At 47.3% G+C, this 141,230-nt stretch overlaps 5 protein-coding genes across 16 annotated transcripts in view; 1 reads left to right on the top strand and 4 right to left on the bottom strand.

Moving 5' to 3' along the window:
• The window catches only part of miox (myo-inositol oxygenase), a 5,129-nt gene extending 1,181 nt beyond the window's left edge, over window positions 1-3,948 (bottom strand). Inside the window, exons 1-9 of the mRNA XM_035402022.1 lie at window positions 3,793-3,948; window positions 3,273-3,353; window positions 3,056-3,136; window positions 2,459-2,621; window positions 1,866-1,933; window positions 852-961; window positions 631-698; window positions 197-246; window positions 1-23 (exon numbers count right to left, since the gene is read on the bottom strand). The exon at window positions 1-23 is cut by the window's left edge and continues 90 nt beyond it. Coding sequence (XP_035257913.1) covers window positions 1-23; window positions 197-246; window positions 631-698; window positions 852-961; window positions 1,866-1,933; window positions 2,459-2,621; window positions 3,056-3,136; window positions 3,273-3,353; window positions 3,793-3,810 — 662 coding nt within the window. The 5' untranslated portion in view covers window positions 3,811-3,948. The remainder of the gene's footprint in view (window positions 24-196; window positions 247-630; window positions 699-851; window positions 962-1,865; window positions 1,934-2,458; window positions 2,622-3,055; window positions 3,137-3,272; window positions 3,354-3,792) is intronic.
• A 4,449-nt stretch (window positions 3,949-8,397) lies between these two features.
• Window positions 8,398-23,696, bottom strand: adm2b (adrenomedullin 2b). Of its 2 annotated transcripts, XM_035402220.1 has the most exons (3): window positions 23,400-23,696; window positions 22,774-23,103; window positions 8,398-12,589 (listed from the first exon to the last, which is right to left on the bottom strand). In XM_035402220.1, exons 2-3 carry the CDS (start codon window positions 22,872-22,874, stop codon window positions 12,196-12,198), a joined length of 495 nt encoding a protein of 164 aa, XP_035258111.1. In that variant the 5' UTR covers window positions 22,875-23,103; window positions 23,400-23,696; the 3' UTR covers window positions 8,398-12,195. The 2 variants fall into 2 exon arrangements, with proteins under 2 accessions (XP_035258111.1, XP_035258112.1); XM_035402221.1 differs by lacking the exons at window positions 22,774-23,103; window positions 23,400-23,696 and adding an exon at window positions 22,612-22,762.
• A 15,071-nt stretch (window positions 23,697-38,767) lies between these two features.
• Window positions 38,768-92,108, top strand: LOC118219129 (myotubularin-related protein 5-like). 8 transcript variants are annotated; one of them, XM_035402045.1, is made up of 45 exons: window positions 38,768-38,978; window positions 51,302-51,387; window positions 52,221-52,358; window positions 53,067-53,192; window positions 53,760-53,870; window positions 55,915-55,992; window positions 58,478-58,507; window positions 60,028-60,133; window positions 60,532-60,664; window positions 61,477-61,585; window positions 62,775-62,888; window positions 65,523-65,600; window positions 65,863-65,976; window positions 66,473-66,601; window positions 66,729-66,827; window positions 67,775-67,979; window positions 68,398-68,510; window positions 69,017-69,166; window positions 69,343-69,411; window positions 69,671-69,829; window positions 70,083-70,351; window positions 71,404-71,576; window positions 72,050-72,123; window positions 72,892-73,084; window positions 73,228-73,355; window positions 73,623-73,798; window positions 74,207-74,284; window positions 75,588-75,724; window positions 77,502-77,712; window positions 78,352-78,548; window positions 80,266-80,403; window positions 80,694-80,789; window positions 81,281-81,355; window positions 81,746-81,918; window positions 82,287-82,463; window positions 82,741-82,842; window positions 83,167-83,352; window positions 84,069-84,195; window positions 84,773-84,903; window positions 85,035-85,277; window positions 85,895-86,002; window positions 86,438-86,649; window positions 87,543-87,630; window positions 87,993-88,124; window positions 88,232-92,108. In XM_035402045.1, the coding sequence occupies exons 1-45, from the start codon at window positions 38,924-38,926 to the stop codon at window positions 88,328-88,330; spliced, it is 5,925 nt and encodes a 1,974-aa protein (XP_035257936.1). In that variant the 5' UTR covers window positions 38,768-38,923; the 3' UTR covers window positions 88,331-92,108. The 8 variants fall into 8 exon arrangements, with proteins under 8 accessions (XP_035257936.1, XP_035257939.1, XP_035257938.1 ...); XM_035402048.1 differs by lacking the exon at window positions 55,915-55,992; XM_035402047.1 differs by lacking the exon at window positions 74,207-74,284.
• Window positions 92,109-92,177: 69 nt separating this feature from the next.
• Window positions 92,178-108,627, bottom strand: LOC118219132 (MOB kinase activator 2). Its single transcript, XM_035402058.1, has 5 exons — window positions 108,172-108,627; window positions 94,724-94,875; window positions 94,342-94,438; window positions 93,980-94,104; window positions 92,178-93,557 (listed from the first exon to the last, which is right to left on the bottom strand). Exons 1-5 carry the CDS (start codon window positions 108,270-108,272, stop codon window positions 93,313-93,315), a joined length of 720 nt encoding a protein of 239 aa, XP_035257949.1. The 5' UTR covers window positions 108,273-108,627; the 3' UTR covers window positions 92,178-93,312.
• A 1,421-nt stretch (window positions 108,628-110,048) lies between these two features.
• ppp6r2b (protein phosphatase 6, regulatory subunit 2b) lies at window positions 110,049-137,298 on the bottom strand. Of its 4 annotated transcripts, none has more exons than XM_035402056.1 (24): window positions 137,014-137,298; window positions 131,088-131,219; window positions 128,928-129,176; window positions 127,567-127,753; window positions 127,156-127,293; window positions 126,874-126,939; window positions 126,158-126,270; window positions 125,733-125,846; window positions 125,504-125,630; window positions 124,960-125,112; window positions 123,788-124,045; window positions 123,287-123,351; window positions 122,091-122,206; window positions 121,715-121,800; window positions 121,503-121,583; window positions 121,271-121,368; window positions 121,024-121,081; window positions 120,484-120,614; window positions 119,479-119,651; window positions 118,575-118,749; window positions 118,196-118,284; window positions 117,085-117,292; window positions 115,357-115,512; window positions 110,049-114,798 (listed from the first exon to the last, which is right to left on the bottom strand). In XM_035402056.1, the coding sequence occupies exons 3-24, from the start codon at window positions 129,152-129,154 to the stop codon at window positions 114,750-114,752; spliced, it is 2,868 nt and encodes a 955-aa protein (XP_035257947.1). In that variant the 5' UTR covers window positions 129,155-129,176; window positions 131,088-131,219; window positions 137,014-137,298; the 3' UTR covers window positions 110,049-114,749. The 4 variants fall into 4 exon arrangements, with proteins under 4 accessions (XP_035257947.1, XP_035257948.1, XP_035257945.1 ...); XM_035402057.1 differs by having other exon boundaries at window positions 115,357-115,515; window positions 118,611-118,749; XM_035402054.1 differs by having other exon boundaries at window positions 115,357-115,515; window positions 137,014-137,297.
• Between the last annotated feature and the right edge of the window lie 3,932 nt (window positions 137,299-141,230).

Genomic DNA, 141,230 nt, shown 5'->3' with positions numbered 1-141,230 from the left:
TGGAACCGAATCATGTACAAACCCTATTGGCATCAGAGAGAGAAAGAGAGGTTCAAATGTGAAGCAACAACAGAGTTTTTTTATGTTTTCTGGTCTGCTTACTCGATGTAAGTGTAATTTATAGAAGATTATTATTCTTGTGCTTGATCCCTGGGGGAGTGGAAGGGAAAGGAGTGAGCTTTTTCCATGTACTTACCTCCTCTGGGATTGTGCATTTGTTGAACTTCAGTACCCTGTACAAATATTCTGGAAGGAATGTGAAACAGCAGTGAGATTTAATCATTCCACGGTTTAAAGGAGCATTATGACCGGAGTGTGTGGTCATATTCACTGTAACCCCTAGATGGCGCTTGTGGCTTGCAATATGCTTTGCTGAAGTGGAAAAGAGGATTGAAGAAAAAATCGTAGTTCCAGAGACATGGTGGACCAACTGCAGTGTGCTTAGCTGGAGTTTAAACTTCGGTTTTAAACCCATAGACCACAGAACTGCATCACAACTGGAACAGCTAGTTCTCATTGTACAGTTTTGTTGTCCTGTGGTTATGCTGCTCTATGGTCTTGGGTTCAAACCTGAGGTTTTTAAATGGAAGCTTGTTCAAACTGTAAAAAAAAAAAAAAAAAAAGACTCACCATCATGGCCCCACGACATGAAGATTTTGTCCAGGCCGCATTTGGGCTCGTACATCCCGTTTTTAGTGCTGTGGAGGGCGAGCGTGAGGGGGGGTGAGTTCAGCGCAAAAAAAACGCTGGTTACTGTCACGAAGGGCTCTTCCCCAGTCGCCTGGGAAGACCGCCATTCAAACAGTGGAGAAATGCAGGAGCTGTGCTGCAGTGCGCAGAGGGGACTGTACTTGTAGGCGGCGTTTCTATCGTCCGGGTTGTCTGCGAAAGTGGAGTCTCTGTAAACAATGGAGTTCTGGAACCGGCAGCCCACGGGGAAGGTGTCCCCCACCACCGACCACTGGGGAACACATGCGCAGGAACTTACCGTATGGACCTATTCAATCTACTGCCAACCAGGGGTACATACAGTACGCAAGCATATGGCACCATTTACTGTATGGACCACTTCGATCTACTGCCTACCAGGGATACATACACAAGCCATTTACTGTAGGGACCAATTCAATCTACTGCCAACCTGGGGTACATACACAAGCCAATTGCACCATTTACTGTATGGGCCATTTCGATCTACTGCCTACCAGGGATACATACACAAGCCATTTACTGTAGGGACCAATTCAATCTACTGCCAACCAGGGGTACATACACAAGCCAAATGCACCATTTACTGTATGAATCTATTCAATCTACTGCCAACCAGGGGTACATTCAAAAACTAGCACATTCAAAACAACCTTGGTTTTTGTTATTACAAATAAAGTTTGACCCTTTACCCTTCTTTTAGAGGGATAATAAACGTAAATTATTTATAAAAGGTGGTGATGATTTTCATTTTGGTGTTGCTGTAAATGACTTCATCAGCCATTGATTAGATTTGTCTGTCTTAAGATGAAGTTTATCTTGCATGCAATAAGGAGGGAGGGATACGTCTCTCTCATAGTAACTGAGGATGTTTCTCGCATAGATTATAACAGTGGCAACCAGCCCTGGTATGTACCATCCTGTAGGTTTTCATTTCAACCGTAATCTGGCACACCTGACTCCATCAATTAGCAGCTCAACAAGATCTCTAGCTGTTGAGGTGTGCGTTGTTAGGGTTTGATTAAAAACCTACAGGATGGTGGATCTCCAGGTGTAGGGTTGGTTACCACAGGATTATAACATGGGTCTAGTCCCCAGCAGCACAGAACTCTGAGGCTTGTTCACGTCCACCTTTGAAGATGAAGGGATTTACCCACCTGCGGCTCTCCCCACAGAGCCATCATCTTCCCAATGTCATGGACGAGCCCCACCAGGTGGAACCAGTCTGCAAATGAGGGAGTAGGTGCAGTTCAGTGGCTATAACGGGTTACTATGGTAGCTGTTGATTCCAAGCAAAGAATTATTACTCAAAGAATTATTCATTTGGACGTACTGTACCAAGAGATGAGGATTACCCTGGTTCAGGAGGGATGCAATACCTACAGGCTTTTAATTACATTCAGACACCATACCATCCAACCCTAATTAGTGTTTCATTGCCTGAACCAATTCATCAGCATTCTCCAGTTCTGAGAAAGTCAGTGGTTTTGAGTTGAGTTCTGATACCTTTAGGGGTTTTAGAGCCCTGCTGTTGATCTAAATGATAACCAGCGGCCATTTTATTCCCAATAGACAATGAAATGCTGCAAAAATGCTCAGCCTGGTATCAACTCTGACAGTTCAGTCAACACAAACCGAGTGTGTGTGTGTGAGAGAGAGAGAGTCCAGTAGGCATGCTGTGCGCGATGCTAAAGCAGCTGAACACGCTGTACTGTGCGTTGTGCTGTGCAGGGAGTCGGAGCGGCCTGACCTTCATCCGGGTGCTCCCCGCGGATCCCCTCGGCCGTCTGGTAGGCGTGGAAGGAGTTGGGGAAGTCCACGTCCGGGTCCGACTCGTCCACCAGCTGATCCAGCGCGTCCAGGGCCTCCATCACCGTCAGCGTGGAGTGAGTACAGCCGGCCCACTCGGCATGCTGGGAAGGGATAATGCCGCATGTACTGACACAGCTGCCTCACTCTCAGTGTCACAGCACGACCTCTGGACCTGACACTCACCACTGAGGATTTACAGTAGAGCAGGGGTGTCCACACTAAGGCCTGGGGTCCGTACTTACCGCTAAACTAGAGTGGTCATTAAAATAGTAAACATAAATTTTTTTTTTTTTTTTTTACAATAGTACATAATAAATAATATATTTGGTCCACTAAGCGTTGAGCCGGCTTAAACTAAGAGTCCTAAGGGTCCTCTGTCACCTCAATAAACACAATAGAAGCAATCAGACAAAAATGAATAAAACAATAAAAATCAATAAATGATATAAAAGAATGACAAAGACTAAATTAGTTAATAATCGATACATAAGTAAAAAATGAAATAAAAAAGAAAACTTGTCAATACAGGACAGACCTTCCTTTTGACAAAGTCCACTGTTTGGTTGGTGTGCATCAGCTTGTAGGTGTTGTAGACTCGGTCATAAAGGTCTCCGCTCTGGGAAGCACAGGCAAACGCTCTACTCAATATGGATACGATGTAACACGAGAGACGGGCACAGCCTTTTACTCAAATGAAAATGAACCGTCTCCGAAAAGCTTCGGTGAGACTGAGTTACTGTAATGGTCTTTACCTCGAAGTTCCTGTATTCCATTTTTTCCTTGGCATTTGTTGCCTCAGGATTTGGCTGATGTGCCAGAGGAGAGACTGGTCCCTGTTGAGTAAGATGATTATTTTGTTGTTCTTTGTAATTTGCTATTATTTATTTCAGGCAGAATCCTGAATTTACATTACAGTAGCTCCAGCTGCTGGATTTGTTCATTATTAACCATAATGTTTTCTTTTTTGAAAGAAAAAGGTTAGTGTGAAACCTTATAACTCTTAATAACATACAGTTACGATATACCTGCAGTTCTGTATTTATTACATTCATTTACAAAAGACCTTTACATATTTTAAACAGAATATATTGCAATATATTGCAGTTATTTACAAAACTTTACAACCAGTGAAATGCATACTAAATTATTCTTGTTTCTAATAAATGACAACATAAGACCAAACTAAGTCAGACATAAACAGTATTAAAGTAAAATTGATATGTGTTCAAAATAAAATTTCATTGTTAAAAGAATGACAAAAACAATACGTACACTGTTGACGACTCTCATAGTTTATCCTTGAGCATTCCCAGATGACCAGGGGAAGCTAATTGAACAGTGCATGAGACTGACCCCAGTCAGTATAACTAGCCCATTTAAAGGGTGAACTGTCAGGATTCATAGTCCACCTCTGGCACACAGACAGTGGTGACAGTTTAACTGACAGTTTATTTGGCTGGGTCAAATACCTGAACCTGGCCATGTTTTTGAAGAAAACCCCCAGTGTTCCCACCACACAGAACTGGTTTTCACCAGTTGGACAATGACACTGTTGTTTTTGCAATGATCACTTTTTAATGAAGAAGCTGCTGGTGCCTGTCCTTACCTGTAGTCACTGCTCGTGTAAAATTTAAGATCCTTTTATTTAAGAGCCCACCAGTGAGACAAGCGCTCAGTTTTCTCCGCTGCACTCTGGCATCAGATCTTACACCCCAATTTGTGCTCCCATTGGGCTCATCTGAACCCCAGCAAGGAACAAGATGCAGCTCCTGGAGCCTTCTGGACCTCAATGTCCCTCTCCATCTTCCAGCCAAGAACCACAATTAAAGTTAGGATGCATATCCCAAAAATCAGCTGAGAACCATGCTTAAAGTTAGGTCCCATACCCCAAAAATCAGCTGAGAAAACACAACTGAAGTTAGGACCCATGTCCCAGTTCCCACAATGCCGAGCGCTCGGCATCTAATCCTGAAAGTGCTCGCGAAATAGCGTGCTGCAAAAATTGAAGATGCTCTTATTGATCTTTGTGTCTCACCATGGGAGCACCATGATGCACGGTAAGGTTATGTGCTTAAGCTGTTTCATTATTGTACTTTGGCATGATCGTTAGGCAAAACATTAATTACTGTTAATTTTTGTGTTGCTGGCATTGCTCCAGGGATATGCATTTATGTCTTACTGCGGTGCTCTTGCCAATATGCTGCAAAATATTGGATATGATCCAAGTCTATTGACCCAAACAGGGTCAATGAAGTTTATATAACTTATATAACTCGCCTACTTGTAAATTATTGAAAGGTTTTCTTTCTGTTCTGGAAAGTCAAAATAAAAGTGTGTACATATTCACGGAAAATATAACCACTGAGGTACATTCAGACTGTAAATAAGTAAACAGGTCCTGCACATGTTGTGACGAGCTGTGTAAGCGTCATGTTCTGTACTATCTATGACCTATCAAATGACCTTTCCCGAGGTTGTTTGTCTTGATGCAAGTTTTTATTTGCATTGTTGCGGGGAGTCGGGGCAGCAAACAGCCATGTGCGTTCTCTGCATGGTATGTCGGTTAGCAACCTTTGGGTACACCCCTCTTTGTCATTGGTGGACTGAGTAAGCTTGCACTGACGAGATGCGCTGAGTGCTGATTGCGGTTGCCAGATGTTTGGTTTTCAACCGGAATGTCCGATTTTCAAATAAATTTATATATATATACATTCGGTTTGTGGTCCTGACCGGACAATGTAATATCCGGTCAGAGTAACTGATGAATGAAATTTTGCATTAGTATCTAATGAATTTGTGCTTGTACAAGGCATTTTGATGCCTCCTGCACCAGGATACACATACTTACGTGTGTAATAAGAATGTATTAAGAGTGTAGTTTTACATATTGGCCAACAGAGGCCCCTCTCAGCCTACCTTCTACCAAAAAGAATGAGCGTTGCCTTCTAAAAAGGACTTACAGTAACTACCACGAACAAGTTACCTGGTCCTGGGGTATTTATTTTTTAAACTGTATTTATTTGTTTATTTTGGGGTGGTGGGCTTGGGCTAATACTGCTGGCGTATAGGCGCTCTATTTGGTTTCTTTTGTTATTTTTCTTCTTTGCTATATTTTTCAGTTCAGGCCTGGTATGACCATCTTGCTGCTTTTTATTATAACTGTCATATTGATAGAGGGCCATCCACCATGAGATTTTGCTTTTACTCAGTCACCCTGTTTACCAGATTTAATTGATAACCGGTTGATTGATAACTGGAACACAGCCAGGCTTGATTGCGGCCGGCCCTGTTGAATCCTATCCCCACTCATATTTCACCTTACCATCAGAGTGAAGCAGTCACCACAAAGCCTCTTACAATCACACTATGGTACACGATCAGAGAAAACGACAGAAGAGATGAGGGGGGGGGAAAAAGTTCAGTCTGGTCCGCGTCTGCTCCTGCAGACAATAGGGATTCCATGTGTGATGATAGGAAATCCAGAGCTTTTTTTTCCCCCGAGCTCCCCCAGGCGGTTTTTTCCTGGGGGTGGAGGCCTGCGTGTTGGGCTGCACGTATTTGGCAGGCGCTGCGTTTGGGATCGTGGCGCTGAGTCACGCTCCGCCGCGTCTGAGGAGGGCCCTCCGTCCTCCGCGTGACCCCCCGGTGCTGATGATGTCACTGAAGAGCTGTCGCGTTGCTCCGCGGGCCGCGCTGTAACAGGAGGAGGTCCCGCAGGGGTTTCCATTTGGGTTCCGTTTCCACATTTAGCGCCACACAGCAAGACCAAGAGGTCAGTTTGTGGGAAGATGTGCACAGACTGTAATAATCCCATCCAAAATAAATAAATAAATAAATGAAAAAGCAAGCCCCAGAAAGAGCTCTTCTCCATCGGTATGCTCCTGCCCCCGTGGGGTGTCATGTTGGAAAGGGGACAGCAGAGACGGCTCCACAGCTGGAGGTCATTTGAAGGTGACAGGAAGTGCAGCGTTGATCCCCGTGCCTCCAGCCCCGTCACAGACCCTGGTTTACACACAGCTGTGCGGGACGGCACCCGGCGAGCCGGGGAATGGATTAGTCATGCGCTTCGGTCTCGTGTGGAGCGTGTGGACGCGCACGTACGGAGTAGGGAGCGTGCGAGGGGGGGTGTCGGATTTCGCCTTGTGGGAGCACGTGTCGGGACGGGAATGCCTGCCACATTTTGTCATAGCATTTTGGATTCTTGTGGTTGCTTTGTGAGAAGAGAAGAGAATCTGCTCACTTGCAAGTCAGTCTGTGTAATGAATGATTAAGCACCAATATTTCAGAACCAGGAAACTTTGTTATTAGTCATCCGGGGGCGCAAAGAAATTTTGGGGGCGCCAGGAAGACGCTCCACTCTGGCGTCCCGACTCTTCCCAATCGAGCAGAATTTCCCCAGATTACAGCACCTTCCAAGATAAGTGCAATTCCCCCATTCCCTAGAATTCCTGAGTAATGGCCTCGATTTCACAAAGTTGTACACCACAGAACTGAGCTGTTGTAGGAAAGCAGACATGCGGAAACTTGCAGACACCACAGAGACAGTTGGATTTAATTTGACATCATTGTAATTCATTGGTGGGGCTACATCGCCTTATAAATTATGATATAGAAGGAGATATAGAACCTTTTATTTTTTGGTGGAGTCAAGGTGACCTTGAATCCCCGGAGAACGCGGTGATGTGTCTCCTCTTGTCTTCCCACTGCGGGGGTTACTCTCAAAAACTGCCTCCAGTCACAAGGTGCAGGCTGATTTATGAACGTTTCTATCACACATTAACAGCTGAACAAGATCACCTTGTTTTTCCACATAAAGCCGAATGCGTGCTGTATTTACCTTAACGACCAAATGGAAACAGGAGATTCGTAATATCCCCGTCACTTCAGACTGGTTACATTGCAGGGTTTTTTTTTGGGGGGGGGTGGGTGGGTGGGGGGGTGTTGCAGGAATATTGCTGTAAACGAGTACAAGTAGGCCCTTTATCAGGTGCAAGTGCGCCCTAGTGATACCCTCTTCCAAATATGGGGTCCATTGTGCTCGGCACGGGTTTGATTAAGGCTGCCTGTCTCGTCTGTGCCCCGGGATCATTTTTAATTGGGAAACTTGGCTTGGTGTAGAGTTGCATCTCGAGCTTCAGCGCTGGGACAGATTGAAACATTAGCAGGAGGGAAGCGGCCGGGGCTTTTTGAGGAAGGGCAGAAACCTGGCCAGCCCCTGTTAGTGCAGAGAAGGCCGGACTGCATCCTTACCTTTTAAGGCTCACCTATCACTAATGGAGGAGGTGAGGGGGGGGGGATTTAAAGGGGAAAAAACAGAGCGTTGGTAGGCTGTGACACGCTCGGTGAGATGAGTTATCCTGGAGGTGTTCACAAAGCCTCTCTGTGGATGCTGCTGCCAGACAGAGAAAGACGATCCCAGATTAACATAGGTAGCGCACAGTGAATGTAAAAATAAAAAAAAAGAAGGAAAGGAACAGGCTCTCGTCTGTTTTCCCCCGACGGGGACGCGATTTGAGCCTTGCTGTGCACCTCACTGCACATTCAGCGGCGTGGAAAACAAAACAGTTTATTCAACTGAATTATCTTTATTTTCTGTATTGTCTCTAAACGCAAGACTCCCACATGTAGCCTCGATGGCCTATTCGTGTAGACAAAGATTTCTGTTTAAAAAACCATGAAAGCTATGCTTTCTCAAGAGATGAGTCAAACACACACACACACACACATGCACGCACACGCACACGCACACATGCATGTGCACACACACACACGCACACATGCACGTGCACACACACACACACACACACAGAGGGAGAACAAGAGTGAGAGAGAGAGAAATTCACAACAGGATCAATGATAAGCACACATAGTATTTTATCTATTTCAGTAAATCTTTATTTTACAAAGAGGACCATGATTAATAATAACACATGCTAACACTTGCATATCTGTAATATTTAGTATTAAACTACATAATCTTTACTACCAATGTACTGCTCAGAGATACAGAAAAACAAAATGCGATAAATAGTTTCTTTGGTGTCATAAATATACACATACAACCTTCACTTAAACACAATATGCTTATTAAATATTAAATATCACAACTAAAATATAAACAAGGGTACAAAATTGTGTGGACTCACTGTCTCAGTCGCCCACAACTATAGCGTGCTGACACCTCTTAACATACATTCATACATATGTTCATAAAATACAATATATACAACAAAAGGTTTAATTAATTTATTATTAAATAACATATTCTTAAATTCAAGTCATGAAAAACTTAGAAAAAGTCATACTTGCTCAATAAAGTGCTTTGCCTCGTTGCCGTAATGCTAATGAGCTCTCAAGGGATTGTGGGAAACGTAATGCAAAAAGAGGGGCTCAAGGGCATGGAGAGTTCAGCAGGCCACTGCAGCACTCATGGGCCGGCTGCAGCTCCCTAAACTAGACAGAGAACTCAGACTACAACTTACAGACTCCACCCTCAGTCCTGCCCCTTCATGTGATACCAAGACTCTGATGTCATTACTAAAGGTCTGTTCCATCAGTCAGTGTTAGGGTCACCCCTAGCTCACCAGTGTTTTAGTCAAGTTATGGTTTTGGTCCAGCACCTCTAACAAAGGTGAGACCGTTGATTCACCGTTGTTTTGTTCCCATCTATTTATCAGGAGACCATCAGCATGGCTCTGAATTAAAAAGACCAGTGGCTGTGTGTAAATGGCCCAGGACATCACCGGGGAAACAGGGTTCTCTTATTCAGCAGTAGCACATTCTAACAGAGGGGAGTGACTGCTCCTAAACCTGTCTCAGCACAGTTCAGCCGTGCCATAACTACAGTTAACAATCACACGATAACAGAACTGCCACAATTTGGGTTTTCTGAACACACACACACACACACGCGCACGCGCGCGAGGAGAGATTGTAAGGTCACTCACTCTACAGTACAGTATTTAAGGTACATCAGTCAGTGCTGAGAATTGTAAGGGCCTTTTTGGTGACACGACGTTTATGCGTGACCATCCCCAGTAATTCACACCACCCGCGTCTCAGAAAAGCAGTCTATGTGGCAGGCCTGCTCTTGCTCTACCTGGAGAGCCGTAAATCCATAAAATACAAAAACCAACAGGTTTTCAGCATTTGAAAGCATTTTAATTTTCAGTGGTGATTTTATCCATAGTACAGCATATTGAAACCACCTAGCATGCAGGTCTATAGGACAGGTAGAGTTAAACCAGAGGCAGATTATAATAAATCCAGATTATATTCATTCTATTGCAATTGCCATTGTGCATAATTCATAAGAGAAAGAGAAATAATTAAGAAAAAAGTGATGTTTAATAACAATAAACAGAGTACCACTTAGGATTATAGTTATTTTTGTTGCGGCCTGATCCCAGAGTAGTATTCTTTAAGAATTAAAATATACAACTGGGAGGACCAATATTGTTGACTCAAATGAGAAATATCTGGAATAGAGTTATTGTTTTGGCCAGAACTGTAGCATCGTAACAGTCAGAATACCGATCTGGCAAGTTTGCCGATGAGAAATGGCTGGTTTTAAACTGCAGGAAAAATTCAAGAATTTGTCTTAAGGCCACTTGGTATTTTAAGATTACAGGAAAAGGACTGTCAAATATAATCTGTTTATTTATCTGCAGCTGGGAACAGTAATTTCGTCCCATATTTTTAATCTGAGTAATCCTCACGACTACCGAGTTAGCAATCCTCAAATTGTCATGTTTTGTGTTGCACTGTCATTTTCATTGTAAGGCATTCATGATCCAAGTCCTGCTGGATGAAGGCACTAATTATATGTAGGGCCTGACCCTCACGTGTCTGTCTAGAGAGATGGAATTGCATTCAAGTTCCATTCCTCTGCATGTCCGTCATATTTAAAATCTCACATTATGCAGATAATAGTGCTTCCCCATTAAAGTCATTTGTACCGTAAAAACACTGCCCCTGTAATTGTGATAGGGTGACTTTCGCAAGGATATTCATTTCAGTTGTCACTTTTTAAAATATAAACAGCTAACAAAACTGAAGTTTCAATAGAATCGCAACTCTCGAATCTTTCCACTAATCGGGGTTTCAGTGGTGTTTGACCTGCATTTGGGAGTGGAAGGCTTACGCAAGGCACTTGTGTACCCATTCCAGCTCAGGCACTGGAGAAAACTGTTACTCAGTGGTGAAAAATTGGAATGTATGATGGTTGATTTATTAAATTTCCCTGGAATAGAATTCAGAATCAAATTTATAAACCACTTGGCTTTTTAAACATTATCTTCAACTTTCTCCCAGAATGAGTCAACAGACTCTGGAGATTGTGTCAGACAGTGTTTTTGCATGAATATAGATTCAGATTTGGTGTTGCACGGAACTTTCTTTTCAGTTGCCGTGACACCAGCCATTCTGATTCTAAATGGAATCTCTACATTTCCAGGAACAGTTCCTGTCGGGTGAAATCAAATGAAGTTTGAATAAGCCTTCCTTTTTGACTTTTTAACAGTAGATCTAAATGAGAGGATTGCTGCTGCAACATTGCAGCACCGAATTCAGAAATGCCCAGCGTGTTAACGTCCCTCAAAGCCGGAGAGATGTAACTGAATCTGGGGAAGGTGAGCTCTCTGCGCCATGATGGAAATGTTCCCTGATGCTCTCATTAGCCCGATGACTCTGCTAGGCCCAGATTCCCATCCCCTGAGCGGCGGGTTTAGAATATCCCTCACCCCCGCATCACTGGGTATGAAAGCCAGCCAGGACTTCGCCAAAATCTCAGCACTTTCCTTGAGGCCCAATTACAGTAATCACGGGTGAGCTATGCCCCCGCCCCCCCTCCCCAGAGTGCCGACAGTGGTGACCCCCCCTCGTGGACTTAAGAGCTTGCTGGAGCGGCTCACATGACCATAGGGGAGGCTTTCAGGCAGCTGGTAGAACCTGGTGGCCTATGAACCAGGTCCACTTGTCAAGCATAAATCTCAGTTTAACTTGGCAGATCCTTTTTTTTTTTTTGGAAGGGGGCAGAGGAGGGAGGTGCACGCAACCTCAGTCAGCCCTCTGGAGTTCACAGGTCCAAGAACTGAAGGCATTCTGGTTTAAAGCCACATTAAAGGGTGGCATGTTTGATCAGTGGTGCGTAAGCTGACTGAAATCCCCAGGTTCAGCTGGCTGGCTGTTTTCAGCACAGCGGGTGTTTGGCATATTACTGTACAGATAAATGGGGTCATGCTCTGCGGTTGTGATGAGAACCTATGAACCTGCCTGTATTCTCACATTAACAGGATTAGGACATGAAGCTAAAGTGTCTCCCTGCCTCTGATTGGCTGAGCAAGGCCTGCTGGTCACATAGGTGCTGTACAGGTCTCAGAAAGAGTCTGGGGGGGGGGGATAACCGGCTATTGTCTCCGCCTGCACAAATCAAGCACCCAAAGTGGCTTCCTAAGGGACATATGCACCATTGCTGATGATGCGTCTGCTGGTGAATAAGGCACAGAAAAAGAACTGGCGATGCAATTTAAGCTGAAGGCGAGACAAGATCTGTAGGCCGTGCTGATCTTTGAGTCTTGAGTACATGAGAGCTATCTGCGATAACAGGATTTAAAGTAACGTAGCGTTCGCTGTCTTCCATGCCTGCTCGGGTTTGGGACCGGCCTCTTCCTCCACTCATCCGTAACTGTGCGGACTATGCGGGTTTATGGGGGAGGAGTCTTCCCGGCCACTCTGACCAATCAGCTGATAGAGCCGGTGGCTAAGGTTCTGTACCTGGCAGGTGCCAAGGACACAGCCCACGCGCATCAGCTGCGGGTGGTGGTGACCCCTCGCCCCGTGGTGGGCATGGCGACGACCTCTGGACGCCCTCTGGCCGGACAGGGCTTGGAAGGGGTCGGTTGGCATGGGAACCGGGCCTTCCTGTCTCGTGGGAGGGGCCTTGGAGAGGCGGCGCTTCCACCATTCGCGCCTGACCTCCAGGGCGAGGTGAGGGGAGGCTGGGGCGCCGGACCTCGCTGGGGCGTTCTCACCCCCACTGAGCTCCTCAATCCTCTTCAGGAGGGCCAGCCTGGACAACAAGACAAGGACAAGAGGAGTAGGTTAGCATGCCCTGTCAGCATTTTAGTCTGCCAGTCATCATCAGTGTCCTGCCCTGTTCACAAGCGTGTCCATGTAGCAGTCTGCATAGCTCCTCAGATTAAGATAATGAAGTTTATTGCGACGGACCTGTGACTCGGGGGATGGTGCAACACGCTGGAGCAGCTTATTATTGAATGATTGCCGTAAGCGACTTATATAGATGACCTTAATGTAATGTGCTCTGAATGTAAATCCCAGTAAACCAAACAAACAGCCCATTGCCTAGCTACCGACAGTACGCGAGTCCTCACAAAGCTAACGCACTGGGAACAGCTCATTCATCTCTATCTCTCTTTCTGACTCTCACACACACACACACACACACACACACACTCTGTTCCCTCGTTTGGATCTGTCTTTCATTCCCCTGCTCATCTCTGGAGCACCATGGTCTGTATCGCTGGTTCGTGGTGTGGGGACGGAAGCCGCAGCCCTAACTTAAAAAAGAGCCGTTCTCACAGAGCGGCGCAGCGGCGCTGACTCAGAGCGGCTCGATCTGGGACCGTCCGGCCCTGCCAGCACCGAGCACGGAGAGCTCAGCGTGAGCTGACGCGGCCGCGCGCGGTAACCTCACAGCCTGTGCTGTGATTTCCACGGGGAGCTGGAGAGCCTGGTTTTGCGCGTCGTCCCGAATCGCCGGGGGACGCCGTAGCAACGGCACGTGTCTCTGAGTACAATGGACCGTTCCAGACAGACAAAAATAGAACATTCCAAAAAAAAAAAAAAAAAACGATAAAAATGGAGATCTAAAGAACTGTAATATGTTATTAATGAAATAAAGGGTCACACGCAGAGATGTTTTTCATTCCTGCTACCACAAAGCCTTGGAAAAAATGTGGAACCTCCAGCTGTTTAAGCCTGAGAGTTAAACGCATTGGCTCCTGACGCATAATCCAGTTAGCCCGTGGAAACACACTGGACCGAATGCTATTTTTCTTCAATTTAAAAGGCCTGGCTTCGAAACACCTTTTTTTGTGCACACGCTGCACAATAACAGAGTCATTCTGAGCGATAGCTTCAAATAGCTGGAGGAGAAACCAGCGGTGATGCTCAAAGTCATAATTAGGAAAGGTCGAGTAGGCCTCTCCACCCGGGGGAACGGCCGACTTGTGTTCTGATCGCAGACGTCCAGTGTGAGGGAAAGTACAGGCCTTGATGTGGGGAAATGACAGAGTACTGAGTTCAAGATGGGCGACAGGGACTGTGAGACAGACTGTGTACACAAACAAGCGAGCCTTGCCCTTTGGGACCGACTCAGAAACTTCTCCAGACCACATCCTCCGGCGTGCTGTCTCCGTTCACTGACCTTTGTGAAGGTTTTAGGCTCCTTAGGATGGAGTTTACCCCCCCTCCCCACCACTTTTTAAAATGTATAATCCCCCCTCCCACCACTGCCCCCACTGCTAATAACAGTCATCAACATGACCACGTGCAAACAGGGCTTTGAGGCTTTGCCAGGCTGTCACTCTCCACAAATGAGTCAGCCTCACCGGGCAAGCTTTTGGTTCTTCAGAGACAAAGACACGACGCATCTGATCCTGTGGGTCCCTCACCCGTTTGAGAATAATAATAATAATAATAATAATAATAACCCCCACCATGAATCGTGCATTTACTATCCTTCCAGACAATGTTAGTGACTTTCTTCTGAAAGTTTTTTTATCAGCACCCCATAAAGGGGGCTCTTCCCCTGACGTGGTCCCCATCCAAACCACGGACGAGTGGTTTTCACTGAAATAATTATACAAGAAATTATAAAAGGAAAGTGGAGGTGTCTTCTTTTGCACCAAAAATTCACTCCACGTTGAGACTGTGTTCACACTTTCGCTCACAAGCCACCCGTGTGACCTGGGATCATTTAAGGACAAAAAGATTAGTGGAGGGGAAATTGTGTGTGGGAGCAAAAAACTTCATTTCTGTGCCAAAATGGCTGAGGACAAACTATTCGCCGGTTTAGTTTTCCAACAAACGCGTCCTAATTTTGGTTCTTAAATGTCCCTTAAAGGGCAGCGATCTGTCCTGACAGATTCAGCGAGTAAGCGAGCAGGCTGGGGAACTTGCCTCAGACATCCGTTGGGTTCCAGCTGCCACCACGCTGTTTTGGACACGCGGGCTCAGCCACCTTAAGGGCACTGACCGAACCAGCAGCCAATGTCACAGCTTCTATAAACAGCGCTGTTTCGAGGAATATCTCATTATGCCAATCATATGCCCACTTGGATGAGTCATGTGACCTTTCCTGGTAGTTACTGTTGCTAAGCACTCAGCAAGAGTGCACCTTAGATCAGGAGTCTGCTGACTTGTAACTGAATATGGTTTTTTTTTTTTTTTTTCAACACGGTTTTGTTATTTGGCCAAACAAAAGTCTGAGCTCTTTTTTCCCCCCTTTTTTTTTTTTTAAACCCAAAGAGGTGCCTTTCTCAGAGCAAACAAGATTAACTGCGATATGCAGAAACCGGTAATTTCATCACTTGCTTTGTGCAGATCTGACACCTGTAACAAAAACTTGGGTTCCCTCTGGGGAACGGTCCGTCGCTAACGAAATTCAGCCGCAGGTCAGTGTGAGGCAGTTTGCGAGGGTGTTTTATTCGGGACGCCCGCGGAACAAAAGAACTGCAGCTGTGAGTCTGGACGCTCAAACGAGGCAACGCTGGCCCCCTTCCAAAAAAACCCGCTCTCTAATCCTTTATCGAGCAGACCCTTGAATGTTTTGAAGTGCTGATTCCTCCTGGCTGTCCAGCTGCATGGGAACAAACACGCGTTTCTGCACAGTCCCTGCGGAAGGACTGAGGGCTGTGTCTGTGTGTAAAAGCTGTTCTGTTCTCAGTGGCTCCTGAGCGCTCCGGCCCGATGTGCTGCACACACTGGCTCCGGTGGCCTCTTGCTGATTGGACGCTGCGGTTTGCAGGTGATCAGTTTCCTAAGCGGGAGCCAAAGGGTCTCATGAGGTGAATTTTAGCCGCGCGGTGACGCATGATAAATGGCGATATAGTGATTGACGCAATCAAATCCGCCGCCAGGTCACTTCACATTTCTGCCCCCTGCCCTCAGTACAGCAGCGCGTTATCATTCCAGACCCGCCGAGTATGTCTAAGAAACATTACTGAAGGGTTATTATTTTACTTAACGGTTTGTTTATATATATATATATATATATATATTTTTTTTTTTTTTAATTAAGGCCAGAGGGTCAGTCTGACTCAGGGTGTATAAAGACCTTTCCAGATTTCAGTTTTTTTTTTTTGTTTTTTTTTGTGGTAGTAAAATCTGTAACCACCATGGACACTCTCATGGAAAACCATGTAAACGAGCCCCTCGAGCTTCTGAGAGCTATTAGTGAGAATTTAATTCCTCTCATTGGTTTTACCTGACAGGCTGAGCCCATTCAGGCTTGAGGAGATAATCCTCACTATTGACAGTAATTGAAGTCTGTGTGATTGGCAAAAGATCGGAGATTAACTCCAGGGCTTTTTATTTCATGTCCTTTAATCTGTAACAGATTATAACTGTTTTTTTTTCTTCTTCTTCTTTTGTTAGGAATCCATGCAGTCATGCTCAGTTTGAGTCAATTTTCCTTTTGAGGGCATTAGCAATAAGGCACTTAGCGATTTAAGAGCTCCACTTAAGGGAAAACCAATCTGTTTCCTTTGTTTTCTTTTGTTATTTCTTTATCTCTAAGATTAAAATCAAATCTTTGGCCACCCTGATAACAGTGTATGATAAAGCCCATGTCTGATGCCAGTTTCTCTCACACAAGTGCAGAAAAAGATGCTTGTACCGTGTTTTAATCAGGCGATCTGCCAAGCACATCTAAAACAAAAAGTTTAGTTAAAATATGCGAAATTAATACACAACCAGCCCAGCAAACCATGGGGGATGGGGAATTAATTATTTTTTGAAACACTTGGTATGAGAAACAGTAAAAGATTTGCCATTTTCTCTCCATCACATTTTCATGCTATTGACTAATCAGTAAGAAAAAGTTTTTTTTTCTTGACTGTACATTGATAGCATATTTTCTGCATTTACAGCCTCAGATGTGTTGTTGGCCACATTCATTTACTAGAAAGTACTTTAAGTAATCTGTTTGTTTAGCAAGAAAGGACTGCATTTGTTTTCAACAAATTCTGCCTTTGCCAAACCGTGGAATGCGTCACCGCCTTGGCTGATTTTACTGGATGTTTTTGCATGGTTCACCACAGCAAATAAAGCTACGGCCTTCAATCTGTGTTTTCCAGGAAAACTGGAAATGGTTAAAATGATATACAATATTGCTGGATGGATTACGCAGCTCAGCTTCTCATGAGGTAAAAAAGGAGAAGTGTCTCACAGTTTGGTTTCAGCGCAGAGGAAACGTGCTCTTTGGGGATTCTGGGGATGGAATTTAGGCCTTATCCGCTAAGCCACAGCGGAATTTTCCCTTGTGAGATCGGTTTTCTTTTTCGCTTGAGCTCGCCGTAATGACCCCAAAAGCTAGACGGGTATAAAATGGCAGCACGCTATCCGAGCCCGTGAAGAAGCCTTACCTGTCGAGTGGTATTATCCCTTTGTTACAACACAAACTGCTGTTTGTTTGGTTACCGTTGCGCTTGGTCAGATTGTGTTTGTCTGAGGCTTTTCCGTGCCGTTGCATTTTTGTGTTCCTTTTTGCATAGTAATGATCGTAATAATAGGGAATAAACTCGACTCACAGGGCGCTTCGTTTATAAACAATAGAGGGCAGTGCTGTTGCGTAACAGTGTGGGAACTAAGCTCATAGCTTTAAAATGGGGAGATTGCAGGTTTAAATCCTGTTAAGAATAAGAGCAGTGCTTACCATGAAGTAATGTAAATAACCAGGAATGCCACTAAACAACCCCAAAACAAAAGACAGCAACAGAAAACTCAAGACACTGTGTGCAACTGACCTTAGGTAAGGTCATCTATGAGACAAATAATTAGCTTAGGTTAAAAAAACTTCAAACCCAGGATCATGCCTGTAGGTTGATGGCCCTAGTTGTTTTAAATCAGACTTTTAAAGCCACTCTACAAACTGATACATGAAAATACATGAAAGCAAAAATGTTCATCATTCACCGGCTGAATTGTCCAATGTACTTTATATGTACTCCCATTATACGTACATATAATGACGAAAAAGAGGCGAAGCACAGTTTTTTTCCACCTGAGAGGCACTTGAAAAGAGAGTCACATGTGCGTAGCACCTGACACAGTGACAGCATCACACCAGGACACAGCTTTCCTTCTAAAGCCAGTTTACAGCGCTGGTCAGAACAGAGCGATCTCTTGTTGGACAGCCATTTGGCAACACAAGCCACCTCCAGAACAATCAAATGTAGGCCACTGCCTCAAAATGCTTTTCTTCGCTCGTAGAAAGCGCCTTTTTTCCTCATCCACCTAAAGTTCTCTTAGAAAACAGAAGCTGATTTGATGAATAATTTAGTGCAACATTGAGACTAGTAAACCCAATTATTTCCGTTACTTCCCTTTTCCTTCTCTATATCACTGACCTGGATTAAGTCATCATGTGTCCTTAATTTTTTAACACAAAATTAGATGCATTTTCTTGCAAACAGTTTGGAGAATCCAACTATCGCCAGAACTAACTCACCATACTGTGCATGCAAAGAAGCAAGCCACAGTTAACATTCAGTCAAGTCAAAACTTTGGATGAGTCACGCACCCTTTCCTAGTAGTAGTACTAGCAGTAGTAGGACGTATTTTGATTAAAATCCAGGTCAATGTCTGCAGTCGACCTCCCGGGGGTGTTTTTGTCTGTGTGTATTTGAATAATGACGCCAAAAGCATTTCATAGGTTCATTTTGTAGGCCCTGGTACCACGTAGTTGTGTGCTAAGGTCACCTGAGGGTAAAATATCCAGAGGAGAATCACACAAGGAGGAAAAGCTTCAGCTTACAAAAGTACCACTTCACCAACTGAAAACTGCAATTCCAGTTTGCTTTTAATGCCAAGCTTACAGCCGTTACTTTTTAAAACCTCGCCCAGCCTGGTCCTGACTTAACTGCAGTGTTCACCTCAAATGTCTTTCGCCTCTTGAAATGGCTAAATATGTTTTGTGTGGTTTTTATTGAGATTTTAAGTTTCTGCTTGGTAATTTGAGCTAATTTAAGATACTTAAAGCCTATCTTAACAACCAGTGACTAGATAGAACGGATCACATCTAACTGAACAAAGGATTAATCTGCAAGTATACCCTGGAAAGAGGACAGAAATCCCAGAATGGGTTGATTAATTAGGCAGAACAGACAGGGAGATGTGCTTAGTGATCTCGGTGCCTGGTAAGACCCTTTGTCTCAGAAGGAGTGATTCAGCTCAGGCACAAGGTCCAGGGCCCCACAGCTTAGCCACGCGGCTCCTTTAATGGACTGGATCAAGACTTAGTGCTGGCACACGGCGACCTGAAGGGGTAGATCCGCACTCTTTCTCTCTTCTCTGTTTCTCTCTCTCTCTTGCTCTCTCCTTCTCTCTCTTTCTCTCTTCTCTGTTTCTCTCTCTCTCTCTGTTGCACTCTCCTTCTCTCTCTCTCTCTCTCTCTCTCCCCTTGTAATAGGGATGTGTTGTGTTTCACACGGCCACATCAGGCTCTGGGGGTGGAGATAGGCCCTGTGTCATTCACTGGCTGTAGTAAGCAATGCACCCCAGCCTCCCCTGCAATACCATCACCAACAACATTTTGGCCACGTACGGGCTCGCTTGAAAAACAGTGCAATATGGATAGCTTCACCAGCAAAAGCTTGCTAAGACCATGAACCGTCACACCCCTCAGTCCTTGTCCACTTGTGATTGTATTCTTTGAGCTCTTTGAATTTCGAAACTTTATGGACGACATTTGGAAATGTCACTTTATCTCCTCTGTAACCGACATTACGGTAACCGACAGATACATCTCCACTGAAGCGGCACGTTCTCCTTTGCTCAACACTGTGAAAAAGACCGTTATGAAGGCTGCATGCCATCCTGGGACAAAAAGCCTCAAACGGCACTAAAATCTTGCCGTGGGGCTTTCCCATCAAAGACACATAGAGATTGAGGTGCGTGACTGAGATCATAGCAGGATTACATTTGACTTTGTGCATTTCTGCCAGTTCCAACTTCGCTTGTGACTTGTGCTCGGCTGAGTGGGCTCGGCAGATCTGGGTGTGTAAAGTCTGTTAGAGGGTCACTCCTGCAGTGAGGCCTGGACCCGGAGGGAGTCGGCCTCAGCTTTGTCTCCCATTGGTGCAGGCAGAAATGCCGAAAAGAGAGACCCTTGAAGACTCTTCCCAGGTTAGGGGCTCAGCATGCGGTCCACTCGGAGTCCGACCGGCGCTCGCTTGTTCCCAATCACAATTCTGCGGCGCGTAAAAAAGTTAGAGGGGCGGAACCCGGCGGACGGGAGCCATCTCAGAACTGATTGGTCCGCGGCACTCCAAGCCGGTCCAGAGGGGTGGGGTGGGGGGGTGAGGGGGGCGAGGGGGGGGGGGGTTGGGACGAGAGGAGCATTTCTCGAAAACCGTGGACGGTCCCATAGCCTGCTCACACAACTGTCTGCCCCCTCTCCAGCCCAAAGCCAAGGGTACTCCAGCAAAACTCGAGTATCACGGCAACAATGGGGACCCCCTTTAAGGGCTCTTATCCCTGCTAATGAGCGTGTGTGTGCAGCCAGCACTGCAGCACACCCAGGCCCCGTTACCTGCTGCAGGTACAGCCCCGCTCCTGCATCAGTGTGGGCCAGAGCGTACCCACCATATGACCTCACTACAGCATACACTGTTTATCCTAACAGTATAATGACTGAGCCCCAAGTGCTTTTTAACGGCCCAATTACTGTACACAACTTATATTGTGCTGTTGTATTGGTATGAATACAAAATGTGTCTAGTGCACCAAATCCTAATTAAATAACCTTTCCAACTTGCAACAAAAAGAAGCTCAGAAACTCTCACTTCCTCAGAAAACAAAGCCATTTCTCTTTTATTCTTTTTTTTTTTTTACAAAACTTTTTATCATGCTGTCAGTTACACAGTAAAATGTTCTGCATTAAATCAAATCGTATGAGTCCACTATGTCCAAAGTGGAGTCACATAAACTCTGCTAGTGTTGAATTGACACCAGCCATTAAGGTGTGTACTCCTTGAAATAAAATAGTTTTACATGATTTAACAGACCCTATATAAGAACGAAGAACGGGTCAATGTTTCAGAATGGATCACGTGAGTCAATGCGCAGCATGCATGTTGTGTGTTCACTTTACATGTTTTTGACGTGAGCAGTTTGTTGAAACCAGAAGCAGCCTCCAGACTGCTACAGTAAGTAGCCAGGAGAGGGCATGCCAGGACTGTGTCATTCCATATTACTCACAGGATTTAAAAACCAGAATCACCTTCAATACCAGCCTGTGTCATAAGATCTCGGAGCGTTTTTACGCTCCACTGAGCGTGAAGTGATTTTCCCTGGTTGTATTTCAATAAGTACATGTTCGGTGATCCTAATAAGTTACTTTGTCATTGCCAAATACGCCATTATAAGGATTGTGGCTTCCTGTAGTTCACGCAGGTGTCAGATATTTGTGGAAAAGTACAAGTGCAAGAATGCGGTGTCCTGAAACTGGGAGTTCAAATGCTAAAAAGCGAACAGTGTGATAATGTGATGTTAGGCAATAGTTGATATAAGTTCTATAACATGTCTATAACGTTTCTATAATCCGTGCAATTGAGGATCATACATATGCCGTCACAGTTGATATACAGCCTATTCAGCATTCATTATTGATCCACTGAAATCAGCAAAATTCCACATAATTCTCTGGAAAATCACGTGGCTTATTTATTTTTTATTTTACATCACATTTCAATAAATATGTTGAAGACAAGCTTTGGCCACTTAGGGTAAAATAGACAGTAAAATGTTATTAAGATAATCGAACGTATTGTGCGTAAATTATATTACTGATTTTACTGAGCGACTCTTTAAAAGGGTGCCTATGCATTATTATTTATGAGCGTCTGTTGAAAATAACCTTGGAATCCAACACTGACGCAAGTGACAATCTTTTCCATGGGAACTTATAGCCTACAGAAATGCCGAGTTGGATCGTCGCGCGTAATTACGCGAATCGTGTCGTGTGCGTCAGGTAATTATATTAAGTTCACACACTTGCGTAAATGTAATTAGCATAAATGCTGTTTCGTATCTATAACAAGATTCTAAAGTTTTCCGTTTTCTTTTCTGTGCAAGCGAAAGTGATACCGCGATAAGAGAAAGTGCAATCAATGTGCCGAAAACCCTAGTAAAACACATGTGATCAGATCGTTAATAGTATCCAGAAAGACTATACACCAGCTTTCGGATTTATAAGGTTAGTCACGTAGCTGTAGAAAATCAATTTCGAAATTGGGCTCGGCTATTGCAAGAGTGCTGGTCGGCTATATCACATTCCCCCGTGACTGCTCGCTGTACTTTAACCTGTCTCGGTTTATTGCCTGGGACTCAATAACGCAACTCCATTCCGTACATATTCTGGTTTTCCAGCTGTTAAACAATCACGCGCCCACGGTCGCCCGGTGAAAGTTTGCATTCATGAAGGCACGTCCCGTGCAATATGACCTCGCTGTTCCGCCTCGCCGCTGTCTCAGCAAAATGCCGATTAATAAAGAAAACTTCTTTATCAAACTCCAGCCGTGTATAACTCAGATATTTACCGTTACAGATGGCAAAGATATGCATATAGCATGAAGGGCATATCATGGTGTAACAGGTGTGGTATTTTGCATTAAACGCGAATAGTTCATTAACTCAGCCTACTTGCACACACACCTGCATTAAGAGTCGAAAACGACTGAGCACTATTATTCTTTCTCAACTTTACAAAAATGTATCCTCAATTATTTACGATGACAGTTATAGGTATCCATTATTGATTCAGATAATTTTCATTCTGAAATAGCCTACCTTTTCCTCGGGCTTGCAGTCGTATTAATATAACGTCGATTCGCCATTGTTTCCTGCTTTAAATTCCGGTTTCTGTGGTTTCCTACTCCAAACGTCACTCTTTCTGCGCATAGGCTACTATCCTAAATTGCAGGAAGACGATCTGATAAAGTGATTCCTTACCTGTTCCTTTCGAGGCGTCCACCCGTCGGCAGAGCCAGTAATTGCTGGTGAAGGGAGAACAGGCTGATGCAACACATAGTAACCGGGAAAAACGATCGCATCGCGGGACAACTTCTCACACCCCCGGGAAGGAGGGGGTTTCAAAACCACCTGGAAAAAGTTCAAATCCCAGGGGGAAACTCCAAAAACAAACAAACAAACAAAAAATGTAATTAAAAAAATTTAAATAAATTATTTAAAAAACAAAGCAAATAAATAATAAGTTTCAAAATAAATAATTTAAAAACAAAACAAGAAATAATATCCAGACAAAATGTGTGTTGTTTCAACCTGGAAAGTAGGGAAAAAGGAACATTAAATATTTGCATTTCTCAATTTAACGCACATAAATGAGCATACAGATGTTTGCATAAGCAACTATAAAAGCAAAGTGAAATAAACGTCAACTTTCAATGTAAATATATTTACAGTGATTAAAATTCAGATTTATCTCTCGGCCATGTAGTGTAACTAGTTTGTGTAAATTGCAGCAAATCCTATTTCTGTAAACTAAGCAGAATTTCATGTACATGTTTAGTATATTTTCTGTGAATCAAAAATATATAATGAAAAAGGTCGAAACAAACCTTTTGCGCAGTCAAACTCCCGCGTGTAAATGTTAAGTTGCAGAATTTTCACACCCGGACCTCAACGCGTTAGCCAGGACCACAGGAATATCTGAAGCAGGTCTGCCGCTGAAATTGCTTATTTAAATATTGTGTGGGCGGGGCCCTGGACGAAGCGGCAGTGCTAGTTTTACAAGGCGTCAGGTACCACGCTTGTAATTTCATCATTTTTTGTGCTGGTATAGGCTAAATATTGTAAACCTTGTAGGACGCGGCAAGAGATCGCGGCAATGCTGACTGGACGCCTTGCGTTGGCTCCTTTGGACTGATAGAGATACGCTTAAACCCCTTCACTTGACTGGGTCAGGTTAATGCTGCTGACTACAGTATATAGAGCATGAAAGTAGAATCCCTTTCACTCTGATATTAAAATATTGAGGCTTTCCATTTTTAGAACGCTTTGTAAAGTCGATAAAAAAATGGACAACGTTTTAAATATCTAAATTATATGGTTGAGTAACCTACATTTTTTTCAATTAACTTAACTTTTACGGTTATGTCATTATAGACGGGGTTAAAGACATATTGTCGCATGTTGATGGTTAAAATAAATGCAATAGCTTATATATTTATAACCATATTTCATTCCTTAGATCGTATTTGTCACAAAGCTAAATAACTTCAGGTCCCTCCCTCTTTTTTGCTGTTATATAGCCTATAAAGTCTTTCAAGGGTGGTAATTATGTAAAAATTCAAATTAGGCAAGACTCACCAGGGGTTACATCAGCTTTTTCTTAACATACAGAACATATAGTGTTGCATTTAAAGTCATGTTGACACTTAGATGCCCATCTCACGTTAGGAAATTGCGTTCACACATGGGTTTGTTTCATGTTATGTATGTACGATTTATCTTTATAATTTCTCTTGTCAATAATCGACTTAATTATTGTTGCTGATACGCACCGAATCACCAACAGACACTGCGGCCACCCAGGACTGGATTCTGACACCTGCTATCAAAAGCAAGAAAATGTACTTCAGGTAACTCCAAAGCACCTTGTACAGTGATGTTATTTTCCAAGTGGCTGTATATATGAGCACACTAATTTTATTGCATTTATTTAAAATTATAATCCTAAATATCCGTTTGTATATCGTGCCAGTACGGTTACTCCGTTCCTTGAGTGCAGCGGACTCAAGTTGCATGTAGGCTACCTCAGGAAATACTGCAAACCAAAAACAAGATTAAATGTAATTTCTGAACAATAATCGGGTAAATAAACACACGTACGGCCTCTGGGAACGAAACATCGCTGTACACGGTGCTTTTGAGTTACTGGAAGGGTATTTTCTTGCTTTAGCCCGTAATCTGTCTAATCCCCGTACCAACCATTGAAAAAGTCAGCAGGTGGTCAGAAACGTCTGTAAGCAGGCAACCTGAAATATTCTTTCCTACACATAAAACTGGGTCAGTCGAACATACGCACAATAACTGAAATAATATCAAAAGCCCCGGAAAGTGAACTGATCTCTTTAAGATTCATTTTTGGGGCACAATAGAGCTCAGTAGCATAGAAGGAACAAACTCTTCTGTTATCTACCTCCCCCGACCCCCCCCCCGTCCCCCCGTCCCCCCGTCCCCCCGTCCCCCCAAATCGCAGAGGAGTCTTTTGAAGTTCACTGTGAGAACCTGAAGATCGCCAGGGTCCCTTTCAGACAGATACTTACGACGCACGGCTCATCCGGGATGTAATCCAATGAAAAAGTTCTGATCTCTTGTTAATCTCTTGTTAGTCATCTTGTCTGGGGATAATAACACTGAGGTGGCCTGATGAGAATTGAAAACCAGGAAAGTTGAGCTGACCCCTACCCTCCATATACCTGCCATATGCATTGAGTGCTGTTTATTTAAGTGTAGGATGCAGCTTTGACATGCAGTATCTGCACATAGGTGGCGATGGGTATGATGAGCAGGACGACATTTGGCTGTCACCGTGTTACACTGACACGGTCTCTTTACTGCTATTCGTTGTGATGTATCACCTTGTTTTGTGGATTGACACAGCTCTTTAACAAGGCAAAGTGTAACCAAACCTCGGACTGGAGAATGCGCATTACTTCAGAAACCCCGCCCTCCACCTGAGATTTAAACGAAAGGCAGATGTCATTTCACTGTTGCAATCGTCCTTTGTTGAAGCTTTATGATACTCCAATCACCAATGTTTTATCACAGTTCACACCCAATGTTCTTTCTTGCTTCAGCTGAGGAGTATTCTTTGCTATTGAAATTATTGTATATCTTGTGAAGGAACATTAGATTCACTGACGTAGGACCAGATGTTCTAATGAAATGTTCACAGTCTGATACACTTCTTGGGACTGATAGATGTTTCTGTATTTTTAAAAAATGATTATTATTTTATTCTTACTACCACCTTGTAATCAGGCTTGATTTTCACTTTGGGACACAGCCATTGTACACGTTGACAATGGGCATTGTAGAAGTATATACAAATAATCTAAGCTGTGCACGTTGTCCAAGAAAATAAATGATGCATACACCAACCAGTTGTTCTGTCGAGCAGGACTGAGGTTGTCCCATCTTCCCAAAGTGTGTGCTGGCCCGATGGACAGAGGGGACAGGAACCCCCAGGGCGTGTCCCTGCTTTTCTGGGACAGACAGCAGGTTCATAACGTCCCCTGCTTGTGTGTGGCGCTATATAAGTACAATATATTTGGGTAGGTTGAGATGGTGTGCAGTGGCAAGGTGCGGTCCTGGCAGTTTGATCCTGAGGGCGCTGATCGAATGCAGCCAGTATGCATTAAACAAAGGCTGTTCAGGCTGGAAATGGGAACTTCACCTGGTGTATCAGACTCCCTGTGTGAGTTTTTGCTGAGGCGGGAGGGGTGTCTGTTTTGTGACTCATTCGGTTAGGGATCAGTGCTGTACGTGACACTAGCACTATAAGCAATGCTGACACCTCCTTTTCTTTTTTTCCAGATTTGAGTCCTTTGGTTGGGTCTATCTGATGCATCAGCACTGTAAAATATTAACATTTGTGAGAAAAGGACACTGGAAGTTGTTAAAAAATGAGGTCCTACACAGCCAAAGAAAGACAGATGAATGGAAGAGCATTTTCTGAACCGGTAACCAGTCGCTTTATATACTCAAGGTGAAGCTGAATCATGCCACGTAGAATCAAATAACAGCTGGTGCTTTTTTTAGCAGGATGAATCAGGTAAATCAATATCATCTCACAGTTGTAGTTTCCAGGTTGTTTTCTCAATTCTATAATTAGAACACCAATCGTTTTATCAAGAGATGCACATTATAGGGAAGTAGGAAGTTATAGTTTGCACCCGTAACTTGCATTTTACCCAGATCGATACATATTCAAGTTTCACTAGTTTCTTTTTTTTTTGGTACCAAAATAAAAAAATAAAAAAACGAAAGTAATGACAGCAGTCCTGGTAAGAGCGGTAAGAGACCCAGCTCTCTTCAGAATTAATTAATGTGCGCTGAGAACAATCAACTCTGAATTTGCGAATGCATTTTGGTGATCGCACTGCATTGAAAAACGCGGCACTGTCCCATTGGCTAAAAATTACGGTTGCTGCCATCTAGTGAACGGCGAGAGAGCAGTGGACGTCTGCAGCGGGATTCTGCGGTCCTCCCTGCCGCGCCTGACCACAGCACCAGAACAAGAGAACCTTTGGCATGAGCCCAGGGGCCAGGAAGCACGGAACACAGCCATTTTCTGCTGTGGCACTCAGCATGGTCTTGAGCTGGACGAGCGGGCGGTGGAGATCAGCTTTTAGAGGTGCGGGCGTTCCTTTTGATCCGGGCTACTCAGATCTGGCCCCTTCGAGGCCAGCAGCGCTGCTGGTCTTCATCCAGCGCTGATTCAAACCTGAGACACCAGACGAGTTAAATCGCTGACCAATCGGTGGCATTAATCGATCAGTTAACTGTCAGGTACAAGGGGCGTCTCGTGGCGTAGCCTGTGGGAGCACTGTCCGCATGCTCATTACGAGCCGCGACGTCGGCGGTTCGAGTCCAACCGCGCGACCTTTGTCGCACGTCTCTCCCTCTCTCTCTTCCCTGTTCTTCCTGTCTCTCTACACTGGTCTGTCCGATAAAGCTGAAAAGCCCAAAAAATTTATATTAAAAAAAAACTATCAGATACAAGAGTAAACCTGCAGCCCTGTTGGCATCGAGGGCCAGACTGAGTGTCCCTGCTTTAAATCATGCTGCCCATATTAAGAGGGGCTGAGGAAAGAGAGCGTCTCTCTTTTAGATCTGTGCTGTCCTTTTTGCGTAAAAACAAATTCTTCCAAACATTCTTGCTGGACCATGGCGCGCATGGTTTGTTGCCAAAGAAAATAATCTTGCCCTAAATGGGAGAAAACATGTAAAATATTTGAAATATCTACTCTCTTGCTTTCATATTCCACAACAGACCAGTAATGATAGGCCCCATATGGAGAGAAGACACACTTTTTTATTGAAGAAGAAAAGGGTAAATCTCGAATCCTTATTAAAATCAACAGGGTCTCTTCTATGGAATGCCAAGCATTAAAACTAAATTTTGGACGTGGCAAGGTTATGATAAAACAGAGGAACAAATAAATAAATAAATTCATCATTAATTTTAAGTACCGAGGTTTGGTTGCCCTTTAATACTACCCCTTTCCTAGTAAACCTTGGCTTACTCATTGATAGGGGCTGTTGGAAATCAAAGCCTTATTTTTACATCCATTCTCAAATCTGAGACACATACAGTGTACATAGCAAAAGGCTGTAAACAGAGAATGCTAGCTTCACATACTAGCTCCTTGTCAGACTTCACAACCTGCCCGGTGACAACCATTATCTAAACTGAGACAATGCCTACCTGATGTCTGAGCTATGAAAAGAAACATGATTCACCTAATCAACACAGAGTCGGTATTATGGATTGCATAAGACAGAAATGAGCGGTTTGCTGGGGCTCCTCCCTGTATTCCTAACTGACCTAAGCATGTGGCTGTCGCCAGTTGCACCTGAGTCCGACTGAATGGACCCAGCCGTGGCACACAGCCACTGTAGTTCTGTAAGTGAGGTAATATGAAGCCAGGAAACAGCTTATCTCTTTGTTTTGCGGGAAACACGGAGTGTTACAAAGCAGAGGACAGGAGTTTTCAGTAATCACATGACCCTGTCATGGTCCTGTTTTCCTGTCTGTGTTTCCCCTGTTGGGCCGCCAGATGGCGGCACTTCTGTTTTGTGTCCTGCTCCCCCCCTGTTAATTGTATTATTGTCTGTCTCGTTATTCTATCATTGTTCCCACCTGTGTCTTGTTATCCCCTCCTTCTGGTTTGATTGTTTTTTGAGTTCACCTGTGTCTTGTCACCCCCCTGTCTATTTAAGTTCTCTGTTCCCTTGACTCGGGTGCTGGTTCCTTGTGTTTGTTACCTGACCCATTGTACCTGCCTGTTCTGTTTCATTAGATTATTTTTTGAGTTTGTGTTTCACCTGCCTGTATTTTGTTCCTGACTTGTGTTTTTGACCTTCCCTTGTGCTCTGCCTTCCCGTGTTCTGCCCTGTCTGTGTTTTTGAGTTCCTGTTTTCTGTTTCATTAGATTATTTTTTGAGTTTGTGTTTTAGCCCATTGTGGCCTTGTCTGTTCCTTGTTTGTTCACCTTGTGTTAGTAAAGTCTTTGTTAATTTTCCCTTTTGAGTTTGTGTTTTTTTTTTCCCTCTGCGTTTGGGTCCCCCCTACCCAGACCGTCACAGAAGGAACCAGCCAGTGTGGGACCCAGCAGAGGTGTTTTTTTTTTTTTTTTTTTTTTTTTTTTTTTTTTTTTTTTTTTTTTTTTTTTTTGTTGTTTGTGTTTGTTTATTATGCCACCGGGGTGGTGGAGTGACCCGGAGGACTCGCCACCCAGCGACTGGGAGTCCCTCGCCCTTGAGCTTCCCAGTGCCCGGGGTGGGCGGTCACGGAGGCGCCGTGGTCGGGCTGCCTCCCGGTCGGCCAGACCTCCAGCTGCCCAGCCAGCGGTTCCCGGCCCTGCGTCATTCGAAGGGACTCGACTGGCGATCTTTCCAGGGCCCGGCCCGCGGGGGTCCCGCCGGTCCCGTCCAGCTGCCCAGCCTGGTTCCCTACGGCTGTGGTCTGTGTTCCTGTCCCCTGCCCAGCCCAGTCGGCAGGGCCCTCGGCCTGCTCCATCCCAAGTCCAGGAAGGGCCTTCACGGCCTGCTCTGCTCCAAGTCCCGGAGGGGCCTTCACGGCCTGCTTTGCCTCAAGTCCCGGAGCGGCCTTCACGGCCTGCTCTGCCTCAAGTCCCGGAGCGGCCTTCACGGCCTGCTCTGCCTCAAGTCCCGGAGCGGCCTTCACGGCCTGCTCTGCCTCAAGTCCCGGAGCGGCCTTCACGGCCTGCTCTGCCTCAAGTCCCGGAGGGGCCTTCACGGCCTGCTGTGCCTCAAGTCCCGGAGCGGCCTTCACGGCCTGCTCTGCCTCAAGTCCCGGAGCGGCCTTCACGGCCTGCTCTGCCTCAAGTCCCGGAGCGGCCTTCACGGCCTGCTCTGCCTCAAGTCCCGGAGCGGCCTTCACGGCCTGCTCTGCCTCAAGTCTCGGAGCGGCCTTCACGGCCTGCTCTGCCTCAAGTCCCGGAGCGGCCTTCACGGCCTGCTCTGCCTCAAGTCCCGGAGGGGCCCCCAGAGCCACCTGGAGCCCCGGAGAGGCTCCCAGATCCGCCTCGAGCCCCGAAGAGGCTCCCAGATCCGCCTCGAGCCCCAGAGAGGCTCCCAGATCCGCCTCGAGCCCCGGAGAGGCTCCCAGATCCGCCTCGAGCCCCGGAGAGGCTCTCAGAGCCGCCTCGAGCTCCGGAGAGGCCCCCAGAGCCGCCTCGAGCCCCGGAGAGGCCCCCAGAGCCGCCTCGAGCCCCGGAGAGGCCCCCAGAGCCGCCTCGAGCCCCGGAGAGGCCCCCAGAGCCGCCTCGAGCCCCGGAGAGGCCCCCAGAGCCGCCTCGAGCCCCGGAGAGGCCCCCAGAGCCGCCTCCAGCCCCGGAGAGGCCCCCAGAGCCGCCTCGAGCCCCGGAGAGGCCCCCAGAGCCGCCTCCAGCCCCGGAGAGGCCCCCAGAGCCGCCTCCAGCCCCGGAGGCCCCGCCTGCTCTGACCCTTCCGCGGAGGCCGCCTGCTACACCCAAGTTTCGGGCTTTACTTGTGCCTCGAGCCCCGGGGGGGCCTCCGGAGCCGCCTCAAGCCCCAGGGGGGCCTCCGCAGCCACCTCGAGTCCCGGGGGGGCCTCCGGAGCCATCCAGAGCCCCGGAGAGGACAACGGTCCCATCTGTTGTCCCGCAGGGGCCGCCGCAGACTGCTCTGGCCGCCCCGCAGGCTAAGCCACCTGCCTTGCCCCCTGGCGTTCGTGCTCCCCCTGGCGTTCGTGCTCCCCCTGGCGTTCGTGCTCCCCCTGGCGTTCGTGCTCCCCCTGGCGTTCGTGCTTCCCCTGGCGTTCTTGCTCCCCTTGGTGTTCGTGCTTCCCCTAGTGTTCTCACGCCCCCCAGTGTCCGTTCTTCCCCTAGTGTTCTCGCTCCCCCTAGTGTTCACACCTTGCCCCCTGGCGTTCGTGCTTCCCCTGGCGCTCGCGCTCCCCCTGGTGTTCGCGCTCCCCCTGGTGTTCACGCTCCCCCTAGTGTTCTCACGCCCCCCAGTGTCCGTTCTTCCCCTAGTGTTCTCGCTCCCCCTAGTGTTCACACCTTGCCCCCTGGCGTTCGTGCTTCCCCTGGCGCTCGTCCTTCCCCTGGTGTCGTCGCTCCCCCCAGTGGTCGTCCCTCCCCCGGTGTCCGTCCTTCCCCCAGTGGTCGTCCCTCCCCCGGTCTCGTCGCTCCCCCCCAGTGGTCGTCCCTCCCCCGGTCTCGTCGCTCCCCCCAGTGGTCGTCCCTCCCCCGGTCTCGTCGCTCCCCCCAGTGGTCGTCCCTCCCCCGGTCTCGTCGCTCCCCCCAGTGGTCGTCCCTCCCCTGGTCTCGTCGCTCCCCCCAGTGGTCGTCCCTCCCCCGGTCTCGTCGCTCCCCCTGGTGTCCATTCTCCCTTTGGTGTCTGTCCTCCCAACCGTGTGTCCGTGTGTTCCCCGGCCCCCCTGTCTAATTGTCTGCCCGCCTGTTTGTCTGTTGGTCTACCCGTATGTGTGTCAGCCAGTTTGTTGGCCTGTTTGTCTGCCCCCCAGGCCGTCAGCCCATCGGCCAACGTGTTTGCCCGCCTGTCTGCCTGTCTGTCTGTGTGCCAGTCCGCGTGTGTTTTGTCTTGTTTGCCTGTGTGTCAGTCCCTATGTCAGTTGTTGGGTTCCCCCCTCGCCTTCCCTGTCTGCCTGTCCCTTTGTGTGTCCATCGGTGTCGCCGTGTGCCTCCCCGCCTGCTTGTCCCTGTGTCTGTCCTTTTAGGTCTCCCTATTGTGCCAGTATCTGGCAGTCTGTTTCCCCCTCAGTCTTGTCCAACCCAGTCCAGTGTTGTCGTGCCCCGTCTTGTTGCTGTCCTGTGTCCACCTCGCCCAGTCCAGTCCTGTATGTCTGCCTTGCCCCTGTCCAAGTCCCCCCTGGTTTCCTGAGTTCCCCCTGGTTTCCTGAGTCCCCCTGTCACCCGAGTGCGGGCCCTGATTTTCCCCCGAGTCGCCCGATGTGCGGGTCCTGAGTTTCCCCCGAGTCGCCCGATGTGCGGGCCCTGAGTTTCCCCCGAGTCGCCCGATGTGCGGGCCCTGAGTTTCCCCCGAGTCGCCCGATGTGCGGGCCCTGAGTTTCCCCCGAGTCGCCCGATGTGCGGGCCCTGAGTTTCCCCCGTGTCGCCCGATGTGCGGGCCCTGAGTTTCCCCCGTGTCGCCCGATGTGCGGGCCCTGAGTTTCCCCCGTGTCGCCCGATGTGCGGGCCCTGAGTTTCCCCCGTGTCGCCCGATGTGCGGGCCCTGAGTTTCCCCCGTGTCGCCCGATGTGCGGGCCCTGAGTTTCCCCCGAGTCGCCCGATGTGCGGGCCCTGAGTTTCCCCCGAGTCGCCCGATGTGCGGGCCCTGAGTCTCCCCGTGTCGCCCGGGTCCTGCCCAGCCCTGAGTCTCCCCGTGTCGCCCGGTTCCTGCCCAGCCCTGAGTCTCCCTGTGTCGCCCTGTTTTCCTAGTTCCTGAGTTTTGTCCCAAGTTTTCCTGTTCTGTTTTCCCCCGTCCTCCTGTTCCCCCGTCCGAGTCCAGTCCCGAGTCCTGCGTCCCGTTCCAGTCCTGAGTCCAGTCCTGTTCCTGTCCAGTCCTGTTTCTGCCCCGAGTTCCCGTCCAGCCCCGAGTTCCCGTCCAGCCCCGAGTTCCCGTCCAGCCCCGAGTTCCCGTCCAGCCCCGAGTTCCCGTCCAGCCCCGAGTTCCTCTCCAGCCCCGAGTTCCGTTCCTGTCCACTCCAACCCCGAGTCTTTGTCTTGTTCTTGTCCTGTCTAGTCCAGCCCTGAGTCCCTGTCCTGTCTAGTCCAGCCCTGAGTCCCTGTCCTGTCCAGTCTTGTTCTTGCCCCAGTCCTGTTCCTGCTCTGTGTCCAGTCCCTGTTCCTGTCAGAGTCCTGTTCCCGTGTTCTGTCCCTGTTCTTGTCTTGTCCTGTCTTCATGCCCCCACCCTCTGTTGACTCCCTCCCCGGGTCGGCCTCCTGGGACGTCAGGAGCCGTCCCTTGGGGGGGGGGTACTGTCATGGTCCTGTTTTCCTGTCTGTGTTTCCCCTGTTGGGCCGCCAGATGGCGGCACTTCTGTTTTGTGTCCTGCTCCCCCCCTGTTAATTGTATTATTGTCTGTCTCGTTATTCTATCATTGTTCCCACCTGTGTCTTGTTATCCCCTCCTTCTGGTTTGATTGTTTTTTGAGTTCACCTGTGTCTTGTCACCCCCCTGTCTATTTAAGTTCTCTGTTCCCTTGACTCGGGTGCTGGTTCCTTGTGTTTGTTACCTGACCCATTGTACCTGCCTGTTCTGTTTCATTAGATTATTTTTTGAGTTTGTGTTTCACCTGCCTGTATTTTGTTCCTGACTTGTGTTTTTGACCTTCCCTTGTGCTCTGCCTTCCCGTGTTCTGCCCTGTCTGTGTTTTTGAGTTCCTGTTTTCTGTTTCATTAGATTATTTTTTGAGTTTGTGTTTTAGCCCATTGTGGCCTTGTCTGTTCCTTGTTTGTTCACCTTGTGTTAGTAAAGTCTTTGTTAATTTTCCCTTTTGAGTTTGTGTTTTTTTTTTCCCTCTGCGTTTGGGTCCCCCCTACCCAGACCGTCACAGACCCAGGAACCCGCGTGGGTCACACCTTGGACCTGGCTATGGTGCAGGGACGATGTGAAAGGGGCACAGAGCACCAAAAACTTTTTTTTTTTTAAATGTCACAAAAATGCGACTTCAGCTTTGCACGATGTACTGCATATCTTAGGCTCGCTGTGTGATCTATTAAAAATGACCCAAATGGCATCAGTACTATCAAGGGTAACGAGATGATTTTTATGTCTGCTTTGGGGTTGGGGGGAGTCAGTGAGTGATACAAAGACTGCTACGGTTTGTGAGATGGCAGAAAGCCACTTCCTGTTCCTCTGCCGTCTATCGGTGTGTCGGAAGGAAGTCGTGTGATGGTCGCGTCCGTCCGGTCTAACAATCTTGTCCTTTGTGTTGTGAGCATGTTATGTCGTGTGAGTGGCCCAGGAAAAGCAGTGGACCTGTCAGACACTGCAAAACCATCTCCAAGTCACATATTTTATTACTACTGAATTAGATACACTTTATTTACCCCTGTGGGGTAATTTGACCTCTGCATTGGACCCATCCTAGTAACTCAGGAGCAGTGGGCAGCCACAGTGCAGCACCTGGGTTCTGAGGCCAGTGTCTTGGTCAAGGCCAATGGCAGGACTATACCTAACCTGACATGCTTGCATGTCTTTCGATGTGGGAGGGAACTGGAGTACCCGGAGAACGTGCACAGGGAGAATATAAAAACTTCACGCAGAGAGGATGCAGCCTCACTTGGAACCTCATTCTTGCGAGGCAACTGTGCCACCCTACGTAATGATTGGCTGATTTCTGACTTCAGAATGATGTGAAGGACATTTTTTAAAAGTATGATATGAGTATGAAGTATGGATGATAGGCAGACATGATTGCCTGTCTTGTCCATAGTATGTTTTTTCATGCATGGTTGACCTACTTCTGAAATATGTATTCTTTTTTTGGGGGTTAGCGATGACGATACGCTATTGTTGCTCGTGAATACCAGGCTTACTGTGGAGATGGAGGTGTGTTATTGAGGTGATATTAGAGCCCTGTGTGTACAATAGAGATCTGTTATGGAAGTATCGGGAAACTGTGCTGAAATATCACAAAGGAACCAATCCTGGCTTTTAAACTTCCTGCTTGACTGAGTGCATGGAAAGTGCATAGTATGCTTTTTCTGCACCAGTCTGTGTGTGTCTGTCTTTGGATTTAATAAGAGAGAGAGAGACACTAACATTGGTCAGTGATGGTTTTGTTTTTTCACAACTTAGCAATTGTAGTGGATATTGAACTTGCCATATGTTTTGGATAGAAGTGGGAGCGTCAAGATGGTATTCCATAAATGTAATTAATTTAATTCAGCTCATTATGTGGATAAATACTTGTGTTTGAGTTCATTCAAAATCACATTGAATATGGATACCATGGGCAATGGCAATGCCTTGATAAATGTTTTGTGTAACAAACACAATACTGTCATTATTACAGTAACATTATTGCTAACTCATGGGGAATGTGTCACCTGTCACAGAACGTTTCCTTTAGTTTTTGTTTTTAAAAATAACATTTCAGACTGAGACTGCGATAATCTGTGCCTAGACGTGGAAGTGCATAAATCCTGGATTGAATGTTCTTAAAGCAAATCCTGTTTAGGTGGGCTGAGTGGTCACGCTCAGTGGGAAAGTGCTCGTGAGCCCTTTTCTAGTACATCTCAGGATTTTTTTTTGGATCTCTGGTTGCAAGGCACAGTTGGGTAAAATAACACATATGTAATACTTGAACTCATTACGGGCCAGTAAACACTCAAGAATTTACAAGAAAACATGCCACTGGTCATACCCTCATGTTAAACAAAAAGTACAGGTAAAAGTAAACTCTGCTGGAACTTCACTAAAGGGTCCAAAGGACTGGAGTAGGCCTGTTTCAAATGATGTACTTCACTCACGTCTAGCACTGCTTTACCTGGATTAACACTGAGTCCCATTTACTGAGATTTTACATGAAAAAAACAATGATGCCCTATTTGCACGTTGTAGAAGTATAAGACATTATGGCAAAAGTGGCTAAAACCGAATTTGTTGCTGTTTTGTTTTTGTTTTTGTTTTTGTTTGTGAAAAATCCGATTGCAGACGTCAGTGAAGCGCAGTGGTCTAAAGCCAGGGCTGTGTGTGGCGCCGCACGAGTCCGAGTCACATGGGTCTCGCTGCTCCACTGAAAGCTTCTCTGTTGGCATGGAGACGGGAGCCATTTTCTCACGTTTCTGGGCCAAATTGCGGTTGTCGTCTCTATCACAGATCCTCCCTTTACTCCATGCTTTCCTCCCCAGAAGTGACACAAAAACACAAAGGTTTGTGGTTCATCTGCAAAAAAACCTAAATTCTTTCTTTCTTTTTTTACCAAGAGGGGGGCGGAAATACTATTTAGTGGAAAACAGAATGTGAAACATTGCAGGAGACACATTGTTTGAGTTCAAAGACCAGCACGTCAGAGCATTGACGTATTCTTCCACATTCTTTGATCTTTCTGCGCTCCCACCTTTGTTATTCAGTGACTCTAACTTGCCTTTTGACATTGAAATGCCTTTTAAATATTGTGTATTTTCCATGAGTTCACCCGAGGCAGTACTATTATGAGCTCTTTAGACACTCTTCACTGAACCATGTCGTTCTGTGTGTGCATAATCCGCATCTAGCCACAACGTGTGTGGTGTAGCCATCAGCTGCAGCTCTATTTTAAGGCTCAGTCATTTTGTTTCAATTTGGGCCTGGTTCAACATCGCCCCCTCAGGTAATGTCAGTAACTGCAGCCATGAGAACAGAGCAGGGCAGTTCTGCCACTGTGCCCGAGATTCGGGATTATGTTCCTCCACCTGAGGGTGAGCGGGCAGCGTGTGCACGCTGACCAGGTGGGCGGAGCACCGCCCCGTGTTCCCCGTCCCGTGGGAGCCGCTGCTACCTGCGCCAGGACCTGTGGGGGTGAGGCCGAATTTGGGGAGGGATTGGATATCCAGCCGGTGCAGCTGTGGAGAGGGCATGACCAAAGTTATCTGTGTTTTTCCTCTTTCGGGAAACCCGATAAGCTGGGATTCTGTGGCAGAAAGGATGAGCCTGTCTCTCATAGTTGTGAATATAATGCTCAGGGTATCCCTGTTTCTTAAGGACATAAACTGTTGCTGTGACTCACTTATCTTCACTGCTCCTGGTGGTTTTTATTTATTTATTTTGTTTGTTTTTTTGCACATTGAGTGTCTTTGCACATTTTTATACCTTAGAAATGTACACTGGACATATATCCCCATGGAAAATTGGCAATACGTCCGCGGTTTCAAGATTTTTGAGTTTCGGGTTACTTTCCTGTAGGTTTTAGTGACATTATTTTTCCCCATGCAGTTTTTAAGACAAGAGAGGGAGGAAAAGTGTATGGAAAAAAAAACGCAAAAGTGCATCTCATGTTTTGGCAGTGTTTGAACAAAACACTTTTGCCAAAAACGACAAGCAAAGTCAACAAACAAACAAAAATAGATAAGCGAGAGGTGGATACTAGAAGCACAGCAAAAAAAAGAAAAAAAGAAAAACAGCATGCCTGGGAGTCTTCTCATCCCAGGGTGATAAGGACTTTGGGTCAAAGGTCATTGCACAGGAAGTGTTGGAATTCCTTCAGCGCTCGTTTAGTCCAAGGACACCACACTGTAGCCGGGGTGAGCCTGGTCTCCTTTTTTAACAGAGCGGTTCCGGACTACGTGTCACCAGATCACTACACTGGCGCAAGGGCACCGACAAACCACGCATCCTCCGGTCTGCAGCCGGTCTGCAGCCGCCGGTCCGCTCTGCGCAGCTCATGCGCAGGCCTGCGGCCCACGTGTCCGCACCATCAGCTTACATCACACTCCCAATGCTGCAGTGAAATGGTGGAAGCGCGCAGTCGGGACAGGCCCGTGTGCGTGAGCTGCGCAGTAGTGGACTAGCGGCTGCAGACCGGAGGATGCACGGCTGCCTGCGCCCGCGTGCCTGCGCATATCCAAAATACTCAGAAGGACGTTCACTTTCTGAACCTGGATTTTCCATATCTGCTGAATGGACGTACTTCTGAGAATGTGCTTGCTTTTCTTGTTGGAGAAGTAATGCAGAAATCAGGCAGTTTCTGATGACGGAGCATTCCAAATTAAAATCACAGCAGTAATTTAACTAAGAAATTGGGATTATAAATTTTGTAAAAAGTTAAGAAAATAAACAGTTCTAATTCCTGAAGATTTGGTACAGGTGCGTAATATTGGCTGCAATTTCAGTTTTTTTTTTCTTTGGTTTTTAGTGGTTCCATTTTAAAAACAGGAATAACAGATTCTGAATCATGTTTGTTCATGTTGGAAGCAGTGGTTTAATACAGAGGCTAATATTTTAACCAAATTGATTTCACACACCTTATTTCCATCCTAAGTAAATCACCTGCAGGCAGCTGACTGTGTATAAACTATTCTTTCTTTCACAGGTGCAATGATTTTCTGTGGAAATGTTGAAATGTGGTTTCCATCTTGACTTGGCAATATCGACCTGGTTCAGGCACCACAAAATAAGGAAGTTGCTTTCTTGCTATTGTAGGAAATTCACATGCCTCAACATAAATGATTGGTCATGGTACTAACTGGAATTGAACCTATGAGCGCTGAGAGAGATGGGATGTGCTTTTTCTATTTTCATTCCAAATTAAAGAGCATGTGCCTGGAAATGATAAATAATGAACAGAGTACTAAAGAAAGAACATAATGTAACATTCCCTAGTCAGACAGCACATGACTTCTAAAAGTGATGAGGTATTACTGAAGTTAAACAAAAAAAGAATGTTCTAAATGTTCAAATGTAGGGAAGCAGGAACACAGAAGTCCTTAGCTCAGCCTTATCACCCATTGAGGCTTCCTTTTTTTTCCTTTATCATGTCCGCAAATGTGAAACTTTTGCAGGACATAAATGATATCGACTCCTGTCGTATTATTTATTTATTTATTTATTTGTTTATTTATTTATTATTTTTTAAAGCAACATCATTTCAGTTATTTCCATAGCGAGTGTTCTGCATGAAAATAGTTCATGTATCATTCCGGTCGCGCGCCCCTCCCTGTCTGAGCCTCGCGGCGCAGACTCACTGCGTTCTGCTGTCAGAGCGAGAACGCTGACAGTATGGCGGCGGGGTGCTGCTGGAAGGATGCTGTTGTTGCTGATGATGTCCGTCCAGCCACCAGAATGTGAATTAAATATCAGCGATAGAAGGAAAAGAAGCAAAGAAGGGTCTGACGCCGTGTTCTCCTAAAGCATCGACATGGCCAGGCTAGTCGACTACTTCGTGGTGGTCGGGTACGACCTCGATAAGAGGGGTGAGTTGTTGAAGGCTGTTTTTCTATGTGGACTCCTATAGTAAACAGGAGGCGGGGGTTAGGGAGGCGGGGACCGGCCGGGACGGGACGGGACAAAACAGCGTGCCCTGTTCCGAGATTGCAGCTCGGTCGGGCGCTAACTAGCACCCGTGGATGTCCAGGGCCCGGGCAATGATGTAAATATAGTTAGTATGTTTAAAAAAACGTTTATTCAAGAAACAAAAAATGCCTATTTAAAGAGCATAACGCAACAGGGTGAGAGAAAGCGGTTTAGTACTTCTGCTGTCATGCACCGGATAATAATATATTAGGAGAGCTGCAATAGACTGTTTTGTAAAGCTGACGCTTTAGTTTACTAGCAAAAGTTTGACTAGTACGACTCTGCAGCTTGACAACGTTGTCAATGGGGATTTCCTCGAGCTCGCGAGCCTGCTACGTAGATGTCTTGTCAATCAAACTTGTCAGTCCAAAAATAAATAAATAAAATTATATATATAGTAAATATAAATATTTACTATATATATAAAAAGTAAATATAAATATTATGTATATATATGTGTGTGTGCATATACATATAAATATATATATATATAGAAGTCTGAACGGGCTGGTCACACGGAAATGTTACTCTATGTAAGCTTACGAAATTCTACAGAAGTATGACACCTGCTATTTTTGCAATGATGCCGAGGGACAGGAGTCCTGTAGCTACAGTACAGTTGTCTGTTGAGATGCCTTCGCGTGCTGCCCTGGATTCAAGATAGCCCATCATCGGGTGCACTGGCATGAAAAATTCATGCTGCTTTCAAAAGTTGCATTATTGGGAGCGGGCACTAGGAAAACTAGAATGCATTGTGGCTATGACTTATTTATAAAATGTGAAGAACTCTGAACATGGCAAGCATTCGCTGTGCAAACGCAGTTCAGGTCTCATCTGGGGGAACTGAGCCCAGTTACAGTGCTTGTTCATGCTAAAGAGTTACATACAGCATATTACAAAAATATAGATTATTTGCAGTCTTTTCAGAGGGAGTTAAAGTTATCTAACATGAAATGGCTCAGTGCATACACAGTGCATTCATTTGCACTCTTGAATCCTCTGGTTGTGCATCAAACAATTCATTAAACATCTTTTAAAATTATACTTTACATATTTGCTAATACAAGCCAACTATGAGGCAGAATTGAAGTTGTGTGTCACCAGTAGCCTATATGGTCGTATAGAAACGCTAGTATAGGAAGTTGAAACCGAGGCCGTGTAAATGTAATGAAATGTGTTCATGATCTGGGCTATCCTCACAGGGAAAAGTTTGGATTTCACCGAATGAACTGTTCAGGCTCATTCTCGCCCCTGCACACTCTCAGCGAAGGCCACGTGTGCCAGCAGTGTGGGCTAAACGCTGACCTTACCTCGCCCTTCGGACACATTCTATTCTTTGCCGTTTCGGTGGATGTCATTTCCTCAGCAGTTTCAGCTGTGAGAGGAGCTCATTAGCTAAAGGCCGTGGAGAATGCCTCCCCGTCCCTAATAATAAATGTGCTGTGGTATCTGGCTATATCTGACCTTACAGCTGTGATGTCATATGGGTTGCCAGGAAACAGTGTCTGTGGGAAGTGTGTGTGTGTGTGTTTTCATATCTCGCAGAATCATCATAGCAGGTTTGATGAGTAAATGCTGCTGGCGTTGTTTCTTGTTTCCGAGGGGTTAGAGATTTAAAATCTATTCGCTTTGACGGACATGCCGGGTCACAGAATGTAAGACCGTTGGAGTGCTCAAGACCATGCTGGGCACGATGTTAGATGGCCTGGCGGCGTTGCCTACATCGCTGAATGGCTTCCTCCTGTCATCTGTCGGCTGATGTCCTTATGTACACAGCACCACGCTCTGCAACCACATTTGTTTGAGCGTGAAGATTTTGGCACACCTACCAGCCCTTATTAGGGCACATTAAGAGATGGCAGGTGCCCTTAGGGACAGAGAACAGCGCCCTCTGATACATGGTTCATTCGCTGTCTGCACTCGTTTAATGCTTAGTTTTGCAGAGAATCCCCAAATGTTTTGGCGAGGGGGGCGGGTTGGACTGACACGGTTCCGGGTGGAGCAGCTGAAGGTTCTTGCATTACGCCACGCTGCTGTGGGCTGAAGTCATTCTCTGAGCGTTGGGGAACGCCCCTGTCCGAAGGGCTCCATTCAAACAGGAAGTGGAGAGCAGACCCGTGGGGAAGACGGCCGACGGTGGGAATCCAGATTCTCTGTTTTCATAGATGCCCCGGCAGCCACACAGCTTTGCATTTTCCCATGTTGCTCATATTCGCAGTCCGTATTCAGTTCCTTTTTTTGTCAGGGGGGGGATCACTGTCCCCCTTGGTCAAGCACTTCCTGCTCTGGAATTTGGCTGGAAGTGGAGGGGAGAGAGAGCGGGATGAGAGCGATTGTAGGCTGTTCATTATTCATGACACACAGACGGTTTTAACAAATGCCCTGGCAGGATGGATGAAGTGCTTTCATGTGCTCTCTCTCTCTCTCTCTCTCTCTCCCTCTCCCTCTCTCTCTCTCTCCCTCTCTCTCCCTCTCTCTCCCTCTCTCTCTCTCTCTCTCTCTCTCTCTCTCTCTCTCCCTCTCTCCCTCTCTCCCTCTCTCTCTCTCTCTCTCTCTCTCTCTCTCACTCTCTCACTCTCTCTCTCTCTCTCTCTCTCTCTCTCTCTCTCTCTCTCTCTCTCTCTCTCTCTCTCTCTCTCTCTCTCTCTCTCTCTCACTCTCTCTCTCTCTCTCTCTCTCTCTCTCTCTCTCTCTCTCTCTCTCTCTCTCTCTCTCTCACTCTCTCTCTCTCTCTCTCTCTCTCTCTCACTCTCTCTCTCCCTCTCTCCCTCTCTCTCTCTCTCTCTCTCTCTCTCTCTCTCTCTCTCTCTCTCTCTCTCTCTCTCCCTCTCTCCCTCTCTCTCTCTCTCTCTCTCTCTCTCTCTCTCTCACTCTCTCTCTCTCTCTCTCTCTCTCTCTCTCTCTCTCTCTCTCTCTCTCTCTCTCTCTCTCTCTCTCTCTCTCTCACTCTCTCTCTCCCTCTCTCCCTCTCTCTCTCTCTCTCTCTCTCTCTCTCTCTCTCTCTCACTCTCTCTCTCCCTCTCTCCCTCTCTCTCTCTCTCTCTCTCTCTCTCTCTCTCTCTCTCTCTCTCTCTCTCTCTCTCTCTCTCCCTCTCTCTCTCTCTCAGTCACAGATTGGGACCGTGTCCCAGGTCCCGTGGTCCGCTCTTTGGTTTTGGGGGAGTAGCTGTTTTCTCTGGTGGTGAATTTTCCATGAGGGGGGGGAGGGGGGCGGGGATTGTGTGCACAGTGTGTTTACACGCATGCTCAGCCTCCTCCTCCCAGAAGCTGGGAATCCCAGGTTGTGATTGCAGTTGCGTCTTGGCTGTTTTCCTCTCTCCTCCAGGCGGCTGGTTTGTGAGCCCGGGGCAGCTAATGACAGGTCTTTGTTGGTAATGATGGCCCGTTGCCGCGGTGCTGCTGGATAACGCGGCGCAGCTGTTTGGTGCAGGTTGCTTGAAGCGCGTGAGCTTCGCGGGCGAACGAGGGGAAGGAGAGGGTAGGGGAGCGCCGTGTGATTTTGGGTGTTGAGGAATGTCACACAGCAGGTGTAGGCTGGAGGAACAGACCCCCCTCCCCCCCTCCCTCCACCAAAACCACCACCAGTGAACCCCCCCAGATTCCTTCCAGATTTCAGGGGGGGGGCTGCGGTCGGTCTCTGTCCCGGCGAAAGGGGGTTTCTGCTTCGGCTCAGGGCCTCGTTTCCGGTAACACTTCTGACAAGATCCCTGGTGTTCAGAGAATGCTGCTTTTGTTCTAGCGAGGAGCCCTGGGTCTATAACAGGACCCCTCAGGCGATGCTCCCCACTTTAGGGCCCTGTTGCTGTACGCTGGAGCTCAGTCCACTGCCAGTTTGGCCCACAGGAGGACCTGAGACCAGACTGTGGGGCTTCCTTCATTCTCCTCAGTACAGTGACTCTGCAGACTTGTAGAGCACACTGTTCAACTCGGTGCACACAATTTGAGGAAACTGTACTGAGTTGAATGGTGTGTGTGTGCGTGCATGCTTGTGTGCGTTTGTGTGCGTGTGCGTGCATGTGAGTGTGCATGTGTGTATGTGTGTGCGTGCATGTGCGTGTGCGTGCGTGTGAGTGCGTGCGTGCGTGCGTGCGTGAGTATATGTGTGTGAGCGTGTGTGTATGTGTGTGTGTGCCTGCGTGTGCATGTGCGTGTGAGTGCGTGCGTGCGTGCGTGCGTGCGTGCGTATATGTGTGTGAGCGTGTGTGTGGTTGTGTGTGGTGTGTGTTCTGGTCAGTGTGTTATTTTAAGGAGTGCCACGGGGCCCCACTCCCCAGGGGACTCTGGTCTTGCAGCAGCACAGGGAGCCTCCATTGCGCATTCCCGTCCCCAGGCATTGGTGGTCTTCCCCAGAATTCCCAGAATGTCCTCCCCTCTTTCCCCGCCACACATGGCTGGGAGCCTCTTCAGTAACCCGGGCTGCCTTCACCTTCCTTCACCAATCCTAGGGGTCAAAGGTGCTGTCACCAAAAGAAAGATTGCTGTCTTACAAACTTATCTCTGTCGTGTTAACCAGTGGTGCTAACTATTTCTGTTCACCTTCTGCCTGTATTTCATCGGGGCTAGTGGTCTGTTAACCTCATTCTGCGGAAGGCAGAGGCCAAACCACTGACACTTTTAGATGGCGCGTGCGCAAACCCACACACACACACACACACCACTGTCAAAACCCAGCATGTGCTTTGTGCAGTATGTGCAGTGGTGTGCAGTGGTGTGCAGTATGTGCAGTGGTGTCAGTGGTGTGCAGTGGTGTCAGTGGTGTCAGTATGTGCAGTGGTGTGCAGTGGTGTGCAGTGGTGTCAGTGGTGTCAGTATGTGCAGTGTGTGCAGTGGTGTGCAGTGGTGTCAGTGGTGTGCAGTGGTGTCAGTGGTGTCGCATGTGCTTGTGGAAACCAAAAGAGAAAAGGTAGCCTAAAATGCCCTCTTTTTTATTCTGCTGGCTCAGCATTTCTGGCCATTCTTCCGGGTGCTCCGTCCGTCTGTGGGTTTCTCCAGGTTAAGTAATACAGTAATCATAACGAAGCTGTTGCCGTGACGATTGCCTGGTATTACGCGGGGACTCTTGGATGCCGTTTGCTCAGAGGAAGCTCCCGGCTCGTGCAGAGCCAGATTGGAAGTGGAGGGTTTTGTATTGAGCCGAGCCCGTGTGCCTGGGCCAGGGAGGAACCCGTCAGGAGGCTTTCTGAAGCCTGGCTTCAGTTAGCGGTAGTGCCTGGGGCCCGTGAGCCCCGCCTCTTGGCGGAGATGACTTGGCCAGAGCTCAGATTAGGGGTGGAGAACCTCTGCCTCAGGTGGAAGAGGGAGAAGTGAACGACAGCTCCTGTGTGTGGGGGGGTGTGGGGGGGTGTGGAGGGGGTTTGTGGTGGGTGTGGGGTGGGTGTGACATGGGTGTGGTGCGGGACGTGGGCCTCTGTCTCTACTGTGTGCGCTAGGGCTGTACCTGCGTGCCTCGGCGGGGGCGGGGGGGGGGGGGGGCTGATGAGAGCAGGCGTACAGGAAGCTGAGGTCACAGAGCAGAATGCGTCGCACCTCCAGTTTCCTCCTTATATAGGCACACGCCCGCCCGCTCAAACCAGCTCCTCCTGGTGCAGACATGACAACAAAATATGACCTAAATAAAAGCCCATGCATCAAAATGGGAGAGGAGGAGGTGGGGGATTTTTAAATGAAGGCCATACGTGGTCATGGCACTAGCCCTGTGTTTTTGAACAAGGAGTTGCCGTGGTTAATGTAGCTTATTGGCCTTGTGTTGTTTAAAATGCTCTGTCTTCTCAGTTTAGGTTCATATATGCAGACTATCTGCAACAAGCAGCACTGGTTCCATCCTCGCAGGCTAGCTGTTCCTGAGCGGAGCAGCGTCACACGCTAGCTGTTCGTCAGCAGTGGAAGGTGCCTCACATTGTTCAGAGGCTTGGCAGACGCTTTTGTATGAATTGATAACTAGAGGTCAAGAGGCTGACTGTGTGGGATGATGGGACAGATCAAGGCTGGTTCTGTGTCACGGGTGAGATTTCATTCCAGGCCCGGGCCGAGGGGCTGTGGGGGCCCCAGCGCAGCGCTCCTCTGCGTGAGCTGACCCACTTCTGGGTCAAAATGTAAACGGCGCCAGATCCGCTAAGCAGGTCTAAGGGGGGTGGGGGGGTGGGGGGGTGGGGAGGGGCGGGGGATCTTCAGTCGTAATTGATGAAACGCATTAGAGCCCATTGGCTGCTCAGTAAGGAGGAGGAGGAGGGGAGTGGGTGGAATAAGCAGGATTACGCTGTCTCTCTCTCTCACACACACACACACACACACACATAAACAAACATACACACTCGCTCATACATGCGTGCTGACGCACACAAGCGCACAGCACTGTGACCCGTGCGTGTGTGTGTATGTGCATGTGTGTGTGGCTGGGTGTGTACGCGTGGGTGTGTTGCTGTAGTTTTTTCCGAGGTTGCAAGGTTTGCCATATACTGCATCATCCTTCACAAATACAGCTGTTTACATACCTGGTCACAGAGACAGTGCAGCTTTTGTTTACTGGCATTTAGGAGCTTCTGTATTAAATATTAACTTCACTGTTTAAGTACCAGCATGTTCAGGGTCTTTACCCTTCTCTCTCTCCTCCTCCCCCTCTCCCTCTCTCTCTCTCACTCTCTCACTCTCCCTGTCCCCTCTCTCCCCCCACCCCTCCCTCTCTTTCTGCCTCCATTCTGCAGACGGTTATTAATAAGAGCAGACTGATTCATGTAAATATAAAACTCACTTCCTGTTTGTGAATAAGGGCGGGGGGGCATGTCCTGTTCTTCTTTCTACCTGCTGAGGAATGTGGGGCAAATAGTTATTTATTCAATACTGTTAAGGGGGGGGGGGGGTGTCCTTCTGTTTCACACCACCATGCGTCAGTACAAATGAAATGAAGCATGAAATGTATGTAAAACTGTAAGTTCCAAACAACATAGCTAACGCTGCAGTATTTTTGAGAAGCCAAGGGAACATGGCTTCTCCCCAGCACGAGCGTGCAGACGAGCTTTCAGACTGCGTTCTTGCACTTTATTCTGCTTCAGAACGTCAGGCATCAGATTGCAGATAGATTAAATCTAAAATGGAATCCCAGGAAGCGGTAACTGATTCCCTAGCAGCCTGCAGGGCCGTGAGTTTTCTTGGCTGCTTATCGCTGTGGGCTTTCCCAGCTGTCTGAGTGCCGGTGATGGGTGCTATGAGCTCAGTGCAGTTTGCAGTGCGCTGAGTTTTGCAGACGGAAGAGACTCAAGCAGTACGGGAGCCCGGCTGTTTTGATTTGCGACCGCTTGAGTGTGGAGTCCGACCGATTGGCTGCTTTTCGGTCCCGTTTTCCGCGGCGTTGACTTTTGGAACGACGTTGTTTAGTGCCTTCTGCGTCGGTGGAAGTCCCCTGTTCCCAAAGTCGCAGCCCTGTGCCCTTTCACGGCAGATCTAAAGTTTACAGTTTACGTGGACAGCGGTCGTCACGGTGATGTGGCTGCGGTGGGTGCTTAGACTGGAGACCTTCATCAGAGAATTCTTGTGGTTTGTGCCAGCCACGGTGGAAGTCTTTATCACAAAAATAGGAAGGGGGGGGGGGGGGGGCTGTGGATGGGTTGGCGGCTGTGGGGAGGTCTCTGTCTAAGTACTGACAAGAGGAATACAGACAGGAGTACAGACAGGAGGAGTACTGACAACAGCACTGACTGGAGTAATACTGACAGGAGTACTGACTGGAGGAGTACAGACAGGAGTACAGACTGAAGTACTGACAGGAGGAGTACAGACAGGATGAGCGCGCACCACAGGAAACCTTTGCGGAACCCAAAACCCGCCACAGCCGCTGTGTCTGCCAGACCGTGCCAGCGCTTCCGCTTCCAGAGCCGCGCGGCTGCCATACCGCCATGATTCAGCCCTGCGTCCCACAATGCACCTCTCCCACCCCTGTGACTCACGCTGTGGTCGCACAGCGCTGTGTCGCGTGGACGTTTCTGCCACACAGCTGTGTGGAGACGCTGGCAGCTGCTTAATGTTCTACTGCGGCTCACCCGCTATAAAGAAGCTATTGGCTACAGGCTCTGAGCTGCTTTGTCTATGTATGGACACACTGATCTTTATAGCACAGGCTCTGAAGCAGTTGTCAGCATTTCTCTGAAGTGACGCTTTGCTCCGGAGATAAATAAAAGAAACAGCCCAATTACAGAAGCATGTGCAAAGCAAGTGTTTGCACTTATAGTGTATATACATCTTAGTACATTTAGCATTTAACCTTTCCCTGGTACGCCCAACGTCCAGCAGTTTGCTGCGCAAGTTGAGCAACAGTTATTTGCTCCTTCTGATGAATCATGGCCTCATCTTGGTGGGGCTCCTTTGGAGGCAGAAGTCCAAGCCAGCTGACTGACTGTAACTCAATATTGGCTAAGTCGGAAGTGAGCAGTGGTGCTGTGCCACAGCTACAGTCCCTCTGTGTAAGGGGGACACTGCCCTCTAAGCCCAGCGTGTGCGCGTGTCACGCACAGTAGATGCTGTTCCCGCCCTGTTCCAGGATCAGCTGGGCCATTTCTCGAGGAGGGGGGGGGGGGGGGGTGTTTGGGGGGGCTGGGGAAGGGAGGGTGGGTCACGGTCCTTGAGCAGAGCGGGGTTCCTGCTGTGAGGGTAAACTGCATTCCACGTCCAGTTTGAAGAGTCCTTTCCCAGGGAGTCCTGGACAGGAAACTGTTTCATAATGTCCAGGGCCGGCTGCCTGTAAAACTTAGAACTGACTTTCAGGCAGTCAGGACCGCCCCCCACCCCCCCATTCTGCTGCAGCTCACCAGGCCAGAGAAGAACATTTCTGCCTGTGTAATTTCAATGCAATGTCTGCACCAAGTCACTTTTACCAAGCAACTATCGTCAACCCCAATGTAATGAGAACTTCCTGCATGAGAACTACTGTCTGTGAACCACCTGACTTCCCCATTCTTCCTTTACGTCATTTTCGTGTGTACTTTCGTCATATCAGCATGGGAAAATAGTCTGTTAAAATGTCCCTATGGGTCCCAGGACAAAGGTATAGTGTGATTCTGCTGTGATGAACATGAATGTCTTTGATACTAGTTGGCGATTAAGTTCAGTGTTCATTGTGGACTGAAAGTGGCAGTATAAAGTGGGAAGGCTGATTGGTTTTTCACTCAACGGCTCCATTCTTGAGTCAGGAATGAATTCTGTCTCTCCACAGGGATTTCGGGTCTAAAATTACCCCCCATCCCCCCTTCGCCCGCCTTCCTCACACGCCCTCATGTACCCCCCCCCCCCCCCGGACTCAAGCTCCAAATGAAGTGTAATCCAACTCCGGCTCTGCAGCAGCGCTCCCGTTAGTGTGGGGGGGGTCACTGCTGGCCTTTGTGTGGCCCCTGCCCCCATTTGCATAGAGCATGAGACCGCCTTTTCTGTCGTCATGGTGATCAGCGGGTGCCCGAAATAAGCCCCCCCCCCGAAACACATGAACACAAAAAAACAAACAAACAAACATGCATACACATACACATACACATACACATGCACACCACACACACGCACACACACACACATGCCCGCCCACACAGAGTACAGCTGCTCCAGGCAAGCCAAGTCCTGTGTTTTGATATCGTGGGTAACTGGGACTTGAGATTTGTTGATAAAACCTCACAAAAAGCCTGAAGCTACTCAATACCCTCAGTGAGCCAAGAATCTTTTTTTTTTGTTAGTTTTTTTGGGCATCCCCTCGAACATGAATGAGCAGACAGCCTCAAAGCAGACTACATAATAGCAAATGACCCGCATTTTGGACCATATCAGCATTTTGAATTACTTGGGCTTCTGTTTATTGATTAATCAGGCCAGATATTTATTTTCGTGAAATACTGGTATATACAAAAAGATGAGTAAGTATTTGGGTTCCCATCAGAGCTTACAGTACGAGGCTTGCAGCAGAGTGCAATGTTCTTAACTGAACGTTCTAATGCTGATGTAGACATTGGTACCTGCAACGGAAATCAATGGAGTTCTGGAACACTGTCTTAGAATTTAGGAAAATAAAAAATCCCAAAACCGTGCTATTCAAAGGGATGAGCTGCTGGACACAGTTAAGACAATCTGATTGAAATTATTTTAAAATGCTGTTGGACGGTACAAATTTTGTTTTCCTGTGAGATGAGGGCTGGTGCGCTGCATCACAGGCTGATCCTGAATGTGTCAGCAGAGCAGACTCAGTGTGACTTCCTGTCTCCGAGCACCGCATGGTGTGGGCAGGGCTGGATGTGCGAGAACTGTGTGTGTGGGCTGTGGTGTAGGCCTGAGATGTGTGTGTGTGTGTAGGTGCGCATGTGTGTGTGCATGTGTGTGTGTGTGTGTGTGTTTGTGCGCGTGTGTTTTTCTGTGAGCGTGTGTGCGCGCGTGTCTGTGCGTGTATTTGTGTGTGAGCACACGTGATGTGTTCCGTTCATTAAGGAAATTTAAAGGCACACGCTTCCTATTAGCTGACTCCACAGGCCCCAACACCTTTTCATCACTGGAAATACCGGACATGGACCCTCTCAGTTGGCAGGGCGCCATTTTGGCTCCTTCTTTGGACAGGAACCGCTGTAGTATTTTTTGAATTCCCGCCCTCCGACGGCGAAGGTGTGGACGTCGGTTACTTCACGTCTCCTTTGTGGAGCGGAGGTCACAGACGGCGCTCGATGCGGGACGCGAGCGGCGGTATGACCTTATCCCTCGGGGCGCTGGCTGACTTTCAGACGCTCGTTATGAGCGCGCTCCAGGGCGCTGAGGCCTTTCCGCAGGCCCACAGGTGACTCTGCCGGCTTATCTCTGCTTGTGCAAGCGCAGTGTGGATAAGATAACTCCCGTGTCGCGTAAATCACCTCGCTGGGGTACGTGCGAGTTTCCAACGACGGACATTTAATTATAATATAATTATTAATTATTCACCTGTTATTATTTGTTGTATGCAGGTTATGGATTTATCCGCCTTCAGCCGTTGCGTCATTTATTCGATACAATAGGGTGTATATATAACATAGACTTAGCCCCCCTCAGTGTTGAACTCTGATTGGCTGGCCCCCCAGTATTTGGTAATCTCACCTGTACCTGCCCTGGCTGCATCTCAGGCACAGTCTCCTCACTACAGAGACCTGCTGGCAGCTCTCAGTGATCAGCTCTGTGTGTGAATTACGCTGCTTTGACCTGCTACAGCAGCACTAGCTCTGAGGGTGTGGTCCTTTTCCAGAGCCTGTACGCACTGCTAAGTTTATAGCGCTATATTTACCCAGAGTGAGCAGGCGCAGTGCATCCCGGAGCTGCTGTCACTGCTCCGTTTCTGCACTTAAAATTGTGAAGCGTGTGCGTGTGTGCGTGTGTGTGTGTGTGTGTGGGTGCCTGTGTGTGTGGGTGGGAGGGTGCGTATGTGTTGCTGTCTTGTTTTCCAGGTTGCTAGGTTAGCCATATACTGCATCATCCTTCAAAAATAGAGCTGTGTTATGTTTATGTACCTGGTCACAGTGACAGTGCAGCTTTTGTTTACTGGCATTTAGCAGGTTCTGTATTAAATATTAACTTCACTGTTCACTTCTGTTTAATTAAGACTGTGTGTCTGTCTGTCTGTCTGTCTGTCTGTCTGTCTGTCTGTGTGTCTGTGTCTCTCTCTCTGTCTCTCTCTCTCTCTGCCTCCACCCCATCGGCATGCCATCCTGAGGGACCTATTTCTGTGTAACAGTCATGCATAGGCCCAGGGCCCTCAGGACTGTATCCACACACACACAGGATAACGATAATTGCATTACATTTACATGCCCTGGTAGTGACCCGTAAATGGTATTTGGATGCTGCTGAAGTTTGTTTGGTAAAGCGTATTTTTGAAGGACTGGAGAAACTTCTGTTTCATTTCAAGGCCGACACGCGTCATATTTCATTGACATGTGACATAAACCTTGAGTCTGTGTCGGGCTCAGCTCATGAGAAAGTGAATGCAACCCCCTCAGTCAGTTTCAGCCTGTGTGCCATCAGGCCCTGACCAGTACCTCCACCCAAAGGTGCTGCCAGGGATTGTGGGTCCCATGATAAGATCTCCCATTGGGCCCCACCACCACAGGCCACCCCATCACTGCACAATTACAGCATTTTTTTTTTTTTGTTGAGGGTGCCTGTCAGTCAGTCAGGGCAAGCGACCCTCTCCTCATCATTTCTTCTTACGAAACCCCCCCCCCTTTTCCTCTCTCCCCAGGGGCCAGCGAGGGCCAAGGCCGTATCCTGCAGCGCTTCCCGGAGAAGGACTGGGAGGACAACCCCTTTCCCCAGGGCATCGAATTGGTAAGCCCCGCCCCCCGCCCCTTCCCCCTGCCGACCTCGCTCTGCCTCCCAGTTCCCTCCACATATCACTGAAGATGGCTCCCTGTAGGCCCGTCACCGATGACCCATCCCGTTCTCAGCGTGAACCCAGGCAGAGGTCACTGGGTGAGAGCGTCAGAACGGCTCCAAATCCGCTCCGCTGCCCCAGGAAAAGGAGCCTCCTCTGGGCCTCAGTGAGACGCTCACGTCGGGGAGAGCAGTGCTCCCCGCTCTCGCTGTAACCAGCGCGCAACAGGGCTTGATGTCTGCTTGCAGAAATCTTTACCACAGCCCACGGACATTGTGCTGTGCCCTCCCCCCCCCCCCACTCATTGTTACTTTGCAGAATAGTCGCGGTGTATCAAAAGGACACGTTAGATTTGAGGTTTTTCCGCTTTGCATTTTGGGGCAGGTGCTCTGTGTAGAGTGCACAGTGCAGGACGTGGCAGAGGCACCGCTGCGTACAACGTGCAGGCCCGTCTAACCTGTTCATCTCACTCAGGGTGTGAAAGACTGCGTACGCCTTTTGATTTGAATTTTGTAATCGTTCCATTCATCCTTGTGTTTGCTTGTGTCCCTTGCTTTTGCTCTGAGCAATGTATATTGGCATAATGTTTGTTGTGCTTTTCTTTTGATGTGTGGAATGTTCTTAACAACAAAGAGAATAATAAGAAAGTTCAGTGGGTCCCTGTGGAAGCTCCAGCCACTAATCAGTCACGGCAAAGAGCTTTAATGCAAGTGTCTGCTAATAAACGGCCTGAAATGCCATTTGATGGAAAGCCTCCGGAATGTTCTTCTCTCTGTTTCGGCGGTAGTTCTGCCAGCCCAGCGGGTGGGAGCTCGCCTCCGAGAGGCTCCCGCCGTGCTTCTTCATCGCCGTCCTGACCAACATCAACTCCGAGCGCCAGTACTGCGCCTGCTTCACCTTCTGGGAGGAGGGCGATGACGCAGAGGTGGGTGTGCGTGCGCAAGTCCGCGCCAGTCAGGAGCTGTGGGAACCCGCGCTCCGACGAGTCTTTTAACCCCCTAAAGGTGCGAGGTCACAAATATGTGCGCTTGCTGTAGAATTTTCTGAACTGGACATGCTAATCCTGATGTAGCAATCACCGGTGGTAACCGACAGCAGTGGAGTTCTAGAACACACCAGACATAGAATTTTGAAGAAGAACAAAAAACAACATTCCAAAATACGTACTCTTCAAAGGGTTAATAATATAGCTGCTGCGTGAGTCATCGCCCCAGCAGCGTGTGAATGAGTGGGATGATGAATGGGAGCAGCGATGTTCTCACGTGTGCTGCTGCTGGGGCTCACTAAACAGAGCTTGGGTGTGTAACTGTAGGAGTCATAGATGTGTACGTATCCATTGGAATGTTTATTTTATTTACATCAGGTGATGGAATAAGAACCTGAATTTGTAGCCTGGTCTATTGGATTTGAAGTTGGATCTCCCAAATTCTTGCTTAGACCTTTTTTGGTGGAAGCATGTGCATATGGATGCATTTCGATGTGCTTATGCAATTGGTCAACATCTGCTCTGGGTTTTGAGCCATAGCCCTTGCTGTCCACATGGTGTGATAACAGATGAGGTCAGCTTGCTGAACTGAAGACCCAAGGTCTTTAATCTGACCACCCCCTCCCCAAAATAAAACTCCCTCCTCAGCCCCAGAAACACCTGTCCTGTGACGCCGATGAGGATGATGATGGTGGGATTATCCAGCCAGCTCAGCTCTTCGCCCCCAAGAGCCTGGTGCTGGTGTCCCGGCTGGACCACGCGGACGTCTTCAGGGTAGGACCCAGTGACAGTGTTTCCACAGCGACACCACTCCACAGTATCCATGGTAGCGGTGTTCCGCAGTATCCAGAGTAACAGCATTCCGGAGCATCCACCGTAGCGGTGTTTCACAGCTTCCTGACTAAATGTGTTCCACCTCTATTTGGAAAAAGTTAGTGCTGATTTTCTTTCCTAGTATTAAACAAAGGGAAAATGTACCATTTGTGATTTGATTGGTGTGAATTTGTGTGGAAGGAGGGGGAACACAGCACATGCTTTTTTCCACAAGCATTCGGCAACCCTCCTCAATCCCCAAAACCAAACGTTTGGGGTCGCCAGTTCTACGGTTTGCTGTACAGTAGCAGTGTTCTGTTGTAACAGTATTCAGTTCTGGTCCTTGGTGCCTGTGTCCAGACAGCTTTTAGTTTCCAGTTCAGCCTGAGTTATTTTACTAAGAGTAATTTTATGACTTGGAAAAAGGTAGAGATTTAAATTGAAGGGCTTGCAGCAACAGCAGCAGCCCCTGTGACTTGTGCTCAGTGCATGACCTCTGACCTCTGGGCTCTTGCTTCCTGTGTGCAGAACTGCCTGAGCCTGATTTACACTGTACACGTTGACGGGCTGAACGTTCCCATGGAGACCCTGGTCGGAAACCTGCTGACCTGCATCATTCCCGTAGCAGGAGGTTCGCAGGTAAGAACGGCTGCAGCAGCCGCTGCTGCTCACACATCCGCTTTGGAAACTCAGAGCCATTTTATTTTCAAATGAAGATGTTATTTCAAGTAACGTCTTCCAAGCATTTATGCCTGTTTTCAGTGTGTACAAGTATGTGCTGTGGTACAGTATGTACAGTGTGTGTGTGTGTGTGTGTACGGTGTGTACGGTGTGTGGTGTGTGTGGTGTTTGTGTGTAGTGTGTGTGTGTGTGTGTGTGTACAGTATGTGTGGTGTGAGTGTGTGTACAGTGTGTGTGCTGTAGTGCAGTGTGTGTGTACAGTGTGTGTTTGTGTGTGTGTGTGTGTGTGTGTGTGTGTGTACAGTGTGTGTGGTGTGGGCTGTGTATACGATGTGTGTGCTGTAGTGCAGTGTGTGTGTGTGTGTGTGTGTGTGTGTGTGTGTACAGTGTGTGTGGTGTGGGCTGTGTATACGGTGTGTGTGCTGTAGTGCAGTGTGTGTGTGTGTGTGTGTGTGTGTGTGTGTACAGTGTGTGTGGTGTGGGCTGTGTATACGGTGTGTGTGCTGTAGTGCAGTGTGTGTGTGTGTGTGTGTGTGTGTACAGTGTGTGTGGTGTGGGCTGTGTATACGGTGTGTGTGCTGTAGTGCAGTGTGTGTGTGTGTGTGTGTGTGTGTGTGTGTGTGTGTGTACAGTGTGTGTGGTGTGGGCTGTGTATACGGTGTGTGTGCTGTAGTGCAGTGTGTGGTGTGTGTGTGTGTGTACAGTGTGTGTGGTGTGGGCTGTATACAGTGTGTGTGCTGTAGTGCAGTGTGTGTGTGTGTGTGTGTGTACAGTGTGTGTGGTGTACTGCTGTTTCTGCTGCAGATGGATGCACTCTCCTTTATTTGATCTGGACTAAATCCAGGCTGTTGTCATAAGGGTTAAATACACACTTTGGAACGAGACAGTCTGAAGTAATTGCTTTATGTCAAGCCGTTACAGGAATAGTGTTGCACAGGCAGGGGTGGGGCAGAATTACTGGCTCTGGTTATTTGTTGTTTCGTTTTTGCAGCTTATCGTAACACTTGTACTACTAATCGTATTAAACTGACATTTTCTTATGTAATCTTGATGACTTGATGAGCACAGGTATATGCTTAGCGATAAGAACCCCTATTGGTTCTGTGCTTACTGCTCAGTAGTGATGCCCTTTGTCCTCACATGGCTTCAGTCCTGACTCAGTATCGTTTTACTGCATAAATGAAAGGGAGAGCCCATGGGTTTGATTGGGTACTTTCCTTTAGCCAGCTAGTTCTTGTGCCAGCCAATAAAGGCCCTCCACAAAGACAGCTTTTGAAAGGCCTTCTTATAACACTTGACCTCGCAATAAAAAAAACACTGTGGATAATATCTGGAATAATCATAAACCCCCCTCACAGTTAATCTCCGCCTTGTTTAGCGCTCAGTGAAATTGTGGGCCGGGGTTTTTCCGCTCTTGCACGTAAATATACACATTTAGGGTAAGCGGATTCTCTCCATGTAGTTATGCAAATAACATGTATTTCATTTTTTGACCGAGGAATGGTACCGAAAGATATTTGTCTGCACCATGCATGAAACTTCATGGTGTAATATTTTTTTTCCCCCTCTCAAATCATTTTGAGGGAAGATGTTAATAATAACAATAATACTAATACTAAATGTTCTCCCTGTGTCCACGTGGGTTTCCCCTGGGTACTCTGGGTTCCTCCCACAGTCCAGAGACAGGCAGGTAGGCTAATTGGAGACTCTAAATTGCCCATAGGTGTAAGTGAATGGTGAGTGAACCGGTGTGTGTGCCCTGCAATAGATTGTCCAGGATGTAGTCCTGCCTCTTAGACTCCAGCACCCCCCGCGACCCTGCTCAGGATAAGCGGGTATAGATAATGGATGGATGGATGGATGGATGTTAATAATTAACGTTGTTGACGTGACTGGGAGACGGTAGCGGTTGGCCCGGTAACGCAGCGCTGAGCTAAGCAGTGCCCCTCATGACTGGCGCTGGGTTTGTGAGCCTGTGCCTGTCTGATCCTGTGTGTTGCAGATGTGCGACTCGGCTGTGTGTAGTTTTAGCTCGGTTCCTCAGAGCCTTGCCTGTTCCTGGCTCCTCGACTGCTTCCAGGTAAACTTCCAACTGTCTCTCGGCATCCAGAAGCTTCCGCCAGTCCACCCCATCGTGATTCTGAGCTCAGTAGAGATTGCTGTTTCTTTTTCTCCCCCCCCACCCCCCATTTAGTTATTATTATTATGTTTTTTTTATTATTTAATCATACGAAATCATAGCGATTCATTCCTTAGCGCTCGGCTTTTGTGGAAGGTGTGCCGTTGCGGTGCTTGGGCGAACTGTCGGGCTGGCTGGTTTATTGCTTGCGTCTCCTGATTTAATGCGCTGTTATAATCTTGTTCTTGTTTGACACTGTAAATATTGTGGGTCATGATGGTACAGAACTTCTTTTGTTTTTTTTCCATCACGTGCACCTTGTTTGTCTAACGGGGAAGTGCTGTGCCCGTGTTCATGAAGCTTCTGAGAGCAGCAGTGCTGAACTAGGATGAGGTTTCCCCAGTCCATATCCTAACATGGCCATCGTGAGCTAGAAGGCTAAACTGGTCCCAGATCAGCGATCCCGTTACTGAGACGCTGTAAGAACACGGGCCCTGGGGTGCGCTCTACACCCCTCCCTCTCCCCTCTGCCGTGATTAGGAGGGTGGGGCAGCGGGGCATTCAGGCGTGGCAGGCGATAAGGGCCCAGAATAACTCCGGGGCAGATAGGGCAGGATGAGCATATGGCCTTGGGGGCTGGGGGGGGAAGGGAGGGGGTCGGACAGATGGCCGCTGTGCGAACTGGGAGGATTGGAAGTGGGATGATACGGCCCTGCCAATTTCGTTTTTTTTTCTCCCTCTTTTCTTTCTTTCTTTCTTTTTTTCTTTTGAAAGACGGCAGTGGCGCTTGGAGTGGACAGCACTCAGGCACTCATCCTGTCTCATTAAGACAGAAGAGATTCCGCCGTAATGCCAAAGAATGTGCCAGCGGGTTCCAGAATGTTCTGTCTCTGCCACAGGAACATACGTCAGCAATGCAGCGTACACTGTGCCGGGGGAGAAAAACTGGCTTCAACCAGTGGTTACTATGGCGATACAGTCAGAGCCCTCAGATCAGGTCTTCTGTATGCTCCATGATCTCTGTCTCTGGAGTCCTCTTGTTGTCACACAGCTGCAGTCACACCTCTCGTGTGTCTTGGAAGGGAAGGGCGTGTTTGTGTCTCACTGCAGCAGTTAGTCGACGTAAGTGGCATCGGCCGTTTCACTGGTCATGTCTGCACACTAAGACACCATGTGGAACCCAGTGGGTGAATCAGAGTTGTCATTCCATGGCTGTGTGTGCGTGTGTGTGTGTGTGTGTGTGTGGCTGTGTGTGTGTGTGTGTGTGTGTGTGTGCGTAGGAGAGACCTGCAGACTCTAGCCTCAGCCATAGGCACATAGACAGCATGCTGTACCTTTAGTAAGATGCTAAGTTCTCTCCTAAGAGAGTCTCTGCTAAGTGTCTAAACAGTGAGTCTATAGGAGGAAGTATATATTCTCTGTGTATAATAAACCGGCTTGTAGGAAGAAGGGGGAAATTAGGAATGTTGAGCAGCCTTCTGACAGCAACCTCAAAACAGTCTGCGGGTGCTTCCAGTGTTTCAGCAGCCTGGCTCTTAAAGGGCCAGTCAGTCATTCCCTTAGTCTCTGCACTGCCCCCCCTGTCACCCTGGCCTCAAACAGGTGCCCCACTGTGAATGGCCCTGAAAATCCAAAACCTCAGACCAGATTTTACCGTCACCCCCATTACATATTTTCTGCATTTTTTTGGGTTGGGGGGGGGGTATGTTATCTTTGGCAGACGTTCAGTTTTCCGTTTGGCCTAAGGGGCTTCTGATCAGAGTTTCATTTCACAAGACAGTTACTGTCAGAAATCAAACACTTATTCCTTTTACAATGTTTCCCTGTGTCGACTTCCTTTATGGGAACCGACAAGGTAAATTTGATACGGTGTAGTGTGTAGAATGGCACATGACCAGTGTTTCCTGGAGCTTAGAGCGATTCTGTCATTCCCTATTCATTGATTGACAGGCCCAACATGTCCTAATGCTGGCAGTGCAGTCTTCATGCATTCATAAAAACTATTCTCAAAATCCCCTACGATGCGGGAAAAAAGGCTTGGAAAGTGCCAGCTCATCCTACGTGGATAAATGTGCGGATAATGATGATTTCCTTCCTTACAACGTAAGCAGGAAGGGGCTAAAGGAACCAAGAACTAGTGGTCATTGTCTGGTGTTTGAGTAAGAGCTATATCCATTATCACCCTTCATTTTCCTGATTTTTTCTTTTATTTTTCTGGTGGGTCTAAGGATACATGCAGTACATTGGGTCACAGCTAGCAGCCATCCTGGTTTTGCCCTCTGTCCTTTGCAAAGACGCAGATCTGTTTTTTTTTTTTTGCTTCGCGCCACGGTCGTGTGTGTTGTGCTATGTGTTATGTGTTTGTTTTGTGCTGACGAGCCCACTCGTTCTGTATTCTAACCTGTGTGCTCTCCTGTGATGTCCCCGTCTCTTGCTAACCCTACAGCCCGGACCAGACGCGGAGGAGGAGAGTGTGGTACGCTCGTCTCTCTTTCACCTTCTCAGCTCCCAGCCTCAGATCTGTAGGACTGTGACTGTGACTCTGCTTTCCTTTCCCCTCCCCTCCCCTTTTTCCAGGGGGAGGCTTCAATTAATCCTCTTCCAGTCATGACGAATCAAATGCCGCTGGCATGGTTAGCCTAATCAATCAGCCAGCCTCTAACCTCATATGAAATCTCTGCATTAACAGTCGTTGTTGAGGCGCAAAATCGTGCTTATAACGGAATCGTATTTCTGAATTGAGCCTAGCTGAACAGCTCAGTAAAACCCTTTGTAGTTTGATCTTTGGGGGGCAGATTTCGGTTGAGATTTGAATCTGCTAACAGGTCAGAAAGCTGCTGTTTGCTTTTTTGTGTGTGCCAATCCCCATCCAAGAGGATTGATTCCCCACCCAATCAGGCCGTGTGTTGGTGCTGCCGCTGAATGTCCCCGGTGATCTTAACCGCACTTCTGTTCCAGGCGGATGTTCCAGGCTGCGCTGCTCTCGCATGCGCTGTCATCTCGCTGGCTGAAACCTTACGACGCGTTTCTCTCCACGCCAAACGAACCTTAAGCTGAGCTTCTGTGATGGTCCCCAGCGTCTGTGCCCTGCTGTGCCTTTTCAAAAGACACATTTTCATTTGAACACGGGCCATTCTTTTACAAAAAAAAAAAGTTAATTTATTTATTTATGTATTTTTTAGCAAATCATTTTTGTGTATTTGTCTACTGGCCCCTGTTCATCTGAGTTTGTGTGACGCCACTGTGTCTGAGAGCTTGGATTGCGTATGTGCTTTTTAAATGCTTATCTCAATGCAGCGCGTCCCTTTGTGATGGAAGATGTCTGGCTTCTTGATGTGATCGACCAAAAAACACATGCTCTGTACTTTCCTGCAGAAATGGACCGCAAAATATGTCCAATGCTAGATACAGAGCTGCATAATTTCAAGTTTTAAGTTCAAGTAACTTCCTAAATAAATAACACTAATCGTTCTGATCAGTGATGACTGATAATACTCGATCTTTCATAAAACACTTAAAACTTGACTGGTGATGTCAGTTAACAAAATGTGCTACACTTATTTTTTTATTGTAAATCTTGCTTAAATGAGAGTTTTGATCATTCGAGAAAATGCTTCTTGTTTTCCATGAATTCTCCATTTACAATAATTAGTCTTCGATTCATTCGGGTACTGGTGTCTTCCTCTGCATGGCAGTGACAGAAAGTCAAATTTACTAACTGTCTCACCAACTAATATTAGCATTGCTCTTATGATATTCTAAAAGTAGCTCTTGCACTGGCCTCCGAGAAACAAGGCCTGTGGTCTAGAGGATAAGGTAGTGGTGCGCTATTCAGATGACAGCAGGTTGTTAGATTGGTGCCGAGTCCAGCAGGTTGTTAGATTGGTGCTCAGACCAGCAGGTTGTTAGATTGTTGCCTGGAGTCCAGGCCTGTCCTGGATGCGGTGGTTGAGTGCTCCTCCTAACGGAAGGCCATTGGCTCTCGCCCCTCTCCAGAGGACCATAACGCTGGGGGCAGGAGACCGGCAGGTGATCCAGACCCCCATCAACGACTCGCTCCCCGTCAGCGGCTGCAGCGTGGCTCACCTGTTCCGCCAGTTAGGTACGCCCTGTGGTCTCTGGAGCCCTCACCTGTCCAATCAGGCTGCTGGCTTCACAGCGGATACCTGGAGTCCATTTCCTCTCTTATGTTCAGGTTTTTGGTTTCTCATGGTTAGTGATTTATGAAAAAGGTAAATTGGTGAATAATTACATATTTGTGTTGTGTATGTTAATATCTATCTGCATTCTGGAATGATTGTGTGTTTCCATGTATTTTAGATGATAGTTATGCAAAGCGTTGAGCGTCTGCTGTCATGTGTTAGCAGTTAGCAAAGTGTCTTTCCCCGTTGGTTCTGATAAGCCCTGTGATCAGGCCGTCTAACAAAGAGCACAGAGTGACCGGAAAACCAACCCCCCCCCCCCCCCCCCCCCCCCCCCCCCCAATCTCTCTCATGCCAGGAATCAACAACGTCCTGTACCTGTTCTGCGCCGCCCTGACCGAACACAAGATCCTCTTCCTGTCCAGCAGCTACCACCGCCTGACAGAGGCGTGCCGCGCCCTCCTGGCCATCATGTTCCCGCTTAAATACAGGTGACCCCAACCCCGCCCCCCCCCCCCCCCCCCCCCCCCCCCCCCCCGCATCCCTGCCATCTTCCGCCATCTTTTCACTGTCTGTGGGTGGGTGTGACCGTGACTAAGCTCCTCAGGTATCGCACTCATGTTACATGTGCCTTCATCCAGCACTTATTGTGCCTTTGTATCATTGTCTTGAATGTTGTAGCTTGTCATGCCACCTAGTTTGACTTAGCACAGGTTAGGTTGGAGAGTACTTTTCACTGTTTGAACTGGACTTAATGTGTTCATGGCTATGAATAACTGTTACAAAGTGAGTATTGTACCTTATCGGACCTGTGTTTGTAGTTGTTCCAATGACCTTTGGTATGCACTTATTGTACGTCACTTTGATAAAAGCGTCTGCCAAATAAATGGAATGTAGTGTAATGAATGACATTGTGACTGATGAATGAAGTTGTATGCAACTGTGTGGGTGCCGGTGTAGATCTTAAGGGTGCCTTATTTGAAGTGTGGCCTGTTGAAGTTCTGGTACTCTTACTGTAGTCATGTATGCCAGTGTCGTCGTTCCAGATTTAGGACACGATTGAGGCGGGGCTACACTTGGGATTAGTCTTTCCAAATTGGGAAGAAAATTGGGTATCTCTAAACTGACTGGTTGCCACGGAAACCAGGAACTTTTTTGCAGTATGTCCCAAGAAAGTATGCATGTTTTTTTTGTCAGAAATGTAAGCAACGTGGTCTGAATAAAATGAAATCTCTCTCTCACTCCCTCTTTCCCTCTCCCCCCCCCCTCTCCTCCTCTCCCTCTGTCCCTCTCTCTCTCACAGTTTCACCTACGTGCCCATTCTCCCTGGGAAACTCCTGGAGGTGCTCAGTACCCCCACTCCCTTCATTATCGGGGTCAACTCCCTCTTCCGCTCAGAGACGCAAGAGCTGGTCAGTCCACACCCCCAAAACCCTCCTTATAGTGCCCGTCCTTCTCCAGGCTCTGTCCATATCTGTACCTGCCTAATTCAGACCGGAAACCTGGAAAACTTCCAGCCTATGATATTCCCATTTCCAGGTTTCTGTCAGAATACAGGTACATGTACGCGCATCTTTGGTGGAATAGATGGTGTATTCAGATTCTGGACACATCAATCCTATACCACGTGAATGAGGCTAACACTCAGGTGAACAAAGCTGATGACCTCATTCAAGAATGTCATTGAGCTTCTTATACGCTGATGGTGATTTTGACCGGAGGATGGTATGTGCGATATTCCCAGCCTGTACCGGGAAAGTACACGCTCTGCTTTGTGGTACCTCTGTAAACTCGGCTTCTCAGTGAATACCAGTGCATATTTTTATGAACTATGTGGAATTTTCTTTAGCAACCCTCCTCCTTTCGCAGAATAAACAAAATGTCATTGTGGCATTGCAAGCATTCCCGCAGAGGAAGGCGTATGGATTATTAAATATTAATAAACGTCAGAGTTCTGTCAGGTATCAAACCAGTGCGCTTTCATGTCTGGAACAACAGACAGCTTGTTCCTTGTTTTAAGTCATACTGTATGTCTGAAGATAAAGTGATCAGGACGTACAAGGGTCAAAGGTGACTTACCTGGCAGTATCACCTACTGTGTCTCTGAATATTTGATGGGCTAGTCACCGGGGAAAATTATGAATAGCTGGATAGAGATAAAATGACTTTATCAGAGGCCTAATAAAGCACTCTTCTGGTTTTCAGTACAGCATGTTCGAGTCTGTTTATCAAAGTCCTTGGGATGAATCGGTTAAAACCCACAGGAAACGTATTTATCAGAATCAATCATTGGCCGAGTGGGTTTCTTGTAAGCTGAGCATGCTGTACTGATGTTTTAAATTTGGCCGTGCACTTAAGTAAACTTCTTAAGAAAACTACCACACTTCTGGAGCAGTTTGCTGAGATGTGATGGAGTGGGGATAAGTTTCTCCCAGTGCTCAGCCTTGGGATGACCTGTGTGTGTGTATGTGTGTACGTGTGTGTGTGTGTGTGTATGCGTGTGCATGTGTGTGTATACTTGTACGTGTGTGTGTGCGTGTGTGTGTGTGTGTGTGTGTGCGTGTGTGTGTATGCGTGTGTGTTTGCGTGTTTGTCCCACAGTTGGACGTGATCATTGCGGATCTGGACGGCGGCACGGTGACGATCCCGGAGTGCGTTCACGTCTCCCTGCTCTCCGACCCGCTGCTGCACCAGACCCAGACCGCGCTCTCCATGGTAACCGCCTCCCGTACCGCAGAGCTCCACGGCGGCTGGCTTACTGTCCCACACTCCTGCCTGCAGCTCACAGCACCTGCCTGTGCAGCCTAGCAGGGGCTCCCCTTGTTAAAGATATGAATTACCAGATCATTTAAGGAGTGCTGTGCAGTATTGTGGTGAATGCGGCTGACTGGTCATGCGTTAGTGTGTCTGTCTGTTTTAGCACTGCTTGTGCTCTCAGTGGAATACCTTGTGGTGGAAAATAATAACGGGAATGTCTGGTTAGCCGCATTCTTCAGTCCACCAGCTCCATATATGGAGCCATGGACTCCGGACCTGAAGTGGGACAAATAGAGTTTATTACTCGAATATGTCAATCCAAGTTGTACACCTTGGGTGCAGCGTGTCGATTCAGTTGAATACCCGGGTGCAGAGTGTGTTGATCTTGCTGGTTTCCCTGGGTCCAGAATATGTTAAATGATTAGCGCTGCATGTAAACTACAGGACCCATCATGCCCTGGTGCAGGAAACACTCCGTCCTGTATTGGCACTGTCTTTCCATGCATCTTCTCCAAAGCTAGTGGAATGTTAACAACTGGAATAAATCACTTAGTGCACTAAAGTTTTTTGATTTATGGCACTTATAATGTTTCCTGGTAGTTTAGTCTTTCCCGGCACTGTCAGCCCAAATATTGGCTGGCCGAGCTGCAGTGATTATGCCTGATGGGGGTTAAAGATACAATAAATCAGAGTGTTTGCCAAGAGGTGGATTTGTGAGAGAGTCCGGTTGCTTTGTGAACGTTTTCACAAGGCTTGGCGTAATGCTTCATTTCGGGCCAATGGCGTCTTGAGCTGCTCACTGATTTCCCCCTTTGGGACCTCGATTACTGTTATCATTAAAGCAGTGAGACGAATGCAAGGGTCTGCGAGGTTCAGAGGGGTGTCTGTGCCGCAGATGCACTCACAGAGACCCACGCGTGCAGCTAGGAGTGATGCGTGTGTAACATGGTCTCTGCAGTGGGCGGCTCTGACTTGATTAATATCCCAAAATAAAGAAACGGGCGTTAGGAACGATGGGGCCATAGCCAGGTATGGAGACCGGGGGAAAGTTACGCGGTGCTGCCGTGTCTCAAAAGGTCGGTGGCATTGAAACGTCTTCAGCCAAAACACGCAAGACATGCTTGTGTTTGGATTAGCCGCACACTTATCACACTGTGTGTGAGTACAGTGAACCCTGACATATAAACCCTGCGGAGAAGTATTTGGGAACTTTGTGACGGGCAGCTTAGAAAATGAGAGAAGGCCTCCCCTGCTTTTGTCGAGGAAGACTCCCACGATTGCACTGCAGCGACCGCCGCTCTGTACAAAAGGTTGCTAAAAAAAAAAGCAGTCCCAGCCAGCTCAGGAATCCCATTCGCGTTCTGTGCATTGGAAATGGTCTCGGTGGTGTTTGGTTTTGTTCGCAATTCTAAGTCAGTGTTCTAGAACTCTAGAATTGCTTTCAGTTACCAGTAGTGATTGTGACATCAGCATTAGGATGTTCAGTTAAGAATATTCTAATCTCACATTTGTGACCTCACACCTTTAACGGTTAGGAAGACCATGAGAGCATTCAGAACATAAATCCCTGTATAGCCTTCTGTTTATATGTAGGCCTCTTCTCATTTGCTACAAGGCAGGCTGCTATCCCTTTACCTCAGAGTATCTTTACTTAATGTCTCATTTTTAAGCTTGAAGTAGTAACTCATTAACCGGCAGCTGAGTAAATTTGTGGCAGTAACTTTTCCCTCCTTTTGGTGGAAAGGTAAAATAGCGTGCGCTGAAACAAACCTTGTCTGAATGCTGAAAGCAGCCCTCTCACGTGAATCTCAACCTGCTGTGTTTTTCCTGTCTACTTTCACCAGGGAAACAAAGGAGGTCACTTCTAAAATAGCTAGGGTTTTGCTTTTTATTACAGTCAGCGTGTGTAAATGTTTGTCTGAGGACCTTAGGAGCAGAAGAGCTGGGACCTCGCTGTCACACACACGTATGTCCTTATTTGGGGTGTGGTCCCACGTGTTTGCTTGCTGGTCATGTTGTGTTCTTTACAGCGTTCTGAGTCAGGCGCAGGTTGGCTGCTCCCTGAGGTTTCGGGCTTGCGGTGTTTCTCTCAGCTTGCTCGCCGCTCGGCGCTCTGTCCTTGGTTGTCTGGCAGAGCGCGGCCGGGCCGGCAATGACGCTCGGACGCGATCTCCGCGGTGTCACCGACGCCAAGGCTACCGTGCGTCAGGAGCTCGCCGAGCGGACCAGTGCCCCCAACCTAAGGCCCGAACTTAAGAGTCTGTGCGCTGCCGTGCAGTAAAGGACCTCTTCAGTGCGGCCTCAGAGTGGAGATAACACTCATAACTGTGTGTGTGTCTGTGTGTGTGCGTGCGTGTGCGTGCGTGTGCGTGCGTGTATGAGATTGGATAGGAGCCCTTTTTTGAGTCAGCTGATTTGGTGAGTTGCCTGGAAAGAGGCTTCAGAGTTAGACCGAGATCTTGCTGATTATGGGGAAGAGAGTGGAGTTCTTATCCTTATCTGCTGCAGCTGAGGCCTGCTTCCAGGCGGCTCTCCTGTTCTAATGTACCAGGCACGACACAGCAGCAGTGAGCTCTTTCTCTGTGTTTTTAGGTGCTGGATCCTGAGCTGGAGGTGGCCGACCACGCCTTCCCCCCGGCCTCTGCCGTGCCCTCTGCTCTGAAAATACAGGTAACTCTTCATCCTCCTCCTCCTCCTACCCGTGGTCCTGTGGATGGTCTCCACTGTGCAGTGTGACCCAGTCCATCATGCCGTCTTTCTGTGTGTAACATGGCCTGTCTTCCCCCTCCTTAGAGCTGCGGCTTGCCCTTGGCGGGGAGGGGGTGTGGTGTGAACTCTTCTGCTCTAGAGAGACAGACAGACAGACAGACGGACAGACAGAGAGACAGACGGAGTAACCGGCGGGTGGGGGTGTGTGTGGCGTGTGTTGCAGGATAAGGAGCTCCGCGGCGTCTTCCTCTGGCTGTTCGCACGGCTGCTCCAGGGCTACCGCTGGTGCCTCCACATCATCCGCATCCACCCCGAGCCCGTCATCCGCTTCCACAAGGTACCAGCAGGGGGCGCGGTGCGCTCCAGTGGTTTTGTCAGTCGCGTCGGCCCCTTGCCCACGCTCTGCACATCTCCCGGAAAACACGCCCTTTCTCAGCCAGCTTCTGTTAAAACACTCCGCGTTTCTGAGGTCCTGCAGTCCAGGTCGTCTCCAGTAAGGCAGCTGACGGTATTCCCCTGTCCCACTGTGCAACACTTCCCAGACATGTCTGTGGCCAATAAGGTAAAAGGGAACGATTTTTGAAAGTTTCGCATGTGTGCAGGGATTTTCAGAAAAAGAGACTTTGGTCTCAGTGGGACTTTCCTGAAAAGTACATAAGACTGAACAGGAGGGGATTTCAGTGTTGGCACTGTAGGGAGTGTTTTTTCCCCAATAACTTTTTTTCACTTTCATTTCAACTTGGACAGCAGTTTACTAGTAAAATGTGGTATTTTGCTGGATTGGCTGATTTTCGTTCCTGGAATCAAACCCCCGTCCCCCCGTGTCTGTTCAGGCTGCGTTCCTGGGCCAGCGTGCCCTGACTGAGGATGACTTCCTGATGAAGGTTCTGGACGGCATGGCCTTCGGCGGCTTCGTGTCTGAGAGAGGCCCTCCGTACCGCCCCACCGACCTGTTCGACGAGGTGAGGGACCGCTCGTGCTCCTGCAGCGGGTGGGGGGGGGGGTACAGGGGTGTGAGGACCCCCCCACCCCGCCACAGTGCTCTGACTCTGCCCCTGCCCCCCCCCCCCCCCCCCCTTCCCCCCTCAGCTCATCGCCAACCAGATGGAGCGCATCCGCAGGGAGGAGGGAAACCCCCAAAAAGTTATGAGCCACGTCAAGGAGCTCGCCGAGCAGCTCTTCAAAAACGTACGTGCCCCCCCACCACCGCTGCTCGTCCCTTACTTTCACTCTCTCTTTTTCTCTTATTCTGTCCCTCTCTTTCGTTTTCTCACTCTCTCGTTCTCTCCCTCTCTCTCTCAGGCTCTGTGGCTTGGGCTAAGAGCGCTCGTTCTCTCACTGCACACGAGTGGCGCTGAGCGTTGCTCATTCACCCACAACGTAGAGCACCACATGAAACGCTCTCTCTCTCTCTCTCTCTCTCTGTCTCTCTCTCTCTCTCTCTCTCTCTCTCTCTCTTTCTCTCTCTCTCTCTGTTAAGTCTCTCTCTCTCTCTCTCTGTTAAGTCTCTCTCTCTCTCTGTTCTCTCTCTCTCTCTCTCTCTCTTTCTCTCTCTCTCTCTGTTAAGTCTCTCTCTCTCTCTCTGTTAAGTCTCTCTCTCTCTCTCTGTTCTCTCTCTCTCTCTCTCTCTCTCAGTGTGGCTTGTGTGTTTCAGAGGCTGGAAACCGCACAGTGCCCTGGATGCCCTGAGCTCTTTCCTGTCTTGTTGTTTTATTGGATCTTTTTACGCTGTCCAATTAAAGCCGAATAAAAACCAAGGCTTGGTTGCATTCCTCAGGCCTACTTCACATTCAGGAGTGCGTGTAAAAAGGGCTTCTGCTCTGAGCTGACATGCCACCGCTGGGCCAGTGAAAAGACTGAAGGTTTATGGGTCTGCTACAGCGATCGTTTGAGACTGGGCAAAGTGTCAAATGTGGATCGCATGTTGCATTCATCATGGTTTAGTTTGGCAGGTCCGGCCACTGCTTGTTCAAAATATGTTTTCTTGTGTGCGTGTGTATGTATGTGTGTATGCATGTGTGTGCATGTATGTGTATGTGTGTGTGTGTGTGTGTGTGTGTGTGTGTGTGTGTGTGTGTGTGTGTGTGTGTGTGTGTGTGTGTACGCGCGTGTGTGTGTGTCTGTTTCTTATCCAGGAGAACCCGTACCCGGCCGTGGCCATGCGCAGGCTCCAGAGGCCCACAGAGGCCTCTCACGTGCAGCTCCACCAGACGGCCTTCCCTCACCTGGACGAGGTGGCCGTGCAGCTCTTCATCGACCACGCCGCCGCCAAGCTGAACAGCGCTCCGCCCGCCATCCGGCCCCAGAGCAAGGGCATGGTGGGATCTGGAGCCCCTCTGGGTGGGTACCGCTGCCCCCGGGGGGTGCCAGGGTACCCCCATTTAGGCCAGAAGTGCTACAGGGCATAGGGTCCCATTCAGGATGGGACCTGACTCCTGTACATGCAAATAGACTTGAAATACAGAACAGGAGCACATACCGGTGAAGTCATATTGTTAGTATTGATGTGCAATCAGTACAATACTCTACAGTGTATTGCACTTTTAAAACAGAATCTGCTCGTGATGGGCTTTAGCAAATTCAGATGAATCTATATTAAAAAGGGCTTGTTTTTTGTAGTTAATTTTGCACCTTATGGTTTTATATGCTAGTTTCTTTAGGGCCTGTTGTCAGTTAGATAGGTTGGTTAGATGAAGCCCATTTAGCTGCTGATTGTTTTCGGCCCTTGGGTGAGCAGAGTGTTTCCGGGCTCTTCCAGGTGAGGTGGTGGACCGGCACGGTAGCGCTCTGGCTAACAGCGCCCGCAGGCTGGAGGTGGTGCGCAGCTGCGTCTCCTGCGTCTTCGACGGCAAGCTGCTGGAGGCCAAGAAGGTGCTTTCCCTCGGCGTCTCACCTCGACCGCGGCCGTCACACAGCTGAAGTCACACCTTCCGCGCAGCGCTGACATTGCTGGAAAGTTCCTGGATCGAGTTCAAGTGAACCGTCCAGGAAAAGCCCCCGATATTGCATGGCATACATTTTCATTTATTTACTGGAATGAGCATCTGAAAGTGAGAGTTTAAGAGAAGTGAAAGGGAGTTTATTTTGGTCGAGCCTGAGGGTGTTCCGTGTGCTTTCACTTTTAAATGACAATTATCCTCCGAGGCTGGGAACAGCCAAGCTGTATAATTTTGAAACCAAAATTGGATTTCCGGAGGCTTTTCATCCAAAGTAAATGGAGACTTAAACTTAAATTAAAAAATAAATCTTTATGCTGCTGGCAGCAACATTTCAGTACGCGGACTAACTGTAGTCACAGCAGGTGATGAACCTCTGCACTTCTAGCTGATTCTGCGGGCAGTGTGTGGCTCTGAACCCCCTTCTCTCTCGCCCCCTAGCTGCTGCCGGCGGTACTGCGGGCTCTGAAAGGCCGGGCGGCGCGCCTGTGTCTGACCCAGGAGCTGAACCTGCACGTGCTGCAGAACCGGGCCGTGCTGGACGACCAGCAGTTCGACTACATCGTGCGCATGATGAACTGCACGCTCCAGGTAGGCCTGGCCCCTCCCATGTATACATATTTACTATATAAATATTTAATATCAAATTCAGTGCATTACAGCATACACAGACCTGCTTTGCTCAAGAGTAACTGTTTAATCCAATGCTCATTATCTGGAATAAAGTGTATTGCATATTCCTGGTTCTCTTCTCTGTGTGTGCTCAGGACTGCTCCCACATGGACGAGCATGGTATTGCGGCCGCCCTGCTCCCCCTGGTCACAGCCTTCTGCAGAGTAAGTACACTGCGCCCGCTCGCCAACACCTGTCCAGGTCAACGCCAAAGTCAATCTTTCCACATGCATCGCCACCACCTGTATCCATAAGTAAAACACAGGGCATTGCATCCTCTGTGTGTGTGTGGGTGTGTGGGTGTGTGTGTGCGTGCGTGCGTGCAAGCGAGAAACCGGATAGGAGCCTTTTTATGAGCCTATAAAAGGCACTTTTGTGTTTGTGTAATGTGTAATATGTCATTATCATCTCCCCTGTGTGTAGAAACTGGGGGCGGGCACCACGCAGTTCTCCTACAGCTGCGTGCAGGAGCACACGGTGTGGACCAACATGCAGTTCTGGGAGGCCATGTTCTACAGCGACGTGCAGAACCACATCCGGGCGCTCTACCTGGAGGGCAACGAGAACGGGCGGCTCAGTCCGGTAAGAGCGGCGCGGGGCGGAGCGGAACGTTCCGGGCGCAGGCGGCGGCTCTCGGCCGTGGGCACTTGACTCTGCTCTGAAAAGGAGCTTGTGCGTAGGGCCCTCCTCAGTGCCGTGAAAAGAAACGAACCTGTGGACTTAAACGTTGTGTCTGTTCTCCTGAGTGGCCACAGTAGACGTGTCTGCTGCCTGACCCCCCCCCCCCCCCCTCCTCTCTCCAACCCCCGCCACCTCCCCCCACCCCCCTCCCCAGGACGGAGAGCAGGCAGGGGAAGAGCACGAGGAGTCGCGCTCGGCCCTGGAGATCGCCTCGGAGCAGCGGCGCCTGTGGCCCACGCTGTGCAGCGACAAGCAGCAGGAGCTGGTGCAGAAGGAGGAGAGCACCGTGTTCAGCCAGGCCATCCACTACGCCAACCGCATGAGCTACCTGCTGCTGCCGCTGGACACCAGCAAGAACCGCCTGCTGCGTGGCACCGGCCTGGCCGACCTGGAGAGCGTCAGCAACAGCTACGTCACCAACAGGTACGTCGCTAGCAGCTACGTCACCAACAGGTACGCCACTAGCAGCTACGTCACCAACAGGTACGCCACTAGCAGCTACGTCACCTACGGGTACGTCGCTAGCATCTACGTCACCTACGGGTACGTCGCTAGCAGCTGCGTCACATACGGGTAGGTCGGTAGCATCTACGTCACCTACGGGTACGTCGCTAGCATCTACGTCACCTACGGGTACGTCGCTAGCAGCTACGTCACCTACGGGTACGTCGCTAGCAGCTACGTCACCAACAGGTAATGTCCCCAACAGATATCAAAACCAATAGGTAACGTCCACAGCAGGTGACGTCAGTGGCAGGTGACTGTACAAACACGTATTCTTTGGGACAGTGTAGGTCAACATCAGCTACGTCACCAACAGGCAATGTCACAAACAAGTGATTTCACAAACCCAGATGTTACCAATAAATGACTAACCTCAGTGCCACCAAGTAACGTCAGGGAGAACGAGCGATGCTCCTCTTGTCACGGAGGCTGTGTCAATATTGACTCAGATTGATTATTTTGGTCTGCCCGGGGGGAGAGGTGAGTGACTGAGCTGTGATTAATGATGTCTGCTGGCTAAAAGCCACACGCCGCATTGTCATTCTTCACTGGATGTGATAAAGAGGAATAAGTACAGCACAGTCATTTACTTTTGGCACCTGTCCTGGCAAGTCAACAACGTGTGCGTGCATTATTTCACATCACCTTTAGTCATTTTCAGACATCTTATTAAAGTCCTCTACCTCCCCCCCCCCCCCGGGGTCTCCCCCAGTTGATCCTTGCTGAAGTTGAGGTTGTTGGGGTTGTGTAGCAAGGCAGTTGTTACTGAAAGTGAGATTGCTTGTCCAGGTTCTCCCCAGATTCTTCATTTAGAATCCTTAGCCTTTTGGGGAACCCCAGAGGCAGTTGGGAGATGTGGGGCGTCCGGTGCTTGGAGTGGGGGCAGGGGGTCACACAGCGGCGCTGAGTCTGCCTCCACAGGCCACCGGTTTGACCCGGTTTGTGCTTGCTGTGCGTTCTCTTTTCCGCAGCATCGCGGGCAGCGTGGCGGAGAGCTACGACACGGAGAGCGGGTTCGAGGACGCCGAGAGCTCGGACGTGGCCAACTCGGTGGTGCGCTTCATCAACCGCTTCGTGGACAAGGTGTGCAACGAGAGCGGCGTGACCAACGAGCACCTGAAGGCCCTGCACGCCATGATCCCAGGTAGGCCTGCTGCTGGGCGAGAGAGGTAGGGCTAATGCTGGGAGAGAGAGAGAGAGAGAGAGAGAGAGAGCGGTAGACCTAATGCTGGGCTTGAGAGGTAGGGACATTGCAGAGAGAGAGAGAGGTAGGGCCAATGCAGGGAGAGAGAGGTGGGGCCAATGCAGGGAGAGAGAGATAAGCCTTGGTTGCTCCTGTTGAAACTCAGCTGTATAAATTAAGGATAATGTGTGAGGCCTTACCATTTGAAACTGTAAATCTTCCGTAGGGTGTCTCATTAAAGCACATGCATAATGTAAGAGCTGCACTTCAGGGGCATCCATAACCACCTTGTTCTTGCTAAGCAGGCCCAGCGGTAACTTCAGTTTTTACAGTCTCCCCTCCTCTCTTCTCCTCTCCTCTCTCCTCTCTCCTCCTCTCCTCTCCCCTCCCCTCTTCTCCCTCCCCTCTCCTCTCCTCTCCTCTCCTCTCCACAGACATCGTTCAGATGCACATTGAGACCCTGGATGCGGTCCACAGGGAAAGTAAAAGACTGCCTCCGATCCAGAAGGTAACCCGGATTTGTGCAGCTTGCACTGCGGCGATTTAGAGAGGGATCAGCCTTTGCTGAAAAAGGATATTAGCTTTTCTCTGGTTCCTCCTTCACAAGCAGCACAGCTTAGGGCTGTGAAATGCATTGTCATCATAACCACATCTAAGCTTTCCTTTTAAAAAAAATTCTGTCAGTCCATAATGCAGTTAGTCTCTACCTGTCTGTCTCAAGATAGAGACAATGGGCCATTCATCTACCTCCAAGGTTCCGCCTGCGTCTGGACACGTAGTCACCCGATTGGTCAGCTCGAGTGATTATGGGGTGACCTCCCGGTAATCTCACACAGGCTTCGAAGGCCCAGATATCCAGATATTTGGACGCAGTGTTGCCAAGCCCTTCACGCTTGGCCCTCTGCTTCCTGGCTGCAGCAGCTGTCTGGGCTTCACCCTCTTAAATGCCTCCATGGCTCTCACCATCCAACATGTGCATTAGCAGGAGCCCGGGGCTCACCCCCCCCCACAGGAATCTTAGCATAGCCTCCTGTGTGCTTGCGAGTTTACATTACATTCAGCTAAGGAGGCCAGTTCCAGCAGAGTTGAGACGGGGACGGGGGTCTTGGCCGTTGCATAATTCAGCTTCTGTGTAAAGCGTAATTGAGAGCAGTGATGGCGGGGTGCGGTGGAAGTGAATGCGCCCTGCAGGCCGAACTTCAGATTTGTGTTTTGTTTAGCGTGTGCACCGCTTTCTAACAGTGCTGGGGTACCCTCTCTGTGTTCCCTTCCGCAGCCCAAACTGCTGAGGCCCGCTCTGCTCCCAGGGGAGGAGCTGATGATGGAGGGCATGAGGGTCTACCTCATTTCGGACGGGCGGGAGGAGGCCACCGGGGTGATGGGAGGCCCACCCCTGCTGCCCGCCGAGGGGGCCGTCTTCCTCACCACCTACCGTCTCATCTTCAGAGGGACCCCCACCGACCCCCTCGGTGAGTCCGGTCCCCCCCCCCCCCCGACCCCCAGCCAGCGGCTCGGGTCACCACAGGGACCCCTTGGGGGCAGGGAAGGGCCGTAAATCAGCGCAGCGGCTAACGATTTGGGGGGCCCCCTCTGTCCCTCTTCGCCTCCGCAGTAGGGGAGCAGGTGCTGACCCGATCCTTCCCCGTCGCCTCGCTCACCAAGGAGAAGAAGGTCTCCGTCTCCCTGTCCATGGACCAGTTCATCCAGGAGGGTCTGCAGCTGCGTTCCGGAACCTTCCAGGTGGAATGGAGTTCTGTATTAACCCTTTGAAGAGTAGACTTCTTGGAAGTTTTTTTTCTAAGTTCTAAGTAGATGTTCTAGAATTCCTTTGCTTTCATTTACCAGTGAGTGATTGTTACATCAGCATTAGAATGTTCAGTGAAGAGCTCAAAGGGTGAAATGTGTCATGTGAGGCAGTGACGCAGAGCGTGCATGCATGCCTGTCCGTTGCATGCAGTGACAGAGCGTTTTTCTCCCTCTTCTTCGCCCTGCGTCCCTCCCTCGCAGCTGATGAAGATCGCCTTCGACGAGGAGGTGGCCTCCGACCTGGCGGAGGTGTTCCGGAAGCATCTGCACAAGCTGCGCTACCCGCAGCACGTCCACGGGACCTTCGCCTTCACCGCCAGCCAGTCCGGCAAGATGGCGGTCGAGCACAAGAGCAAGGAAAAGAACCAGTCTTTCAGGTGAGATCAGGATGTCTAAGTAAGAACTAGTCTTAAAGTAAGATCAGGTTATTAAAGTAAGAACAAGTCTTTAAGTAAGATCAGGTCAGGTCTATGTTTATTTTCTATCAAATATAGAGTGCAACCAGCAAATATAACGAGTGCCACATTAATTTTTTTAATGCCTGTCTTGTTAATGAAATTTGCCTTGCTGCAAAATAGCCGCAAATAAGAACATTTACTGCATGAATGCTCCATGACTCAAGTTTGGCGGGAGATTCAGAAGCCTCCTTCAGGCCTTGGGCGAGGCCAGGTGATGTGAGGAGGTAGACGGCGGTGCGGAGCGTGGCGTCGGCCACGTTGCCCCGTCCCTGTTGCCCCCCTCCCCGCCGCCCCGCCCAGGCGGCTCACACTGTGTCTCTGCCTCAGCCCCTGGCAGACTAGCGAGCTGCTCCACGGCCTCAAGTCTGGCGTTTGCACTCTGGGCCGCGTGAGCCACTCCACTACGTAAGGCCGCGGCGACTCTGAACCCTCTCACAACTCGGGGTGTGAAAGAAGCACTAGCACTGATCTTCACGGGCTGCCAACCAGTCACGTATATCCCTACTCCCCGGCCTGCGGTGCCAGACACCTCGTTTTCTCACGGCCTCGTGAATAATTTGTTTATTAGCGCCGCTCGCGTTTGCTCTGCCTCAACTTGCAGTCGAACGCCCCATTCGGACGCTGTTGAGGTAATAGTGCGATTCCCACAACCCACGCAGACTTTTCCCTTCATTTGACCAGTAACTGAACGACCTCAAGGCCGCTGACATTCCTGATTTTCATAGGCGAGTTGTCCGGAGGTCATCCTATGACCTTTGCCCTCTGACCTGTGCCAGTGCTAGTGGCTATTTCAGACTCTAGGAAGAATCTAGACTCTGGACCTGATTCCTTTCTGCATGCCTTGGACACCTCTGATTTCTCAGTCCCCTCCGCCCCTCGTGATCGGGCATACGTGCACACACACACGTATACACACGCCCACACCCCCACGCCCACGCCCACACGCACGCCAGGTGGGTAATGCCATTGGGAGCCATGGCAACCGTGCTCTTTGATGTGCCTACAGGCGTAACCTTGCGTGTCTTTGATGATGAGCCACCCTGGCGGGATTCAAAAGCGTGCCGCGACCCGCCGCTGCACCGGGGGGTGGGGGTGGAGGTGGGGGGTGGGGGGTGGGGGGGGCAGGTGGGGTGGGGGGAAGGGTAAAGGCAGCGCCTGTCACATGCTTGTGTGCACCCCTCTGTTGTTTTCCATGCGAGTGGGGGCGGGGGGGGGGGGGGGGGGGGGATCGCGGGGGTGCGGGTCACGCCTTCTTCATGGTTCACCTTTCACACAGTTTCCTCTCTGAATCACCGGCGGGATGGCGCTTCCTCACGTCCTCCTGGCTGACGGGGCCGTCCAATCTCTGCCTCTCGCTCTCCGACATGGCGGCTTGGGCTGAGGACGCACTGCATGCTAATGGCGCTCAACGCTGCTCATTCACCCGCCAACTGTACTCCCAATGAGCACATGAATCTCTCTGTCTCTCTGTCTCTTTCCAACTCATGTCTCTCTCTCTCTCTCTCTCTCTCTCTCTCTCTCTGTGTCTCACTCTCTGTCTCTCTTTCCAACTCATGTCTCTCTCTCTCTCTCTCTACCTGTCTCTATGTCTCTATCTCTATCTATGTCTATCTTTCGCTGTCTATCTCTTTCTATCTCTCCATCTCTTTCTCTCTCTTTATATCTCTCTAACTGTCTCTCTGTCCCCCCCTCCCTCACTTTAATGTAGAACGATCAGTAAGAATCTTGTGAAGAGTGCCAAGAGGACGATTGGTCTACAGTACGTGACCCGGAAGAAGTACACGCCCCCGACCTGGGAGAGCCGGACCAGTCTGCAGTCACAGCCGGACGAGGATGAAATCTCAGGTAGGGCCTGCGCCACAGTCCTTCCCAGCACAGTAAACATCCTCGAATGTGTCAGACTTCCTGTTTGTTGTTTTTTAACACGTGCACTTGTTTGATTATTGCCATGAAAGGGAGGCAGTCTGTTACCAGAAGCTCGCCGGCTGCATCCTTATTAAGATTTACGACGTCTGCTTGCCGTTTAATTATTTTATGTGTTCTTTTCAGCTCACGTTTTGTGACACTTCTTTTTTTTTTTACGCCACTGCTGGGTCCTGAAACACTGTATCAAACCCAGGAAGGTGCTGGGCTTATTTTATTTTTTTTCAATCGTGACATTTAAAAAAAATTTTGTTTACGACATTGTTATTGTAACCCATGCACGTGTGTATAGTCACACCAGTACACGTTCTAATAACATGCAGCTTTCTCTGGAACAGACTGCAGCTGGCTGTGTAAATGTACAGTATGCTGAAGTGTAATTGGCTCTTTAGTGCTCGGTCCTGTGTCATATACATACATTCTGCCATCTCATTGGTGCCAGATTAGACAGCGTGCCAGTCCAACCAAATAATTTTTCCTAAGTCGGTCTGCACAACGAAAATATTATTGAAATAATTGAAGAATTGTCGATAAAACAAGAAATGATGCTTTTGCAACTGAAACGTGACCCCCCCAGTGATAGTAGTACAAGCAAGGTGTATGACTCCATCCCTTCGCACACGTATGAATCAATGCTTTACATGTATAACTCCATACTGTACACATATGACTCTGTCCCACACACGTATGAATCAATGCTTTACATGTATAACTCCATACTGTACACATATGACTCTGTCCCACACACGTATGAATCAATGCTTTACATGTATAACTCCATACTGTACACATATGACTCTGTCCCGCACACGTATGAATCAATGCTTTACATGTATAACTCCGTACTGTACACATATGACTCTGTCCCGCACACGTATGAATCAATGCTTTACATGTATAACTCCATACTGTACACATATGACTCTGTCCCGCACACGTATGAATCAATGCTTTACATGTATAACTCCATACTGTACACATATGACTCTGTCCCGCACACGTATGAATCAATGCTTTACATGTATAACTCCATACTGTACACATATGACTCTATCCATGTATAACTCCATACTGTACACATATGACTCTGTCCCGCACACGTATGAATCAATGCTTTACATGTATAACTCCATACTGTACACATATGACTCTATCCATGTATAACTCCATACTGTACACATATGACTCTGTCCCGCACACGTATGAATCAGTGCTTTACATGTATAACTCCGTACTGTACACATATGACTCTGTCCCGCACACGTATGAATCAGTGCTTTACATGTATAACTCCATACTGTACACATATGACTCTGTCCCGCACACGTATGAATCAATGCTTTACATGTATAACTCCATACTGTACACATATGACTCTATCCATGTATAACTCCGTACTGTACACATATGACTCTGTCCCGCACACGTATGACTCAGTGCTTTACATGTATAACTCCGTACTGTACACATATGACTCTATCCATGTATAACTCCATACTGTACACATATGACTCTATCCCACACACATATTACTCCATCCTGCACACATATGACTCCATGCTGTACATGTATGACTCCAACCCACACACATATTACTTCATACTGCACACGTATGACTCCACGCCGCACACGTGTGACTCCACGCCGCACGCGTGTGACCCTGCGCTGCACGCGTTTGATTCCATGTGCTGTGCCTCAGTGTCTGAGGAGGCGGAGCCGAGCTCGCCGCTCCCCCTGCCCTCCACCATCAAGCCGTCGGACCGGCAGACCATGAGCAGCGTGGTGGAGCGGGCCTGTTGCCGTGACTACCAGCGGCTGGGCCTGGGCACGCTCAGCAGCAGCCTGACCCGGTCTAAGAACGAGCCCTTCCGCATCTCCACCGTCAACCGCATGTACACCGTGTGCCGCAGGTAGGACCCCTACATCGCTGTCATACCCTGACACCGTCTATCAGATGCCCTGTGTAAGGGGTGTGTCTGCACCATAAGCTGGGTGTGTCCTATTGGCCGGGGGTGAGACCCCAACCCTGGTCTCAGTCGCTGAATAAAATGCTTTACTTTTCCTTTTCATTATTATATGGGCACCGTATCTGTGTGACTGTACAAAGAAGTTATTCTCGATGTATAATAACTTCAGAGTCGGTGCACTTTGTTTTTTTTGTTAACACGGTATAAGCGTGTGTGAGTGTTGCTATAATTACACATGTTATCTCCTTAACCCCCTTCTTTATTGCCTAGTCACAGCTCTTGACGTGACTGCAGGCGATTACGCAAGTGCTTCTTTACATGGGGCTTGCATTACTCAGCAGCTACTGATGTAGCACTTCCTGTTAACAGTGGCTGTTCCAATGCAATGCGTGACCCAATTCGCTTCTTTTTTTCTCTTCTTAAAATCCATGACTTAATGAGAGCCCTAAGCGTTTTTGTTTGTTTACATTTCATACATGAGGCTTATTCTCGCTCGCTCGCTCGTGGTGGAATGTGGATGACTGCGCTGTAATGTGAGGTGAGCGTGTCGGTGTTCTGTTGCCCTGCTCTCTCGCGGCGCAGTTACCCCGGACTGCTGGTGGTGCCCCAGGGCATCCCGGACGGCCCCATCCAGCGCATCTCGCGCTGCTACCGGCAGAACCGCTTCCCCGTGGTGTGCTGGAGGAGCTCCCGCACCAAGGCTGTGCTGCTGCGCTCCGCCGGGCCCCACGGCAAGGGCGTGGCCGGCTTCTTCAAGTCCCCCAACGCGCCCAGCCCAGGTAACACACCTCACCTACAGCCCCAGCCCAGGTAACACACCTACACCCCCAGCCCAGGTAACACACCTCACCTACACCCCCAGCCCAGGTAACACACCTCACCTACACCCCCAGCCCAGGTAACACACCTCACCTACAGCCCAGGTAACACACCTACACCCCCAGCCCAGGTAACACACCTACAGCCCCAGCCCAGGTAACACATCTACACCCCCAGCCCAGGTAACACACCTCACCTACACCCCCAGCCCAGGTAACACATCTACACCCCCAGCCCAGGTAACACACCTCACCTACACCCCCAGCCCAGGTAACACACCTCACCTACAGCCCAGGTAACACACCTACACCCCCAGCCCAGGTAACACACCTACAGCCCCAGCCCAGGTAACACAACTACACCCCCAGCCCAGGTAACACACCTCACCTACACCCCCAGCCCAGGTAACACACCTACACCCCTAGTCCAGGTAACACACCTACACCCCCAGCCCAGGTAACACACCTACAGCCCCAGCCCAGGTAACACATCTACACCCCCAGCCCAGGTAACACACCTCACCTACACCCCCAGCCCAGGTAACACACCTACACCCCTAGTCCAGGTAACACACCTACACCCCCAGCTCAGGTAACACACCTACAGCCCCAGCCCAGGTAACACACCTCACCTACACCCCCAGCCCAGGTAACACACCTCACCTACACCCCCAGCCCAGGTAACACACCTCACCTACACCCCCAGCCCAGGTAACACACCTCACCTACAGCCCAGGTAACACACCTACACCCCCAGCCCAGGTAACACACCTACAGCCCCAGCCCAGGTAACACATCTACACCCCCAGCCCAGGTAACACACCTCACCTACACCCCCAGCCCAGGTTACACACCTACACCCCTAGTCCAGGTAACACACCTACACCCCCAGCCCAGGTAACACACCTACAGCCCCAGCCCAGGTAACACATCTACACCCCCAGCCCAGGTAACACACCTCACCTACACCCCCAGCCCAGGTAACACACCTACACCCCTAGTCCAGGTAACACACCTACACCCCCAGCTCAGGTAACACACCTACAGCCCCAGCCCAGGTAACACACCTCACCTACACCCCCAGCCCAGGTAACACACCTACACCCCCAGCCCAGGTAACACACCTACAGCCCCAGCCCAGGTAACACACCTCACCTACACCCCCAGCCCAGGTAACACACCTACACCCCTAGTCCAGGTAACACACCTACACCCCCAGCTCAGGTAACACACCTACAGCCCCAGCCCAGGTAACACACCTCACCTACACCCCCAGCCCAGGTAACACACCTACACCCCCAGCCCAGGTAACACACCTACAGCCCCAGCCCAGGTAACACACCTCACCTACACCCCCAGCCCAGGTAACACACCTACACCCCTAGTCCAGGTAACACACCTACACCCCCAGCTCAGGTAACACACCTACAGCCCCAGCCCAGGTAACACACCTCACCTACACCCCCAGCCCAGGTAACACACCTACACCCCCAGCCCAGGTAACACACCTACAGCCCCAGCCCAGGTAACACACCTACAGCCCTAGTCCAGGTAACACGCCTCACGTACAGTTAGAGTACACTCGCCTATAGTTGTACAGAAATTGAAATACTGTTTGTATATTGAATGAGTCGGTGCAGTGATGATTGACAGGACTGTGTCTCCGCCCCCCCTGCAGGCCCCTCCCAGACGGACTCCAGCAGCCTGGAGCAGGAGAAGTACCTGCAGGCCATCATCAGCTCCATGCCCTCGTACTCCGAGCCCAGCGGCAGGAACACGCTGAGCGGCTTCAGCACCGCCCGCACGGCCAGCTCAGGTAGGAGCGCATCGCCGTCACCCCCCCAGATCCCCCATCCCATCCCCCTACCCCCTACCCTCTACCCCCAACCACCGCCCTCTTTATCCTGACGAATTCCAATGCATCCAAACTTGGGGGAACCGTGTGCTAAAATGGGATGGGGATTTGAGTGGGTGACCAAACAATGGCGTAGCGGCGGGTGTCGCGGTGCACCCAGGCGCCGGTGCGGGCGTGGCAGGGTGGGAGGACGTGGCAGGGCGCAGCCGAGAGTGACGGCGCGCTCCTCTGTGTTTTGGGGGGATCCCCAGACGCGCCGGACAGGCTGAGACAGCCCAAAATCGGAGCCCTGATGAAGCAGGTGATGGGGAGCAAGGAGGAGCCGCACGGGACCTTCAGCAGAGGAGGTGACCGGCTGCCCAACTGTACAAAAATAAAATAACAAGCCTTTTAGTCTTATATTTATGACTGCCTGCCTGTTCCATTTCATGAAAAGACTTTAAAAAGTCCCGCCATATACCTAGGTTACTAATTTATTAGGGTTTTAGTGGAGGCAACTGTTTATGCAGTATTTATTCTGTGCTTTTTGAGATTCATCCAGGTTTCTCTTAAATTTCGCCTCCTAATCTTGTGGTAAATTTAAGCTGACGAGTTCAACATTAATCCAATTTCACAATGACGTCGAGTCATGTTCCTCTACCGCGGATTTAATTTGTGGATTGACTCACACAGCGATTGAAATTAAGTGTCCTTCTTTGGAATTCTACTTTATATACCCTTATGTTCAGTGGGTGTTGTATGTAAATTCAGTGGAAGAGGTGAGGTGAGTGTTTTCGTGTTGGTAACGGCGAACAGCTGCGTCCATGGTAACGGGCCTCTCTGTCCTGTTTAACCTCAGCGCTGGGTCAAAGGGCAGGGGTCGTTTCCCTCTCTCAACCTAGAGCTTCAGGGAGGGGCCGAAACAATCCCAGAGGTACGGTAGACCAAACAGGCCCCCCCCCCCCAGGCCTGGGAATCTAACCAGTCAGTGATCTAACAGAGCTGTCGGCCTGTCTGCTCCATCGTCCACACGAGTCGCCTTCTTAGAGCTAACCCCATGTTAGTCTCTCTGTCTTTTTTACATTTTTGACAGACTTGCCAGCTTTTGCCTGAGTGAGTGCAGTTTGTCTTTGACCATTTTGTCTACGCTCGCGCACGCGTGTGTGTGTGTGTGTGTGTGTGTGTGTGTGTGTGTGACCCCTCTCTCTCCTGTGTGACTCAGGGAAATGGGGCAGTACGTGTGGCACTGGTGCGCACGTGTGTGTGTGTGTGTGTGCATGCGCGTGTGTGTGTGTGTGACCCCTCTCTCTCCTGTGTGACTCAGGGAAATGGGGCAGCATGCGCGGGACGGGGCGGATGAGCGCCTACAACCCCGAGGTGGGAAACAGGCTGGCGGGGAAGGAGTCCCCCAAGGCCAACGGCGGGCCGTCCGAGGCCCACTTCCTGCGCCCGCAGAGGGCCTACCTCTACATCATCGGGGACAAGTCACAGCTCAAGGTAACTCCGCCCCATTCGTAGAACCGCAATGGAATCCTTGTCAGTAGCCAATTAGCTGCTGTGTAACTGGCAGCACCTTCGACCTAGGGACACCATTGGATCATCAAACAGCGTCGAGTCAGTGGCTGAAAACATATTTTAAAAACGGCGATATTGAATGTGATGTCATGATGTGTAACCAAATATGTGAAAGTGCTTATCTGTGCAAAACAACCACATTAGAATCCGGCTGTGTACACAGTTAACAGAATGTAAGTAATATTTGTGTTATTGTTAACTTAACCCTGAGCACATAAGCGCTGTGATTTATCGCTATGGAGGTGCGTGGGATGCGCTCTCACCTGGTCTCCCTGTCCCCCGGGCTCCAGGGAACCAAGCCGGACTTGTTCCAGCAGTGGGAGGTGGTGCCCATCGAGGTGTTCGACGTGCGGCAGGTGAAGACCAGCTTCAAGAAGCTGATGAAGGCCTGCGTGCCCAGCTCCTCTTCCTTAGACCCCAACGCCACCTTCCACCGCTGCCTGGAGGAGTCAGAGTGGATGTGCCTGGTAAGGCAAGCCCGTCTGCTGTGCTCCAGTGCGGAGGAGACGTGCTTCTGTGTGTCTGTACTGGAGCTTGTGTGTGTGCCTGTGTACCCATTTATATGTGTGTGTGTGTGTGTTTGTGTACCTGTCTACCTGTGTGTGTGTGTGTGTGTGTGTGTGTATGAGTGTGTGTGTGTGTGTGTGTGTGTATGAGTGTGTGTGTGTGTGTGTGTGTGTGTGTGTGTGTGTGTGTGTGTGTGAGCCATGCTCATGCCCGTGGCGGTGCTCTGTGTCCATGCAGCTGCACAAGGTGCTGCAGGTGTCTGTGCTGGTGGTGGAGCTTCTGGACAGCGGCTCGTCTGTCATGGTCAGTCTGGAGGACGGCTGGGACATCACCACACAGGTGAGGGCACCTGGCTCTCCTCTCTCAGACACATGCTTCCTTATAGAAGCTCCTCTTTCTGCCCTCCCCCCCCCCAAAAAAATGAAGCTAAAGATACTGGGTATGTGCAATGCCAGTGCGACATTGTTTATTTTATTTTACATTATTTATGTCTCTCCCTGTCAGAGAGGAAATCTAGAGAAGTGTGATTTAACAGTGTTATTTTGTCCCTGCTTCCCAGGGAGTGTTGGATCGTCAGGCCGGAGTTGGCGGGTCTCCCTCACCGCTAACCCGCTAACGGCTCTGTCTGTCTGTCCGTCCGTCCGTGCGTCCCGTCTCCCGCAGGTCATGTCCCTGGTGCAGCTGCTGTCGGACCCGTACTACCGGACGCTGGACGGGTTCCGGCTGCTCCTGGAGAAGGAGTGGCTGTCGTTCGGTCACCGGTTCAGCCAGCGCGGCGCCCAGACGCTGGCCGGCCAGAGCTCGGGCTTCACGCCCGTCTTCCTGCAGTTCCTGGACTGTGTGCACCAGGTGAGCCCGCGCCTCCCGGGACCAGGCAGGGGCGTGTCCAATGGGGTGGCCCGAAATAGCTGTGTACATAAATATACACAGGGGCGTGTCCAATGAGGTGGCCCAAAATAGCTATGTACACGTGTACATACTGTATACACAGGGACGTGTCCAGTGGGGGGGGCCTCTGGAATTTGATTGGCCACCCCAGGTGCCACCTGTATTTTTTCACCTAAAATATTGCATTATCATTGGCTAATGTAACTGTTGGCGATAATGTGGCCCCCTGTACTGAGTCTGTGATCCCCCATGATGTCCACCCCATGAACAAAATCCTGGTAACCCCCCCTGGGCCCAACACGTGTGTGTGTGGGCGTGTGTGTGTTATTACAGGCATAATGAAAGACGGGTTATTTTATTCCTCGTGTAAACAAACTGGGTCCTTATCATTCAGTGGCAGTTTATTACCCTTTGAAGCCTTTTGAATTACTCACCTTTTATTGAGAGCTAACGTGCCGTTTTGCACGATAGCAGTTACGCCCTTGTGTCGGTTGTCTGCTAGTCCTTTGTGAAAAAGAAACACGCCTCTGTGCGATCATAATATTGCCGTTATCATCGTGTGAATGTCTCATTCGGCCAAGGGCAGAGGCTTTACTGTAACCCAATCAGGAAGTGCTTCCAGTATGCGGCTTGGGAATCCTCTACCCCCACCAACCCCCCCCCTCCTCTCTCTTCAGATCCACCTGCAGTTCCCCATGGAGTTTGAGTTCAGCCAGTACTACCTGAAGTTCCTGGCCTACCATTACATGTCTAACCGATTTCGGACCTTCCTGCTGGACTCTGACTATGAGCGGATTGAACTGGGTGAGCCACAGGCCCCTATGTCTCGAGCTTTTCACTTTAGTTAGTGCCTAACGTGTGGGACAAAGCCATCGAGTGCAGACACACCTCTCAGGTGCCCAGATACCTCTCAGGTGTGCCCTGATACCTGTAACGCAGCAGCTGCTGTTTTTGGAGGATGGGAATTAAGCAGGTTTCACAGGAGAACAATTAGAAAATTACTAGTTCCATTTAACATTTTTCTAGTGTATTTTCAAAGTAGATGTAGATGCTTTCAATGAGAAATTAGAGTCTGCTCAAGGAAATTGGATAGAGTAATGGGGGGTTTCAGTGCCTTGAAGTATCAGGTCAGCGACAGTTTGGCCACAAGAGGCCTGCACATTTTTGCAGGTGTAATTCAGGTGTGAACCCAAAGTGGCTGGTGCATCCCAAAATTTACCAGCCAGTTTTGCCATTTTACGAGACAGCTTGATATTTAGAATGGAACCGGACCTCCAGATGATGGGATGATGGCAGAGTAAACAAACTTAACAGCCACAGATAAAAATTTTTCCTGCATTTGGCTGGTGGCTGGTCTTAATTCCCCCCACCCTACGCACAGGTGTCATGTACGAGGAGAAGGGAGAGAGGAAGAACCAGCAGGTGTTCAAGTCTGTGTGGGATTACATCGACCGGCTCAACAAGAAGACGCCCGTCTTCTTCAACTACATGTTCGCACCCGAGGACGGAGAGGTGAGACTCCTACAGGCAACAGCGGCGGCCGTTCCCTGAAACGTGCGTGTGCCTGGTGTGACATCTAGTGGCGACCTGGGTGCACTGCAGCCACATCTCCCCCGTCCTCTCCGCTCTCCCCCATTGTGCAGGTGCTGAAGCCCTACAGCAACATCTCCAACCTGAAGGTGTGGGACTTCTACACGGGGGAGACGCTGTCCGAGGACCCCTCGTACGACTGGGAGCTGGTGCCGGGGCGGGCGGGGCAGCCCGAGGAGGGGGAGAGGCCCGACGCCGCCGCCGCCGCCACCCCCAAATCCCAGCGGCGCGTCGTGTGGCCCTGCTACGACAACTGCGCCAAAGTCCTGCCGGACGCCATCACCAAGCTCCTCCAGGTCAGCGTCCCTCTCGCGCCATGCCGCAGTCTCACAAGAGAAAAACCAAACCCAGAGAGCGCCATATCCTCCCCCCCTTCCCCCCACCAGTCCGCTAGCTAAGTAAGGGTATTTATTGAGTTTTAAGTGTGGCTAAGTGTATTAGCCTTGTTTCGTAACCCAGTCTGAATGGGGGCCTGTGACGCAGACACACAGTAAATCCTGTTCTTCTGGAGAGCCAGCAGAGTAAAGGATATTTCTGTAAGGTTCTTTTGCGATTTTCTTGCCTAAATCAAACCAATGGCCTTTTTGCGTTGGTTCTTATCAGTGGCGCCAGTTGATGGTCATTGTGGTTGCCAGATATTGTATTGCCTTGCTCTGTGAAATCCCCCTCATCTGGGTCTGGTGGTACTTAGCGTCCCTTCAGTACTGGCGCATCAACTTTCATTCCGTACTGTCACATGATACACATTGAAAATTTAAATTAATTCCTAAATATACATTTCTAAATCTAAATTCCCCTCATTGGCTCATTGTCCATGTAGATGCGTGTGTGTGTGTGTGTGTGTGTGTGCGTGCGTGCGTGCGTGCATGCGCGTGTGTGCATTCACACACACGTCTGGCCATTTCTCCATTAGGAGCTCCAGGATCTGGAGGCGGAGCTTGGCCACATGCCTGAGAAGTGGAAGGACACCTGGGACAAGATCAAGGCCGCGCATCGACTAGAGGCCAAGCTGGAGAACAGGGTGAGCCATCAGGCCAGCCGGTGCTACCAGGCACTTCTGCAGGGTCCATAATCTCATCTGAGAAGAGCTGTTCTTGGTACAGGCTGTTGTTTCAGCCCAGTGCTAAAATAAACTGATGAGCAGCTGATCATGGTTTTCCGTCGAGATTTTAATTAGTCAAATTAACAGCATTTAATTGCTGGGCTGCAACGAAAAGCCTGCACTAACACCAGCCCTTCTCCGAGTCGACTGTGAAGAGATTTCCTGCCATCTCGTGGTCAGGTCTGAGAATGCAGCCACATAGATGTAGTGGGGTGGGATGGGGTGAGGTAAGGGGGGGGGGGGGCAGGGTCAGATCTGAAAAATAATTGGGTGAAGAGAAGGGAATGAAATAAAATGGAAGTGAAATACAGACTGACTGAAGGGTGACTCCTCTCCTCCTCCCTCCTCCCCCAGCACTCCGTCTCCAGCTCTCTGATCTCCTCGAACCTGAGCCACCAGCGGCGCTTGCAGGGTGTGTACCTGCAGGAGAGCGGCATGGGCTCCACCATCAACCTGTCCCTGAGTGCGGAGCACCGCCCCCCCTCCACCCCTGCGGGCGGCCTGGCGGGACAGCCCAGCACCAGCACCCTGTACAGCCAGTTCCACAGCACCGAGAGCGAGAACAGGTGGGTACCCCCGCCCCCCGTGATCTGGGACCCCCGCTCGACCTGGCACCACTGCCCGACCCGGGACCTGTCCCGCGTCCCCCGGCCCCGTTCTCCCCACCTCTCCCCCAGCGGGTTGCCTCATTGGCCTGTTCTCCCCACCTCTCCCCCAGCGGGTCGCCTCATTGGCCTGTTCTCCCCACCTCTCCCCCAGCGGGTCGCCTCATTGGCCTGTTCTCCCCACCTCTCCCCCAGCAGGTTGCCTCATTGGCCTGTTCTCCCCACCTCTCCCCCAGCAGGTTGCCTCATTGGCCTGTTCTCCCCACCTCTCCCCCAGCAGGTTGCCTCATTGGCCTGTTCTCCCCACCTCTCCCCCAGCGGGCCGCCTCATTGGCCTGTTCTCCCCACCTCTCCCCCAGCGGGTCGCCTCATTGGCCTGTTCTCCCCACCTCTCCCCCAGCAGGTTGCCTCATTGGCCTGTTCTCCCCACCTCTCCCCCAGCGGGTCGCCTCATTGGCCTGTTCTCCCCACCTCTCCCCCAGCAGGTTGCCTCATTGGCCTGTTCTCCCCACCTCTCCCCCAGCGGGTCGCCTCATTGGCCTGTTCCCCCCACCTCTCCCCCAGCGGGTCGCCTCATTGGCCTGTCCTCTCCGTCCTCTCCCCCAGCGGGTCGCCTCATTGGCCTGTCCTCTCCGTCCTCTCCCCCAGCGGGTCGCCTCATTGGCCTGTCCTCCCCACCTCTCCCCCAGCGGGTCGCCTCATTGGCCTGTTCTCCCCACCTCTCCCCCAGCGGGTCGCCTCATTGGCCTGTCCCCTCCGTCCTCTCCCCCAGCGGGTCGCCTCATTGGCCTGTTCTCCCCACCTCTCCCCCAGCGGGTCGCCTCATTGGCCTGTCCCCTCCGTCCTCTCCCCAGGTCCTTCGAGGGAATACTGTACAAGAGGGGTGCCCTCCTGAAACCGTGGAAACCACGCTGGTTTGTGCTGGACAAGACAAAGCACCAGGTACTGTCATGCACATGATGATGATGATGATGATGATGAACATTATATGGATTATTATGAGGAAGTTGGTGATGGTGATGTTGTGATGATGAAGTCAATGATGATGATGGTGCAAGTGATGATGATGCTGTGGATGATGATGAATGCCTTTTTTGACAGTCAGTTGGAGTCACAGGTAGCTGAACAGAAGTATGGCATTCTGCAGTTGGTAGGGAACTGAATTTGTAGTCAGCAAGTTGCTAGTCAGTACTAATCCTAGTTATGCCATTTCATTCCTGGAGTTGTCTCAGGCTGTTGTATTTCACTCCCTTGTCACTTTCTCCTGTCCTTTTCTCTCTCTCTCTCTCTCTCTCCCTCTGCAGCTGAGATACTATGAGGCTCGGCAGGACAGGGAATGTAAGGGTGTGATTGACCTGGCGGAGGTGGAGGCCGTCACCCCTGGAACCCCGACCATGGGGGCGCCAAAACACATGGACGAGAAAGCCTTCTTCGACGTGAGTGCTCTGATTCCGCAGGCCCGAGTTCATTTATCGCATTATCTCTGTGTTTTTTTTTGCTGTGCCAGTGGCCTTATAGTCTGTGTTCTGTTCCCCACCTGCAGCTGAAGCTCACCAGGAGGGTGTATAACTTCTGCGCTCAGGACAGCCAGAATGCTCAGCTGTGGATGGATAGTATTCAGAGTTGCCTGTCTGATGCCTAGGTACCCCCCTCAAGATGCAGGTGCATTGTGGGAGAGCTGCGGGGGGCGGGGAGGGGGTCTCGCCACAGGGGCACTCGTGGACCACTTGGCTGGCCAATCACAGAGTCCCGGGGCTGAAGGGCGGGAAGAACGTGGGCAGGCCTGGCCTGTGTTGGTGACGTGCAGCTGATGATGTCATATCACCGTGTTTCCAGTGTTCTTCTCGAGGCCAATCGCTGTTGTTGTATCGTTGTAACGCCACAGCTGTCGTGAAGCTAAAGCTGCCACGCCTCACCTGGATCCTCTCGAAATGGGATAAAAGCAAGGGCGCTTCATCGTTTTTGGATCGAGGGTCCTGGCAGCAACTGGCATTCCGCCAACAGGCAACCTGAAAAAAACGCTCAATTTCTCAAGAACTACGATTCCCATGAACACTCCAAACTACATCCATTAGAGCGTTGGGGGTTGGTGTTGTCCTTCTCAGATTCCCCCCGCTTACCGCAACAGCGCTATCCTGGGGTGGGTCTTTGATTGAACCTTACCTACTCTAGCTCTCTTCCACTTTAATCTGGAGGACATTCAGAAATCCAAAATCTGCTCTCTTATTAAAATTAGAGGAGGCATAGGCACTGCTGTGTCACTGTTCATTCGCATTGCAGACACAGTGGCAGTTGGTCACACATGCAACCCGTTCGTTCTCATCTGGCTTCCCTCAGCAGTGCTGGAATAGCCAGGTAAATGCGTAGAAAAGTAAGGATTCAAAGTGAGCCTGTTTTTTTTTTTTTTTTGTTTCAGTTCTGCTTTTTGTTGTTTTTGTTGCTGCGTTTCATCGTTCCAGTTACAGTGGGAAATATCCGTTGTTTCATTTACACTGTGAAAATAATTCGCCCTCCTCGTCTGCAGTAGCATTCAGGTCAGTGCCAGTTTGAAATGATGTGCCTAATGAACACAGGTGAAGTGAGCGCGCGATATGAATTCAATTGTTTACAAAGCAGCTATCAAGTTTGGTTCTTTATTATATTTAAGGAAGAAAGAAACCACTATGGAATGCTTAAAAATGAAGGGACGCGGAAGGAAAGAGGGGGATAGGTTTTGCAAGTAAATTATGCACAATAAAAAAGGTTAAGGAGAAAGACAGAAGGGGCCCAGGATGACTGCATAGAGGCAGTGAGAGTGTGCAACAGGCTGGCCTGGGGGCGTGGCCTGTGACGTCACAGTGTCCCGCCTGTCAAACTCCTTACGGTCCAATAGCAAGGGAGAGCAGTGTGCTCTCAATAGCACTGTTTGTCTTAACGAGAGGAGGAAACGTGTCAGTGGTCTGTTTCTTAACTGAGCGCTGATTGAGCGTTGAAACGAGGTTGAAATGCTCGATTGTCGGGTTGAGCTCCCGACCAATAAGGGTGCTGGAGAGACCTCTCGTCTTGAGGGAACATGTGACAGCCCTGGTGGAAGAACAAATTTCTGTAATCGTACTTAGACAGCAAAATAACCCGGGCAGATCTCAAGATGGCTGCTGCCAGTGATACATCATTTTAAAATATTTTTTTGTGTCTCAGTTTAAGTAGTGACCCGCCCCTTCGTTTCAGAAAAGGCCAGAGAACGTGTGTCTTGCAGAGAGTAATACGAGGAACCCTTGGGGAGGGAACTGAAGTTTTCTGTGAAGTAGCAGCAGCAGCACCCTGTTTTGGTGAACCTTAGACTCCAAACTGAGACAAGGCTAATAAAGGTTATGTAATGTTGTGGTAATGGTCATGTAGTTGCCGCGGTAACGCAGGCCTCAGTTAGTCCTGTCTTTCTCGCCACTGTGGTTCTACACCAGTAAACAGTTTTACATAGAAGCTGTTACATTTATGTATTACTTGTATATAGTTAAAAACTTTTTGCGGTTTCTTTTTTCTCTCTCTCTTTTTTTAAGAGAGGATATATTGTCAGGGCGCAGAAGTGGGCGGTCGTGGTGTCAGGGCCACGGTAGGCTTGTGAAGAGACTTTATTTGCCTCATAACCACATTTTACAAGTTTGTTTATTCTCCGTCCATGTACGGACGTGTGTGTGTGTGTGGGTGTGTGTGTGGGTGTGGTGAGGAGTGTCTCGTTTACTTAAGCAAAATGGCGTCAAGAATTTGGTTTAGACTACTCCTTCACCACACAGTCAGTATCATATTTGCAGTTCCCAATGAATTGTTTTTTTTTTTTTTACGTGACAGCAACTTCTATTAGAGACAAAGAAAATAAAACAGAAAGTTTCCAGCAGAGTTAGCAGTAGTTTGGGCATAGCTGCTCTTAAAATAATGCGTTTGAGTGTTTCCTTCGAGTGTGACTGATGGGAGGGAGCACAGATCTCCACAGCTGCACTTTGCTGAACATTGCTGCAAGAAGAAGCCCCCCAGAATTTTTTTTTTTTTTTTGTAAATATCTGAGGATGACCATCGAGGGAGAACGCAGCACTTCGCTTTCCCTCTTTCTCCAAAAAGAGAAACGGCTGGAAAATGTGGCATGTTATCTATTTGACCCCAGATGCAAAGATGACATTTTTACGCACACATGCAACCTCTATACATAACCACTGTATTGTACAAACATGGTCAACCTGGTGCAGCGATACTCAACTCCAGGTCCTGTGGGCCGCAGATTCTGGAGGGATTTGCTTCAGCCATACACTACACCACCTGATTTCACTCATGACCTCACTTCCTGAACCAAGGGGGTAAAGTAATTTGTGAAATCAGGTGGTTGGAGCAAATACCTGCAGACAGGGTGGCCCACAGGACCTGGAGTTGAGTAACGGTGTCCTAATGCATTGTGGAACTTTTAAATTTTAAATATAGATGCTTGTTTGAATAACCATCACTTGTATATACCATACAGTTCAAAATGTTTATGTAACATGCGATAGTAATTTATTTAACTTTGTTTCATGTGTAAGAAGGTTATTAAATCAAGTTTGCTCCTTTAGGCATTCTTATTTTTGAAGTAGGAGAACAATGTGCCATTGTTAACTTCTGTGTTAACACTGCTACTTGTTCAAAAGGTTACTGTCAACCTCTGTTTCTGCTCTGTTCCACATTCTCTTTTTCTGACACGGCAGTCCTGCATATGTTCAGACAGTGAAAGGACATACGGGGGGGTGTTTTGGCAGATGATTCAACTTCTGTGATGCAGCATTCTGTGATACAGTGTGTTCTGTGTTCTGTGATGCTGTGACACATTGTGTTCTGTGACGCTATGACACAGTGTGTTCTGTGATGCAGCATTCTGTGATGCACTGTGTTCTGTGTTCTGTGATGCTGTGACACATTGTGTTCTGTGACGCTATGACACAGTGTGTTCTGTGATGCAGCATTCTGTGATACAGTGTGTTCTGTGTTCTGTGATGCTGTGACACATTGTGTTCTGTGACGCTATGACACAGTGTGTTCTGTGATGCAGCATTCTGTGATACAGTGTGTTCTGTGTTCTGTGATGCTGTGACACATTGTGTTCTGTGACGCTATGACACAGTGTGTTCTGTGATGCAGCATTCTGTGATAGTGTGTTCTGTGTTCTGTGATGCATTGTGTTCTATGGAACCTGCTGATGAACGCTTGCTCTCTCTCAGCTCACAGAGTCCTGCTCCTGTGTCTCCTGCCCCAGGGTCTCGCGCTTGCACGATTGGACAAACACATTCGGTAGCTGAACAAATCTTTTTTTTTTAAATGTTTCTTTCTTTCCTTCAGAAAACACCTGAGCCAGGCTGTGTTGTCAATCATGTAAATTTATTTTATTTTTTATTTTATTTTTTAGGATTAAACAATGAATGTTCTGAGTTGTCCGAGTTTAAATTTTTTACTGTATTGTCTGCAGGGGTGTGTCTGTACATTCTTATATTCTTAAGCACGTGTGTGCACACACACACACATGTGTGTGCATGTTGTATAAGCAGTGACACATCAATGATGGGCACCCAGAGCACAGTAGGAAATTGCTGAGAAGGAATACTTTGCAAAAATGCACATGATAAACCAAAACGCCCGTGAGTGAAATATGACGGACTTCATTGCACAGCCAAACCCCTACAAATTTGAAATGTTCAGATTTTGCACAATATTAAATGCATTTTTACAAAGAAATGTGCAACATTTAAAAAAAAAAAAAAAAGCATGATATATAGTTAGTAGCTTAATTTTTAATATCCATGTAGAGAAAAGGAGGTAGGAGACTGGATCAGTTCTACCTTGTTAAGGCACCAGCTGGTGGTTGAGGATATGGAGATCTGTCTGTCAGTGATGCAACAACGCTGCTGCGATCACAGCAAGCAGAGATAACAGAGTTCAGTGTCTACAAGCAGAAAAGAAGACCAGTTTTGCTCTTACTGGGAAGCCCAGTTCATTCAATAGGCTCCTAATTGCTTTGCTAATCAAAACAAGCCAAAGCTGCTTTGTGTTAAGATACTGTAATACAATGTCGGTTTGACCCGTTGTCATTTACTTTGTCTTTGAATTCTTCATTATCTACCAAATCAGTGGTTTTTAGTGGCCGTGTGTCACTATTTAGGAGCCTATTGATTCACCTCAGTCTTTAATTTGATCAGTTAAAACATGTTCAACCTCTCTTTATGTAGTGAAATGTACCACTGTGTGAATATGGGACTTCTTCATGGCATGCACAGCTCTTTCTGACCTGCTGCGGCTTAAGAGAGTAAATGATGCATCAGAACATGGAAAGTATAATTAATAAAAACGAACAGCTCGTTAAAACTCTTGGATTCCGATTGCGGTTGGAACGAAGACCAGGCTGCAGGGGGGTCCCCCAGGACCAAGTTTGAAAATCGCTGCTCGAGAGAAGTGTGAAGACTCCCTGAGCATGTCTTTGTTATCGCTGAAGAAAATGTCAAAACTTCATTTCAGCAGTCCGTCCATAATCAGTCAGGGAGGTGTGGACTGTCCGACGGGTAGCATCCCCACCTGTCCCCCCCTCTGCCCCCCTCCCCTGCCCAGGGGGTGCCGAAGGCAGAGTCTGTGTTGTCCTTAGCAACCGTGGTGCTGGACGAGGACGGAGATGAGGTCCTCCAGCGGGGAGATGTCTGTGGGCTCCAGCAGCTGGAACTCCTTGCTGAAGGTCACGAAGTGGGCGAAGATGGTGTTGAGGTGCGGGTGCATCTCCACGTGCACCACGTCCCGGAAGTGGGCCCAGTACAGGTGGGCCAGTGCGTGGAACAGGTACAGGAAGATCCTCTGCACCAGGAACACAAATCCGTTTGGGAAGGGGGTGCCTGGTGATGAAGATTAATAATAATAATAATAATAATAATAATAATAATAATAATAATATAACTTCTTGGTAGTGACTTAAATGTGAAATAATTGTTCTGTTTTCATCTACAGAACTACTGACTTATATGCTGTGATATATACAGTTATAGTACTTTGGTACAAGGCTTGGCAGAAGTTTGAGCACAGGTCTGAATCTGGAAGTCAAAGCTGTTAGCTAATTACATCAATTATTTTAGATGGAAGTATGTAAACTGATATATTATCTACTCAGGAGATGCCTGGATGGGGAAATGAACAAAGCAAATAATACTGTTTTGTTCATTTCTAGGAGGAAAGGGGTAGCTCTATGTCAGTTAGCCTCACATTGGTTTTATCACATCTCACATTTTTAAGTCCACGCCCCAGAGCCCTGACGACCCACCTGCTTTAGTAGGGAACACATCCTCGTCAGACAGCAGCTCCTGGATGTAGGACATGGTGTAGTCCGTGTAAAGTGGGCCTGAGCACTTGACCTTCTTTCCCTGTTCGTCCGTCCAGTAGTACACCCTACAGAAATTTCAACGGGGAAATTTCAACCAGGAAATTAGCATTTCCAAAAGTTGTATCGCAATACACGATCAGCTTTTTCACACATATGTGTTTGTGTGTGGTTGAGAGGGCAATGAGTAGCAGACAATTAATGAGTGTGTCACTTCCTGTCTGGTCATCCTGCATTAATGAGCGCAGATTTTGAGGTGGGGGGGGAAGGGGGTGAGTTTTAGCGGGTACAGTAGTTATTCTCACATGTTTCCAGGGCCCATAATGGTGGGACAGGTCCCCGTGGTGCAGAAGTCTGACAGGGCGCTGGAGAGCAGGTTGATGTGCTTGAAGAAAGCGACCGCTGAAAAAAATGACACAGACAAGTGAGTTTCCCTGAGTTCACACATCCAGGTTAAACTCTTACAGAGAGATGGTGGAGGGTGGGGAGAGAATCATATTAATAATTTAATTATTGTGTAATATTTTACAGTACATCCCTTTAAGGTGTCGTATTTATTGAATGTTTCATGCGTTCATGAGAACGTCCAAACAAACACTATTCATACTTTTCTACATAGAATCACTTAAGGTGCCTGGCGTTGTGACCGATGTCCACGCTTTCCCGCCGAGCGGGCGGCACACTCACTGTGGCAGGCCACCCACTCGGCCCTGTCCAGGCCGGCGGGCAGGACGGTCAGGGTCCGGACGTCGACCCCGGCGATGCGCTCGGACGCGTAGCCCTGCGTCAGGTACGGCCTCTCCTCCAGGGAGGGAGCTGCCTGCGTGTTGTTGTTCTTTCTGCAGAAGGGAAACGCACACAAAGCAAACAACCCAGTTTTTTTTAATACATTGCCAACCTACTGGATACACAGTGTGTCCTAAGACCTCATCTGACTCATTGGTGTCCCTTTTACATTAATCTATCCACAATGCACAATGTTCATTCTTACGGTTTAAAATAGCATGTAATTACAATGTAATAAGATCCTAGTATGTATCTGTGCTGTTATGCCCCCCATACAACCGCATAGGACTCCCATTAAGAGTTTAATTTAAAAAAAGCAATATTTCAAGTAGTGAACAGACACATGGAAGTAGCAGTATGGGGAATTGCTCATTTCCCTGGCACAGTTTAGGTCAGTTTGGTCCAAGAGCCCTCTTGTGTACGGTGACCTGCCTGTGCGACAACATCATTCTCAATACATGACATTACACAGCCTCGGGGTATGTGTGTTCTGACCAAATGTGTTTGACTACAGCTTGATTACAGTTTATAGTAATTATAAATAATATTGTAATAGTGATTACAACTTTTCATATCTTGTTAGTTTTCCAAGAATAATGGTATTTTAAAATATTGCATTGGACAAACTAAGGGATTTTTCATTGAACACTAAATTATAAAGCATGAAATAATATTTTTTAATAATAAAAAAAACATTTTTTGTGAATAAAAACACTGTATAAGAACACAAAGCAAATCATTATTTTGATAATCCTTGTATTGATAATAACAATAAATTATTCGAAATGGAGTCTCAGGTGAGTGAGTCTTGAGTATGGATTAATACACACAATTGTGTAAATTCATGGACAGCTGCCCGAAATTTATCTCCCTCGGTTTTGGCATTTTAAGTATTTTGCTTTATGGTCTTAAAGTTTAATCTCCGTTGAATATGAATGAGATGCATGCAGACTTGGTTATATGCTGGCTATCTGGTGAATAAGCTGTATTGCTGTAACAATTACGTGCTTTTGCCAGCTTCAAACTCTCGGAGAAATTATTTTTAAAAATTAGAGTCGCTGAAGTGTTATATACTGTGTTATAACAGGTGATGGCGGTTCAGAAAAGGATGGAATCCTTGTTACCGATAAAAGGCATAATTTGAGATTGATATGAAAACGTGAACAACCATGAAAACGTGCAAAGTGAATATGTACTTCATCTGATTGGCTACATATTTCATTAACCAAGGTGGTCCATACAATACGCAATTAACATAGCTGTTCTTGGTTAAATTCCTCATTTTTCACATTTACGCGCATACCCAGGTCAGTGGAGCGTTGTCTCCCGAAATTGTACTTTATTGGTGGGATGCTCGGATATTTCAAATGTAAAAGTTTAACTTCTGTATAAGAACAACATCCCCGAACTATAATAATGCAGCTTCAAAAGCACTTTTGTGGCGCGAGGCACATAGTTTCACGCGCATACAAGAGCATCCTTGTTCTGCAAGCCAGCTGGCGACTCGTCTGTCCAGGTATGTTTAAAAACTGTTCGGTTTATGTAAGCTACTTTTGTATTCTAGTAACTTCTTCGGTTGTATTTTCCTCAGTTAATACTTTATCTTCCCGCAGGTTGTCGAATTACTTCGTGAAATTAATAAAAATATGTTCATTGAAAGAACGAAATTTTCAAGACGGGCTTCGGCAGAGAATCCGAATTCGGCGTTCCTCATTTAAAACAGGTACAGTTTTTCTAGTTTTTCCCCCCAGAGAAAATGTATTTTTCTTAAACAGCTGTGTAACGTTTGACCGTATAGTTATATGTACCGAATAGCCTATATGTATTTTTTAAAGTATAAAGGTATTTTTTTTCCCGCTGCAGGTGCTAAATGGTTGGCTATTTAATGTGGGTTTGCAAAACGTTATCTCAAGCACAATTTGGTAATATCACTGCGTATGCTTATAGCAGTTGATAAATGATGTATTATTGTGCATATATTTGAACTACTGTATAATTTTTGACTGTATAGTTATCTGTACCTTATTTTTCCGTCGAGTTTATGCAGAATTCTGGCTACAGGTACAAAATACCGGCTATTTAATGAGAGCTAGCAAAACGTAAAGCCAAACGCAATTCGGAAAAATTCCCCCGTAAAATTGTAATATTATAGTTGAAAAACGATTTATTTGTTGTATTTGTGAAAGGAAACCTTTATATATTTGAAGTAAAACCTCTATATATTTGAAGTATATATCATATTTATTCAGCTTGCGTGTGGAAATTTTTTTTAAAAACGGTCTAAAGGTTTAAATTTTGCCGGCACGCGCATTATGAAACGACCGGCATCTAGCCGTCTGCGTTACTGTATACCTGAGTGCTTTGCACCAAACACTCACACACATTCCACGAACCCATATCAGCTTGATTTTGTAATTAATTCTTAGCGGTATTGTGGAGACGTATTTCTCGGATAACATGTTTCAATCTGGAAATTACACTTTGCTGTATCTGTTTGTGCTGCATATTTCAGCCTGTAAGTACGAGTTTTATAAATTATTATCGATTGATAAATATATTGTTTTATTAATAAATGTTCTACAAAGCCAATTTACCGTCTAATGTTAACTTTTAACTCTCAGAGGGATCCTTCACGAGGATGCTGAAGAAGCCCCATCGAGAATGCACACACATTCACAAAAGAAGGTATGTTTTCTAATAAATAAATAAATAAATAAATAAATAAATTTATTTATTAAATTTTGACCCTTTGTTTATTTACATTATCTGTGCAATGCATTTATTGCACCACAGGAATATTATCAAGTATTGCTGGCAATATTTTGTGAGCAAATTACACAAAAGTTACAGTTACGTTACAGTATATATGAGAACATATAAAATTGTTTCATTAATGAAAAAGCAATATTTTAATCTATAAAAAACAAAGAATATAGAAATTATGACTATTACATCTTATTCAGCTGAGATTTTAACATTTGTTTTACTCTGAAAGCTACAAAGTATGTGTGCCTCACACGAGAAGAGGATTTGACATTGATCTTTTCAAGATCCAATTGCTTTTTAAAAAACTATTTTGGTGAATTACATTTTAACCAATCAGTATGTCTGTTTAGTGGGCTGCCAATCACAACTAAATGTGAAGGGAATAGCCATGCCTTGTAAATCCTCTAGCTCTAATTAGAAATTATTTATTTTATATCAAAATTAAATATTTCCAAATATTTTTATTTATTTAATTTCAAATTATTTAAAATGATTTAAATATTACAAATATGCATATTTGTCTTGTGGCTGAACACATTGAATGTAAGTGCTTGCTCAGGGTCTTCATATTTATTAGCATATTACTGGTTATTATAAGCAGTAACCAAGTGTTTCATTTATAATGCAAAAATTTCCATAGGAAGCAACACATATTCAGCTTATAGAATATACAGTAATATAATGGTATATTCCAACCCATAGGCATGCAGTTAACAGTGAATTATGTTTAAAGGAAGTGGCAAAAGTACAGTTTAGTACTTTAAGTACAGTTTTTTTTTTTTTTTTTTGTGAACATTTTAAATGGGCTTTCTTGGCAGCAGTAAAACTGCACAGTAGCATTATGGTTCTGTGTGAAGTATTCGTTGATAGTTAACCAATTATGTTAAATACTACAAGCATCGTTTCTCCTGAATATTTTTTCCATTGTGTTCAACAGGAAAATTAATCAGGAGAAACAATGCTTGTAGTATCTATTGCATATCTGGCAGCAGCGCGGTGGTTTGAGGCTCATTTGATACCTTGGACCCTTGATGACTTAAAGCCATTTAGCCAACAAATGTGTTCCATACTGTATCAGCATAATTTATAGCTGAATCTAGTCCCACCCCCCAATTCCCAAAGAGATCCATTCAATTGCAGAGTTTTTGTATCGCTTGTAGGGCAACCTGACAATAAGATATCCAGAATGATGATGTTGATAGGTCACAGACATCAGGAAGTCATGGCATGCATAGGATATGCAACCAAATACATTAAGCATGAAATTAATTTTTCATGAGTTAGTAGTTAACAAATACAACAACTAATCTATGAGTAACATGATTTTTATACATAGAAAAACATAGGATCAACATAATTGGTTAACTATCAACGAATACATTATCTATTTTTTATTCCAGTATGAATTGGCAATTCCCAATTCCCATAGAGATCCATTCAAATGCAATGGGTTTTTGTATCGCTTGTAGGGCAACCTGGCAATAACATATCCAGACTCTGATGTAGATAGGTCACAGACATCAGGAAGTCATGACATGCAAAGGATATGCAACCAAATACAAAACATGACTCTTATTTGACATTATGTTAATTTGTCTAAAACACTGAAATGGGGTACTACGTATAAAAAGTGCTGTAATTACTACAAGGTGAAAACAAAATGTATAAGAATACCCTTTAATAAAAGCTCTGATTATTCTTACTATTTTGTTGTAAGTTTCTTGACATGTATTAATGGAATTTTAACTGACACGTGTCTCCCTATATTTGTGTTCCGTCAAGGTGCCTTTCTAGATGTGCTCGACTTTTTATATTACTTTTTTTTGTCAAAAACCTTTAACCAGGATAGTAGTATACATATATTGTGTATGTACTCTATTCATTTGGATCAATACAGATCCTCTAAGATAGTCTTTAAATTCGCACTGATTTAGTCAATTTTTGAAACTGAAGGAGTCGAACATGGGGGATGTGATCCCCCATGTTCCTAAGTCAACTGAAATAATGAAATAATAAAGATAAAACTTTGGCTTAAATAGTTGTGCCTTCACCAGCTTTTTTAAAATTTTTATTTATTCATTACAAATTCTATATTTACTGCAGTAGGTTTTTTTTCCATTTACCATCAGCTTGTTTTACATTTACAGGAAGCCTCACATTAACCAGGGGTTTTACATTTAATTCATCACTTTATAGGAAAGGCTATGCTGTTCTTTGCATGTAGATGTTTATGAGTTTCTAAAAAATTATTTCTTTCCCCAGCTCTGCAATCAACCTAAACAACTAGATGCATCAATCAATCGACACCAAGTAAGACCATGGTTATGTACTTTTCACTGGTTGGATGCCGCTGTGCTCAAGACTTCTGATTTTTGTTTTGGCTGTGTGGAGATTGTTTCTTATGCTCTTGTTGACGAGATTATATTTTTTGGAGTTTGGATCTCCGGTGTTTGATTCCTGTGAGGAATTTTTGTGGTGATTTTGAGCTCATTTTCTTCTGGTTTGCGGCTGTGTTGCTGCTGTGCTGTTCAGAAGAGATTGCTGCTGACTGGACATTGGTGCTGTCTTTGTATTCTCTGGACTGATTATGTAGCGATCTAATGATATTGTGATGTTGTGAATTCATTGTAGGTGTATAGATTTTAGCTGTGTTGTCGCCAAAGCCCTTGTACTGACTTAGTTAGTAGCATCTTAGATAGAGAGTAGTTTAGGTGAGAAGCTAGAAGCAATGCTGCTGCTGCTGCACGGTTGGTGGTGTTGGTGGTGGGTTTGTTGGTGGTGGGTTGTAGGTGCGTCTGCCAGAAGACATCAAAGGTAAGGAGCTGGTTATGTACCTTCACTGGTGGAATGCCGCTGTGCTGAAGTGATTTTTTTGGTGTGATTTTGATGTAATTTTAATTTTCTGCTGGTTTGCTGCTGGTTTTAGCTGCTGTTTTAGCTCCTGTGCTGTCAAGAGATTGCTACAAATGATGCTAGTACATTTTAGAAAAGTGATTTGATTTGTTGCATAGTTGTGTCATAGACAATTGTTTTTGCTTGTTTGATGATATGGTGATCTAGTTATAACACTGTAGTAATTCACTTTCAGTGTGTTGATGCTGTGTGTAGATTCATATTATGCAGTGATTTCTGTAATTGGTGGCTGTTGCTAATAGTGGATGAGTGGAGTTTATATTTTAAATTAGGGCAAAATGTGTAGATTAATTTTGATTTACATTTTGGTGCTGTCATTGTTTTTCTGGACTGATTATGCTGTGATATAATAATATTATGATGATGTTGTGAATTAATTACAGGTGTAGAGATATTAGTTGTGTGTTGCTGAAAGCTCTGGTGCTGATTTTGAGAGTTAGTGGCATCTGAGATAGAGAGTAGTTTAGATGAGAAGCTAGAAGCAATGCTGCTGCTGCTGCTGCACGGTTGGTGGTGATGGTGGTGGGTTTGTTGGTGGTGGGTTGTAGGTGCATCTGCCAGAAGACATCAAAGGTAAGGAGCTGGTTATGTACCTTCACTGGTGGAATGCCGCTGTCCTGTAATGCTGTGTTTTTTTCTTTTGGCTTTTTGGAGATTGTTGCTGATGCTACACTAGGTGAGAATTGTTGTTGAGCAGTGAAGATTGTATTTTTAATTAGGCTCTGTAGTGTTTGATTGTGTTTCTGTTACTCTGAGGAAAAGCTACTTGTTGAGAGTTGCTGCTTGTGTCTAAAGAGAAGGAGGGTACCTGTATTTTGGCAAAATGTGAAATGGAGATTTTTTTGGGGTGACTTTGATGTAATTTTTATTTTCTGCTGGTTTGCTGCTGGGTTTTAGCTGCTGTTTTAGCTCCTGTATTGTCAAGAGATTGCTACAAATGATGCAAGTACATTTTAGAAGAGTGATTTGATTTGTTCCATACATAGTGGAATTTCATTTGCTTGTTTGATGATATGGTGATCTTGTTATAACACTAGCAATTCACTTTCAGTGTGTTGATGTTCTGTGTATTCATATTGTGCAATGATTTCTGTAATTGGTGGCTGTTGCTATTAGTGGATGAGTGGAGTTTATATTTTAAATTAGGGCAAAATGTGTAGATTATTTTGATTTCCATTGTTTATCTGGACTGATTATGCTGTGATATAATGATATTATGATGCTGTTGTGAATTAATTATATGTGTAGAGATATTAGCTGTGTGTTTCTGAAAGCTCTGGTGCTGATTTGAGAGTCAGTGGCATCTGAGATAGAGAGTAGTTTTGGTGAGAAGCTAGAAGCAATGCTGCTGCTGCTGCTGCTGCACGGTTGGTGATGTTGGTGGTGGGTTGTAGGTTGCCAGAAGACGTCAAAGGTACGGGCATGCTTATTTTATTTCAAAGCTGGTTTTTGCTGCTGGTTTTTGATGCTGCTGCAATGATGGAAAGATGTGATGCTACAGTGATGATGCCTGATTCTTTCATTGAAAGAATATAGGAACTTGGTTTTTTGAGTGAAGGACTTGGTTGCTTTTCTGTTGTGCTGGTACGTGGTTTTAAGAGAGAAGGTGTGGGGAAAAATGTTACTGGCAGAGTAGTTTGTAAATGCATGCAGATTTTAGCTTAGAGTTTAGAAGGGCTCGGCGGTTATCTTGGTGATAGATGATTGTCTGTAGTAAATGTGTAAAGTATGATTTTTGAGTGGTCTGACTGGCTTTTACTGACTCAGTAAAGGTTCAGGGTTTGGTCATGTCCGTAGTGTGTGTGCCCTGAGATGGATAGGTGCACCTCTAGCTCAGTTCATGCTGGGATGGGCTCCAGTCAACTCCCCCCCCCCCCCCCCCCCAACTCCCATCACCCCCCCCTCCTAGCTAATCAAATTGAGATCATCATTCTACAGAACTGTAAGGACAGCACCGGTGAATCAGCAGTAAAATTAAGGTTCAAACAAAGGAAGTGGCACTTCAATTGGTGGAGAATATAACAGGACACCAGCACTGTTAGGGACTCGCAGTGACTCTTGGATGGACAGATCATGGCTGCTGCTAACCTCTCCTGGACCATAGCCTCCGCTTCCTCCCGGCCCTGTGTCTCGCATTCAGACTGGAAGGACTTCGTACATCGGAAGGGGCTAAAGGAGCTTGGAGAAGGGTATGTGCTGACAGCACCAGGCCTTGGGTCTCAGGTACACCACCTTTCTCCACTTTCTGCATCTAGTCATCTGAGTGATTGTCTTATCCTTTTCACAGTCATTGTGTCACAGAGTGAGCAGCCAGACCACTTCCCCAGGCTTCTGACTAGCTTCTCTGTTCATGCTGGAATCAGCTCTCCTTCCACTTCAAACCAAGTGGCTGTCATCCGCCTTGTCCTTGCCTCTGTTCAGTACCAGCCTCCTTGAATCGCTGGGTCTGAAGCTCACTCTTGCTTAGGCAGTGGATCTGTCCAGGTCTTCAAACACCCATCTCTCCTCTTTCACTGACTATGTAGTGATGGTCATGCTCTCCGTGAACGTTCATGTCAGTGGTTGCCACACCTTGGATTTTGTCTTGGGCCCTCTGCTTGGTCTTTCAGCAGAGTCCACAAGGATGTAAACAGCAGCTATGATGAACACTGTGCACCCTGTTACTGCCCAGCCTCCACTTTTGGTAATATAGTCACATACTGTTACCCTCACCCTGAAATCATTTAAAAAAATAACTAATACAAATAAAATAAAAATAAAAAATAAAAATCTAATATAAATAATTAGTAGAGATAATATAACCTTGATAAAACCCAAACCATAATAAAAATGTATTTTAGAAAAAAATATTTTTTATTATTATTTTAAAAATAGGGGCAATAAATAAAATAAAAAATAGTAATTTAGAATAGTTCAGATTGAGGGTTATAGTGTACGACTGTACAACCAGAGGCTGGGAGTGCCATGGTTATGGGGTGCACAGTGTTCATCATAGCTGCTGTTTACATCCTTGTGGACTCTGCTGAAAGACCAAGCAGAGGGCACAAGACAAGATCCAACGTGCGGCAACCACTGACATGAACGTTCACGGAGAGCATGACCATCACTACATAGTCAGTGAAAGAGGAGAGATGGGTGTTTGAAGACCTGGACAGATCCACTGCCTAAGCAAAAATGACCTTCAGACCCAGTGACTCAAGGAGGCTGGTACTGAACAGAGGCAAGGACAAGGCAGATGACAACCACTTGGTTTGAAGTGGAAGGAGAGCTGATTCCAGCACGAACAGAGAAGCTAATCAGAAGCCTGGGGAAGTGGTCCGGCTGCTCACTCTGTGACATGGTGAGTGCGAAGAGGACAACACATCGCACACATGGCTGGGTGCAAAGGGTGGAGAAGGGTGGTGTCCCTATAACCCAAGGTCTAGTGCTATCAGCATGCACTCCTCACCAAACTCCTAAACCCATTCCGGCGTACAAACTCCCAGTATCAGCAGTGGAACCAGTGGACAGAAACATTAGCAGCTAACCTCTAATGGCCTTTACGGCAGGGGAACAAAATGGCAGATGCCTTTCAGAGTAGAGAGTGAGGACTGAGACTGCAAGAACTAAGTGAGGTGAGCATCGATCAAGGTTCACATTGTGGCTCACAGTGATTTTCAGCTGATGAAAAGAAGACAACACTAGGCCTTATTCCCCTGGAAGATCCTTTGCAAAGCCCTTAGATGAGGACTATGGAGTTGGTGAAGAAGCACAAGCAATACAACTGTGCTGGAGGTGATGGCGCCATTGGAAAAGAGGTTGGAGGAAGCCCATGAAATGAACCTACTGAAGTGTCAATCACTTAAGGATGAGTGCATGGCGAAGAGCAGAGCATCTAGGTGCTTACCAGTGGATGTAGGATAAAGGGATTTTGAGGACAATGGATGCAGAGGAAACTGAGGATTCCTGGAGCAAGAGCATCAAACCATATTTGACTGAAGAATGCAGAGGAGTGGATCAGCTACCTGTATCAGGCCAGGCCATTGATAACAAAGTTGTCCTCCAAAGAGGGGGGGTGGTGGTGGGCAAGAAAAACAAAGTAGAAGATCATGTGCAACACAGCTGAACAGGAGGAAGAGAGCATCACACTGGCTTTAGCTGAAGAGTGCGTAACAGTGGATTAACTGCTTGGCTCAGACCAGACATGTAATAACAAAGATGTCCTCCGATGAGGGGGGGTGGTGGTGGGCAAGAATAAAACTGAAACGAGCCAACAAGTATTGTTGAATGGATGACTTCAAATTCAACATGGGTTGAGATTGGATTCAAATTCTTCAAAAAACCAGTCGGAAACAGTGGCCGGGCATGGGATCAGCCATACAGTTCATCCTGGGTCTGATCAACCCAGTCTGTGCATCCTTCAGAAAGTGTGTGTGATATCACCAGACCAACGACTGCTGAAAGAACCTCATCTGAGGACAAAGCCAGGAGCAGTAGTGTCAATCTGATGTGCACATTTGAAGGGTAAGTATGTAAATGTAATTTTATTAGGTGGTGAGGGCAGTTTCCGCATTGTTTATGCCCCCCCTACTAGTTTGACAAAAAATGAAGCTTTCATTTTTCAGTTGATTTTACTGCAGGAATGAGAAACTCCTGGATCACCAGGATCACAGCATTATTTCAGGTAAGATCCCCACACTTTATTTCAGTTTTTATTGTAAGCAATTACTTGTATTATAGTGGCTGAAATGTTTTACAGGTTTGGTTTGTAGTATAATCTCATGACAAAACCAAACAAGTCTTTTTAGAACATTACAAATTGTATATGCTTCAGCAACTCTGCTTCTACTTTGACAGCTGTTAAGTTCTTCCATGTTAATTATAAAGGACTCGCTAATCTTGTGTGAAAATGCATAATTATTACCAGAAAGCAGTGTGTCACCGGTTGGATTTTTCATGCTTTACTGTAACACCTATCACCAATCTTGATCTTTCCACCAGAAATTATCTGTAAATGTTTGTCAACTAAACATCAAATGGAGCAAAGACAACATTGTCTGGCAATGACAAAGGTAAATGTACTGTCTCTCTTTATCGCTTTCATGAAGTAACGTTTTGCCAAATTTAACAAAGACCGCACCAAACACCAACAGATGCTGAGTTAAACTTTGCTTTGGGTTTGTAGCTGTTGTATGCTAATAGGGTGTGCTGGTTTAAACAGTATTTTCCAGAGGTGAAAGGTTAGAGACCCTACTGGTGGCTGTACTTCAAAGTTTGTCCTTGGCCATTTCCACGTTTGCTTATTTGAAACCTGAGTATTAAATGATTTTGCACCATTTATAGTTTTATTCTAATACTGAGGTTAATGCGTGTGATTCTGCTGTAATTGCTGGACAGGCTGTCCTGTGCTTTGGTGTTTATGATGTGATTTGACACTTCCCACAGAAACATGAGAGGGCTTTTTTTCCCTGAAGTGCAAATCATTCATATATTGTGTTGCATGTAACTTGTAGGTCTTTCATTTGGACATTTCTCATTCATTTCAGTGTATTCACTGATCTGGATTTGATCTGTGGATTGCTCAGTTGAATTGCCGTTATTACAAGCGATATGTCAAGTAAAATTTGATTAATTGACATTGCTTGCTACTGTGCTGTCTCTCCATGTAATATTTTACCATCGCTGCTTATTCGGTGTGGTTATCTTTTTTTTTTCCACGAGCAACAATACATTTTATTTGCACAAGAAATGTATCCACGTTTGCTCCAGGGGTTTCAGACGGAGGTGTGCTGATTGGAAAAACAAAAAGAAGATAGATGTGCCCACACGGACGCAAAGTCAAAGCATGTTTACACAACAGAGCCTGGGATGTCCTCCCTGGGGATTATGTCCCACCTGCCCATCTGTACTAAACGTGGTGCAGTTCTCTCACTCCACTGTAGGTGCTCTTAATCTGTTTAAAAGCGTCTAGTTTTACGGTCAGCACACACACACATACACACACACACACAAGGGTAACGCAAATTTGCATTCATGCAAACCAGGCAGTGCACATACAGTGCAGAACTCTCTCCATGGTAAACACAAGAGGCCCCTGATTTAGGCTCCTACATAGGTCAGGTTTTTACCCGGACGCAGCCTGCCTGTGTCCTGTGTCAGCTGGAAGACTTTCACTTTTCAGCCAAATGTTTGTCACCTGAAAGCATAGGTCTGGGTAACGACACTGTAGGTTGTTCGCACAGAGGCTCACCTCCACCTGTGAGGTAACCTCCATGGGGAAAGCACAGGGGGGGGGGGGGTTGCCTAGAGGCAGCGGTGTCTTTGGCACATGACACCACTATTGTCCTCTCTGCCTCAGCCACAGATCCCCCCCCCACCTCCACCCCACTGCCGCCAACCCCCCACCCCCCCTCACCTCCACACACGCTGACGGCTATACAAATCAGACCAACAGGTGCGCTTCTACATAAACACCAATGTGAACAAAACAAAAGGGACGTGCTTGCATATAAACACTAGTACCCATCCACTGAAGCTTCCACGCCTCAACGCTTCAATTTGCTGACATTAACATTAACATTAACATGAACAACTGGAACTGGCGGGAAAACAACATCAATGTGTATTTTATAATTTTATAATTTTGTTTTCTTTACAGGGATTTAATGTAGGCTGGACACAAGCATGCAGATACCATCCATAAACAGATACACACCCATAAACTATTCACTAAATTCTGCTGACCTCCCCATTCTTATCCCCTGGGTTTACCATCAACACACAGCTCACCATGTAGGAATGTGTGTGATAAACTGATGTGATCACAAAAAAAGGGCCCTTCAGTTCCGCACAGTTGAGCCGCTCCTTATCAGGAGCACTTTAATCTGACTGCCACATGCACTGCCGTCGCATCCCCGCGTGGATTAAGAACAAAGAAAAAAACTTTCAAATGGGGATAATCTTTTTTTTTTTTTTTTTAAACTCCCAAGTTAGTCATGTACTACTTCTGGGTGTAGATAAAAAGAAAGGAGCGTCACTTGTAAGTCCTTTATCAGATAATTCTGTTCTGAAATGACCCATACTCTGACATGGACTCAAGCCCCGTGCTGTAACAATTACTAGAATTATTCCACAATACTTCCACTTATATTATTCTTAGTTTACGTCGATTTTTCCCCCTGGATTGGGGGTGTTGGGTCTGTGATCTATCCTGCTTAACGTACTTTATTCTCTAAGACTGACGCTGTTCCTCCGATAAGACGAGTACCTGCTAACGGAAAACGTTCTCACAATGTTGCTAGAATGTTTTGCCAGTGTTATAACGCTGCCACTTCATGGCAGAAACACGGTGGGAATGTTTTGGGTTAGCTGGCCGGCTGCAGAAACTAAATCTGCACATCCAGATAACCGCAGAATTGAACCAAGCACTTCTGCGTGCAGGTGTACTACGCAGGTCCTCAGCATCACGGCTCGTACGCATTAGCATTCTGGTTTGCCATTGCCAAACATGTTTTGGGTTCAAACACGGTCTCCTGTTTCTAAAGGTTACAGTCAAGCGCAACAGCCAGCCCACATCAACCGCACGTCTACAGCAAAGAGTGCCTCGGCCGTGTTTTAGAAAAAGCGACCCAGGAGCAAAAACAAACTGCAGCGCAGCTGAGGTGGAGAGAGACAGCGGGCTGTTTACTCACAGTTTGTGCTCTGCGATTTCAGAGAACTCCTGCGTTGTCGCGGAGACGTCCCCCTCTCTGGCGCTGCCGCTGGTGCTGACGTAGCTTTGGCAGCCCCCCATGGTCAGGAGGAGAACCGGAGCGCGCCCAACCGGACGTCTGCTGTCCCCATGAGCGGGGGGAACGGAGAGCTTGCAAGCGGTATCAAGAGGCGGGTCTCCCCCCCCTCCCTCCCCTCCTTCCCTCCTTCCTTCCTGACGTAAACGGCTCCCCAAGATTCCAAGAGTCCAGGAGTCCTTCCCACGGAGCACGGAGACAAAGTGAGCTCCTGTCGTACTCTCCTCTTCCTAAGCTGCGCGCGTGTGTGTGTGTGTGTGTGTACCTGTTGTTCTGTTCTCTCTCCAGCTCGTTTGTTTCCGAGCATAAGGAGGAGGGTGGGGAGGAGTGGAGTAGAGTGGAGTGGAGTGTGGGGGGGGGGTGGGAGCCTTTTCCTTTGCTGTCACTGCACTAAGGACAGGAGCTGAAGGGCAGGTTAGACTGGTAGGCTCAAAAAGAGAAGAAAAAAAAAAAATGAAATGATTTGCTCAGGGACCACCCCCCCCCCGCTCTAAGCCCCTCCCCATTACACACGTCCAGAGACCAGGTGCAGATGCCAGGGAAGAGTGAGTCATTGTTCTGAGAGACAGGGACCTCTAGCTCTCTAGAAGAGGGGGTGAAGGGGAGGGGGGAGAGTGGCTGATGCTTTCCATGCCAGTCTTAACTGAAGCCATAATTGTAAAGGTGGGCTCTTCGTTAATCAGTCAGAAAGTAGCTTAGTAGTTTGTTGTAAATGACAGGTCAGTGGATTTTTACATTTTAAAAAAATCTATTTATTCTTTTTTTTTCCTGCTCTGGTTCGATTTCTTTCACACAATGGTGCACGGGGGCTTGTGTTTCAAACTGTGCCCGGAGCCTGCAGTGGGAAGTTACCACTGCGCCTAGTTCCCCCGGCGAACGCTCGGTCAGACAATGGCCTTATACCCAGAGGCCAGTGTCAACTGCACGCTTAGGGAGGGGGGAAGGGGGCTGGGGGGGTAGGGAAGTAACAAAAGGGGAAGCTGGGTTTGCCCACCGTGTACTGCAGGGATCTGGAGCACTATTCGAGTTCTCTGGTCTCGCAGCGCGACCGGCGAATAAAACCAGTTTTCACTTCCCCGTCCCTGGGCTGCGTACGCGGATGCGTCGGCGGAGATGTTTGATTTGCGGTCAGCGCGTGCGTCTCCCTGCTCTCCGGCGCTGTGGGACCTCATTGTCAGTCACAGCGCGGGCGGATCAGGTGACTGTCCCGGTAAACAAAAAAACTCCCAGTGTTCACATTTACACAGGCCCCGCCCCTCCCGTGAGAGTGTTTACTTTAGGTTGACAGGTACACGTTCCTGTTTATAGCGAGGAGAACAGAGGTCCATCTGAAAAAGAAAAAAAAAAAACGCTTTTGAGGCTACTCCAACCACCCCCCCCCCCCTTACTTACCGCACGTGTTGGTTTAGCATTCTTTTAGAAATCAAAAACATGTAATTCAGGATATTTGACCCACCTGTATCGTTTTCTCATAGTGCCAGTTTTTGTCAGTGAACAGTGAGTGTACGTCCGGCCATTTCAGGGGTCTCCCTGGTGCAATAGTCAGTGTTTCTGCCCCAGGTTTTAACACTTTGACCCCGTCTTTCGAGGAAAAGCCCTCTCAACCGGGTTGCAGGAGGTTGATTTTGTAATAGTTTCACTTCCAATCTAGAGTGGGTTTATGAAATGTTTTTATCTACACAACAATTAAACACAATTTTTTTTTTTGAAAAATCTTAGGTCCAGCAATCTGCACAACAATCATACACTTCTCAACTATGATGAAATTCAGCGTACAGTACTTAATTTTTTAAATATTTATTTGCTTAATATTTGAATTTACAGCCTAAATTTGACAACAGATAAACAGGTACAGTATTGTGTTCATACAAAAAAGGAAAACCACCAGCATCAGTTTTACAATACAAAAAGGCTTTTGATGAAGTAACAGACCTTCGATTCAGAAATCATAAAATGAAGGCAGTACAAGTTCATTTTTTTTTTTGTATTTTACCGTTTCTCAATCCACTTCTGTGCCTCATATGTATTTCATACGTTACAGTAATTACATTTCAGTGGAGCACACTAAAGCCTCTTTTAGAAACGTTCACTGTGTTTTCTGTGATTTTCCTGTAACCGGTCACTCAGTTGTACTCAACCAGGTACTTGCATACAGCTGAACACAACAAAGGCCACCAAAAGAATCATGATAAATGTAAAAGGATCTGATTGGCGATGGTTTCTATGGAAATAAAAAAAATGAAGAAATAAAAAAATCCACTGGTGAATATTGACAGTCCGTCCTGCATTATGCATTTAAATATGTTTGCATGTGATGTACCTTATCATTTTTTTATGACCATGTGCAATAATTTTCTTTCTTACATTTGAAGTTTTCATTAAGACACAAGATAAAAACAGTTACAGAGCTTTCTAAGATTATGGATTTCAGTTCAAACCAAAAATAAAACGGTACACACAAGACAGAGTAGTACTCAAAAAAAGTGTGAAAAGATATGACGCATTGTTATAATGATACAGAATGAACTTTGATGAAACTACCATGTTTCTCGGGGGAAAAACAATTGTAGGGAAAAGATATCACACAATACATACTTGCAGCAGAAAAGTTTTAAAAAATTTATCCAAGAAAAATAAATACTTTCTATCAACCAAGTATTCTATCCATGAAGTGTCCTGCATCCCATTTGAATACTTTGGATCCATCAAACACAAATCTTCTAACTTTGGGTTATTTTCTAATCAAAGTTTGAAAAGCACATATAAAATACAAACCCCTGCTTAACTGAAAATAGTGACTGCATGTGTCAATTTTTTCATAATGTGAAATCAAAAAAATATTTTAATGCACGTCTGCCATTATATTGTTTTCCAACAAAAGGCTAAATTATTTTAGAGGAAGCATGTTTCAGAGGTAACTGATGCTGGGGTGAACCAAAATAACAAGATATAATTATTGCCTATCGATTCAAACAAATTATATTGCAACTGGCAAAATAACTTTTCCTGCTCATAAATTTCATCAAAAATATATTGTTCAATTTTCCACTAATGGGTAGAGCCACAAACAAATGCTTCTTCCAGTCAAAACAATGTACAATAAGCGCTATATATATATATATTGCTACAATGTGGGGGGGTCTGTGGAGAATTTATTTTGTCACCGAGGGAGGGGGTGGCGTTCCGTGCCACCAAAGGCCATTTCTGCTTTCTGATTCATCATTCGAGACCAACTGACCCTAACAGACCCGTCCTGTTGTCTTGTGCTCTTCGATGGAAAAGACTGCTGCATTGTGTAGTAGTGTGATTTTAGTGCGAGTGATAGGCCCTTTGGGCATACTGTAAATATGATCTTTGAGTTTGAATTTACAATATACCCTATACTTGTTGAGAATAAGATAAATGTATAATAGGCCCCCGCTCCCACTCCCACCCCCGCCCCCCCTTTAATATTCAAGGCCTTGAGACGTTTATCGGGGAAGGTACACTTTCTTGCCACTGACACCACCGACTCCATTATCCTGAGAATAAAGCGTCATTCACGAAAAGTGACAGATAAGCAAACAAAGCGGTCTGATTATAGATCAGCCCATCTAAACTGTCACAAAAATAAAAGTCTCGGGGTGTAAGGATTCCTGTCCTGGGGACTTTGAGAACGGCAGGGTTTAGATGACATCATTTCATCTTTTCCACGTAATTGCTTAAAAAACCAAAGCAGACCAGCCTAGGAGACATGCTAGGTTTCCATCCAAACGTTTTACAAACGTTAAGCGAATTTCCCAATAGTCAGCAAAGGAAAACCCAAATCAGTGTGTTTCTAAGGAAACCCTTTATTCTTTATTCAGTGGAGGTTGCATTTCCTATACTATACCTCTCACTGGTGACCTTGTAAAGGACAAGAGAGCAAAAGATTTGGCTGTTCGAATTCATCGAAATTGCATTGAAATGTCTACTGTAGTTCAGAAAATAATCTGGTTAAACTTTAAAAAACAAAAAACAAAAAAAAATAAAATAAAAAATAAAATAAAAAAACTAGGATTTTACAACTTTAAAAAAATAGGCAGTACATCTTGGTTTCAAAGAGAACTTCCTTCCCCTCCTGGAAACCATTGTTTTTAACCATTTCAGAAATCTCTGGGTTCAGATGATAACACACACACGCGCGCGCGCATATGCACACGACACGCACACACACATAATGAGAACTAAAGACAGCTGTTACACAAAGTCTTAGGTAATTCCGTGTGTTTTTTTTTTTTCACCATCATTGTAGAAACAATCCACACACACCCTCTTGTACAAAGGTGTCTAATTTATGGACTAAAATGATGAAGCTGAAAACACAAAACACTGTCCACATAATATATTTTTTTTTGAAATTATTGTATATACCTTATTACAATTTTAAGTGCAAAAAATCCAAAATGCAACACTCAAGTCAGAAAGCCATTATGGCTTTAGTTCAGCTTGAGGGTGTGGCAATCTTGTTAATAATATGAACCTTAAGTAGGCTGTACCAAAGCCTATACACACACACACCACTGAGTTATGTCCAAATAAAGGGTTCCCATTTGCAACAAAACATCAGGCAACATTTGACTGTTTGATTCTCTCATGTGAACAAACCTGGGTTCACCTCTTCCTATTTCGGGATGTGGTTTTACATTAATTCCATTCAATTAAATAAATTCATTTGGATCGACCCATATATGTGACAAACAAATAAGAGCAATTTGAAATGCATGGATAAAACATTTTTAACTTTTTAAAACTACATGATTAGTTGGTATCCAGGAGTTCTGATATGAAAACATTGCACAAACATCTGGCTTGTGAGTTACATACTTTAAACTAGCATCCTGCAGATATTGATATTGATAATTGGCTTGCAATGAGCAAAACTTCTCATTTCTTTTAACCCGTTTGATGAGTAGGTTTTTTGGAATGTTTTTTCAAAATTCAAAGTCAGTGTTCTACAACTGCATTACTTTCAATTACCAGTGGTGGTGATAACATCAGCATTCGAATGGTCAGTTAAGAACTTTCTAATCATACATTTCTGATCTTACACCTAAGGATGCTAAAATAGAGAGGGGCATAACTCGGAAGTTGGGACAGGGTACCATTTTACAAGACATTCCTACTTGGTTTCTCACTGAAGAAACATTGCATTGCTTTCTTTTTTTTTTCTGGTGCAATGACCGAAGTCATTACAAATTCAAAAGACTACGTCTGTATTAAATTTACGTACAAAAATCTCTTGACATTGCTTTTGGAAAATAAAATGCAAGAAGGTAATGTCTGGTGGGGGGGGAGAAAGCAAGAACTTAAGTCTGTATCATTATGAAACATGCGTAAGGTCAAGGGGTCAGCAAACCACACGTAGTAATTTAAATAAAAATCTATGACTAAAAATTCAGGTGTTTGAAGAGAAGAAAAGCATGAAAGACACTGCCACCCCTGTCCCTTGTGCACATTGGCTTCCTTTGGCCACTGTTTCAGTCTCTAGACCAGGCGTGTCGAACTCGAACCCTGGAGGGAGGGCCGCAGAGTCTGCATGTTTTTTTTGTTTTTTTTTGTGGTTTCCTGTCGATCAGCAGCTAACTTTGGCCTTGGAAGCAAAGTGTGAAGAAACCTTCGCCGATCAGTGGCTTAAATTAATCGCTTTAAAGTGCCGAAACGTGCGGGGTAAAAAAAATAAAAATAAAAAAACCCAGCAGACACAGCAGTCCTCCTCTCAGTTAACTGATTAAGAATATGGGTCTGACACGTACTGTACAGCCCGTGGTTCTCGAGACTGTAAAGTTGGCAAACCGTGATGCGCTGCAACTGGCATAGTTTAGCAAGGGAGGACCAACAGAGAGGTTTGACAAAAGCAGTTTAACACACAGAACTGTCCGTTTGTACCTTCCGCTGCACTCGGCTCAGTTGTTTCCCCCGGCGACGGTTCGTTTAAAATGCAACTGTCACCGTGAAGCTGTCCCAGGCTCCTCTTGAGTTATGCGTCACACACACACAGACTAGCACTGTAGGCCTACAGAGGAGTGGGCCGGACCTGACGCAGTATGACGATGTCAGTATGACGATATACAGACGGGGGAAGTCTTTCTTTCAGGAAGCGGAGAAAACGGAAACTTTTCAGTGCTACATTAAAACCGATAAAATTGTTTCAACACTGGCTAAAAAGACTTTTCGGTGCTTAACGCTAACCCCACACCACCCACCCTACACACACCTAACCCGCACCCCAACCCAACCCAACCCAACCCAACCCAAACCATTTTACTGATCCTGACTGGCAGGGCCCAGTAACATCGCAGCATTTTGTACTGAAATGTAGAAGTACGTAGAAGTTGCATGGATAGGTTTTTTTTTTTTTGTTTCTTTTCATTTTTATTTTTTTTTTTGGAGAAAAAAGGAAGCGGCACAGAAATGGGGTCCGACCTGTCCCTGTCCGTGTCCGTGTCCCTGTCCAGGGACCATCAGGCCGGCCCGTTGAGAGACAGCTCCACTGGCGAGACGGTCTCCCCTCTGTAGATGGAAAGAGAGAGGGAGTGACAGTCCATCACCAGCAGGTGGCAGCACAGCTGAACGAATGCGAAATGCGTTCAATCCCCCACCACATGCTCAGTACACTACATTTCCCATGATGCCATGCTGCCGTGCAGTTTCAGACTGATGGAGGCAGAGGCCTACTGGAAACACAGCAAGGGGAGGAAGTGTCTTTTTCAATGGACAGAAACTTAAAACCTTGTTTGAGGGGTTGTGGGAGGGGGGGGAATTACGAAACGATGGACGCAGCACTGCAACGTAATGTTATCCACCACCACCACCACTACCACACACATTATGCCCCCTCAGCCCTGACCCTTCAGTATTTCCTTGTGTTGAAGGAGTTTTAAAGGGCACCCCCCACCACACACACACAAACACACACACACACACACACACGCGCAACTTTGTAAACGAACAGTGAAAGAAACTATTTTAAAACACGCTCGCGCGCGCACGCACACACACACACACACACGCACACACCACAGACGCGGCAGCCGTGGCCGCAGACCTGCTGGCGGAAGCGGAACTCACTTCCTGTCTGTCACAGTGAGGTTTCTGGCGGTGCTCTCGGCGGCCGAGGAGCCTAGGGGGGTGGCAGCGGGCGGCTCTGTTCGGTTTGGCGTCTCGGTGCCCCTCTGGGGCACGTCCGTGATGCTGAGCTTGTCGATGGGCACAGACTCTGCGCCGCTGCTGGGAACACACACGCGCGCGCACACAGCGTCAGGCGGCATCGCTGGAGGGAACAGTCTGTAATATCCGTAGTACAGTGTGTAATGTGGTCTGTACTGCAGCCTGTAGTATGGTCTGTCGAATTTGGTAACAGAATTTTATTTGGAGTTACTGTGCAAAGCTCCCAAGGCTTCCTAGTCTTTTCAGCTGTGTTGGTAATAACAGGTCTGTCTGTCTCACAGTGTGCAGTTATATGTGAAAATAGACCTTTATTTATGGAGCTTGCTATAATTTGAATGTCGTCGACTGTACAGTCTGAGTGCTTTGTTCGACAGGCCCGTAGCACAACTGCAAAACAATGGGCAGTGTCAAGTTCACTGTACTTGCACTTAATAATACGGTTATTCATGTGGGGTATTCAAGTCATTGTGGCCATTCATTTCAGTGAATACACTATTTACATTTCCAGGGGATATGACTGCATGTTTGTGAACCACACATTACGGCACTTGTAACAGGAGATCTGTTCATCTAAATGTATGCATTATATCAGTGTACAGCACAATTGCCAGATTTAATGATTTGTGTACTCTACGTGCAACACGCTTCTAAATCGCTCTAGCGCTAATGCAAAAGGTGGCATCACGCCTGGGTCATTTTGGGAGATCGTTCTGTGTATCGACTCTACGCTGGCTGTCCGTAGCTCTATTCTAGGCGTGGGTCACTTGACATGCGACCCATAGATCTTATCACCAACTGACCGCCTGCCAGCAGCCACTGGGCCTGGGTCCAAAAACCACAGGAATAACACGCCTCCATCTTAACCCTTTTATGGTGCGAGATGACAAATTTGCGCATAGAACTATATTAACAGAACATTCTAATGCTGATGCAATAACTGCTACGGGTAATTGACAGCAACGGAGTTCTAGAACACGATCTCTTAGCATTCCGGGGGGGGGGGGGGATACCTACTTTTCAAAGGGTTAAGCAAGTCCCACAAAACCCTGCTACAGGTTTTGTGTCGGCTCATAAACGTCCTCTGTGTACATCGGAAGGCTACGATATTTTCTGGTGTTAAAGAGGAACGGGAACCAGAATTTTTAACTCCCTTAAATATTAATGCACAGACTTCTGCTTGTGAACTTCCTTAATCAGTTCGCTCGCTCCTTGACTTGCAGTGCCTGCATGCTTCCCTGTTTATCATATACTATATATACATATACTCTGTCATTTTTTTTACTTTTTATATTATATTCCTAATTGACTAATGTGGTGTGCATTTAACGCATCTAACCTGAAAGCAGACGAGCTAGAAAATATTAAGGAAGTAAATTTCTTGATTTAACCAACGACTTTCCAGCCAGGTTTTCAGCAGCCTACAAAACCCCACAGGATCAGACCTGAATAGCTGTGATCAAAGATCATAGTGTCAAGCCTCAGCAGGCACACAAAAGCAGGTCACAGGAAGGGAGCGGGGGTGTTTACATCAGTCAAGGTGCAAATAAAAAACAGCCCCAGTACTAAAGCTACAGGCAGTAGTTCCATCACTACAGTTTCACCACCGTCTGCAGCGCATTGACGCCGTACCTCTTGATGACCGCCTTCTTGTTTTTGGCATCCGTGCTGAGTTTGCCCGTCTCTTTTCCAGCTCCCGCGGTTACGGTCTCCGTGACGACGCAGGCCTTCTCCTCCTCGTCCTCGCTGTCGGAGCCCCCGGAGGAGCTGCTGTCCGAGGCCACCAGGGGAGCCTTTCGGGAGGCGCACACGCTCCACGTGCAGGGGGAGGAGCTTTTGACTGGAGAGGAGGTCAGCAGAGCTCTTACCATCACACACCAGGAGCGTCAATCAAACTGCAGTCCTGGACAGCCACAGTAGTATCAGCTGGTTTTCAGCGTGTTTCAGCACAAGCGATTCATTGATTGGCTAAAGAGTCCACACACCTTCTTGTCAAGGCCTTAATTGGCTGTTGACTGAAAGGAAACCACAGAAAACCTGCAGATGCTGTGGCCTACCAGGACTGGTGTTTGAAACCCGTCAAACACTAACACACTTGTGATACCTGCAAACTGTATCAATGCTACCCCCAACAAAATAAACATACATAAAACATACTGATATACCTGTCAAGCTGTATCTAGATTGACAAGCTAGATTGTTTGATCTATTAATATTACTTCTATTATTATATCACTATGGTTTGTTCTATTGCAGGAGACTCATGACAGTCTTTCAGCACTGCCTGTCAGTCACCATCGAGCTTACACCCTGGGCACCTGCTGATTCTCAGAACTGTGACCTTCAATTAAAACAGTTGGCTGCTGAGTTGACTGCAGCAGTCCCCCCCCTCCCTGGTGCAAAGGCCCTTTTCTATTATTCAGGTGAGTCAGGTCAGGAGTAATGACTAAATGCCACCACAGGAGAGTGCTGTAGTGCACTCTCTGAAAACAGCCAGAGAGAGTCAAAAACACCTCTTCCCAGTTCTGAAAACAAATCGCCATTGCAGGGTTAGGCACCTCCTTAAGAGCGCATTTAGGGTGCTGTGATTTTGGCGCTTCAGAGAGCTGGTCCAGCAGTCTCCACAAAAAACATGACGTAATGTAACATGATGCAAAGGCATGAAGGTTTATGACACAATGTGCACTGCTGTCCCACCACAAACAGACACACCAGCCGGTCACGGGCACATCTGTCTACTCACAGTTCTTGTCCTGGTTTTGCTTGGGACACCCTTCAGAGCTGGTGCTTTCCAAGCCCACTGGGGAGCTGCATCTGGGCCCAGACTCCGAGCTGCGGGACACGGGGGTGGGGGTTTAAGGGGGGGGGGGGGTGGGTCCAGGCGTTAGGATTCGGCGGGGGTCGCGTGCTGTGGCTAATAATGTGACAGTTCTCTGTAGAAAGCGCTACAGAAATAAAAATGAACGACTGAAATTGAGTGTGTGTGTGTGTGTGTGTGTGTGTGTGTGTGGACAGAAAAGTGGCAGCAGCTGGTCTCACACACACACTTTGGCGGGGAGCTTGCGCTAGATGCTACACGGTAAAGCGTCCGTTCTATGCGGTGCAGGTGGTAACGGGCTCACCAGCAGAAAGGCTGGAAGTCGGAGAACTTGGCCCACCCTTTGTCCTCGCTCTCCTCAGCGCCGTGCTGACGACCGGCTGAGTCCCACACGCTGGAGCCCACGTCCACCACGACGCAGCGGCCGGGGGCGTCTGCCACGTCCTCGAAACTGGCCGTCCACCCTGCTGGGCCTGTCGCTGCAAAGCGGGGCGGGGCGGAGCGGGGCGGGGCGGGGCGGGGCGGGGCGGGGCGGGGGGGGCGAAACCAAAATGTCACGCGTTACGTACGCGCCTCTGTGCGCTCATGTTTTCGGTCGTCCACGACCTTGGCGACCTTGGCGACCTTGGCGCAAGCCGTGGCTCTGACTCACAGGTAGCTGACAGTGTTAAAAGTCCTGAGAAGCCATTGACACTAGTGAGAGAGGTAAGAATATGTCCGCTTATCCTTCTCTCAGTGTTGGTCTTAGTGGCCGGGTCTTTACTCAGTGAGGGGTGCTAAACTAATAATTTAATCTCCGTCACAGCTGGGGATCTGCACTAAGCGCACTGATAAGCCCAGATAATTTTTTTTAAATGTCCGTCGTCCGTGTGCATAACCTCCCCAAGCAATAGAGCGGACTCAAAGCGAGCTTTGACATCATTTCTGCTGAAGGTTACCGGAGTCTACATGGCACAGAGTCTGTTTAATAGCACTTGGTATTGTGTGACAAAAACCTCTAATAATAGGAATTCCCCGGCAGTGTAAATTAGAGGTAATGTACGTCGTGAAAACGCATTATACAAATGAAATTCCTGCAGCGATGTGCGGTAATGTGAGACGAGAGAAATAACTCGCTGACTACAGCAATGAGCAATAATATTAAAATGGGCTGAAGCACAGCCAATTAAAAGGCTCCCCAGGTGAGACCCCCCCCCTTACCCCCTTACCCTCAGTGAACTCGACTTCCTTGCCCTCCGCCCGGCTCTTGTTCTTGTCGTTCTCCGTGTTGACTGAATCTTCAGGCCCCGCCTCCTCTTCGTCTGACCCGCCGCTCTGGCCCTCCTCCCCGTTCTCCACATCGCTCCTGGAGGAACTGTCTGAGGTCCGCGAGACTCCAAACCTGCGCCCACAGAGAGGCCCATGAGAGGCCTAGTCGCCACATATGTGTACAAGATGCTGCTGTCGCAGAGGGTGCTGGGATATGTAGTTTATTCAGTTTGAATCTCATTTACCACCCACCACAATGAGTCATTCAACAGCAGGGAGAAAAGTATTATGTACAATGATGCTGTACATGAAAAACTGCCAGTTAAGTTAATGTGCTGTGGTTTCCCTGGAAACCTTAACAAAGCTCAAATGTTGTTCTGTATGTTGATTCCATTACATATAGCATATATATATACACAGAAAAATCAATTTGCTTATGAAGTGGGACCAAATAACACAGCAACCCCAGTGCAGGGAAAGCAAACTGACCTTATCCCTTCTTATTCAAACTCTACAGTGAATCAGTGGGATCTGAAATCTCAATTAAACTCATTAGCATAGCCATAAAACTCGGAAATTAATTCAAGGTTCTCACTCAGCAATGACATTTGCGCGGAATGTCATTCAGTTACAGTCCCGTCACTGAACGCCTGTATCAGCAGCCATAAATAATGATCCCTGTGGGTACAAAGTTTCATTCTGCCTGAAATGAGCTACATAGCTCCCTCCCTGCTCTGGCACCGAAGGACTATGGGCTTGTGACTTTTATTGGCTCTGTCCAAGTGCAGCCACCCAGTGAAATATTACTTTAATGAACAAGAGGCCGGCCCACCAGGTTTTAATGTGAGCATTATATTTAATGTGTGTAAAAACATAAAAGCCAAGAGTTTAAATTGTTTTGTTTTGTTTTTCCCCCACTTGGTCAACACATTACTTCTTGACTTAGCCGACTGCAATTTGCAGACCTTGTTCTCGACTTGACTTTCGTTGCATAGTTTATCTCTTTGTCTTCCCAGATGTCCTCCTCGTCCTCCTCGTTGTCGTCAAACTGCTGTATTCTCTCCTTGCAGCAGGCCTCGAACACGGCGGCATTGGCCTGCGTTGTTTTCACACAGACAACAAAGTCAGCATGTAAAACCGGAGCAAACTGGTCATTGGCACACTGTTCACGTGTACGCTCCTTCTGAATTCCCTGCCAACTCTGACCCGCTCAAACCCCCCGGACTGGGCTCGGCCAATAAGGGTCCACAGCCCTTGGAGCTTCTGGGCGCAGGAGCCAATGGCGTCGCAGTGTGAATGCAAATGGAATCGTCAGGCTCCTGAGAACACGTGCTGCATCACAAGTGGATGGTTTTTCCCTAACGACCCCCTTGAGAGGCCTGTCATTGCCAATTCTGAGATGGGAGGGGCTCTGTCTTTTCGGTGAATTGGGAACATGAAGCCTGACGAGACCGTATGAATGGGGTTTAAGGACAGTTTAATGGGGGGTCGGGAGTGGGACTTACGCTGTCATCATCGGCATCCAAATTGAAGTTGATCTCTGCAATCCTATCGAAAGTGGCACTAGAAAAGAACACGGTGGATTAATCTTTCAAAAATAAAACGACACTGAAAGAAACATTTTGCAGCCACTGTGTACATATCCACCCAAGCCCATAAACACTCTGTAATCGAGGATATAACTTAACTGTATGCATATTCCCGACACGGAAATAAACAACCACCTGTACAATGGGTCAACTGTAATCTTACTTGATGTTCTCGTCGTGCTCAGCGAATTCTTCGTCATTAAATCCAAACTGATCCACAAAGTTTGCCGTCATCTGCTGGATCTGATAGTCCGAAAATGCCTTTTAAAAAATTAAATGGGGGGGGGAGAGAAACATGTTGTTGGAAGCAGCCCTTTAAAATACCAATTCTGTACTTACAAACATACCAAACCTCTACCCCATTTACAGACCGTGGGTAGTATGGCTGTCTGTACCTGCTGTAGGGACAGCTCATTGGGGAAGGGACTCTCCATGTCGTCGTCCTCGCTGGAGGAGTGCAGGTTGTGTGTGCTCACCTGTAAAAGAGTTTAGTGGTTAAGTGTGTGTGTGTATGTGCATGCATATGCTTGTGTACGCGTACGTTTGGGTAAACGTGTGTGTGTGCGCGCGTGCGCGTGTGTGTGTGCATGTACTGTATTCATCTCACCAGATCCACGGTGTTTCTCCTGTTGGTTTCCGTCAGGGTCTCGTCCACAAAACTCTCCCAGCGTCCCCGGCAGTCTTCTGGGAGCTCTGTAACAGCACAGCAGCTTTAATCCACCACCTTTACATCACATACCTACTCACAAACACAAACACGCACACACACACGCTTATACACACACACACACACGCACTCACCACCTTTACATCAAGTAACTACTCACAAACACAAACAGGCACACACGCACGCATATACACACACACAAACACGCTTATTCACACGCACGCATATACACACATACAAACACGCTTATTCACATGCACACATATATACACACACACACACACACACGCATGAACATGCATACTGTCGGGAGTACCTTTGATGAGGTCACTAATCTCCGTCTGGACTGGCCCTTTGTCCATGTTCTGGACCACAGTATTGGCTATTCTGGTCAGGTGACCCATGTAGCCTCTCCTCATTCCCCCCTCTGCCCTAAAATCCGAATGTCAGACACATGAATAGCACTGCACCGCAGCCAGACATGCCTAGTGTTAAATATTCTTTGTGAAATTAACTATTAATTTCAATACATATTACAGAGCAACAATTCAATTAAAAAAACAATTTTTTAAATTATCTGAATACACATTACAGAAACATTACAGACATTACATAACAGAGACTTGACGTCTGAATCCAAATTAAATCCATAAATATGCATAAATGTTTAATGTATTGGATGAATGTAAACTTCATTTTAATATATAGCTGCTTAATTATTATCCTGAAGGTTCAAACCTTTCTGGTCTTCATTTGCAATCTTCCTCAACCATCATGCACTTATTGCACTCAACTGTTTGGTAACCACTTAAAATATAATATTTTTTTCCAAATTATTCATATTGAAATATACAAACAATGACTTTTGACCTATTTGATTAAAATATGATGAAATCACATTTTTCTGGAAGCAATGTTTGAATAGTAAAACAAATACTGTAGTGGTTCAGTTAAGCGTATTTTATTTAAACGCATCGGCTATTTGGCATTACTGTAAAAATGGCTGAAACGTGCACTGTAACACCCCTCTTTCAAAAGTGAAGGCACCCGGTTTCTTAATAGCTACGTGTGAAACCTGTGAATGTGAATGGAGTAGCAGCATGTTGCTGATCTGGGTGTGACTGTACAGAACGCGATACGAGACGACACAGAAAGTATGTGCAACGCGTGCGTCACACATTTCCTTCCTGGTGTCGGGCTGATGTTGATGAGTCAGCACTATTGCCCGTCACTCTGCCTGCCCTATTTATGTAGCCCGGGGATGCTAATGTTGCGCCGGCTGCTACTGGGCCTTTTTTTTACTGGACCTGAACGTCGCTTCAACAAGTGCTGTGTTACAACAGCCATGTTTAAACTCAGGGCTGCAGAAACTCTGCAACTCTGCTCTTTTATTTATTTATAGATTTTTTTTTTTTTGGCTGTACCCAAAATGTGCCATTGGGACAGCTGGAAGATTACAAAAAAAAAACGTTTTTAAGTTGAGGTATAAATAAAGTGAAGCATGTTTCTTACTGGATTTTGTCGTTTTCTTCCCAGGCTTCTAATATCCTCTGCACTAGGCGGCATTTCTGGAACATCTGTGGACAGAGCAGTTCCCATTCATTAACACCAACGCACTGATGAGAATAATTAGGAAAAGTTAAATGTTTCCAGTTACAAGTGTGAAGTGCTCTGCATTTTAGTCACCGTGTGGCCATGACTGTGTCAATGACTGTAAAGTTTTAGCGAGAAAACTTTTCTCACACTATTGTCTCACACTATTAATTAGAAGCATGAGCTGGCCATTTAACCTCATTTACACCTTAATCCCAGTGCTATTTAACACATTAATGCTATTCTTCCAAGTTGCAGCTTTGCCTTTTTTCTTTTTCTATTGAGAGGGGGGGGGAGATTTAGGCAGTGAAATTTTGATGTAAACCACACATTACAAGTACATTAGGCCTGTGCTTTCGTGACCATGACCGAGCAGTGAAGAACACTGGAGAGCACTGTCAGCGTGAGAGTTTCCCGTACGTGAGCCACCAAGACGCTGTGTCCTGAAGTTTCGGGCGTGTCCGTGGTGCTGTTCAGGGTAGTCTCCTCCTGCACCTGCACCTCCTTCTCCTCCTTCTCCTCCTTTTCCTTCCCCTTCTCCTTCTCCTTCTCCTCCTCCTCCTTCTCCAGACTGGCCTGAGGCTTCTCCTCCCGGGTGGAGCGGTTCAGGACGGCAGCCACGCACAGCTCCACTTGGTGGTGCAAAAAGTTATTCCAGGTGTATTTGAAAAATAAATCCTGTGGGTTAACGAGAGGGGGCGAGAAGGGGAGGGGGGGGGTAGAGTAGAGAGAGAGAGAGAGAGAGAGAGAGAGAGCGCATGAGAATGGGAGTGAAAACAAAAAAAACTAAACCCTTGTAAATGCTCTGTTGCTTAGATAAACAAAGACGAGCACTGTGTTCAAAACTGCTCCCTCGTTCACAATTCCCTACAAGGGGAACACTCAATAGGACACTGTAGGGAGTAGTAAATTGAGATTCTTGGACACTAATGAACATTCGTTTTGCATCCCCAGTGACGGGCATGGCACTGCACAGATGTCTTCATTTGCAGCACGTGTCTGTCCTCAAATTTATCTAGATGAACGTTAGTGAATGTGCTGCCACTTTTATCGTTTTTCTCTGCGTATCTCTGCTCAAAATCTTGCGCGAAGAAAAGTTGTGTTTGAACTGTTAACCGTTACCGGACGTGCGTTCATCTTGTCTCATCTCTCATGGGGCGACATAGCTCAGGAGGTAAGACCGATTGTCTGGCAGTCGGAGGGTTGCCGGTTCAAACCCCGCCCTGGGCGTGTCGAAGTGTCCTTGAGCAAGACACCTAACCCCTAACTGCTCTGGCGAATGAGAGGCATCAATTGTAAAGCGCTTTGGATAAAAGCGCTATATAAATGCAGTCCATTTACCATTCATCTCGTTTCAATTCACCGGAGTGCAGAAGCAAAGCATTGCAGTCTTAATTTATTTATTTTTAGCATAAATAGTGTACATGCTTCGTACACAACATTTTCCATTGCATTGGGGGAATTTTTGAGGGCTCTATATAGTGCATAAATTTTATGGTTGTGGAGTTGGAATCTGACCACTCGATTAACCTGGGGCAAAGGGAATAACAGCGCACTATGCTGGGGGAGTGCCCCCGCTCCACGGGACTCACGAGTAGCAGTGCCATGGTGCCCAGGCGGCAGAGCTCCTGGCTGACGCTGGCGGTGCTGCTCTGCAGCAGCGAGGCCACCAGCCTGGCGACGTGCAGCCGGGCGTTACCCAGCGGCTCCTCCAGCACCCCGATGGTCGTCAGTATTGCACTTTTCTGTGAGCCGGGCCGAGAGAGGAACAGTTATGCACTCGCACAGTTTAGGCCTTCAAAGCTTTAGCTGATGTAAAATAGGATCTAAATTTAAAACATATTTTTTGGTTGTGTTACGATGTAAAAAAATGTGTAAGACAAAGGCAGTGTACAAATACAGATGGCACTTCAGGCAGTTATTCTGGGTAGCTTTAGTTCATCTCAATCTATACACAGCTGGACTAGTCCCATCAACAATGCATTCTGGGATACTCCCAATACATGTCAACCCAATAGGCTTGGAATAAATCTGTGAAGCTTTCTGTCCTTTCTTTTCTCCATAGTTTATCCACACCTGCTTCCTGTGCTGAGGAGGACACAGGTGACCGAGCGAGAGAATGGCTGTGCGCCGTACCTTGGGAGGGTCCAGGAGCACCTGGTGGAAGTCGGTCAGGTGAGGCTCAATACCGCACAGAATGCTGCTGCTGACAGTGTAAGACCTTTCAAACCCCTGAGAACACAGGTCCATCAGCCCTTCGACCCTGAGGGGGGAGGGGACAGGGAACACTGGGCTCTAGTGTCTGTCAATCACATGAAGCCAGGGTTGGGTGGGAGGGGGGGGGTGGGGGGATTGGATCACTCACCCGGGCCTCCTGGTTTCTAGTAAAGTAAGTAGCACTTGAGTTCCGTTGAGGATGCAGGACTCGCTCTTCCCCCCTTCGAACATGTTCTTGAGCAGCTCTTCCACTGTCTCCTGCCTTCCCAGGAACACAGAACACCCCGAGCCAGTTTGAGGACCCCAATGTGTAAATCACCGCATCCACTGAATCCATTATCAATAAAATCTTGACAATGCGTAAATTAATCTTGGTTTTATAGGGTTTTTCTTTTTTACCGGGGTGACGGCATAAAAGCGTAGATTAGGGAAGCGCGGGAGGGAGCTGCTTGGCGGGGCGGCCCCCTCCCTCGCGGCGGCCCCCTGCCCCGCGGCGGCCCCCTCCCCCGCGGCGGCCCCCTCCCTCATGGCGGCCCCACCCTCACGGCGGCCCCTCCCCCGCGGCGGACTTACGACTCGAGCACGGCGAGCAGCGGGTCGGGCTCCAGCGTCTCCTGGAACTGCAGCGCCTGGTCTCTGCTCAGACGGATCATGTCGCACAGCGTCTGCGATGCGTTCGACTGCCTCTGCAGGCCGAGCCACACAAACACGCACCCCAAATTCACCAGTGCGCCCCAAATTCATTAGTGCGCTCCAAATTCATTAGTGCGCTCCAAATTCACTAGTGCGCTCCAAATTCACTAGTGCGCCCCAAATTCATTAGTGCGCTCCAAATTCACTAGTGCGCTCCAAATTCACTAGTGCGCCCCAAATTCACTAGTGCGCTCCAAATTCACTAGTGCACTCCAAATTCACTAGTGCGCCCCAAATTCATTAGTACAGCAGGTCGTCAATCTTATTCAGAAAGGGACGGCGAGGGTGGCAGCTTTTGTTTCAGCCAAGCAGAAACACACCCGATTCACCTTATCAAGGTCCAAATACTCGAGTGTTTGATTAGCAGAATCAGGGGTGTAACCACTTGATTGCAAACGAAAGCCTGCACCCACACCGGCCCTTTCTCTTCTCTGAAATAATTCAACAGAAAATAACTTCAGTAAAGATAAAGAACAGAAAAACTGCACGCTGCATTTTAAACTGTCGTAAAAATAAAATTGGCTGCACTTCACAGAAGACCCATTATAACAAATTAAACCGGTAAAACTGCACAGGTCTGCGAGCTGGAAGCTTACCTCATCATCGTGTCCCGTGCGAATGAGCTCCACCAGTCTCTGGATGAGCTTCTCCTCATTCAGCCACTGGGGGAGGAGAGGGAAAGCTGCTCTTTAAAATCCCCTTTCTTTTTTTCCCCTCAAAATTCTAAGTCAGTGTTCTAGAACTCAACTGCTTTCCATAACCAGTTCCATTTTCCAATACCTAACGGTCACTAAGGGCTGTCCTTTATTTGATCCTGTGCTTGCACGGTAACTTACACGCACGTAAATGAAATAAATGTATTTGTTTGGGTCACTTGCATTGAGGACCTCCTGCCTCAAGGGGGCAGGCTCCACACAGCTGATGAGACGAAGCAACAGGTCCATCATGGCTGAGGTGTCCATGTGTTTCAGCACCAGACCGACGAACCCGTCCTTTTTTCTTAAGAAGGAAATGACCTGCAAGAAAGGCGAGGGGGTGAGGGGGTTCTTTGGGGTTCACCATTTTTTTATTATTATTATTTTTTAAATCAACGTGCCAAAACCACATTTCTCATGTCTGGTGGGGATTTCCCCCGACCCGAGGCGGTAAAAACAGGACTTTCTGACTCTGCCGGGCCCAGAGGGCTGGCGGGCGGGCGGGCGCAGTTCTGGCAGGCTCGGGCAGAGAGTGAGCCAACCGCGCTGACCGTGACGGGCGACGCCCCCTCCCTCCCCCTCCCGCCGGCGTACCTGTTCGGTCTTGCGGGCGATGAGGTTGCCGATGGTCTTGCTGAAGAAGCTGGCCAGCAGGGGGTTGAGCGGGGGCTGCTGCTCCAGGAAGCCGTACAGCGTCTCCAGCAGAGACTCGTCCCCGCCCAGCTTGTCGTTGATTTGGCTCACGTCTGACGTCAGGAGCTCGCAGGCGACGTTCGGGTACCTGCGTGGCGACGCGGCGAGCGGATCAGAGTGAGAGGAGGGAATGTTTTGCCATGATTCATAACAATACAGATCGATTTGTGCATGTTGTATTGACTGGATCGGTTCATTGCCCTTTGAACCAATACATCAGTCTGGTTCAGTACATCGTTACAGGTAGCCTTGTCACAGGTAGCCTTGCTCAGTAGTGCACACAGCCACCCCCGGGGAAGGTTAAATCCGGGGGGTGACCAGGTCATGAGCAGATGAGCTGCGGAGTGGAAAGAAATGGCAGTTGGTGGCAGGTGCTTCGGAGAAGGGCAGTGGCTTGTGGCAAAACGACAGAGGACGCAGCTCTGAAGTGACAGCCATCTTGAAACAAATCGGGCAGAAAATCTGCTAAATATAACCAGAAACCCCACATCTGGAGTGCATCAGGACTTGAGTGGGACAAGACGGTCTTTGTTACTGTTACTGTGTGGCTGGTCTACCAGTGGGAACATGAAAGGGGGGGGGGGGGGTGATTCTGTCGGCTGCGTAATAGGAACAGATAAGCAGGTTCTGTTACCCAAAACCACGCACCACAAACCAAAACTGGAGTCCCCCGTTTTATATGAGAAACCCATAGTTTACAGCATGCAACTTCTACCATTTATTCACCTCTAGTTAATAGCCTCCCATGGATAACGCATTTAATCTTACTCCACATATAAACATCATTTTTCCAAGCTTTCGTTGTGATTCATTAGTCTTCACTATTAATAATGAAAGCAGAACATAACAGAACAATCTGCTGAATGAACTTAATAATTTTGTCAGGGGCATTACCAGTTTACTGTATATATTTATCCATTCATTATTGGTAATTGCATTCCACTGCATTGGTTTTAGGTTTTTTCTGTTTTACCCACAGTTCCTCCCTGCTGCCCCTCCAGACAGAGGAAGTGGAAATGAAGGAACAGGAGACTCTGACGCTGGTCACTGGTGCAGGGATTTGTGCTAGTCATCGGAAAAGAAACTGAAAACCAGCCAGACGGACAGACAGACAGACAGACAGACAGACGCACATCTTCGATCTGTTTTTCACTGCTTGCAGAAAATGCAACTGTGACAACAAACGATGGAACCCTCTTCTGGACCTCATCATCCCCACTCCTCCCCCCCCACCCCCCTCCCTGCGCCCCCTCCCTCCTCACTTGAAGCGGATCTTCTCCTCCATGTCCTCGGGCGGCTCCCGGGTGATGAAGGTGACCAGCGCCTGCATGCACTCGTCCTGGCTGAGGAAGAGGAGCAGCCTGCGGTTCTGGGCCTTGCACTCCTGCAGCACGTCGTCCTCCTCCATCAGCTCCTGCAGGGTCACGTCCTCCTTGTCCAGCAGCTTGTCGATGTGGGAGGACGTGTGCAGGTCGAACTTCCAGAACATGGTGGCGAGGCACACAGGCCTGCTGGGGAAGACCAGAAAGGAGGGGGGGCCAGAGAGAACAGTGACAGCGTCGGCACAGCCAGGACCAGACCAGTGAGTAAGCAAAGCTTTTCATATTCCTGGGCCAATACTTTTATTTATTTATATTTATATTTACTTAATCTCTAACCAGGATTACCCCATAGGGGCCTGACATAAAACACCAAGTTACCCAACAAGACAGGTGACTGGTTACGAACAACAGATGGGGAATGAGACAGTGGTGTAACAGTAATGTAAACAATGCTCTTGTTTTAAATGCTGAAACGTATGCTCTGGTCAGTGCGCGGCAGTTAAAGTGGCAGTTAAATCTTCTCAGTGCTGGTGGTCTTCACTCCTAAGGTGGAGGTAATATAACAGTAAGAGAACAGTGCTAATACCGCAGAGGCTGCAGGTTCAGGGCTGTAGTCTAGCATTTGGAGGCTCCTGTTTCAAGTGTTTTTACCTCAGTAAACTCAGGTTAACACTGTTATTAAGATGGCGGACAGCCGCCAAAGCCTTAAACTGAAGTATTTAAACCGTTCATCAGGTCTTAATGCGCTGAGGAACTTGTGAGATTTAAAATGTCATGGCAGTTGATTCATTTTAAGAATTCCCGTCCCGTCCCGTCCCTGGGGTGATTAATGACGGGTCTCACATTCATCAACCTGCTCATAACTCACACCTGGGAACAGAGGGCACTTCAGCACCTCCAGAGGAAGAGCGTATCCTCATCCTCGTCTGAACATAACCTCAATACAGTTTGTCCTTAACCACTGACAAGTGAATTTAGGCGAGGCGAATGAATTCCATTAACCCCAAAGTGCATAATTTTGCTTAAGTACTGTGGCCGGGCCAGACGGTCAAGGGCGCTGTGATTGGGTGGAAAAGGATGCCTTCGTCACCGCGACGACAGTCACACAGATTAGCGATAAGCGGAGAGCAGCAGTGCGAGGGGGAAACACAGCAGCAACACAGGAGAGCTCAGAGCTCGTTAGACGTTCCCTGCCTTTTCGATGATGTCATTTAGAACATTAGGCCCTGGCTCCGTGCTGTGCTGTGCTGTTGAGTGGCAGGCCGCGTTTCTCATGCTGGGAATGGGATGGATGCTCTGGTGGGGGTGTGGGGGTTGGGGGGGGGAGGACTCCTGTTGTTCTATATACCACCACACTCCCCGCTGCCCCCCCACCCCTCAGCACCCGCCCGCCATGGTCCAAAGTTGAAACCACTTCAGAGAACGTTTAGCTTGAGCGCACATCTTGCCAACATGACTGTGCTGACCGCGCTGATTAAGAGTCACGCAATTTTAGAAAGATTTAAAATCCAACGTCAAGTGTTGTTTACAAGCATCTGCTGATCAGCGTAATCAATTCAGGGCACTGAACATGTCGTTTATCATCTTTGATTTCCAGTTTGTTTTTTTGTGTGTGGAACTGCGATATATACACTCCTCCTTTTGAAGCATTCTAAAAATAATTCTATAAATGAGTGTTACATGTATTCATAGCTAACACGCAAACTGTACTGTTCTGTTGTTTTATCGTTTCACTGACGTCTAGTGATGTGACAGCGGCTGTCATCTCAAGCTGTTAATGTTTGACATCACTACAGCAATTTTGCACACTCACACTGAAAAGTAGAAAAAGGCCTGGATAACACACAAACTTGGTCTGCCATTCAGCAACTATACAGGCGAAGCACAGCTTTTCTGTGTTTACTGTAGAAAAGGCTAGCAGTAGTACACTAGTAGTGGGGCTACATTTCACTAGAAGTAGCAGAACAACAGTACGGTTTCTTGTATTAAAGAAAATATGGATAAATTCAGAGCTAGTGTTTTTTTTTGGAACTGTATTCTTTCCTCACTCCAAAAAAACAAATGATAAAAAAATAAAATCAATACAAACGAACTCCTTACCTGTTGATAAATTGTGTGTATCCTTAATTAAACCTCTTCCACAGGCAGACAAACATTTGCCTTGTAGACTGCCCAGTGCACGATGGATACCGTCATTAACCAGCATGGAACTCCAGCTTCATGTAGTCAGACCTGGGGAGGGAAGGTGGAGCCTAGCATTACAGAGGGGGAAAGGTGGGGGGGGGGAGCGTAGGAGTGGGGTGATACACACTGACATTCAGTCCTGCAAAAAAAAAAAAAAAAACAGAATTTTGCTGCATCGCTGAAGCGCCACGCTCAGGAGCGCACAAAGATGAGGAATCGGTCAAAGGCTGCAGGTGGCAGCCTAATTTGCGACTTCCAATTATGCGATGTCCCATCATTAAAACTGGGACTGAGGCCAATTCAAACCGATTTGAGGCTTTTAAGACCTTCCATCTTGTCCATTGATTACCCAGAATTCTCCTTTGTACAGTACCATAGTATTCATGTACAGGATGTTCCACATTTGTCAGTGGCCCCTTTCTTTGGTCAGAAATCTTTTTTTTTGTACAGGGCAGAACAGAGGAGAGCTGGGTTGTTGGCAGGTCTTTGTTGTGGAGTTCACTGTTCTCATGCTTTTTTTTTTTAGGTTTCTTCAGTGTGTAAAAGCAATTTCAGTCATCCAGCTTTAAGATACTCTTATCTGTGCATCTATATAGAATTATGTGTGAAAAATGAGGGTGGCAGGTTAACCAAAACTTTTTTTCCCCCAGTGCTGAACACTAGGTGCATTTTTTAAAGGCTTGCTTACAGGTCAATTTTTGGCAATTGGCAGACAGACCATTTGTAAACCAAATGTTCCAAAATGTTGGAAAATCAGTGTCCCCCCCCCCCAGGCAGTGAGACTGGAGATCTCCTTTTTTCTTATTTCTTATTTTAATGACAATAACATGGGCCATAATATACTGTACGCTGCTTTCCCACAATAATTTCACCAGGCCTAAGTCCATCAGGACAGCGCACTGTACATTCCAAACCCCTGCTGGTCCATTAAGGCAAACCTCTGGCATAAACGGCGATGTTTACTTGTCCCTGAAATAGCTTGCTGATGAGAGCATGTAGAAACGGGGTGAAGATAACAGAAACCGAACCATGTCAGCCGTTTAAACAGGCCAACGCAAATTTGGGGGGGGGGGGCAAAAAACAAATTGAATCCTCTAAGGTCAACAATAGTTGCATAGATCAGACTGGGCCTTGCCAGGTATTGCAATAGCCACAGCAAATGTCCCACAGGTCAGCACCAATAATCAGCAGAAATGGCTGAACTGGACTGGGACTGCAGAGAGACTGCTTCCCCGGGGGATTATTTGTTGTTTTTTGCGAAAGAACTGAAATAATATTTCTGGTAGCCGGCTATAACATTTTGTTAGTTAGCTAGTGAAATATTTTCAGTGGGAAATGACTATGGCGTGGGCTGCAATTATTGAGCACGAGTGATAACAAACGCAAATGAAGATGAGTTCATTCTGCTGCTTTGTCTCCTGACCCTAACCCCCCCCCCCATGACAAGACAGGCCACTTAGGACTAAATAAGACAGCAGGAAACCGTGCGTAAGAGGTGAAAGTATGAGCTCCGCTCTGCTCGTGCGATGACTGGGTCCAGGGTCCAGCTTGCCCACCGTGATAAACGGAACATACGCATTTGCCTTTTGAAAAAATAATAAATAAAATTTTGTACTACATTTTTCATGCCGCCCACATGTATCATGTTTCATCTCATGCAGCTGTATGATGTTTTCTAGGGCCCCCACCTCCCCCACATTTCGCTCTTTCCCCTCCCCATCTACTATGTAACCCCCCCCCCCCCCCCCCCACTGTCAGACCCCTGCTAACACACCAGAGGCACATATGTGCATGTGTGGGGGGGGGGGGGGGGGTGGGGGTGTGTGGGGGGGGGGGGGGGGGGGTGGGGGTGAGTAGAGCCTATGGGGGGGGAAGTGTGAGAAGCACACCGCTAACCGCGAGCCGCTAACCCCAGACATTAAATATGCAACGATGACCTGTAGGCTTGGGAGGCACACCTTCCCTGCTGAAAACATAAAACAATTAACAACGTATAATTACGCTGACTTATTCCATCTGGGAAATTTTAGAAGAAAATGCTTATTGTACTCAAATATTCCTCCACATATTCCTGAGCCAACACTAACATTCAGCGCAAAACAAATAAAGTGGCCTCTTCACTGAACAGAACTGACTCCATCCCCTTCTGACTTTCGATACATGACGTCAGCCACTTTATGAGGAGTTTCTGGATGCCTACACAAACACAAAGGCAGCCTGGGCCTCTAGCTGCCCTGTCAACAAATGGAATATTGAAGTATGAGACTAATTATGCAGAGGCTGCCTGATGACCTTTTTGATTAAGATTTTTATTTTTATTTTTTTATGTCTGTGATCAACCAAATGTGGGGGACCTGCTCTGTGTGATTCCAACTACAGCATAAATGTAAACAAGGATTAAAGTCGGTTAACTTTTAACTGAACGAATTGATTTCAAATGTTAAGGATTAACGGGAAAATCGGTGACAATGATGCGAAATAGCTACTAAGAGTTCAGTCAAAGAGAGAAACGTCTTGATGCCCTACCATTAACTGTTTGTTGCCATGGTGACAGTGACAGTTCACATCAACAGCAATTGGCTTGTCAGGTTATATTCAGAACTCAACTATGTAAACCACCAGCGTTTACTTCTAGGAAAAACAACATGTGAGCATGTGCAGTGCAGCCTGTTTATAAAAAAGGGGTGGAGCCAGTCAGTGGGCAAACGCATGGGAATGCAAACATGCTACACCAGTGGTTTTGGGAAGCAATGTTCACAAGTAATCCTTATAAATTCCAATGGGCTACACTCAAGATAGTGGCGAAGTAATTAATATCATAATCAATCAAAATTTTATTTTCCATATTCTTTTACCTGCGTTCTATTTAATGTATCCGTTATAATTTAAATTAAATACCACTGCTCTTGCTTGTGCAGATCAACTTTACTTAGCCCTCCGACTTAAAATGCAGTTAGATTAAATGACCTTACATCTGGTAGACATAAAAAAGGATCACTTAAAGATTGTCAGTGTCCATCTGGAAAATGACCCCGCCTTCTTCCACCCCCACCTCCTTCATCTAGTCAATAAGCAGTCAGGGTTAAAAAAAAGTCTGTGAAATTTATGGCTGACACACGACTCGTGTGGCTTGACCTTGCACGGCTGATCACCCCTGTGACAGACAGCACCACCACAACATTGTGTGTCACCACATCTTAATCCAGTGCTGCTACAGCAGCAATAACCTCACGCTACAGTAACACAAAAACAGACTAAAATACAGGAGAAGCATACACTGCAACTGTGTAACAGCAGACTGACGAATGCTTCTTGACTAAAACAAGACCATCCATTCATAAAAACTGGTGCGTGGAGTTAAGTTAAATTATAGGGGATTTTCCGCTTTTAAATAACAGGCTTAAATGATAAGATCTACAACTGAGATTCCTTAATAGTTGTCTAACGGGGCTTTCCACAGACAAAACGGGAAGGCTGCGGCACATTTTCATTTATTTACTTTTAGAAATTCCATCCCTACTGGATCTCGACGCTGCATTCGCAATGCGGAGGGGGCGGTCTGTCCATCTAGTAATCTGGGCCCTTACGCTGGCGGCACGTATCAGTCCCGGTACCCTTGGACGCACCTGCAGGACACACAAACCGCCACAGGAAACAGGGAGGATGGGTGTGGATCCCACGTGGAGCGACGGGCAGAGGTCACAGTGCAGCCCGCAGTCTGCAGGAAACCTCCAGTCTCACTGCCTGATTTAGTGGGAGGGTTGTGATGCTGCAAGCGCTTGCGTGAGCGGACTATTTTTAAACTTGCTGTACAATAGTCTTCTGCTGCCTTTTCCAATCTGGGCTTTTGTATACACACACAAAGGGAAGAAACACAGAAAGAGAGGAAGAGAGCAAAGGAAGAGAGTATGTGTGTGTGTTTGTGTGTGTGTGTGTGTGTGAGAGAGAGAGAGAGAGGCCAAGTTCTCTTTCCACCAACAAATGCATCTACAGTATTTTGATCTTCAAAGAAAATCTGTTTAGGACTTTGTAGCTAGCATGCAAATGAACAGAATGCAAAAATGGCTTGCATGAAAGTTGGTCCTGTATCAACAAACCACCATGTGCCCCAGTCCTGATATCTTATCTCTGTCAGACTCAAATCGTACATCTGAAATGCCTTCTACTCTCAAAGCAGATGGTAGGGCTCAAAGCGATGTAAAAATCTCATCGGGGGGATTGAGGACTGTAATATCAACACAAGTCTGTCACATTTCAGAAATGTGACATTTGTATCACATCACAGGGGTTATCAAAATATGCACGCCTGGGGCAGTGCAAGGCTTCGGACTCTGCTTAAACAGTAGGTTCCAGTTTGCAGATGCACCTTCCGGTTTGTAATCAAATAAAGTGTCTACGCCCAGGACACACAATTGCCTGCAGTGCCACTCCAAAGAGGAAGGGTTTCATTCAGTGGGATTTTGCTCATCTTTTCATGCAAAAACAAGTGCTCTGGGTGGTTTAGGGCAGCCTGCACCAGCTGCACGTGACGGCGCACAGTGCGCCCCTCGCCGGCCTTCTGTAACCGGATCCAACGTTACCTGATCGCTTATTTTCAGCCCTCCCTGGCTGCATTGTTGCAACGGTAGTGCAGTTGTGACAGAAGCTTAACGGCTGGCAAGATTAACAAATGAATATGTATATATTGGCTACATTGCTATGGTAGTTTTGATGCATACAGCACAATGTATGGTACTTTTTACTTGTGAAACTAGCATGTGTTGATTTCCCATTGTGTGCACTCCAGTAGCTGAATGCGACCAAGGTCCAAACTGCACAGTGTTCTGTAGACATCGTAGACATTTATCTGGGGAAGCAAGGCCTGAAAAGTGCCAACGTAATACAGAGATATAAAATACTTTATCTCCCTAACTGACATTTCGCAGGTTAGCAAACTAACTGTGAGACTGTCATCTAGGCTATGTATATTATTGTTGTGACAGCGCAGCCGTCAATGTATAGAACTGGCTGCACCGTAGAGAGCAGTACGATATAACGCTAAACCAGGTATAACTACAGTAATTTGGGAATACAATGGTATTGTCTGCATATACTTTCAACACGGTGGAACACTGCACCAAAGGAATATTGAGCAAATAACAATGCTAGCTGACTGTCATAGCGAAAAACGAACACGTGTGAAAAAATATAACATTACTCACAATGTATTTTGCCAGCTAGCAAACTCATCAAACAGCCATCTCAGAATACACTTTTCGAGCAGTCTCAATGGCTTGATCGTGTAGCTTACTACGTTTTTGAACTTGCTAACGTTAGCAATATCTTACTGAGGATATCAGTGGTGGCTAGCAGACTGGACAAATTGCACAACTTCGCTGGTCGAGGACGCCAACATATCGCCGCGCTAATTTGAGTCTGCCCGACTGTTTTGGCTAACCTTAAAACAGATCACACGACTCTACTCCAAGTCCTGCATACATCTAGCTAGCTGGCTACCTTGCTATACGATGAACACCCATCAAGTTAGAGCTTGCGGTCACCTAATCCACATAAAACACATTTCTGGCTTTAACCTACCCGTCTACTAATGATGATGGTGGTGCCTAGTTCTGGCATTCTGTGCCACATTAGCTTGCTAACTGGCTGTCACAGTAAGTTGCCCCATCCACTTTATTACGAGATGGAATACTGAACAGTGTGTGTGATATACTAAAAACAGAGAGGATTATGCATGCCAACTCGGTCAACATGCAAAGATCTTGCATTGCATGTTACTAACAGTAGCAATCTGAAGCCTCCAGACAGAACTAGGTGACTAGTTTGATCCTTACAAGGAACTTACCTTGACTCCAGACAGTCAAGCTTCTGAAATGTGATTTGTTTATGTTAGCTAGATATCGAGAGCTTGCCAGCAACCTCAACATCCAAGGAGACTTGTATTCATTCGCCGAAGATCTTGCATGAGAATATTTCAACAAATGTGTCGATCCTTTCTTTCTTTTGTACTTCTTTTTGTTTTTTGACCGATCCACTTAAAAACATATGCGCGAGCCCCACACAGACTCAAGACAGGAAAAAAAATTCTGTCATATTTTCGAATCAAAATGGCGGACACTGTCACGGGAGCGCGCACTCGGGGATAGAATCTCTTACCATTCTGAAATGCCCTATTGATTGGACCCATCTTGGAATTATTTTTGTATAGTTGTACATACCTTCTGTCATTTGCAACCGTTTATATATAAAGTTAAAGGGCAGTCATCCCATTAAACTCAAAATGAAGCTTAAAATGTAATTTTTAAAATATTTATGTTTATTCAGAAATATAATTTTAAGTTCACACATAATGTGACATTGATGTCTGGGATTAATTGAATAGACCATACTGCATTTTAATCATGCTTTACCCTCTTGCCCTTCTCAGTGGAATAGTGATAATATCCTATAAACCCTGTAGAGAGTGTAATTATATGAAATAACCCATACATATCATAAGATGAATCATAAAGAGTTGCTTGGGTTGGCTGTTATAATATTATGGGTTATCCCAAGTATAAATATCTATTGTTACTTTGGCTTGGAGAAAAAGAAACATGAAGAAATTGTTGCCAAATTAGATACTTCTGCTACTTGCCACCTTGCCACAATTCTGCTTCCTCCTCACTCGGGGGCGCCACTGTACTTTTTTGTCACCTCCCAAATCACTTGTCACTGAGCAAACATTAGACGGTTGACAACACCAAAACCAGAGTGCAAGGGGACATAGAATTTAACCAAGGTTAATGCAACACTACAGTACTTCAACATCCCCAAATTGGCAGCAAGGGGTAGGTGGACTGCCTTCATGATTAAATGTCAAATAAAGGTGCGTAAACAGATGATGGTGTTAGTTACTTTTGTTGGTGAATAGTTTAATAAAAAGAAATCCTTTTATTCAGTTTTTGCCCTTTATTTCAGCTTGTCTCACAAATCATATTTGTGGACCCGTGTGTTTACTGTAATTTTCTCCCTCCCTTCAGTGCAGATTGGCACACTTGTCCTCCACAATGTGTGTTGTACGCTACAGCTGCCTTAGGCCACAGGAGGGCGCTGGAGAGATAAGAACATGCCCAGGCATCTGAAACGCACCCTCTCGGGGTGTCTCTGTGTGATATGTACCACCTTGTAGTGTCACTGGCCACGGTCAGGATTTGACCCCAGACCGTGGGAAGTGTCAGTACATCTGAAACCCAGCGTCCTATCAGGAAGGGCCTTGCTGTTGTACAAAAAAAAAAAAAAACCCTCTTTGACACATTTTCCCTCTGTTATCACCATGTTGTCACTGTTATTTCACTGCAGTGCACTGGAGTGTGTGCCTGCCCATTTTCCCTCGACCCCAGAATGACCTCGGGTGTGGCCGCCCCCTTTTTTTCAGAAAGACAGTCTGGCGCTGTCCTCCCCAGGGGTCCCACAAAGCGTGCAGCATGTGTGTAGGAACATTCAAAACGCCTGTTGCTTGCCATTGATTAAGTTTTTGGATCTTTTTAGGACTCTTTGGACTTTCCTGTTTAATAAAGTATGAATAACATTGCACAAAGTAGTAACCCTTTATAAACCAGTTATAAGCAAATGTGTTTTATGGCAGCCAGTGTAACAGAATATGTTTTCACGTACATTCACTTTTAACACTTAATGTGCTGTTTCATAAAGCGCTGCAGGTTAATGTCTTGTCGGGTATTGATGTGATGCTCATGAAGGACCGACCCAGCTAACACAAAACGTTCTCGAAGTGTTGCTGCAACCCTGTGGCAATGATATAACATTGACCAAACATGTCAGTAACATTGTGTGAACATTTTGTGATGGCTGTATGTGCATATATATATACATGCATATGTGCGTGCGTGTGTAGACATGCATTGAGGGACCTCTAGTGGACATTGATAAAATAATTTTTTGTGACAACTTACAATCAATGTATGTATAATACGTATAGCATGTAGTCTAATTCCTAGTATCTCTGCCTATTATTCAGCATGCCAACTTCTTCAATGTATAGTTTCCGTTTTTTAGGCTTACTTTCTGCTCTTTGTTTATGCAGTTTAGATAAGCCTCGATGTTTTTACGTCTCACAATAAAAAATGTAAAGAGCTTTGTCAGCTCATCTCCCTGCTCTTCCCTTCATGCAGGACAGCCCATCGACGGCCTGGTGTTTTGGCACCCAGCATCAATCAGTCAAATGTCTTCATTTAATATCGGGGTCATAAAGATCTAATGGCCATCCCTGGGACCTCATAAACATCAAAATGTGTTGTTTCTCTGCTCTCTTTTCTTCCAGCCATGTTTTAAGAGGACGCTTATAAAAGCCACAGAGCACAAATCGTCAGCGTGGCCCTCCAGCTGCAAGAGGAGGCGGTCCCTGAAGAAGCATTAAAGCCTATAAACAGTGAGTGTTGTCCAACGCAACGTTAAATATGTTACCTCAGTCAACAGTCATTTTGCGTTCCCAAAATTTATGGCGTCACTCAGGCTGTCTCGTAATTGCTGGGGGAGAAAAATCACAAGCATTTTTAATATCCTATCGGTGGTTTTCTAAAATGATTCAGTGAATATCAATGTAATCAAGTGGCAAGTGGGACTTGACCTATTCAGCCAAAAGGTGATTCAAGTATAGCATGCAGAGGAAATGTTTGTGCTGAAATTGTGCAATGCAAAATCTGAAAGGGGAGTGTCTTAAAGGGGCTTTGGCCATGACCCGTATGTGCAGGGGTTTTTATATTTGTTTTTCTTTGAGTAGAAACATGCCGTGTTTACTGCAGCTGCGGTTTCCTGACGACACTGTTTGAGTTACGCACACTGTTTGGTTTTTTAGGACAACAATCGCCTTCGGCCTGTTCCAGATTAGAGAGGGCTTGTGTCTGTGTTCGTGGGCTCTGGGGGTGGAGGCGAGCGTCGGGCCGCCAGGCAGATATTGGCAGGCTGTGCGTTCCCAGCGGCTGAGTCAGGGAGGGCTGTGGCCTGGGGATCCTGCCAGTGTCTTCCCCCCCCGAAGCCCCTCTGTAGCAGCAAGGGGCTCCTAGCGTCCTGGCTCGTCTCCAGAGGCAGGTGGAGACGCTGGACCAGCACCCCCATAGTGGAGCTGGTACCCGAACCTGGACCGGCACGAACCACCTGCCCCTGGGTGCCCCCTGGCACCACCTCCATGCAGAGGCTCAGGGCTGTGCCCCAGTAGACCTGCACATTCACCCCCCCCCACCCCGCCCCCACCCCACCCAACCCACTTATCACAACCCCTACAAGCCCCACTGTTGCCCACCCAAAACCTACTGTTTACCCCATCGGGTGAGGTAGGGTGGGGTTCCACTCAGTCAGTCAGTCACTTTGCTTTGATCCTTACAGCCGTAGTAAGTAATTAATCCAGTCCTGACTGGATCTGGCATGCATCAGGCTACGGGCCTCTCACATCCATGTTGGTCAAGGAACAGTTTAAATCATTTTAAAAAACATTAAAAACAAGAACAATTCATAAGCCCTTCCCTTGCAGCTGTTCACATGCTGTGATAAAGAAGAAAAGAACATGGTTGCGGGTGTGGTTTTGATAAAGTTGTCTGTGGGACGGTCTTGTTTAGTCTGTGTTCGTGCATGTCCTTGTTTAGAGGACTGATAGAGTACATGAGAATGGTTGGCCAGGGATTTGGGAAGATGTGAGTGAGTGTCTTCCAGAGATCATAATGCTTTTCCTCACTTGTTGAAGAGGAAAAATGTTTATCTTTAAGTGTAGTAAGAATGTGTTACATCATGCCGATGGGAACGAGCTGTTGAGGGAGAAAACTATAAATTGTAAATAGCAGCTATCATGAGAATATGCTTTTGTGTTTTTTTTGCACTGGATTTTGTTATCCGTCATCTTTGTTATATAATCAGTGCAGAATGAAGTAATAGTACATGTAGGGCGCGCATAAACTCTAGCTGCGTCATTGCAAACGAACTGCTGCTAATTAATACTAGAAATGTAAGCCCCATCATGTCCTCTTGAGGCCTTTTCCTTTTGCACAAGTGTGAGGATGATGGATTCTTACG

Source organism: Anguilla anguilla, chromosome 19, assembly GCF_013347855.1.
Source record: "Anguilla anguilla isolate fAngAng1 chromosome 19, fAngAng1.pri, whole genome shotgun sequence".
In the NCBI taxonomy this organism is placed as follows: domain Eukaryota; kingdom Metazoa; phylum Chordata; class Actinopteri; order Anguilliformes; family Anguillidae; genus Anguilla; species Anguilla anguilla.
The sequence above is the reverse complement of the archived record's forward strand: the minus strand, read 5'-3'. Positions and strand labels throughout refer to the sequence as shown.

Bases quoted from the DNA above. Each gene is read 5' to 3' on its own strand.
- adm2b (XM_035402220.1), bottom strand. From the start codon at position 22,874: ATGCGATCGTTTTTCCCGGTTACTATGTGTTGCATCAGCCTGTTCTCC. The intron at 12,590-22,773 runs GTAAGGAATCAC...CTTGTTGTCCAG, and splicing joins GGACGCCTCGAAAGGAACAG to GCTGGCCCTCCTGAAGAGGA.
- LOC118219129 (XM_035402045.1), top strand. From the start codon at position 38,924: ATGGCCAGGCTAGTCGACTACTTCGTGGTGGTCGGGTACGACCTCGAT. The intron at 55,993-58,477 runs GTAAACTTCCAA...CTAACCCTACAG, and splicing joins GGCTCCTCGACTGCTTCCAG to CCCGGACCAGACGCGGAGGA. The intron at 66,602-66,728 runs GTGAGGGACCGC...TTCCCCCCTCAG, and splicing joins CCACCGACCTGTTCGACGAG to CTCATCGCCAACCAGATGGA.
- LOC118219132 (XM_035402058.1), bottom strand. From the start codon at position 108,272: ATGGGGGGCTGCCAAAGCTACGTCAGCACCAGCGGCAGCGCCAGAGAG. The intron at 94,105-94,341 runs GTGAGAATAACT...AAATTTCTGTAG, and splicing joins ATTATGGGCCCTGGAAACAT to GGTGTACTACTGGACGGACG. The intron at 93,558-93,979 runs GTGGGTCGTCAG...CTTCATCACCAG, and splicing joins TGTGTTCCCTACTAAAGCAG to GCACCCCCTTCCCAAACGGA.
- ppp6r2b (XM_035402054.1), bottom strand. From the start codon at position 129,154: ATGTTCTGGAAGTTCGACCTGCACACGTCCTCCCACATCGACAAGCTG. The intron at 125,631-125,732 runs GTGAGTGATCCA...CTCCCCCCTCAG, and splicing joins CTAGAAACCAGGAGGCCCGG to GGTCGAAGGGCTGATGGACC. The intron at 118,750-119,478 runs GTAAGGGGGTAA...CCCGCTTTGCAG, and splicing joins GGAAGTCGAGTTCACTGAGG to CGACAGGCCCAGCAGGGTGG.